Source organism: Motacilla alba, chromosome 12 (genome assembly GCF_015832195.1).
Source record: "Motacilla alba alba isolate MOTALB_02 chromosome 12, Motacilla_alba_V1.0_pri, whole genome shotgun sequence".
Taxonomy (NCBI): Eukaryota; Metazoa; Chordata; class Aves; order Passeriformes; family Motacillidae; genus Motacilla; species Motacilla alba.
In genome coordinates, this window is record NC_052027.1 from 20,269,906 (window position 1) to 20,411,821 (window position 141,916).

Consider the following 141,916-nt stretch of genomic DNA (forward strand, 5'->3'; position numbering starts at 1 on the left):
AATTCATGTGTCAGGATTTGGAGAGCTAGAACAAAATTTGTTTGCTGATCCCATCCACAGATCACTTAAGAGGATTCATAAAGGTTGGCAAAAATATCCACAAACCCACGTTCAATTTGCTATGTAAAGTAATGCATTAGGGAGTGACAGATTCGAGCAGGGAGGGGAAATTCTGATTGTACGAACCAGTTGGTCAAAGTCCACAAGCACCTTGAAGCACATGCAATTAAATGAAAGGGGATTTGCCTCCTTTGGTGATGGAAGAAAATGGACTTTATAGTGAAAATATGCCCTGCTAAATGAGGAAGGGAGGGCATGAGGATGTGCTCTGAGGCTTGGGGCTGTGTCACACCACAGGGTGGGGTGGTCACACAGCTCATGGGGGAAGCAGGTCCCTTGGCCACTGTACTCTGAGGCAAAGCCAGCTCTGTGTCCCTGCTGTCCACGGGGTTTGATAGCACTCCTACTTCCACATTTAATCATGTGGAGAGAAATAAGCACTACATAACTCCTCCAGGGCAGCTGAAGGATTTTCTCCTGCAGCTCCTACACTTCACACACCTATGAAATGGCTACTGGTTTGGGATTCCCTGGTCTCTATCTGGGCTGACATGGAATCACAGAATCAGGACTGTCCTGAGTTGGAAGGGACCTCCACAGATCACTGAGCCCAACTCCTTAATACACATCTCCAAAGCTCCTGTTCAACTCTCCCAGCACAGAACCAAGCAAGAAAGAGTCCAAGTGCCTGTAAGGGCTGAGGCAGCGTTCTCAGGGCACAGGCCTGGCCACAGCCTGCTCTTCTGTCTGCTGGGGTGTTGGGAGAATGGTGTTCTTGCAACAGATGCAAGTAGGACCTTGCTTTCTGAAATTATTCTCAATTAAAATGCAATTAGCTGCGTTAAGTAGAAAGTGGCATTCTCCAATCTCCCATCTGAATAAAAAGGAATGCTGTGGTCATGCTGTGGTTGGTCAGCAGTGCTCAGATGCTCACCTAACAACAGCCTCCTCACTTTCTTGGGTTCATGGAGCACAGCTTTGTGCAGAGCATGAGGCTGGGAAGGCGGAATTCTCCTGATTGTAGCCGAGCCCACACCAAGTGCATTAACCCGCCCACAGCTGATGTGCTGCTCTGCAGCCTCACTTTGTGTAGTTCCTGTGGTAAATAGTGTGGGCCATGATGTCACTCTTGCTTAAAGCAATTTGTTGAGTTGTAAATACCAATCAATTCCTGTGACTGAATCCTGTGACCTTGGGTGTAATCCATGACAATGCTGACTTTAATGTATTTTCTAGCCTTAGCAAAACTACTTTTACCTGCCCTTTTCCATTAACTTCCCATCTCACTAATAAAATACTGAGAGAATTATATTCACCACTTCTGCCAATTTTAACCGGAAACTATTCTGACTAAGGAATTGTCCTAGGGTGACGTTATGATGCTTGCATCCCCATTTGTGTTCTGTTCATGCTGGATATTATGTTCTGAGCCTTCAAGACTGGCTCTGAAGAGCGAATGTTTTGTTTTGGTTTTGTTATCAGCCTGCTCCCCATGGCTGGCGGGACACAGAGACGGGGCAGTGCATAGTGCGGCTTTTGCTTCTTGCTGGGCTTTTTGCTTTGCTCTTGCTCTTGCTTTTTGCTTCTGCTCATAGTTAGTGTAGCTAAGCAGTCTGAATTTTTCCCTGGACTGTTTTTCCTTTTCCTTTTTGGAACTACTCAAACCTGCTCTGGACTGGGACCTGGAAACACCGAGAGCTTGCACCTCGTGGCTGCAGCAGCCATCTCCAGCACCGGAGGGACTGACAACAGAGCAACCACCCCCCAAGAGAGACTTTCTGAATTTGTCATCCTTTTCAGAGTGGTGAAGGAGTGTTATCATCTGGTATTGTTCATTCTGTGTGCTGGGGGTGCTGTGCCTGTTAAATAAACAGGTTCTTTCCACTCCTCTCTGAGGAATCCTTCCTGAACCAGTTGTGGGGAGGGGCTGTGTGGGTTTGCTTTCTGGAGGGGCCCCCTTTTGGAGGTTTTCTCCCAAATTTGCCCTAAACCAGGACAGGAATATTAAATGTTGCACATTGACAAATCTGATCTCTGCTCATCATTGCTGGGGTCAGCAGCCTCCTCCTCAGCCAGACATACTTTGCAGCCCAGGGTCACTTGACCAGTTTCAAACTCAAATTTAAAGGGCTTTTTATTTATGCCCAAAGCAGGAGGGGATATGCGATCCCTGTGGGTGTAAGACTCCTCCAACTTGAAAGTTCCCTTCTTTGAGCCCAGTGTCTCCTTCCTGCCTCTCCTGCCCTCCACCAAACTTGCGTGCAGACACTTCTGAAAATGATTGGTATTTGTTTCCCCTCGCTTGTCTCCTAAAGTGGGAAAATCAACCCCCAGACTGGAGGGGTTTGATAGGATTTGGAAGGGTGGTTTGGGGAGGATGATTGAGGACAGGACACACAAACTTTCTGACAAGAAGGATATTTGCACTCAGAGGATTTTTCCCTGACATCTGAGATGATTCCAGTGACACAGGCCCACATGTTCTGAGCTGAGCTGCTGTCACACAGAGCCTGGGGAAGAGCAGCTGACCAGGGCAGATTTCTGTGGCTCAGGGCTGCTGAGCTCTGACTCCACTGCAATGCCACAGACCAGCACCCTGGGTTTGAGTGAGGGAGAGGGCTCAGAGGCAGAATGTGATCTGCCAAAATCTCTCGTCTTTCTGTGATGACATGAGGAATCTCTGCATATTTGGCTTTTCTTCTAGAACTGTGACGGGAGCACAGGCACAGGCAGCAGCAGATGCAGCCTTGTGGGGCTCTAAATCCCTGTAGTCCCCATGGGGATTTTACACTCGTAATTCTCACTTCTGGTTTTAGCAGCTTTGCTGGCTACAGCAGAAATCCTCATTGTTCCAGCACGTCCATGTGAGAGCTTGGTGTTGCAGAGTTGTCTTTCATCTTTCCCTGTGCTGCTGTACTGCTTCAGCGTCCCCAGCCCAGCCCTGCCTTTCTCCCAGGTGCCCTGGTCCTGCAGGCTCAGCAGAGGCACCAGGCTGCTCCTGCCCTGGGAGCCTGGTGGGCAAAACTGCAGCTGGGTGACGTGGGTGTGTGGGTGGAAGGGCCTGCAGGGCTGACAGCACTGCTGCAAAGTTTGCTCCCTAGAATCTGAACTTCAGATAAATAGTACACGCTGGCTGTAATTTAAATTCAATCAATATTCAGTTAAAAAACAAATAGAAAGCTTTTTAGATCGGTGATGTAAGGGAATGTTGGTTCAAGGAAGTAATTACATATTATGTAGAAAAAGTCAATTTAAATCCTCAATAATTTACTTAAGTGATTTACTTGACTGATGTGTTGTCTTGACCCAGTAGGGCAGAGTGACAGACACTCAGTTGTGGCAGAGTTCCAGCAAAACCAGCCGTTGTTACCGTCCAACATAAATCATTAGCTACTGTCTTGTTCCAGGTGTACACAGGTGCTATTTAAAACAAAAAAAGGTGATAAATTTTATGTTTGTAAACATAACTCTGTCAAAACTAATCCTGTTTCTGGCAGATGAAGATGTTATCCATACCACTTGCTTAGGTAATATCCATTTTCAGGAAATAAAGTTCCTAGTGTATAATTAGCTGAAATTGGCTGACATTAGGGCAGTGGGGGTAGCTGGAACTGGGGGTACCTGGTTTTACTGGATAGCTGGGAAAGGCGCTGCCCTCTGCCAGTGCTGCACAGACCTGTGGGGACAATGACAGGATGGTTGCTGGTGGCCTGGTGGGGCTCCAAGACCTGCTGCCTTCTCATGGCAGTGGGTTTTTAAGGATGCTCTTTGGACTTTGCCCAGATTACATTCCATGCATGTGGAAGATTGCCATTTGTAGTCATGACAACGATGCTGGCGAGTGCTGCTGTTCCCTACTTGCTGTACCTGAGACACAAGGGTCCTTTTAAAAATTACCTCTTGTGCTGTGCTCATCCTTTAAAGCTGAGAGTGAGCTTTGGCCCCTGAGGAGATGAGCCCCGGGGTGTGTTGGGTGGGTGTGCTGAGCTCTGAGCTTGGTCTTGAACTGCACCAAGCCTCAAAGAACAGCACCCAGTCCCAAAAGCTTGCTCCAAATAGACCTGAGAGCAGCTGAAATCCCAGTTTAGGATTACACAGAAATATCTGCAGAGAGATAGTGCTCCTGGGTAAAGCTGTGTGATCCAACATATTCAAAAGCTTCAGGCAACCCATTAGTCCCCTGATATATGCCTGTTTCCCTGTTCCTTGCTGCCTTGAGTGCTTGTAGCAGCAGCTACAACAAAGAAAAAAAAAAAAAAAAAAAACCACAAAAGACCCCAAAACCACTCCTCACCTGCACTTCCTTGAAAATTATTGGACTATAATTCAACTAATACTACTCCATCATTGACACTAGTATGTGTGATGTCCCTTTGATTCCCATTGACTGGAGATCACCAGCTCTAGGAAGGATCTCTGAGAGAAGCAGGCTCAGAACCAAGGGGGAAAACCAGACTGATGGCAGCTGGACAGGGTAGTGGTGGGCAGCAAAACGTAGCTGAATTCATTAAACCACACGGCTTTGCAATTATGACATGAAACTGGGGCAGATAGAACCCAGGAAACCACTGTGGAGAGGAGACTCCAGAATGTGTTCAGAAGGTAGCAAAAAATGGCTCCTGGCAATTTTTCACATATATTCTTCCAGTAATAAGTAGCTTAACAAATCTTGAGTTTGGTTATGTAACAAGATCATTAGATCAGCATTTGGGACCTATTTACTGTGACAGGAAAACAATACACCTATGATCTATTGTGGGTTGGGTTGAGATTTCCAACTTCAACAATAAATATGGTTGATAGATTAAATTAACATGATAGTCTTGACATAGTACTAGTAGTTTGTGTATTACAGCTCCAACCAGGTGTTGAATTTCATTCTCAAAGAACTAACATGAACTTCAGCCCTCTCAGGTCTTCAGTCTCATTGTAAAGCCTATAAATACCACAGACAAGGCTTATGTCATTAGCCTCTTAATGTTATAAACATTTAATGAAGTTAAATTTGAAGTACAACACATTGTAAAATCGATCTGATCTTGTTGAGGAGACAAAGGGAAGAAAATTGTTGGAGTCATTTGGAAAACAAATTAAGAATTACATTCACTTAACTTTGAAGTGGATGAAAAATTATGGCCAAGATGGATAAGGCCATTGTGTTCCAAAGGCAAAGAGGGCTGGGAGCAGGGATCCTCTCTCAGAGGAGGATGCTGCCTGACGCAGATTACCAGCACCCTCAGTGGCAGGCAGCCCCCATCAATCACCTGGGGCATGGCTGGCAGAGCTTTCCTAGAAATTGGAGGAATTTCACTCCAAATATTGCAGCTCAGGCACCTCTCCCTCCGAGCAGCCCCTTCAGCAGCTGGGGATTTCTGTGCCTTTGGGCACAGGTCTGCACTGTCCCCCGCCAGCGCTGCTCCCATTTCCAGGGATGCTCACCTGCTCCCGGCATGGCTCCTGCCCCCCAGCACAGACCTCAAACACAGGGCTGCCTTGTCTGGTTGCAGGACAAAGCCATTCCTGCTGCAAATCCTTCCCTGGAACTGCCTTTGTAAGGAAGGTGGCTGAGGTTCTCCCAGCCTGTCCTGAAGTGGGGGTGAGGGGCTTTGCTGGCAGCCACTCAGTGTCCTGGCATGGTTTACTAGCACCCAGGGTCTCCTCCAAGTGCTAAGCAGGCAGGAAAGAAATTAATAAAAATAAATAAACCCCTACTAGTGAAGGTTTACTGTGTAAAACTCTGAGACAATGAACAGGAAAAAATGAAGTGCAGCAGATGTGTTAAAATGCTGCAGACAACAACCTGCTTGGAGGAAAGTGTATTTGTTCTTTCTTTATAAAACTCATTATTTATTTTCTCTATTCTTCAGACCTAATGTCTCACTAATGAATTCCAGGGGGATTTTTGAATCATGGTGATATCATGGGTTAAACCTCTTCTCTACTTTTTGAATGTAAATTCTTTTTGACATTCTTAGTTATTGCAGAGCATTGACTTCTTTCCTACAACAAAACCAAATGCTCTTTGGTTTTGCATAGTTAACATTTTGCTAATGGGTAGCCAAGATTCTCTCAGCAGCTCAACAACATTTTCTAAAGCACACTGGCGTTGTTGTAGCAACTGGTGGCTGATCTGTGAATAAAGCAGATGTCATTGTGACAGGATAAAGCGAGAATAATCTATCACCCGGCCACTGCCACTCCTGCCCAAACAAGTCATCAAAATGACAACTTTGATGTGGAGCCATTAATTCAGGTCTATGTATCCCCTCATCTCATCTCATTATTATATCAACCAAGGGTATGTTACAAACACCAAGAGTTTCCCAGCCCCTCTCCCTTGTCTTTCTGAGGAAGTGCAGCCTGGATGTGCCGAGGCACTGATGGTTTGCCAGCTTCCTTTTAGGCTCTGATTGATTTTGCACTGTTGTCCAAGCTGCTCTGGCCTAAATAAACACAATATATATTCTGGGATGCTTTTTTCTCTTTACTGTTCAATCTGAATTCAGCTCATGTGGCTCACAACTAAAAATGGGCAAGCGTCAAAATATTCTGACAGGTGCTCGAGCCGAGCACAAAAGGAGAGACAGAAGTAGATAAATTGCCTTTCTAACTTCTCAGAAAGGCTTTAATCCATTTATTTCTTGTTTTAGCTTCTGTTCTAATTGTCATAATTTGTACTTAGTTGGTACAACTCATTGACCCCAGTGAGTCATCTCACATCCCCCTCTTTAAAACACCATGTGCTTTAACATCGTCCTATTAAACGCTTTCCAGTAGAATATTCCCTAACTTTTTTCTATGCCTCCAGTGCTGAGGCATCAGAGCAATGTGCCCCTGCTTTGTGGAGAGTTTGAGCTGAGTTTCAGCTTGCCAGAGGCTGTTTGTTCCCTCTGTGGAGCTGCTGTCCACATCCCCTCCCTTAAAAAGCCTGCTCTGCTATCTCCTTTGCCATCTCCCAGCTTTGCTGATCACTTGACACAAGGAGACAAAACATGAGACCAGTTTCTTCCCATTTCCCTGATGCATGACTCATACTTAATGTGGAGGTTATATTAATTACTGTGTGCTCAGCATTTAATGAGCCTGGGAAGGAGTCTCCTCTCTTCAGCTACCCAGAACACACAGGGAAATCACTGCATGCAGTGAATCCATTTCCCAAACCCTCAAATCTGAATATGTATTTTATACAAGGAGACAAATCAGTCATTGCTCGAGTTCCTTTAGAAAAGGGATGGCAGAAGCTGAGAAACCTGGGCCATCGTCCTATTTCTCTCACAGGCTGCCTTTGTGCCCAGTGGCCAACCCTCTTGGGCTCTGTCTCCTGATTTCCTGTCTGTTTGTAGGGATAATAGTGGCTGGCTGGGACCAGGCTCAGCTCAGAACTTTTGTACAACTTGACATCACAGCATTAGAAAAAGCCAAGAGGAATTATCCTGAGGTTTTTTTAATATGTGGAAAATACTTTTTTTTTTTTTTTTAATAAATGACCTATCGTCCAGTCCTGTGTGATGGCGTTATGGTCTAACACAACTGCCTGTACTGGATCTTCTGTGTCTTTCTCCATTGACTTCTTTCTCAAGGTGAGGGGTACTTAACATCCTCTGTGGGATTTTATGTTAAAAATTACAATGTATGTGATATCCATAGTGTATATTTCCATGTGTACAAGAAAAGTTGCTAGGTAAAAACTGTGTGAGAAACAACTCACAAAACAGGTTTCTTGCTGGTTCCAGGGAACAGATACTTGGATTTGGCTTGATGTGAATGAAATTGCACTATGGGCTGTGCAGCAGCGAGGAGGCTCAGCTTTGCTGCAATCTGCCCGTTCTGCTGAGTCCTTTCTGTTCTGTCCCTGCTGGACTCAGTGGTGTGCCTTCCATGCATTGATTTGTTCAGGGCTTTTCCTTCTGAGGCTTTTTCCTCTGTACTCCAAAGCGTTTCTGGAGTGCATCCTGTCTGTTACAGGCCTTTAGTTTCTTTATCTCTCAAATGTCTTTTTCTGTCTCCTAGTTAGAATCATGGAACGCCCTAAATTGGAAGAGACTTGCAAGGATCATCGAGTCCCGCCCCTGGCCCTGCACAGGACACCCCCACGATCCCACCCCGGGTATCCCAGAGAGTGTTGTCCAAATGCTCCTGGAGCTCTGGCAGCCTTGGGGACATGACCAAACCCTGGGGAGTCTGTTCAGTGCCCCAGCACCCTCTGGGGGAAGAACCTTTCCCTGATATCCACCCTAACCCTCCCCTGGCCCAGCTCCAGCCGTTCCCTGGGTGCTGTCCTTGTCCCAGGGAGCAGAGATTGGAGCTGCCCCTCGGGAGGAGCTGCGGCCCCTGGGGAGGTCTGACCTCAATCGTCCCCTCTCCAGCTGAGCAAACCAAGTCACTCTTTGTAGGGCCCCTCCAGACCCTTCCCCATCCTGTGTCTCTCCTTTGAACACTCTTTTTTATACTGCAGTGACCAAAACATCACACAATATTTGAGGTGAGGCTGTCCCAGTGCAGAGCAGAGAGGGACAATCCCCTCCCTGGCCCAACTGGCCATGCTGGGCCTGGTGCCCCCCAGAACAGGGATGTTCCTCCTGGTTGCCAGGGCACTGCTGACTCACATCCAGTTTTCCATCCACCCTGCAGCTCAGACTTGGAGACCTTCTTGCTCCATCGACTCCTTTGGTTACCGGATGGGGACAAGGGACAGTGTTGGTTAATATGCACATCTGGGACATTCACAGTGCATATTTCCTCATGTCTATTATAATGATAAATGTGAAAATACTGTCAGAAATACTTATACAGCATCCTAATTTGAATTTGTGCATCCGGACTGCAGTCTGTGATGTTTCTCTGTTTACCAAATCGATTTTGAAGTGTGGTCAGTTAAAAAGTTTTGTAATCCACAGGAGAGTTAATTGAGAGCCTTGTGCAATATGGTTAGTAGACATTATTTACCTTTTCTAAGTTACTGTGTCCCCTTACAATAACTTTATCAAATGAACCACTAAAGAGTATATTTTAAGGATGTTTCAGTTTAAATATCACTTTTGGAAGACATATATCCGTTAGCTTTGTGCATATGTGGCAATAGAAAACTTAATAATGGACTGATTCATGTTTTATATAAGTGCTTCTAGTATCAAGCTGAGTGAATTCAGATTAGTTGTCCTTTTAGAAAGGCTGAGAAATAAAATCCTTAAAACTTACTTGGGAATCCTGAGGCAGAACATCTTCCTTTCCACGAACTAGGTTTCCACTACAGGATGGGGAAGGGACATTCCACAATTAACAGGTTCCAAACTTGCAGCCAAACTTTTCCCCTTGTGCTTCCCACTGCTCTCCCTGTCCCTGCTCCTGGGCTGTGTTTCCTCTGCCCCATCCAGGTTGTCCCTGTGCCCAGTGCTGCCCTGGCAGCATACATGAAAAGATGGATTTTCCTTTGAGGGCTGCATTGTCCTGCACCTGTGTGCATTTCAGTACCATTGTAAGCTCCCTCCCCACGTAAAAACAGAGCTCCTCTATCCGGGAGCACAAAGACCAAGCTGTTGTGGGGGGAGGAATATCCACAAACCCGTAAATCTTCCCCCTTCTCCTGTTTTTTCTCCGTGCTATTCAAGCCCATTTAGCAAATGACCAATTAACTCCACATTCATGGCACATCCTGATGGGCCCGATTTCTCCTATCTAAGGTGACACAGCCAAATTTCTAAATACTTTCCAGTTGAATGCAGCATTTGGTTTTCCTTGCTCTTTAATTCATGGTTCCCAAATTGTTATTCCAGTTATTCAACAAATTGACAGCTTTTTTTCCCTTTTTTTTCTCTCCATTTTCTCATCAGCAATATTGTAAAATATAGGGGAAATTTGTACCAAATTGAATACCTTGTGCATCCAGTTTTTTATTATTGTGAGTAAAACTGTTTAAAGATATTTGTCCTTCAATAATTATTCTGCTAGCTGTACATGACACATCACTGCATAGGGAAATTTACAGGAAGCAGGAGTTTTGCACATTACTTTTCTATAGTAAAAACATGCTGCAAAAGTAATAACTTGTAAAAGAACTCTAATTAGTGAGGAAAACACAATTTTAACTATGATATGGTATTCACTAAATCCAAGCGCACTACAAACTGGGGGGGAGAGTCCAATGTTAAATGCTAGATCTGAATTATTCAACCATAATACAGTTATAATGAACATACCTACTGTATGTGGCTGCATTTTAAATCCAGTTGTATGGAATTGAGGAGGACTAAGAGCAGTGACCCAATGAAAATTGACAAGTCATAAGATTGCAAGTAAATGACATTAATAACTTTATTTTGATATCCCATTCTGGTGCCTGAATTGAATAAAAATTCTATTTCGTGTTAAGTGGCAGGTCTGCAAAGAAACTGTGCATTAACCCCTGATATACATTGCTAGGATTAGGTACGGCATGGGCTTGTGTTCTTAAATAATATATATACAAGGAGTGAGTTAAAACCCAAGTCCTAACAGGTAGGTTGTCAAACTTTGCAGCATCTTTTGAGATGCTTCTGTTTCCCTTCTCAGAAATTCTCTGTTTTCACAGTGTTGGGTGGGAGTTTTGCCTGAGAAGGATCTGTGCACACGGGACAGAGGTGTCTCACCTACCCCTGGTGGCACTTGCTGCTTTGCAGGGAGTCAGTGGCACATTCCCATCACTGATGCCTCATTAACAGGGGCGATCCTGCAGTCTGGAAGGAGCAGAGAACCTGATCTGTCCCAGACAATGTGCAATATCATCTGTAACGCTGGGCCACATTTCTCACCCAGTGAAAAACAATGTTAGAATTAGACATGGCTTTTTATGAGCCACACATGAGTTAAGCAGTAGGAACAGAATGATTTTAAATGCAGAGAAATATTTACCACTCGAATGTCTGAAGAAATCAGCAGTGATAAAAAGGAAATACCACAGTGCAAAACAGCTTAGGCTCTGAAAAACAAGTGAGTAGTCTTTAAATTTGCCTCTTTAAACTCATCCAAATGTTTTCCTGTATTTCTGCGCTCTGGCCTTTGGAGTGGGGGAAAGAATAATGTAAATGCCAAAAGGAGCTGGACAAAAAGTAAGCTTTGTATCCTATCTATGAGAATCAGACGATGTGTGTCATGCAAGTTATTACAGTCACAGTCTACAGTCTTGTCCTGATGGGAATCAGATTTGACAGCAGCACAAAGCAGAGGTTTAACTGACAGCACACACAGCACATTTGCGAGTCATAACGCCACAGTTTAATGACTGACGCATGTGGGAAGCTAATTCGGATTTTTTTTTCTTGAATGGGATAAATGAGCATCCAGTTAATACCAATCATGAATTCAAGCCATGTGACAAAATTGGTGCTACATACCCTGTTCTTGTTTTGCATATTCTGCAAACTGAGCTGCAGGAAAAGAGCCAGGAGAGAAAGTTCATCCTACTTTCTGATACATCCACCAATTGCAGCTGAATGCATCCAGCTTGCTGCTGTTGTGTTCACAAACTAATTACCCTTTCTCTGTTAAATAGCCTAAGAATTACAAATTGTATGCCTGTTTTGAGAAAAAGTACAGGTTGAACAAGCAGACGTAGTATAAATAAAATATTTATATAAAAATAGTCTCTTACAAAATATACTCTCTTATCCTATGGTTGATTTTTTCCAAAAGATGGAATTTTGCCTGGATTTTCTTAATTTTAGACATATTCCAAACAGGATTTTATTAATTTTTCTTTCTTTAATCAAAGAAAAAATAAAACTGCAAAACTGGTAAAGATTTGTAACCCCTACCACTCCACTTTTGTTCCAGACAACTAGCAGCAAACAGGAGGAAACAAACGAACAAAAACCCCCAAATACAGTGTGTTTGTGTATGTACATATATATAAAGACGCCAGCTTTTGTCCTTAAACATCCAGTACTGTAGAACATATTCTGCAAGTCCAACTAATAGAAATATCCTAGTCAAGAGTAATATGTACAGCTCCAGTGTTTCCTTGCTGATCCTACAAAATTATTCCACAAAGAAAGCCAGCTATCTACTTTAATTGCAGAATAGTTCCAGAAAGGTTTGTAAAGTTCTTCTTTTAATTAAATAAATTAATATTAGTTTTATCTGAATAAATTGTTAAATATTGTTATTATTATGCCCAAGTGTCCCAAATCCCTGTGCTAAAATCTGCAGCTCACACACACAAGAGAAAGGCAGATAAAGCAGTGTCTACAGAACCCTTCCACAGTTCTTCTTGCTGCAGCAAGTGCTGTGAAGCGGAAAGATGGGCAAGATCAGTAGAAGCTTTTCACGAGTGTGGAAGCCTAAATCTGTGTTATCCACACACTACCACGGGCAATTCACGGGGAGGCTCTGTCCATCCCATCCTGTGCAAAGCCCTTTTGTAGGGATTTCTCCCCTACCCCTCCCTGCTCCTTGTACACAGAGGTGTTTGACCATCCCTTTCCCAAACCAAGAGTTCGTTGCCACACCCAGAGATTCCTCCCTGGCCGGTGTCTTTCCACAAGGCAGCCAGGGCTCCTTCCTCCCGAGGGGCAGGCTCACTGAGATGATCCTTTTCTCTCTCTTTCATGTCTCTGGTGGCCCGGGGAGGAGTTTTCTTGGTTTTGTTTCTTGGCTGACTTTGTAAGAGTCTGAAATGTGTATCCACATAAGCAACGAAACATGAGGGGAGAAGAGAGGGCTCCGTTCGTAAGCATCTCGTCAGGGAGAGCAGCTCTTCCCGCAGTTCCGCTCAGCCACATCGAGCGCACGTGCAAATGTATCCAGGCCGGGGAGCGGCCGGGGCAGGTGCTCACTTACAGGTGTACACCTCTGTCCTCTCGCTGCACGTGTTGCATTTCACGTAGCAGCACCAGTGGAACTTGCAGTTGCACTGCCACACCCTGGAGTACTGGTGGGTGTTGTAGCCGCGGCCGCAGCACATCAGGTCACAGCCGTTGGACTGCTGCGCCGTCTTGTTGCACATCCTGCCCTGTGTGCCCACGCTGCCTGTCACCGGGTCCTCCTCGCAGTAGTTGGGGGATTTCTCGATGTACACCAGGTCTGTGTCCATGGGTTTGCGGTAGGAAAGGGGCTTCTTGATCTTGAGGAAGGTGGGGCGCTTGTTGCGGCTGGCCCTGACGGGCTCCACCTGCACGGCCTCGTTGTACTTGTCCTTGAGGATATAGCCCAGCTCCCGGAACTTGGGCAGCGTTGTCCAGCAGGTTTTAGTGGTGCAGGACCCTGAGACCCCGTGGCACTTGCACTCTAACTTCATGTTTTCCTCCAGGATCTGTGGTTAGAAGAACAAAAAAGGATGCATTAACAGCAGGGCTGTTAGATGGACACCGGGTGACACTCAGGGATGGGCTTGTTCTGCACTGGGAGCTGCCACCGCACACAGGTCACGCTGCTGTCCCGGGCAGCAAATGCTCATCAGTATGACCCAGTTCTGCCTGCAGAGCTGATTCCCCTTCTGCACTGTGAGTTCAGCAGGGAGGATAACTCTGCCTAACTCCACAACTGAGGGACCAAAGCTGGAATGGGACCCTCCTGAGGCACAGCTTTTTTTCAGTAGGATTGCCCCGTGCCCGACACTTTCCTTTTGAAGCTAACAAGCCTCATCTTCCCTTCTGCCTTCACATCCCCTGAAACTCTGTCCCTGTATCTTCTCCTGCTGTTTACCAGCCCAGTCTTGGCCAAATAAAACTGGAGTCCACCTTAGTTCCTGCTCTGAGTCCTGGGCCCTGCAGCTGACCCCAAGCAGCAGTGACGTTGGGATAACGCAAGCAAACACACCTAATTCCAGCAATTAATTTCCCACTGTCTTTTACTTGAAAGAGGCCACAATAATTTTGATGATGAAACTCTGCCTAACCTGGCAGAGCCCAGCACTGGAAAGCCCAGCCAGAGGGATTATCAGGGCTCAGGGAGTGGTCACATCATTTTTCCCCTGAGAAAACCCAGCTGATTCATGCAGCTCCAAACTTGGGCAGCTGGTCAGTGATATGGAAATTGGAATTAACCCTTTGTTACAGCCTCTTCCTTCAGTTTGAGGTGTTTGGAAACAGCAGACACTGTCACTGGCCATTTTCAGCAGAAAACAGCAGCCTGCACTGAAGGAGCCAAGTCTGGCTTCTAGGCTGGACACGTGTGGCGACCTTGAGCCTAAAACCTCAGTGTGAGCTCGGGGTGGCAAGGACAGAGCCCTGACCTAAGGAAGGTGTCCCTGCCCACAGAACGAGGGTTAGAATTAGATGAAGTTTAAGATCTCTTCCTATGCAAATCATTGCGTGGTTCTGTGATTTTTTTGATTCCATGAAATAGCTTTATTTTTATTTTAGTCTATGAGCAGATTGTCAGCACACGTGGTCTGAAGACAGGATCACAACCCCCAAAAGCACAGGTCCAAGCCTTCGACACAAGTGAACTCAGCACGTGCTAGGTCACATTTTGTGCTACTGATTTAAAATCAGCTTCTCATGCAAACGATCTAATGACTGCCCTAAAACTCAGATGTGAGAAAATTCCATATTCTGATCTACATCTTAACTTCTGCTCAAGCTTTGGCTTTATCTTGTTATCTTGAGTTTCTCTCTCAGCCACTGCATACTTCTTTTATTGCTCACTCATTCATAAGGCAGGACACTTGGAAGATAGATGAGGAGATGGAAAAGGAGTTATAGCACAGAAACCGGAAAAATAACATAAATTCCTTTAGCCTCATTTGTACCTTTTTAAAAGCTCTCTTTTTTGAAATTGAAACTAGCCAGGGATGCATTTTTCAGCCCTAATTCAATCACTGCTCTTGTCGAAGGGGCTGGCCTTACATCCCGGTAAGATGTTCAAACTTGCAACAAAGTATTTCCAATCTGCCACGGGGATCCGCCAAAGCTTGGAGCATTAACACAAAACACATCATGTGCCATCTATCCCGGCAGGGTTTTTGCACTGAAGTGTAGTTAAGTAACCTAAATTGCCTTTTGGTTTATTTCATTACCATCCCATTTAGAGCCAGCAGTCTCTGAGGGATGGGGGCTCCTCGAGAAGGGATGGGGGCTCCTCAGGAAGGGATGGGGGCTCCTCGGGGCAGCCTCGTGTCCTGGGCTGGGCTCCTGCCCCGGCCACAGCACCCCAGCCCCAGCCAGCCCTGCTCTGCAGCTCTCAGCCACGCCTGGCCACAGGCACTCGGGGTTAAAAGGGCTGCTTTCGAACAAAAGTTTGAGCAACACCAGCTGAGCCCCAGTGCCAGGGGTCCTTCCTAGAGGTCCAAAAACACCTGGAAGGGGATGGGAAGGAGCAGACAGGTGAGAAAGTTCTGCTTTATTGTTCTCTCTCCCATTTATCATTTCTGTATTTTCCTAAGGTTTACTGGCTCCCTCTCCCTTTCTCTCTGCTCTTGTCAGAGGTGCCAGAGGTTCCAGACTCTCTGCTGGAATCTCTCTGGCACATCTACCTCATTTGTGTCCCCTGCCCTCTGCAGCTGAGCTGTCCCCTCCAGACCCACCTCCTCTAACGCACCCTCTCCACCTGTAGCTCACAGCCCTTTTGTTGCTTCTGTCCTTGTACACAAATCCATCCTCCTCTCTGGGCTTTCAGGGCCATGTCCTGCAAATCCAGCAAGGCTGAATTGGCTCCACAGCCTGTAGAAATGAGGCTACATGGAACCTGAACTGTCTGGCCTCAGCAAAAGCAAACCCTGCAGTGGTGATTTGATGGTTCTGTTGTACTCTGATAGCAGGCGCTCGGACTATTTGTTTTACATTAAAATATGTGGATGGTGGTATTTTAATACTATTATAGTATTCCAGTACCCTCTGATGAATCAGTGCCTGTGATACGGGATTCTTTGGGTAGGGATAGCAGACCACAGTCTTTTCCTTGGTTTCCTTCCCTTAAAAACTTGGTCTTTGTTAAAACCAGAAAGCACTCTTCACCTTTTATTTCAGGATTTGTTTCTTTGAAGGAATTATCCAGCAGCTCATACTTTTTACATCAGATTTAAACTTTAGGTGTCTTATAGACTGACTTTTCCTAGAATGTAAGAGCCTGGAGGGCACAAAATGCCAATCCCAGATCCCATGTTTCTTACCAAATGACCATATCCAGCTCCACCAGCCATGGGAAGTAAATTTGCATGCACCAGTGGTTGCTCTGAACTGGGTCAAATGCAGACAAAGAGCTGGAGTTCTTTCAGCTTTGTCCACTTTTTCTTTGAGCTTCTACAGCAAACTGTCAGTACTTGCTTCTCCCCCCGTCTCCCTTTGCCATTTGCCTCTGGGAAATAGTTTGTGTGGGGAGAGCTGGGCTGGCTCTCCCTGCTGATGTTATCTCCAGATGCAGCACCTTTGGGCACTGCTATTGGGAGCACAACATGTTTGCTCTCCCCCTTTAGCTCTGCAGGGAACGTGTGGGGTTGGCCATGGGAAAGTGGCAGCAGCAGCCCAGAGCTGCAGGGGCTGTTCCAGCTCCATGGCCCAGGAGCTGCAGGGGCTGTTCCATCTCCATGGCTCGGGAGCTGCAGGGGCTGTTCCAGCTCCATGGCCCAGGAGCTGCAGGGGCTGTTCCATCTCCATGGCTCGGGAGCTGCAGGGGCTGTTCCAGCTCCATGGCCCAGGAGCTGCAGGGGCTGTTCCAGCTCCATGGCCCAGGAGCTGCAGGGGCTGTTCCAGCTCCATGGCCCAGGAGCTGCAGGGGCTGTTCCAGCTCCATGGCCCAGGAGCTGCAGGGGCTGTTCCAGCTCCATGGCCCAGGAGCTGCAGGGGCTGTTCCATCTCCATGGCTCGGGAGCTGCAGGGGCTGTTCCAGCTCCATTGCCCAGGAGCTGCAGGGGCTGTTCCAGCTCCATGGCCCAGGAGCTGCAGGGGCTGTTCCAGCTCCATGGCACAGGAGCTGCAGGGGCTGTTCCAGCTCCATGGCCCTGGAGCCTGGCTGGGGCAGGCTCAGCCAGGGCTCCTGGCTGTCCCACCCTGCTGTGGGGCACATGGAGAGCTGGTTCTGTGCCTGGCATGCTCAGACACAGCACTCACATCCATGCAGGGCTTTTCTCAGCCCGCAGTCTCTCCTGTCAGGCTCACTCAGTGCTGTGTCCTGGGCTCCCAGCACCAAAGCGGCTGAGTTCCCCAAGGACCCCACACGTGGGGTCAGGGACTGCCTAGCCCCAGCTCAGAGAGAGCTCTGCAGCCCTTGATGCCAAAGCTGTGCTGAAGGACCTACATCTCAAATCTGGAGATCATCCCCCCTCCAGCTCACCCCCCCTCCAGTAGGATTCCCATGGGATCAATGCAGGGCCAGGCACCCTGCAAGTGCTGCAGCCAGAATAACCCTGGCCCCAGGCTGCATCTGCAGCTCAGGTAATTAGTGAGATACTGACTCCTGCCCACCAAGGCCATGGTCTTGCCCAATTTTGTCTGACATCAGATTGCCTGGGTCAGGAAATTCCTGTCTCCTGCAAATGTCTGCACACACACCTTCACTAAAGGTCAAGGAAAGTGTGAGTACTGGCAAAATCAGTGAGATTTTCACTCCAGAAAAAAAACATGGCAGGACTTGGAGAGATGCCACAACATTTCTGTGGGCTGGGGAGGGCCATGGGGAGATGCCCCTTTCAGCTGGTGGAAGGTGAGAATTGCTGATTTATATTATCACAGAGGCAATTGTAGCTCCTTGAATACGACAAAGCTCCTCAAACTTTGGGAATAATGTTGAGATACAAGTATTTCTTTTGCTATTGGAAAGATTCATTGAATAAAAAGGATGTTTTAAGCTAATAAAATAAAGCCATGTCTTATTTAGTCTTTCACCAAAATAACGTGAGAACCAAATAATGTGTAGAGTGAGACCAGGAATTGGAAAGGGCACTGGGTAGATGTGTAACACTGACTGGACAGACAGCAAAAGGACCATGTCTCTTAAGGTTATTAGAAAATGTCTCTGCCACTTGTTTTATCCAAGTGTGAGATTATTCTCAAAAGGATGCTACTTTTTAAGTAACTTGCAGGACTGTTCTAGCACCAAAACTCTGAAATCTGAGGGCAGTACAAGTAATACCTGGTGGTTTTTGATTGGAAAAAAAGAAAAAGAAAAAGAGAGACCACAAAAAAAGAAACCCTGCTGTCAGAGACAAATCCTATGGAATCTTTGAGAAATGTGAGAAACTGGATAAAAGCCACTCAAATGCAAGTTTAAAATTAGCAAAGGCATACTTAAACAGAAAAGATGGAAAATATTCCTATCAGTGGATGGCTACTAATTATAAACACAGAGCTGCTGTCAGATGTCTTCTGTAGGAGCACATTTTGCACTAACTCCCCTGGCAAACTGACTGGGATGAGCTTGGAAAGGATTGTGTCCCACACTGAGTGACTCATTCCAGACAGGCTTTGATACCTCACTTGAACATCTTATGAAGATCTTATTAAGCACAGCCAAAAGATGTTTTTTCTCATGTTTTTGATAAGTAAATCCGTGCAAAAGAATATCTGAAGCCAGTATCAAATGGCTTTGCTCCGGAACACCACGAGCTGTGACTATCCCAGAAATCCTGCTACCCCAGGCAGGCTGAACCCTTTTCCTCATGACAAGAATTTTTGTGTTTTAAATAAAAAATGAGCAGGGAATCACCACAGCACATGGCCTACATCAATCAAACCACCTTTGCACTTTCCTTGGAATTGGTGTCTCAGGAATATTGGGCAACCTGCTGGTCTGAGGGCTGGTTATGCAGGGAGCCAGGAGCATTTTGATAAATGACACCCTGCTGCAAACACCACAGCTGGGTGGGATTTCCCAACACCACCATCTACCTTCACTAAGGGATATCCTCTTTTAAAGAGCAGAAAAACTTTCTCCAGATTTGAAGCCATGACACCCTGAAAAATGAAAGCTTCAGAAATTTTATACTCTCATAAGTTCAATCTTTTTTTGATCTATTTCTGACCTTTCTCTATGCCACACAAAGCAGGAGATTCCTTTCATTTCTTGTGTGCCCTTTATAGGGTTTCATATTTATTTTTGTACTTTCTGCCTGAAAAATTAGTTGCCCTTTACTTCATCTTTATAAAAAAATTGATCATATGCCAGAATTATCTTTGAAATGCAGCTTCTGTTTCCCCAGCGTGTCAAAGAAGTAAAGAACAAGTATTAGTGAGACTTTCTGCACGGTCACAGTGCTCACGCAATGCTCCCTGCACGTGCAAACAGAATGAGATGTGATCCTCTCTCCCTGGGCAAGTTGTGTTGTTTAAATCATAGAGCTGGTGCCCTTCAGTCACTGCCTAACACTGTGCAGAATAGCAAATGAACAAGAGCAGGGCCAGTAAAAGCTGAGAGGAATGCAGCAAAAAATATTTTCTCCTGCATATTTTTCTTATACTTCTGATAACCTCTGTGACTTGCTGTAGACTAAATCAATTTATCACAACTTCTGGGTCCAGAAAGTAAATTTCACAGAATGCTTTTATAGTTGTTATTTTTGAAGAATAACTGAGCTTGGAACACAAAGGAAATGACTTGTTTCGAAAGGTGAGATTTAATGAGATGGATTCTCACACAACCTAATTAATGCTCTTCTCAAACATAAGGCCTGGCCCTTACCTTTTTTCAAGCTGTAGGAGCTGCTCTGTGAAACAAAACAAGGTGTCATGATACCTCAGGGCCACAGAAACATTTAAGGGGGAAAAGCCCTCCCACACCATCCAGTCCAAGCTGTGTCTGATCCTCATCTTGTCCCCAGCCCAGAGCCCTGAGTGCCACATCCAGGGTGTCCTTGGACACCTCCAGGGATGGGGACTCCAAACCTCCCTGGGCAGTCCCTGCTGGTGTTTAACAATGCCTTCCATGAAGAAATTCATCCTGAGAATTCAGATTTTTCCTCAGCATTCTGGCACTGAGGGGTCCTTCTAGGAGAACACCTTATCTGCTCCTGGGATACACTTCTGCCCAAGCCCTCTTGGTTTCACAAAAGTAACTGTGCAAGGGGATCCCGTGCCTGTGGCTCGGGCTCTGAGCTTGCCCAGCCCTCAAGAGTTTGCTCTGCAAACCTGATCATATTTTGTGGAAATCAAATGAAGCTCTGAAGTTTGAGTTTGCCTCCACCAGGGTCCTACCTGCAGAGGTAGAGGCCATGATGTGGCAGCCCCTGATGCTGACAGCTCAGCATCTATAGGGGTTTGAGAGGAGTGACACCCCCAAAATCCCCTGTGCCCCTGGGATCAGGCTTTCCTGCCTCAGGTGTCCCCAGGTGCTCTCTCCTCTCCTCTCCTCTCCTCTCCTCTCCTCTCCTCTCCTCTCCTCTCCTCTCCTCTCCTCTCCTCTCCTCTCCTCTCCTCTCCTCTCCTCTCCTCTCCTCTCCTCTCCTCTCCTCTCCTCTCCTCTCCTCTCCTCTCCTCTCTTCCCTCACCCTGTCCCTTCCCCACCGCATCTGGTAACAGCTGCAGGACCCTGGGACCCCTCTCCTTCTCAGCTCTCTCCCATTCCAGCTCTCCCCAGACAGAAAGGACCTGCACTCTCATCTTTCTTTGGTCATCAAAATGCAAATAAAAGCCATTAATGCCCAAGCTGGAGCCTCGGGTTGGTTTTCCCACACTTTGAAGGGACATGGCTGGGATAAAGTTCCTGTTTTCTGTGTTTTCTGTGGTGCATTCGGTGCAAAACCTCCTCACCACCCTTTCACAGGAAATGCTGTTAGAAAACTACAAATTTCAACTGCAAATTTCCAAATTAATGCTTAGTTAGGTCTTACATCAGGACAGAGTCTGACAGCAGCATTTTCCCAGTATGTGTTGGAAGTAGCTGGGAAAAGGGGGGATCCTGGTGTGGCACTTTGTGCTTTCTCAGCTGCTGATGACAAAGGCTCACTATTTGAAAGGTGGCCTGGCAGTTTATTGAGGGGTCACTGTTGTTCTGGCTCCTGGGTACAGCTGCCTGAAGCACCACTTGCCTTTTGGTTCTGAGGGGTTTTCTATTTAAAAGAAAAGCAAATCTTTCAACAGAAAAAATGGAAATAATTTGAAAACATAACTCTCAATGGGTTTGATAAACTACTTGTTTTTGAAAAGTAACTCTTGTGAGACATCTTATCACCTAGATTAGACTGGATCAATGCAGTGCCAAGTAAGTGTCATCATGAAGGAAGTTTGAAGATCTGTCATAAAAAGGAACTTGGAAAAAAGAGTTCTGAAAAAAATCTGGTTTCTTTTAATGTGCTTTCACTTGTTATTATTAGAATTTAGCTGAATTGTCTTAAAGACATTCAACATGGGATTTTATATTCTATCATTAAATGAAAATGGGATTCCCTAGCCCCTTACTGAAATGGGATTGTGAGATTAAGGGAAAATTTATCTAGGATCATTACTTGCTGCTGTCCAAGCAAAACTGACACTATAGACATGATGGATTTTAGGTTGTGAAATACTGAACAATCTTGTTGTCTGGCCTACCTGAGCACTTTGTAGGATGAAGCTGAAATACGCTGGGAATGGGGGTGGTGGCACAGAATTACAGATAGAGTTGTTGGTTATGTTATCTAGCTTTCCTTCCTATCACTACATAAGTTTTCCACAGTACATATCTTCCTTTCCAAAAAGATACTGGATAGAAGGTTCATGCCAGAAGTTAATAAAAGATGATGATCGAGGAGTTTTGGAAATGAAGAAACAGCATGGTGCTCACTGACACTGAGACACTAAGTTTAGAAAGAAAATGAGGCAGCAATTTTTCTGCCTTTTGACATGCTACCCACATAACATTTCTTCTTAGGTCACATCTACCTCCCTTACATTCTGGTCACCAGTTAAAAATCACCCTAAAATACTGAAACTTCCAATCAGGATTCTCTAAAATAGTGACCTGTGTGGTATTTTGCTATGTATTAAAAATGGCATGGATGTCCATTGTTAAAAACATCATTTTCCTTAATCCCTGCTTCACCCTACAAGCCCATCCCTGCAGTCAATGCATGAATCAGAACAGTGAAGTCAATGAAATCCAAGCTGAGCCATGTCTGCTGACCCTGACCCCTTCAAAGCCAATGCAATCCTTCCAGCATCCTACATCCAGAGTGTCTGCTCTAAGTTTTGATCTTGGGACAGTGATCTTCATCCATTCTCTGGGCTTCTGAACTAAGATGGCATTAAGAAAGGAATTGTGCTTGTAGTTTATGTTTTAGCATGATATTTCTGAAGAAATGGGAAACACCCCCAGGTAAGAGGAACTGAATTTAATTATGCTCCTCAGTTTGGGTACACAACAAGTTAAATTCTTGGGGTTATTCAGACAAGGACGTCACTGCTGCCTCTTGCTTTGGGCTTTGTCATGGAGCCTGAGTCATTCTGCACATAAAAACGATGCAGGGAAAACAAGAAATGACACAACTGGAATTTGTCCTCGTCACAGCGGATTCACACAGTGAGGAATGACCCAGGCCTGACTCATTCCCTGAAATTCACCTTCTATGGGACCCTCCCCAGTGGAGGGGAAGCTCTCCAGTGAAGTGGTGCTGGCAGTAAAGGATTGTGTATAAAGAACTGGGAGCCACTAGGTAGAGCTTTTTGACAAATGCTGAAGTTGTCGAGAGGAAAGTTTCCAAAGAGTGATGGAAACCAAGAGAGCAGCCTGGCTAGTTCCAGACAAGTAATCAGGAAACACCTCTTGTGCTAAACTAACAAAGCCAGCTACTGGCAGGAGCATGAGCTGCAGAATATTATCACTTCATATTGCTTCCAAACATTTCCAACCAATAGCCACACACAGTTAATTATAGGTTCATTTGGTTGCATACCAAACTGTGAGAGTTAACCCTAGGGTACCCAGCAGATGATACTACAGAGGACATTATTCATCATGCTGGAAAATGTCTATAAATTTTAGCTCTCCAAGACAGTAGTTTTAGTTGAAAGGGATGTTCTTCCTTTCTATCGGCCTTTTTAGGTAATGTCAAAGTAATTCTCCATCAATTTTGCAGTACTGCCTTTATAAAAACACAAAGTTTCTTACCTCAACTTCTTCATTAACCCCTTTGGTCTAGAACAAAACATGAGCTATGCTTGTATTTGATACACAGAGACATATTTAAACATCAGTCCTAACACTGTTCACAGCTCAGTAAATGGCACTGGAGAGGCACCCATGGCCTGCTTTGCCTACCTGCCATTTGTTGACCTGGGAAGAGCACCTGAGCTACCTCACACCCACTCCCATTCCCTTCCTTCTCCCAGCCCCACTGTTCTCCAGGGATAACACCACCTGGGCTGTGGCAGAGGCTCCAAGCCCATTGCCACGGGTGGTTGTACTCTGGGTGGGATCTCACCAGATTGGCACATCAAGCCACAGCTGCTCAGGGAAGTGAGAGCCATTCCTGTCAGTTTAAAAGAAATGTCTCATTATTCCTCCAGATAATCTCCACGCAATTTTGTTAGTTATTGGAAAGCAGAAGCTGGATCACAATGACAGAGAGTATATTATGAACAGACTTCCACACATTTTGTGTTTACAGTTCAAAATACTCCTGCTATCATAAAGTAACATGATTTTGGTGTTAATTGCAATATTACAAAGATGACTTTCTAATTAACTTTAATCCATGAGTGCCTTTCCCCTCCTGCTGCAGTTGGGGCAATACATCCTCACTTCCATGTTTTCAAATAGCTCCCACTTATCAGCAATAAGATCCTACCAGCAGAGCCTCTCTCTGCAGCCCCGCAGCTGCCAAGAGCAGCATGCCCAGACCCAGGCCAAGAATTTTAACAGGGATCTTCTGGCCTGTTCTCAATGAAAATTTGCTCCTATGAAGAAGAAAGTGGAATTTCCTAAATTTATGTATAATGCTGAGTGCAGTCTAAGCACAGGGTGCCCAGGGGAGCTGTGGCTGCCCCTGCATCCCCGGAAGTGTCCAAGGCCAGGCTGGGACTTGATGGGTTTAAGGTCCTTTCCAACCCCAACCATTCTGTGATTCTCTGATTGTACCATTTTGAGCAATAGTTGAAGCTTTTGTCTTACCAAGGAATCACATGCTAACAGAATTCACTCTTGAGGTGTGCTGTGTGGTTGGATGGGGTTCCCCTGAGCCAGCTCACCCTCACACCACCCCGTGCTCCTGCTTTTTCTGAACTGATCTACCTGCTCAGCAGTTATACACAAGTTCAGCAGCAGCAGCAGCCTACAATGCCTTTGATTGTTCCTGTTTATAAGCCATGCACAAGTGAGTCTTCTCCTTGAGATGGATGTTTTTAACAAAAGGTTAACCAGTTACTCCAGGTCTCCAGTTCAGAAGGCCACAGGATGCCTGTAACAGAGCTAAACACCAGTCCCACCAGAACATGAACCATCAGCTGAAGAAACCATGCATGTCCATAGTGCACCTTTAATGTATTAATCTGATCTCAATCATATAAACCTCTCATTAAGGTACCTTAATAGAAAGCAGAAGTCTGTCAGATCAAATTAAAAAAAAAATCTTAATGCTAAGGTATTACTTAGCATAGTTATTCAAATCTACACTTTTCAGAAAATATTTTAGGACTTTGATTACACCTTTCAGCCTAAATTTGCATTAAGTATAGCAAGGCAGACTTCTCAGTCTGATTCCCTGGGAAAGCAAAGCCTAAGCACTCAGTGTCTGGCTTCCTTCTGCCTTCTCATTTCCCACTGGAAATTTCAAAGTAAATTCAACTAAATATGACAAAGTGTAGATATATTGAAGAAACTTCTGTGAAGGCTTAATCCATGTTTTTTTGGACACATTCTCTTGACTCCTTGATGCCCTTCTTGATTTGCAGGCTATTGTGCCCTCTTGATGGTTAATTGTTCCACGCCTGCAGGATTTATCCACTCAAACATTACAGCATGTGCTGTGGCTCAGGAACATCTCCTGGGGGAGCAGCTCTGTCACAGGGTGTGTGGCTGTCCCCTAACTGTGTGTGGGCTCATTTTTGGTACAGGATCTGGAATGCTGTAGGCAAGGCTAGTTCCCTCAGTGCAGGCCACCAGCCTGCTCCCACGAGAGCCTGGCTGGAGCTCCAGGATGGAGCTGGCTCAGATCTGGGTTACAGCCCATGCCATGGCACTCCTGCTGCTTGACCCAGAGACACCCTTTAGGTGCAGCTCCCTTTCAAGTAGCAGAAGTCTTGGGCTGGTTTCAATAACCAGCACTAATTCAAATTAATCCTGGTGCCTTCTGGCACTAACTGGGCATGAGAGCCAAGCATCCTCCCTGCAGTTCCTTGAAACCTTTCTGTCCTTCCATAGCTCAGTTCTGCATCCTTCCAGTACCAACAGGCCTTGTCTGTGTCCTTGGACTAAAAGGTTGTTCTTCATTCATTGATTTATTAATTGTTTACTTCAAAATACCTGGAAACTCTTTCCATTAAAGCAAAAGTCTGTTTCATTTGTACAGCACATGCTGGCAATTATTTCTCTTGGTGAGAATTCAGGGCTTCATGAGGTCAGAGTTTTCTGCCACCACATGTTTATGAAAAGGTTTGAACCAAACGTTGGTTTAACTTTCAGTTTTACCAAAACCTCTGTTGAGTTACAGGCTTAGCTCAGATAACTGAGTTCATGTTCCTGACTCATCATTGGGGTTCTTGGAAACATTCCTGGAGATACTTTCAGCCCAGGCTCAGGAGGTCTGGGCTGTAACCCCAGAGGATTCCAATTTCACACACCATGGAGCAGAAATCTTGCCCCACATCCTAGTCTTGGGTTTAATTGGTCAGAGATTTAGTGAATGAGGCTGCACAGTGGGAGATCGCCACCAGAACTTGGTGAACACTTTATGTACAAACACGGTCTGTTTCTGCATTAAAAGTGGTCTCAGTGAACTGGCCAAACCATTCGTTTTCTGCTGACTTGGCCAATACCAATCTTCTTTGAGTTTTACTAAAGTGTGAATATGGAAGATCCCAATAGCAGGCGAGGAAATCAGTCTTGGGTTTGGAAACATGAATTTCCAGTGTGACAAATGCCAACTGGAAAAACAGAACAGTTCTCAACCGCTATTTCTGAATTTTTTTCAAAAACTTAGGCCAAAATTCAGGTATGAAGCTCAAAAATCTTGGATTCTGATCTCAAAAACACATCAAGGAGCACAGGTTAATAAAAGCATTACAAGACAGGATAGCCAAGCTCATAGGTCACAGTTAAGGTTAACAGGTGCTGGTTTTTTTCTTGCAACTTTTCATAAGAGTTACAGAATGGCTGGAAGAGACCTCGAAGCCCATCTTGTTCCAACCCCTCAGGTCTTTTTTTTCCATGACCAGGATATGTTTTACAACCCCCAAACACAGCAGGAATCTGCTGTGAGATGATTGTGCTGTGTGAAAGCTGCATATGCTTCAAATCATTATTGTTTTGTTCTGCAACAGGAGAGACACCAAAGACTCTATCAAGACTCCAAAGGTGCTGAAAACCCTGGGAGAAGTGAATAATCTACACAGCACCTATTTTTGTCTAGCTGATATCCCCTCTGAGCACTGAATGGCAAGCGTGGTCCCACGGGAAGTGTTGCTAACTGTCCAAAGAGAAAGGCCAGATTGAATCAGAAATTGTCCAGAAACCTGTGACCCAGCCAGTGGCTTTGCTGAGCAAAGGTGCCCGCTATTAAATTTGGAATTTGAGATCTCTGTTATTTATGAAGAGAGGCTGGCCCTCAGTCCCAGCTCTCTGTCAGCAGCATGACAGACTGTCAGCTCCAGTAATCACACACATGAAATGCATGTTTTGCTCATAATGCCAGAATCCTCTAAAACTGCGACTACAGGCGAGTGATAGCATTTATCATTCCCTAATCTCCAGTGTAAATCAGGAATTCAGTTTTCAACCTCATGAGATATAGGAGGGAGCTAAAAGCCAAAATACAAGTAGGGCCATGTATCACCATTTCTGATTAGCTGAAAGTGCAGAACAAGTGGAATGAAAATTCATTTTTGTGGATTACAGTTCTTGTGCAGTCCAATTCCCTCTCATAATTTAGACCAACATTAATGCTTCCTTTATCTTTACTCTGGGCTGTTGAGAAGATGCAGAGTTTGTCTGTCAAGCTCAGACTTGCTTTAAGACTATTATCTAAAAAGTAGGAAAGCCATAAATAGTGCTTTGATCCTTTCAAACACAAACAAAATGCTCTAAGGCTGCAAGGGATGTGTATTTCTTTTCACACCTAGGAGGCTGCCCAGCAGAGCCTTGGGATGGAGTTGGATGGGATTTTGGAAGCACTCAGCTGCACCCTGTGGTCCCACCAGCCTCAATGGGAGCTTTCCCATTCATTGAACTGGATTTACTCCAAACTCAGAGCTTGGCCTTTCTGGGAATCCTGCTGCCCCAGCCAACGAAACTGCCAGGACAGACTTTGTGGCATTTAAGTCTCCTTTTCTACTTGCACTGAAGTACAGCTGGGGTGCCAAGCCCTGGGGCTGGAGCGTTTGGAGGAAAGGCAAGGACTGAGCACTGGGTGTACCTTGGATGGATGGAACTGGGTCCAGGTCATTGGGTGGACACTCCTCTTTGCCTCCACATCCACATCAGAGGTTTGCCAGAAGATACTTTTACAGATTCTGTCTGATCACAGTGAGGCACAAGCCCTGTGTGTAAACCTTCTCCTCAACATTCTCTGTCTGCCTGGTTTTAATCTAGGCCAAATATTGTACCAGGAGAGCTCCTAGGACACCCTACATAGGCACATCTGCTGCACCCAGCACCACGTTTCCTGGGTTTGTGTGACATTTTAGCAGTGGAGCCATTTTTTTCTCTATTAACACTACTGCTCTGTGAGTGGAAATGCTGTGTGTTGTCCTGGCTGAGCATGGTCTGCAGGATGTTCTGGGCATGGCTGTCTCCAGCACAATGGTGCCATGGCCAGGCTGTAGGTCAAGATCTGCCAACCTCCACTGTCACAGCCCTGACAGTGACAGTGGGGTCTGGCAGAATTGACACTGCCACTATCAACAAGGGGCACCATTCAGCTGAGTGTTTGAGAAGCATCCCGAACATCAAGAATAGGAGTTTCTGAAAAGGAAAATGAGCAACATTTCTGTGCCCATGTCAGAAAAACCAAACCAAACCGAATTAAAAACCAAACCAAAACAAAAAATCCCACCATAAACAAAAACACACTGGAAAAAGTGAAGTGCAATTGCAAAGGCACTGCTAAATCCTGAACTCCAGGAAACATGGCTGGGCTGCTGGTACTCCAATATCCTTTGATTACTGGTGCCAGGGGTGTCAGGGCAGCCTCTCCCAGTCCTGCTTGGCTCAAAGCCACTCTCTGAGACTCCCTGAAGTCTTCAGCAATTGTGAGCAGCTCCAGACACTGGGGCTTTATTCTGGTGGGTGCCATGAGAGCTGTTCCTGCTGATGGAGGAGCAGCAGGGCATGGTGTGGCTCTCTCAGCCAGCTGGGCTCTGTGCAGGCACTGCTCAGGGCCAGCTTGTAGCAGACACATCCTTGTGGAAGGATCTCCTGGCTCCTCTGTGCCTCTGTGTCCCCCTGGCACCCAGCTGTGCCTGCCAAGCAGACCAGCATCCAGATGGTCATCTTTTGGGAGCAGAGCTCCTACAAGGAGCTGCTGGAATGCTGGGGTCCCTCTGCAAGACTGGTCTTCCCCAGTCAGGGCCACTCCAGTGGGGCTGCAAGCCCACAAGTGCGCTCCCCTTTCACTGCATATTTTCATGTGCTTTAAGATTTAGCTCAGGCAGAAATATTAAATCTCCAGAATTTCAGGCCTATATTTAGAAAAATAGAAATGTTATGTTGTTTGGCAGCCTCTTTTATCAGCCTTGTCTCTTTCCTGACATGATGCTCACAGCTTTTTAAGTCATTCATCTGCAGGAGGTTGTGTTCTGTGCTGCTGCCGGTAGTGAGGTGAAAGGGTAATTAAAGAGAAAGGTATTTTGAGAGAGGTAGAAATAGCTGTCCCCTCCAGAGTTAATTGCTGTGGTGACCGCACACCCCACAAGAAGAGGAACATGTTCAGGAAGTCTCATGGTAGCAATGTCCTCCTGAGGCCAGAGAAGCAGCAAGTAAAGAGTGTGGCTTTCCAGGACAGCTCGGGGGAAGCCCTGAGCTCCCCGCTTTCCTAATGCCACTGTGTCACTTCAGCCTTGCTGCAGTTTTTTACAGGATGAAACATTAAACACACCAGTCTATTGTGATCCCTGCATGATCCATTTCAGGAACACCTCCTGGGTGCTCCCAGATTTGCTTGCTGTTTGCAGCAGCTCTGTCAGGCACATCCTCCACATTCTCTGGGAGCCTCAGAGCTGAAGGGGAAATCTGAAATGCTCCCGATGCAGTGGATGGAGAGACATTGCAAAGTTAGTGCACCTACACATGCTTCCAAAGAGAAATGCTGAATAAAAATCCACCTTGATGTGCTCTTGAAGGCAAAAGCCTTCTAATGCAGCCTGTGCCCATGATTTATAACAATGACTCATAATATTGCATTATACTTAATATGATGTAACGCTGATGCAAGATGCCATTTGTGGAATTTCAATGTCACAGGGAAAAAAGAGGAGAGAGCAGTCTGGTCATGTACCTTGCCATGCTGTCAGAATGAAATGCTTACAGCCAGAATGTGTAGAGCCTTTCAGTATCTACTTTGTTATTTTTTAGCAGGATAACCTGGAGAGTAACATTTCTGTTTCCTGGAGTATAAATATCTCTCAGGCATACATTATTGTGTTACTTACAGTAATTCAATCAACTTCATAGTTGAGAAGACAAATCTGCTAACAGACAATTCAGTCTTGCAATTATACCCCCTCACATGGAAGTCTGCAGGGCAAATAAGGATTATGCCTTTAAATTAATTGAAACTTTTTCTCCCTTTTCTGACCCAGCTGTTATGAATTCTCCTCCTGTTCTCACTGTACTGCTTGCTCCTTCCTGCAGTGAATCAGCACTTCAGGAAACACTAATTCAAAGAGGAAAGACACCCACAACTCTGCTTCTGAAGGTCAGGAATTGCTGCTCTCCAGTAGGTTTGACAAATGAGGTGAGGCTCTGGGGCTGCTCAGGGCCAGTTTGGTGGCGTGTTGGTGACCCCTGCTCAGATCTCTGCCCCTGCCCTTCCAGAAGCCTGAGGAACTTGTGCTACACAAGTGAGTCCTGCTGGGTCGTCCCCCCAGACAGACAGAGAAAAACAGAGTCAGAGCCTGTCCTTCAGTGTGAGGAAAGCTGGCCCTGGCTGCAGGACCCACGGGCAGCCCTGGCTGCATTTGTGGTGGGGAACAGCTGGGAATGGGTTGTGTCCCCCACTCTGCTCCCAGGGCTGCTCCTCGCTGCATCCTGGGCATGCCCTGGGGGTTTCCAGGCACTGCACAACCCGAGCTTTTCAGCAAAGGAACAGGGATGTTCTCTACCTTTGACCTTTGAAATCCTCCACATCTGACACCCTTAGTTGTCTCATTTCCAGCAAGAGCTGACAGATTGTGGAATTACAGAGTATCCTGAGCTGGAAGGGACCTTTAGGGATCACCCAGTCAACCCCTGGCCCTGCCCCAAACCCCTGGCCCCTGCACCCAACAATCCCACCGCGGGCATCCCTGAGAGCACTGTCCCAAGGCTCCTGCGGCTCTGGCAGCCCTGGGGCTGTGCCCATTCCCTGGATAACTCTACCCCTGCTCTGACAGAGCTGTGTGTTCAGAGGCTGCTGCTGGCACCCCAGGGAGCACAGAGACATTGCCTGAGTAAAACAGGACTGTGAGAGGCTGGAAAGCCTTGACCTGAGGTCTCAACAAATCCTGGATCAGGCTTTTCCTAGTGGTTCTCTGTGGGTTCATACCCTGCAGTCCCATCTGTGCCCAGTGCTCCCAGTAAGCCCAGCAGACCATTCTCACCCGCCAAGATGGAATGGATTCTTTTATCAGTGGTTCTCAAGAAGACAACTCCATATTGATGGATCTGTGCTTTTCTAGAGTGCATCCTGAACCACCTGCAGCAGATGTCACCTTGAAGAAGGACCTTGTCACAGGTGGGCACAGCACAGTTTCACATTGCAAGACCAAAGAAGTAGAGAGGACTGAGTTTTGAACAGCATAGCAATTCCTACAGGTGGTGGTAAGAAACCAATAAGAACTAATTTATTTTTGGAAGCCTGGTAGGTGCCAGTCTGTCTCCCAAGCACATAAATATCATCAAAACCTAGCCATGGGCGAGTGAAACAAGACAAGAATTTTTAGCCCAGAGGAAAGCCACCATGAATAGATTGTTTGGAGGGTGATAAGATCCATACTGCTCCAAAATGGAGTTCCACCTCACAACAAGGCTGTCTTTGTTGTGGAAGAGTCAGGTTGTGAGAGTCCTGGCATGCCAAATACCTGTAATGGCCTTCCCTGCCAATTGTCTTTAAATACTGTGATCTTTCACACAGGAGCAAAGCCTGAAAGAAATCTCTCAAGCAAAAACATCATTTATTCATTCATTCTCTGCAGGACAGTGGAGCAACAAGCCTCTCCTCAGTCCTGTTACTCTTTCTCTCCCCTGCAGATTTCAAGCAGAGATGTGTTGAAACAAAGATGGGTAATTTTGCTGTGTGAGGATGCAGGAAGAAGCGCAGAGCTATCTCTAGATCAGAGCAGTTCCTGAGCCTGCTGGAGAAATGGCAGATGGCCAGAGATAGCACAAACCACTGCTCTCCCAGATTACAATGTGGAGAGCTGAACCTTCCAGGCACAAGCTTCCAGGACAGCAAATTGTGCACAGAAAGGTGAGAAACACGAGGAGCCTGGTGGGGAGGCTGGGGAGGCTCCTGGAGCCAGCCTTCTCACAGCTACCTCCAGCACCAATGGCCCTCCTCTGCCCAAAGTCCATACCTGGGGGATAACCGAGGTTAAAAATGCATCTTTTCTATTTGTCTGTATTTTTAAGCTTTGCTTTGGGGAAAAATTTCTGGCCGGTAGGCAGTTCCAGCCATGTTTGCACTCTGGTGTAGGCTGGTGTGTCATTGCCTGGGAATCTTTTACTGCTAGCACCCATCAAATACAAGCAGACCTTTCAAGGAAGTAGCTTTGCCACAAAGGTGAAACTCCTCTGCTATTTTTTGTTTCACTGGGTCTGTGCTTATACAGCAGAGCAGACTGTGGGCGTTGGTGCTTCACCAAGCTTTTCAGGATGTGCCTTCATGCTATCAGAAGCTAAGTAATAAAGATCTCAGAACCATTATTTTTGCAAATATTAATGCTCAACCCTTGAGTTATTCTCAGAATTCAGGGTTCATTTTGCCGGTATTGAAGCACAAGTTTTCACACCACAGAGCCAGACACAAGCATTTGGGATACTACACATAGTAAAACCCAGAATCTCACCTATAAAACTCCTACAGTAGCATTAAATTAAAGAGGGGTTAGGCTTTTGTTTGGGGTGGAAATGGCTTTTCTTCAATACAATCTGCCCGTCTCCAGCAAAACTGGAGATGTCTCAGAGCCTGCAGGTAATTACCACAACAAAAATATCATCCACAAATTAACTGCTGCTCCCAACTTCCTTCTCCCATTTGCCTCTAAGTCACACTCACATGATGCTGGAATCAGGACTATTGCATAGGAGGAGGTAAAAGGAGAGCTGAGGAAGCAAGGATTGGCATCCCTGGCAGATGGGCTCCTGCAGGGAGCCCTGCTGGGCTGTACCCGGGGTGTGGGGAGCACACACACAGCCCTGGCTATTCCAGCTGCTGGAATTGGAGCCACAGCCCCACTGTGGACTGCCTGGGAATGCCTGGCCCACAGGGACCTGGGGAGCATAGCTCAGACCAGGTTGGGTCCTGTGCCTGGCCTAGCTGCCACTGGAGATCAGAAACACGGCCAAGGCAGCAAATCCCAGATGTTCAGTGCCTGGGATCCCCAGGAAACCTGCATATGGGAGCTGCTGGAGTCCTGCCTTCCCCAGTGCTGCCTCTGCAGCAGCTGCTCCCAGTCCCAAAGGATGGAGTGAGTGGGAATGCTGCTGTGCTGAACCCAAATCCGTGCCACAGTGTGACACGGAGTGACAAGGACTCAGCCTGAGGTCTTGCTGCTGAAGCCTTTCCCTTCTTGCAGGGGCGGCTCTCACACAAAGAGCAACGTTTGAACAGCAGGGTTGAAAATGATCCCTTTTCAGCTGAGTGAGACATTCATGTCTGAACCTGACAAGACTCCTGCTCACCCACACAGCAGCAGGCAGCTTTTTACCAGAAGTACTGTTTGACTTCTCAGTTAAAACACTTGTTTGATTTTTTTTTTTTTCCTTTCTTACAGCTGCTACTCTTAAAGAGTAACATTTAGACAAATGCTTGATGAGCAGACAGTCCAGCAACCTGCCGAGGTGCCTACTTGTCTACTGTGAATGATGGCAGCACGGCAGCGCCGTGGTTCTGCTGTGCAGGGCATCAAACCCCATCCCAACCCTGGGACGGACACAGGGACAGCAGGGCCACTCACCTTGCGCCCGGCCTCATTGTTGTGCAGGTTCATGAGCGTCCTGGCGTTCTGCTTGATCTCCCGGGCGTCCACGAAGACCTTGGCGAAGCCGATGCCGTAGCGGATGTCGGCGGAGCAGCCGCCCCATTTCCAGCCCTCCTCCTTGTGGTACTGGCCCTGCTTCTCCTTGTCGCAGCCGCAGTCGCTGAGGTTGCCCTGCGTGCAGGCCGCCGTGATGGCGTGCGCCACGCCGGCCGCAATGATGGCGTAGGTGAAGGCGGCCTCCCTGCTCCCTGCAAGGCAGAACAACGTCCGTGAGCAGCGGGCAGGGCCACGGCGGGCACGGCAGGGGAACGAACGGCACCGCCTGCGGGCACACAGCACCGCCTGCTCCTGGAAATGCTGGAAAGCTGCTCCATGAACGGGGCTGTGCTCCTCTGGGACTGACCTGCTGGGTGCTCATCTCTAAAGCAATGGCTCTCCATGAGGCACGGGGAGATCAAGTGTTTTTCAGACTGATGCCTCTAGATTTTGGCTTTTATATGTTTCAAATCCTCTACTGATCAATGTAGAACTCTAAACTCCATACAGAGTGTTAGTTATTGTCTCCACGTTTTGGTCAGACAAAAAATCCTTCTAGGCCTGAAACTCAAGGACATCCTACAGCCTCAGGCTCTGAAAAGTATAAACAAAAGTGAATGAGGAGGAGAAAACTGGGGGTAAATGACTTCATTACCTGCAGCTGTAATTGAAGAATTAACCCCTGATATATAAATGTGCCAAACTTATAATTGTCTGAAAAACTCGTGACCACTGTCCATCCTGGGTGCAGCCTCTGGGAGGCTTCTGGCTGCCATGGTGTCCCTATTAAAGGCCTTTAATAAATACCCACTTTATTCTCTTAGCCTTGCCTAGCCTCTGCTCCAGGGGGCCACTCCAAGGCATCAGGGCAGCTTCATCTCTATATTTCCGGATGCTATTAGAAGTAGACAAACTAAACTTAAAACAAAAGGATGGGGTGGTAAATGTTGGAGCTCAAAAATAAAGAAAGGAAAGGAAAACCAAATATGTGGGCTTGGGAGTTAAATTGTTAAAGCACCCACATTCAACCTTTTAAAAATTCAGCTCGGAAATAGGATTTGATTTAACAATTTAATTCTACACTAAATTTTATTTTTACAGGACGACCACTTCTGTTTGACTTGTGGTCCAAAAACATTTTAACTCAACTGGGATGATTTTTTCACACTGTAGGTGTCAAAAAGTTTTCAACACTGACATCTGTGCTGACTCAATTAAATAAGTCTTGGTTTAATTTCAAAATTTCTCATAAAATGAAGAAAAAATCTTGACCTGTTGTAGGCACCGTAACCAGAGCAAGGTGAAGTAACAGCCTCACCAGAGGGCTCTGAGACAGGGTGGGCCAATATTGCTTTATGCAACAAGGCCATAATGACAGGCTTCTGTTTCCTATGGGGGGGTTCTCACTTTAAGTCTAAGATTTAATTTCTCTTTTTGAAGTTTTGTTGCATCCTGGTGTCTGTATTTCCCACATGTGGACCCTACGGGATGTGTGAGGTTTTGAGGCCAGTTCAGCTGGCTGAGCAGGCCCTTCACAGCCCAAGGAGGTTTGCAGAGGTTGCCCATGTATGTCAAACAACCCTTAAACATTTTTGGATCTCTCAAACCAAGAACTTGTCCTACTCTTATTTCTCCAATGGCAAAACGCACCCTTGTTCAATAGGATCAGAATCAGGCTCTTAATTAGGGGAGTGCAGATGGGAAGATCTGCTTCCCTTCTCCAAGTGCTCCTCAGCTGAGTCCTGGCAGACCTCAGCTGCTGGCAAGAGTCTGTTACCCATGAAACAAGCCCATTTCTGCTGCTCATTGCATTTCACAAAAAAAAAAAAATCATCACTTGGGAAAGAAACCTTACAACACTTCAGCCTTGGCTGCATCCCTTTCATGTAATATGATCTGGATGTCTCTGCTTGTCTCTTTAAATGATAAATGTTCACTTCCTTATATCGAGGAAGTAAAATGGAAAACAAGATGACATTATCACAATCTGTTAATAGTCAACTTCGTGCCCTCTATTAGCAAAGGCCGTATTCCCTAATGCTGCAACGTGCTGCATTTAGTAAGGAGCTTAATAAATATTAAGGAACAGTCAATTATCCAACTTCCTCAAAGGATTCCTTGTTTCTCCTTACTTAAACAAAAAACAAAAAACAAACAAACAAAAAAAAAAAGGCATAAAATGATTTGTTTTGACCATGGAAATTGCCGATGAAGCATTCTAGAACTCTTGGCTTTTTATAAAAATCTGAATGTGGAAGAGAAATGCCAGGCTTTAGGTGTATTTGGAGTTGAGCTCCTCCTCCAGTTTACACTCATCAACACCCCCACTATTTTAAGCACAACACTATGAAAAAGGCACTGGTAAACAGTGTGCTATAAGAAGTCCCACTTTATCTCTCAGAGGACAGCACTGCATCACACCAGGTTTCGGCTCCACAAAGCAGCAAGTGGGACATTGTCAAAGAAATATTTCTGAGTTGAGTTTACATGTGGTTCTTTTTTCCCTTTGATTTTGATCATATTACTTTTGTTCAGCACAAGTTATTTTCAAGATCTAGAACAAAAACTACTGGGAAATCACTTGAATCTGACATACTCAGCATTGTAGAGGCTGAGCAACTCTTTTGCTTTTTAGAGGGGAGAGAAAAATACAATGTAGAAAATACAAAATTAGTTAGTACAAGCAGAGTCAGAAGCCAGTGTCAAGCTTGATCATAAATTACATTACATATATTATTTTATAAGTTTGTCTTATTTGGGAGAAAATCTTAGCAGCTTTTAAAAACTCAAATTTTGGAGATTACAAGGTAAACAAAACAAGTGCCTTGAAGAATTGACCCAAGTAGGAAGTGCCTTGGCACTTGTGCAGTGGTGATAAAGTGATGTGGGTTTGTCATGTCTGCATCCAACTGTTCCTGTTTTTTCATAAATGATTGACTTTTTGAGTCTTATTGCCCTGGCCTGGCTCACAGAAATGCCAGCATAGTAGGGAAGCTCAGACCAGCTTGAGTGTCTTCTGTGACAGAGCTTGAGATCCCCGGGGTTGGTGTCCAAACAGGGTAACCTGAGCATGGGGTGCTCCTGCCACTTTTAAGTAGAAATTCTACCCCCCTACTTTGGATTTCAGCAGAGTTGAAACTCCTGGAGGATCTGAGGGGGAAACGAGGCTTTACCAAGGTATGGCCAGGCAGCTGCTCCTGCAGATGTTAGGCAAAGGTGGAGAGTCACCTGTCACAGAATCATGGCATGCCAAATGGTTTGGGTTGGAGGAGACCTTAAAGCTCTTCTCATTCCACCCCTGCTATGGGCAGGGGCATTTCCACCACTCCAGGGTGCTCCAAGCCCCGTCCAACCTGCCCTGGACGTGTACAAGAATTACAAGCCCTCCTTTCAGCTCCCAAATCACACATTCTTCTCCTTATCTCAGACAAACCATGGTAAACACTCCTGAGCTCAACTCCAAGCACTGGAACCTCCAGAGAAGGATCTGGCAGCAGTTAGAGCTTGCTCTGGCCATTCATAGGGCCGATGACCTGACAGGTTCCAGCCATGGCTCTGCTCCCTCACCCTCACCTGGGGCTCTCCCCAGCCCCAGCCAGTGCCTCAGTGCTGTGGGACCACAGGGGCTTCTCTCCAGGTGTTGGACAAAAATATCCTCCTGTTTTTCCTGTGTTTTTCTGGACTGCAGTGAGGTGTGCAGCACACTGCAGCTCTGTTTGCTCTGATGGCAGAGAGCTTGGCACTGATGGCCCCCAAAATTTCTGCAGCTCCATCTGCTGACACAGATCCTCTCCCAAAGTGCTGGAGTCCTGTCTGCAGACCCTGCACTGGGCGGGGACCTTCCCAGGCTCTCTGTACCTATGTCTGAGCTCTGCACAGTCAGGCACCACCCTGAGGTGCCAGCTGTCTCAAGGGGAAGCACTGAGGGGGTCACAGGTGGGTGCAGACACAGGTATTACCAGGGCAGCTTCTCTCCTAACACTGAGCACAATTATACACACGCCATGGACACCTCGGAGCCTTAATTCTGCAAACACTCACTGCATGCCTCTGAGTTTGGAGATGAATGTTTGCTAGACTGGGTTTGGGCTGATGAGCCTGTCCGCCAGCTGCACAGACTGGTCTGCATTCTGCTTTTAATTTAGCTAGCTAGTTTGGGTTTAAGTTTAATCTTTAAATTTGAAAACTTTATAAAAACTCATTCACACACATCAGGAATGGGAACTTACTTTTTAAAGAAGTGCAATACCTTGATGTTGTTTGGGAAACAAAGCCTGAGCCTGCAAAATGCAGAGTGGATTTACTTGCAGGAAGTCAGTAGGTGCTCAGCAGTTTGGGATCTAAGGGTGCTTCTAAACAGCCTGTCCCACCCTATCAGTCCCCCTCATAAATTGACTAAGCTGTGAAATAAAAGAGAGACAAATTTCTGTTTATCTCGCTGGAAAACATGGGTTGTATTTTCTGCTATTTAAAGCCAAAGGGTCAGAGAGGGAGTTATCTGCAGTGACATGAGCTGAAATATGATTGGGAAAATATAAAGATGGAAAACACAGCATACCTTGCCAATTATGTGCCACAGCAAATATTACTCCTCATCTCTCTATAGAGGCCATAACTCACAGCCTGGAAAAACGCAGAGCAGAACCCATCCCCTGCCTGCTTTGGGCTTTGCCTCCTCCTTCTTTGGTAGACTACGAATGGTCTGCCAGGATTTTTTATTTTCATTTTTCTTTAACCTAGCACAAGTGATTAATAAGAATGGTAGCTTAAAAAAAATAATTGAAGTATTCTCTTCCTAATTTTTTCTTTCCCTTCTGTACAAAGTCTGGGGGGTTGGTGCCTTAAAATATTGTATTCAGTTGGAATTAAAAGGATGGTTCCCTACAAAACAGCACGGTGGCTTTACAAAGATTAGTAAAAATAAATAAAATACAGAGGGGCTTTAAGAGGCATCCAAGACTCTGGGGGTTTAGGCCCTGCCTGCTTTCATGAGCTAAAGTTCCTTTCATGAACACATGAAACTCTTGCAGAGGAAACACTCCAGCTAAAGTGATTATTTCTGAAAATACCTCCTTTAAATTTATAAAGTTACTACTCAAGACATGTGCACTGCAAAAACCAGAGCAAATTATTTTAGAGTTCAAATAAGTCTCCCCTTTTCAGAGGGCTCTGAGCCCCCAGACCCCAGCCCTCCTGGGGAGCCCTGCCCCTGCCACAGGACATCTACCACCTTCCCAATCAGATGCAATCTCTCTGTTCCTCTGGAACAAGTACTCACAAGACACATCTGAAGGCAGGTATGAAAACCTTGTGATGGGAATTCCAACTGCAATGACCTTGGGGCAATGTTTTATCTTGTAGTGACAGTCCCTGCTGAGAAAGATTGACTTTTTGGCATAAAGCAGCTTTGGATGATCAGGCCATATTTCAGCCTGGCCTCTGTTTAGGCTGCAAATAACTGTTCTCCTGCAAGACAGTAAAAACTGGTTGTAGGGGCTGGAAACCTAGCACAGAAATTCAGACTCTGACCTCACCTGACTAGATAGCAAGACTCCAGGTAATTACTTTTTTTTTTTTTTCCCTGTGCATCTTGGGGGCTTCCTAACATCAGTGGTTGAGAAAACAGAGTACTTCTCAAACTTTCCTCTAAATATTGACCAAACCACATGGTACAGCAGCACTCAGAACTTTGTTTCCCACAGAGCTGGGAAGGTAATCTTCCATGCAAAACAAAACCAAGGATTTTCCTGCCAGAGCTTCAGGAGCATTTGGACACTGCTCTCAGGGATGTACAGGGTGGGATTGTTGGGGTGTCTGTGCAGGGACAGGGCTGGACTGCATGATCCCTCAGGGTCCCTTCCAGCTCAGGAGATTCTGGGATTCTGGGATTCCACCAGTGGTTGTTCACTTGGTCTGTTATTCTAGAATTCAAACAATCAGACTTTTAAACATGGCACAAGAGACTACAGCAGTGTTTAAAATTGAAATGCTCCCTGAAATGATTGAAGATTAAATCTGTTCTTCAGCACACCTGTACTGGGATGTTTTCACAAGTGTTTGTCTATAACACAGTGACAATATGAAGATTTACTCATAACTTTCCTGTTAATTTTTGTGTTAAATCTGGCCAGCTGGAGAGGAAAATGTCCTAGATCTTCTTCTCTTTTCCATACCAGCAGGAGAGCTGACAGCTCTGAACAGGTTAGTAAAGGCTTTGCCTTGTAGGACAGCTGCCATTTGTTTCAATAGGCAGCAGTGGGAATGTCCCTCTTCCCTGATGACATTCAAAGCCACAGAAGAAAAGTTGATTTTAGTACCTGGAAAATGAATCACTGCTAAATTCAGTCCAGGGTAGAGCCAACAGTGCAGTGGATAGAGGAAAGCCAGTAGGCTCTCCTGGTTTAGTGTGTGCCTCAGGGCAGCCCGGGAAGATCCCTGAGCCAAAGGCATTGGGAACAGCGTGCAGAGCTGCTGGGCTGCCCTGCTGTGCTCATCAGCTTTGGGATCAGCCTGTCTATGGGGATTCTTCTTTTGATTTCAGCTTTCCTTATTCCCAAGAGTAATGTCAGGCGGGTGAAGTATCAATGTGATTGTACTGAAGCATTTTCCAGGGTAGAAGAGAGTGAAGAACTGATGCATTTTAGTAAGGCAAGGATGAAGACCTGGCTGAAATGTTTTGCTGAAATGCTCCTTGCAGACCACCACTCACACCTCAGGACTCCCTCCATCCTCCCCCCCGCTGGGTCCCTGCAGCCTCTGCAGGGCTCTTGTGCCTCTTTTCTCTCGGATCCATCCTGAGGAGTCTCCATTTGGCCATGTCCCTCTGTGGAAGTGCAGTCAAACAGTTTGTACCACTTCACTTTCTTGTTCAGCAGTGCCAGCGCTGCTCACTTGTGCCAAAAGGAGATGGGTTTTTTTCCCCTATGATGCCAATGTGGTGGTATCCTCCAGATCCCATGAAATGTACTTGTGTCCCAAGGCAGTCCTTTGAGACACCAGCTGAGTCACTGTTGGCCACCTGCTCACGAGGTTGCACCCTGCAAAATGGGCCCCTGAGGCACCTGATGGAAAGCCTTTGCCACAGCTCTCGCTCTTCCTGTGATCCAGCAGAGTCCAAATCTGCTTTTCAGACTCTATCGAAGGCATCTCTGGCTGTTCAGATCCTTAGGCTTGAACACATTTCGCCTGAAGACAGAGAGGCAGGAGGATTTTGGCCTATCCTGCTTTAAAAACATTGGTTTTGATTGTGGCCGTCCTCAGGAACAGAACTGCTGACCACCATGGCAAATACATTTGGTTTTAAGTGTGTCCATAATTGCAGTGTTGCATCATCTCCACGGTTATTTTAGAAATTCTCTCTACCACTCTACATTATTAATAAGGTGTCTGTGGAATGGTCTAGAAAAATCGTCCCTGTGTCGATCTGGACTCCATCGCTCCCTCCATGACTGGAGCAGAGCAGCCTGATGGCACTTCGTGACTTCTCTGCGTGCTCCTGGCACTGCTGTCACCAGCTGACACGGGGTAACATCCATAGGGTGTTGGGAGGGGACAATCTCTCTTTGGAAGGGCAAAGCAGATAAAATGACCCAGGAAATGGAGAGTGAGTGCTGGGCACTGGTTGGGAGCTCACTGCGACCAGCAGGAAACTCAAGCCCGTGAGCACAAATATGCTCTAGGATGAATCCAAATGGTTGCTTACTGTACCTCTGTAAATAAACTCTACAAATAAACTCCACAAATAAACTATCACTTCACTGGACAATGGATTGTATGTGAGTTTTAAAAAATACTCACACGCTACAGGTTAGAGCAGGGAAATATTGTTTGATGCTTTCCTTCTGGAGAATTCCAAGCGTTTCAATAAGGTTAATATTCCTGTTGCCATTTTAAAGATAGGAAAAGAGAAACACAGAAGAGAGTGCCATGATCCCTTAGCTACACAACAGTAGGGTCAGGACAGGAATTGCCCTGAATGGCAATAAGAGAATTTAAATAATTGCAGTACGTTTGCATAACATTCATAGAATAGATTACCCAGCAAGGGTAAAAGCAAAGAAGGCTGGAACTGAAGATGTAGCTTGGTGTGCCATCAAAGCTGTGGGCTGGGAAATAGATCACAAGATGCTCTGGTACCTAAGGGAGCTTGTTTGTAAGGACTGACACACACAAACCCCACTTCCACAGGAGTTACTTGGGCACATCCTTCCAGGCTGCTGTGAGCCCCTGCTGGCTGCGCTCGCCCCGCAGGGCCACGGCCAGGACAGACACACCACTGTAACTTTGGAGTCATCTCCTCATCACAGAGCAGCCCAGCAGCACCACTCCAGAGGCACAGGAACCCTTGCAGAGACAGAGGGATGAGCTCACGGGTGGCTCACCGACTTTATTGCAAGTGGCAAGACAAAGGTGCCCTGCACTCCCCAAGGCAATAACTTCAGGGTGCCATTGCCTGAAAGGTACAGTCAGTTCCCAAATGCCAGGGAAGGGACTGGTGTGCTCGGGACTGTTGGAACAGTATTTTGAACACACCTCATCAAAGGCTAATTAAAAAAGCAATGAGGGTACATTATCCTCACCAAATGGTAACCTGGGTTGTTCTGGTGCTCTATCACCTTGAAACACTTCCTATAGGAAGTGTCCTTCATGTCCCACATCTCTCTTTCCTACTCAGGATGAGGCCCTCAGGCCTGATCTCCTGTTTGTGGGCACCAAATTTGACTTATGGCTTTATGGCACATAGGTTGCACCCTTTTTAACCAAGGAAAAGATTATTTCTCTGGATAGTGATCTGCAACCCACCCTGGCAGAGTTCCTTGGGAAAGAACAAGAGATGCCTTTTCCCCATAGCCATAGAAAGATGAGTTGTGTCAGAAGTTCAGAGTACATGTACCTGCTGAGAGGGAAGAAGCAGAAGAACAAGGAGACCACCTGAACAGGAACAGTTACATTAAAATATTTTGTGGTGTTTGAGAGCCTGAGTAGTTTTATCCTTGAGGCCACAGGAATGTCTGTGCAAAAGAAAAACTCACCATTGGATTTCAACCCTCTGTGATTTTTACCAAAGTTTACTTTAAAATTAACATGTATAACCTGTTTAAATTTGAGGGTTTTGCTATTCTTTAAATGATTTTTATGGAGTTTTGTGATTTGGATGCCATTCAACTCTTGACTGTGTTCTGAAACCAAGGAAGAATTTGCCCTATCCATCTTAGCCTCATAATGGATAGATAGAACATATTAAGAGTTATCACCTCAAAGACAGATCAAAGTCTACTTCCTTTGATATTGACTTTCTTTAAAAGGACCTAAATATAACCCACTAGCTAAATAATTCAATTTTCAGAGGGAGGGAAGGAACTGAGAGCATGTTTACACAACAGACCACAACAACTCTGCAATTTTCTAATTTCTGGGAGAAGAAAACGCCTTCTCACATTTTCTGTTGAAGGAAATGTTACTCTTGGACTAAAAGAGCCCAAATCTGCCAGACATCCAAATGGACACTTCACTGACAGAAGTGGCAAACTCTTGCCTGCATCGCTGACAGGAAGGCCTCAGCTCAAGGAACAGAAACAATGAGTTAATCTGAATAAATTCTCCATTTTTCAGATGTTTCCCAGTGTTGTGCATGGGGCTTTTTACCTCAACTACTTGAGCCACTCTGATTATCAAAGGTTTTGAAAGGCAGGGTTTCCAAACCGAGCCGAGTTCTTGTCTTCCTGCTCTTTCCTTCCCCAAGTTCTGGAGAACACCTACCCATGTGCACTGATGTGGTAAAACACACACTCAGTGTTCTCAGGGGCTCCAGAGCACAGTGGCAAGGCTGCATGCCTGTGTTTCATGGGAGTGTCAGGAATGAGGGCCTGGGACAGATCCTGCCATGGGACTGAGCAGTGCCTGGGGCCAGCCCATCCAGGGCTCCCCCACAGCTGCTCAGAGGTTCCCCTGGCCCCTGTTCTCTGTGCTGCCTGCTCTCCTCATGAAATATCCACGTTTTCTACCAGGCTAAGCATTGCTTGATGGGGTTTCTGGGTTTTTGCAACTTCATTTTACATGGGGAGGAGACTGGAAACCACAGATCCTTCTGGATGTGGAATGCAGTGCTGTGAGCTTTCAGTGGTGGCTCTAAAAAAGACTAGCCTGTATTTGGAAAACACATTTCTTGGTCTTTTCATTTTAAGTGGAATCAGAGAAATGTTGGGTAAATTTCACTACAGTGTTTTGCAGAATGGGGGCATGAGAGTTTTAATCTCAGCCCCATTTCTTCAGGTATTTACATTAGTTATTTTTAATGCTGCTTTAGTTCAGAATTTGCATGTATTTTTTACAGCTGCAATAACTGAAAACATGGAAAATGGAAGTGGGATCTTCTGTCAGTTGATGGGACCAGCATTTGTGAATGCCCTGACATCCCAAAGCAGAACACACCCACTCTTCCGTGTGGCACAGAGGCACAGCTGCTGCGGAAGGGTTTTGTGTGCTGAGATTTTCTCACAGAGAGACTGATGGCTGCGCCTGGATCCCACCAGGCACAAACCTCAGGCCAGTATCCCTGGGGGTGCCTGCATCCCAGAAGTGCAGTTCCAGCTCTGCCCAGCATTCTGGCTCTCACCGCTGCCTTCAGCAAGAGCCAGCCCCCTTTTCTCCCATCCCTAAGTACATGAATCAGGTCCCGTGCACACAAACGGGAAGCTTTTTGGAGAGGATTTCTGAGAGCAGGGCTGTGAAATAGCACGGTGGGAGCTGGCACACACGGAAGTGAAGCACAGGCAGGTGCCCTGCCGGGAGGGAGCAGGTCGGCAGTGACAGCACAGCGCCCAGGTGCACACACTCGCAGTGCCCGTCCTGCCCGGCTGGCATGGGCTGGGAGCTGCCCGTGCCCAAGCCCGGCGGCCGTGCCCGTGCCACCCCCGGTGCCCCCCGCGCCCTCGGGCGGGCCGGCAGCAGAGCCGAGAGCACGTACCCACTTTGAGCTCCTTGCCGAAGACCGTCCGCTCGCCCAGGGCCGAGCAGTTCCAGCGCCCGTTGCGGAACTGGAACTGGCACTCGTTGATGCCCATCTGGGACCCTTCCCCGATGACAATGATCGCGTCGGGCCTGCTCTGGCAGATCGCCCGCTGCCGGGGCGCGAGCCCCGGGATCTTGTTACAGATGATGCTGGCTCCCAGGGCCACCACAGAGGAGAAACCCCTGCAACGACAAGACACCGGCGGTGGCTGAGGGCAGGCTGGTCCTGGAGGCAGAGCAGCACCCGCTGCTTTCCCGTGCTGCGGCTCCGGCGCCGGCAGGTGCCCCGGAGAGCGCCCGCCTTTCCCCTGCCGCTGCCCTCTCCCTGTCCCTCTCCCCAAGCCGAGGCAGAGATCGGCAGCGCGCGGGCCCCTGCCAAAACAGGACCAAACTTCCTCCTTCCAGAATTAAAGCGCGTGCAAGCGGCATTGTCTGCCCGGGCCTCGCACTGGCAGAGGGCTGGGAGGGTTTTCCCAAACCTGTCGAGCAGTTAGAGGAGAGAGGGAGAGAAGGAGAGAGAGAGGGAGGGAAGGAAGGGAGGGGGACAACCCACGCTCCCTGCCCCGGGGCCGCGCCGCCTCCTCCCGCACCCAGCGCACCTGGCCGGGGATGCTGCGCGTCCGGAGCGCCGCCGCCCTCCCTGCGTCCCTCCCGGGGCGGGCGGCGTTGTCCCCGCGGGCGGCAGCGGCCGAGGGATGTCCCTGCGGGAGGCGCGGGCAGGTACCGGCCAGGGAGCGGCCGGGGCACCCCGCACCGGGCCGCCGGCCGGGCTGGGGAAGGGCCGGTTGCCCGGGGATCGCCCCGGTGTTCCCTTCCCGGCAGGGACCGCCCAGCCTCTCGCAGCCCCGCACTTCGCCGGGGCCGCCGCCTCGCCCCGCTGGAGGGTCGCTCCGAGGTGCGCTTTACCTGTCTTTTGAGAAGTAATCGAAATAATCGTGATCTCCACCATCATCACTTTTTTTTCTTTTTTCTTTTTTCTTTTTTTGAGACTTCGCGAGTTAAATAGTAACAGGTCTGGGCAGGTTGGGCTGAGCGCGAAAGAGAGCGCGATTGTTATAAAGGGAAGGGAAAAAAAAGTTACTTACCCAATCTTGATATACACAATCCCCAGGCTCAGGAAGATGTGGAAGATCCAGCGCCTTGTTTTCCTGTTCATATTCCTTGCTTGCCGTGGCTCAGACCAACACGCGAAACGATGCCCAGCGCGCTCGGGGCCGGGGCCGCTCCGTCACGGCCGCCCGGCCGAGCGGGACAGCCCCCGCCGCGCCCCGCAGCGCCCACGGCTCCGCGCCGAGCCCCCGCCGCCTCTCGGCATGGCCCCGCCGGGGCTGCGCTCCGCCCGCGCTGCCGGCCCCGCTCCGGCCGCGGGCGCTGTCCGGGAGCGCGGGGCTGGACGGGCTGCGGGGTCCTGCGAGCGCCAGCCGCGTCCCCACCTTCGGTGTGAATTGGCTCTCTCTCTTCTTCACACACCTCCCCACACACACACTTTTCCTTTTTTTTTTTTTTTTTTTTTTCCCTCTCTTTCTCTCTTTTTCAGCTACTTGGGCGTGTTCTCCAAAGCAGGGAGTTGTCCAGCCGGGGGGGCGAAGGCGAGGCGGGGAGGTGGGCAGGAGGGGAACAGGAGCGGCAGACGGATCACCTGCCTGCGGGCAGGCTCAGCGCGATCCTCCTCCTGCGGGCACGGCCCGGGGGAACGCGGCGGGGACTCCGGGGGGTGTCACCGGGGGACGCCCCCGGGGCTGGCCCCGGCCCACCGGGCGGCATTGGGGGCCCGCACCCCGCGCTGCTCCGCGCCGGCAGCGGGGCCGTAGCTTTGACTCCGCGCTCGCCGCCCGCTCGCCGGGGCCGCCGAGCACCTGGGGCCGGTTTTATGCGTTTGTCCCGACGCTCCTCCCCCCGGTCTGCCTCCCGCGTGTCGCGGGCTGTCCCGCAGCCTCCCGGTCCCCGCGCCGAGGTGAGCCCCGGGCGGCCGCAGCATCCCCGGAGCGCCGCCCCGCCCGCACCGGGGGGCGAGGCGGCACCGGCAGGTGCGGGGGGGTACGAGAGGGAGCCCCGTGTGCGCGCAGTGACCTCCCCGCCGGTTTTGTGGCCGATCCTTCAGTGACAGAGCAGGGGTCGGTCCCCGTGGCAATGGGCGCACGTCCGTGTCAACGGTCCGAGCCCACGCTGGGGGCGGCCCGGGGGCTGCGGCCGCCCGGAGCTCCGTGGAGCCGCCCGCCTGCTGCGGGCGGGGGCGCCGGCCCGGCCGGGAAGAGGATCCCGGCTCTTCGTTGCGGGAATTTACACGGATATGGTGACTATTTTATTATCCACTTAAAATATTTCAAACAGGGAGGTTACCTAAATGATAACAGGGGTGTGGTGCGGGAATTGTTCCGCTGATAATGTTTTTCTGATGACAGAAACACGATGACAGGATCCCTCAGCGTCCCTCGGAGGAGCCGGGCCAGAGCCCCCCGAGGGGCCGGGCTGGAGCCCTTCTCGCGGGGCAGCGGCCGCGGCCGCACGGACCCCCTGCTCTCCCGAACCACCGCAGGGGGGTCCAAGCGGGGCACAGCCGGTCCTGGGGGTTGGGCCAGGTCCGTCCCCGCCGACTTCCCGGGGCAGGGAAGGGGTGTCTCAGTCCAGCTCTCCACCGCTCCGCGTTCCCCGGTGCGGCGGATGACTCCCATCACCTTGGAGCCCTGCAACCTCTCCGGGCGGCCGGGCCGTGCTTCCCACTGCGCCCGGAGCCAGCGGGCGGCCCGGCCTCGGCCCGGGACGGAGCACGGAGCGAAATGCGGGGGTGCGGGCGTTGGGAGTGCAGGTCTGCGGGGTGCGGGGTTCGGGGAGTGCAGGGTTCGGGGGTGCAGGGTGTGGGGCGCAGGATTTCGGGGGATCGGGTTCGGGGCTCGGGGGCGGGGGAGCCCCGAGCCCGGCGGGCGCGCCCGCCGCAACCTCTTTGTCAGAGCGGCACCTGGCGGGCACGGCCGGAACTGCAGGCGCGGACAGCGCAGCGGGGAGAGGGGAGCGAGGAAAAGGGGGAGAGGGAAAAGGGGGAGAGGGGAAAAGGGGGAGAGGGAAAAGGGGGAGCGAGGAAAAGGGGGAGAGGGAAAAGGGGGAGAGGGAAAAGGGGGAGAGGGAAAAGGGGGAGAGGGAAAAGGGGGAGGGAGAGGGAAAGGGGGAGAGGGGAAAGGGGGAGAGGGAAAAGGGGGAGAGAGGAAAAGGGGGAGAGGGAAAAGGGGGAGAGAGGAAAAGGGGGAGAGAGGAAAAGGGGGAGAGGGGAAAGGGGGGAGAGGGAAAAGGGGGAGAGGAAAAGGGGGAGCGAGGAAAAGGGGGAGAGGGAAAAGGGGGAGAGGGAAAAGGGGGAGAGGGGAAAGGGGGAGAGGGAAAGGGGGAGAGGGAAAAGGGGGAGAGGGAAAAGGGGAGAGGGAAAAGGGGGGAGAGGGGAAAAGGGGGAGAGGGAAAAGGGGGAGAGGGAAAAGGGGGAGAGGGGAAAAGGGGGAGAGGGAAAAGGGGGAGAGGGGAAAAGGGGGAGAGGGAAAAGGGGGAGAGGGGAAAAGGGGGAGAGGGAAAAGGGGGAGAGGGAAAAGGGGGAGAGGGGAAAAGGGGGAGAGGGGAAAAGGGGGAGAGGGGAAAAGGGGGAGAGGGAAAAGGGGGAGAGGGAAAAGGGGGAGAGGGGAAAAGGGGGAGAGGGGAAAAGGGGGAGAGGGGAAAAGGGGGAGAGGGAAAAGGGGGAGAGGGGAAAAGGGGGAGAGGGAAAAGGGGGGAGAGGGAAAGGGGGAGAGGGAAAAGGGGGAGAGGGAAAGGGGGAGAGGGAAAAGGGGGAGAGGGGAAAAGGGGGAGAGGGAAAAGGGGGAGAGAGGAAAAGGGGGAGAGGGAAAGGGGGAGAGGGAAAAGGGGGAGAGGGAAAAGGGGGAGAGAGGAAAAGGGGGAGAGAGGAAAAGGGGGAGAGGGGAGAGAGGAAGAAGGAGAGAAGGAAAAGCAGGCAGCAGCGGGCAGCCCTCGGTACCGCCAAGGCTTTTGGGGCGGTGGGAGCAGCTGCCCCGAGGCTTTTGCAGCCTCCAATGTAATAAAGACTCCCAGCCCTGGAGCACACCCATCACCAGGGACAAGGGGACGGGCCAGGGCCCACAGGTGTGAGTGGAGGGCAGCAGGTATTGATGAGAACAAATTCAAGGCTGGAAGCAGGTCCTTTGTGGGTGGGGAAACCCCTCAGCAGAGTCAAGTGCCGCTCCGAGGCATCAGAAAGGCCGTGCTCCACTCCCCTCCTTCAGCAGCAGGGAACACGCTGCTGGTGCTGACAGAGCTGTACTCCGCTCCAGTGCCACGAGCAGGGGCAACAGGGACAGTGTGCAACAGCCAGAGGTTTGGGAATCTGGGAGAGCTGCCCTGCCAGCACACCACAGGCTCCTCCAGCAAACACATCCACAGCTTGTTATGCTTCATTTTTCTGATTATTTTTTTTCTTTATTTCTGATGTGGAAGCTAGCATTCTGATGTTCAGTTTAACTCAACCTCAGCTGTTTAACACAGCACACTGGTATGGGACAGGTCAAGGATGAGCAAACTGTTTTCTTGAGGTTCAGAAAAAGTGGAGAATGGCAGACTTTCCTGAGAAAATAATTTACTGGACTAGTCAATGACTTTCTCTTACTCTGTTCATTCCTAAAAAAGTTGTGACCTAGATGCATTTGAAGCATACATAAAATAACATTCCTGTGCAGATTACAGGAGGTAGTTTGGCTTGTTTGGCAAAGTTTCTAGGGCTTTTTAATAGTTTTCAAAATGCTGTAGACCTTAAATCATCCTTTCAACCACAATGTCTTTTGAGTGGTCTGTAGTAACAGACCTTAAACCTTACCTACTATTACAGGGTCTGCATATCCAGCTTCCTTTTTTACACAGTGTCTTCATATTTATTACTTCTAATAAATAGATTCTAATATCTGCATAATAAAATCAATATGAAGCATTGTGATAACTGATTCTACTTCTCTTTAGAGTAATAAGCTACAGACAAGTTGGTAAATTAACACAAAACTTAGAATAACAATTAGAGATTAATGACAGAACAGTCGGAATCGGGAAATTGCCTGTGGCAAGAGAAATTAACTCAAAACCATGTTCTTAAAAGGATTTAAGAGAAATCCCAGATCTCGTGGCATGAGGAGGTTTGGCTCTGCTGCTCCTCCCAGTGCCTAAAGGGGAAGGCTGGAGGGGGCCTTTCCACAAGGGTTGGGGGTGACAGGGCAGGGGGGAATGGCCTTAAGCTGAAGAAGACCAAATTTTGATGGGATTTTGGGAGGAAATTCTTCCTTGTGAGCGTGGTGAGGCCGTGGCACAGGGTGCCCAGAGCAGCTGTGGCTGCCCCTGGATCCCTGGCAGTGTCCAAGGCTGGCTGGACACTGGGGCGTGGAGCAGCCTGGGACAGTGGGAGGTGTCCCTGCCCATGGCCAGGGCTGGAACATTATCATTAAGGTCCCTTCCCACCCAAACCATTCCATGATTCCCTGATGCCTGGCAGTTTCTGATCATGCCCAGAGCCATGGGGCTCTCCTGCCTCTCCTGAGATGCTCCACGCTGTGAGAAACACACCCCAAGCAGGGCAAATAGTTTTATTCCAGATACAATCTCTCTGCTCTCACCTTTTACTACCCATGTCTTTATTTAGCAGCAGCAACGTTCTTCTGAACAAAGCCTGGGCCCAAGCTGCACCCTGGAGCCATCCATCACTTGTTGCCACAATGGTGTTTCTATTGTTAATTGTTTGTCAGGACAGCTTTTTGGGGTTAGACAGTGCAGTGATTTAGTACAGCAGCTAATCAGCTCTGAAAATGTATTCTCAAAATAAATTAGATCCAAAAAAAAAAGGAAAAAAAAAAAAAAAAAAGAAGCTTGAAAAGTCAATTGGTCTGGATACAGTCCTTTGGGACTGCTGAGCTCCCTCACAAAGCCACAGCTGGGCCCAGGAGCTGCAGAGGTTCAGTGCTGCTCTGCTCCCATGGAGCTGGGTGAGGAGATCTGCACAGCACACGCTGCTCCATGTGTGCTACTGGGCAGGGTTATTAATGGCTCGCTTTTCATAAGCATAAAGAAATACAAGAAACATCCCCATCTAAAATGAAAAAGAAAGGTTGCCTTTTTTCTTTTTCTCTTTTTTTTTCTTTTAAGATGGCCTCTGATAACAGGAATTCACAAGGGAAAATGTGGTTAAAAGCCCATTTTGTAACTAGATCCTAGATGCACATACCATCAATGCTCCAACTCTGGCTCCCTTTTATCACGCTAATCATAGCTGCACTTTTTGTTGTCAAAACATCTCCTGTAGAAGCCAGACCAGAGAGTCCTTTCAGTAGCAAAAATGTGAGGTTAATATACCAACTCTCCCTGTATTAAGAATCTCCTGCCTCCTAAAAGCACATAGAAAAAAAAGATACAATAAATAAATAAATAACATTCACAAAGCCAGGTAATTTCTTGGGCTCTCCTTGGCCCACTCCTGATAGGAGCTGCCATCAGCAGCCACGGTGACTCCTCAGCTCCCAGCTGCAGCCGTGGGGCTGCAGGAGGAGCGATCCAAGGCTGCAGAGCTGCTCCCTCGGTGAATTCCGAGGGAATGAGGGGCAGAGCCAGGCAGGCTGAGAGCTGCCTGCCCTGCCTGGCAGGACTGAGCACAGCACCTGCCCTGCCAGCCTGGGCAGCCCTGTGGCAGCACCAAGTGCCAGGTGCCCCACTGTGATCGATCACCTCCCATCGATTCATATGGTGACACAACCGCTGCCAAGCTCAGGCCAGTGGTCACAGAGCCCAAAACAGGGTGGCACCCCCTGAGAGGGCAGCTCTGGCCCCCATCCCACCCAGGGGAGCTCCAGGTGGACCCCCGAGCCAGGCACAGGGACACCCCCACAGTTACTGCACCCAGAAAGCAGAAGGTGTTTGGGCAAGCACAGGTGCCTGGCACCTGATTGTGTACAGCTTCATCTAATTAGCAACTGATGGGCTCAGAGGGCTGTGGGGGCGGGGTGGGGAGGGGTATGGATGATCAGAAGCCAGTAGAAGATTTGGGATGAGGAAAGAGCCGTTCTGATTCGAGCATTTAGGGTTTTACTGGCTCTTCAGTGGCGTGGAGATGTAGCTGGTTTGTGGTGTAGGTCTGTCCAGCACCAAGCTGGCTCTCTTCTGCCACAGTCTCCAACATCTTGTGGCTCTTGGAGCTGGACATGGCCTCAGAAGCTCCTGAAAACATGGGTCTGTGAGTCCAGGGTTTCCCTGGGTTTGAGTTTGCTCAGACTTTTTAATCCAAGTAAGTACCAATAAAGGAATATTTTACATCCAAACCGAAGTAATGGCTTGTGAAAGTGCTCCAAGACTGAGCTGCTGAGCTCCATCCAGCCTGGTTTCTCAGAAAGGATCATATGGTTCTGTCTGAGAGCTGAGGATATCTGTATGAAGCCATGATGATCAATTCTAAAAACCAGTGTCAAAACCCACAGGAGAACCTGGAGGTTGCTCCCGTGCTGTTCTGCCAATCCCTCTGTCTGTCCCTGTGCTGCCTCTGCAGCAGCCATGGCTGCACCCAGTGGTTTCCCTGGCTCCTGTAGCACATCCAGGCTCACCCTGGGCTGGTGCTGGGGCTGGATCCCAAACTGGGATTAGGATTGGGATCAGCCCTGCTGCCCTGCAGGCTGTGTCCCCCTCCCCTGGTACCACTCGGAGTGCCTGGAGTTTGGACCCTGCCTTGCTGCACACACTAGGGAAGGAGCTAATCATTAATACATGTGAAGAAAATTCTCTCTCTAACAGTAATGTTTAACATCAGTAGCAGAACTGGAGAAATAAACTTCTTTTTGCCAGTCATTTGGTCTGCACTGTCTTCTCCCTCAAGCAACGTGCAAGTGTCACCGGGTGCCCACAGCACATCACTCAGTGACTTCCAGATCTACAGGGGCTCATTTCTTTCTTTTTGTTTACCCTTTATTCCCTGACAGGCATAAACACAGCTATTTGTTCACAGGGATGATGCTCATCCAGACTTCTTAAAATGATTCATTTTCTGCATAGCTGCTTTGGGAGACTTTCCTGATTCCATCCCATAATGGAATGCACTTGTTGCAAACACACTGGGGAATATCTGGTATTTGCAAAAAAATAATATTCCTTCATTATCACAACAAGCCCTTAGACAAACACTATTTTTGCCTTTTTTTTTTTTTTTTTAAGACATGACATTTCCTTTACATGTTTATTAATGGACATAAGGGTGAAAAGATGAACAGTCAAAGCAGACTATTCATTGCCAAAGAAAGGTCTTAAACACCGTGGATCTGATCCAGAAAACGTGACAGTCTTCCAGGCTGTGTAAGAACCAGAGAGCTGTGGATGCTGTTAAAAGAAGGTTCCAAAGCCATCAGAGTCTCCCTAAGGCTACAGGGAGGTGGAGCAGCAAGAGCACATGTGGAGGGAAGAGAGCTGGGCTGCAAAACTGGATGTGGATGGGCATCCTTGCTGCCTGTGGCCAACTGGGCTCAGCCCTGAACTCCTGAAGGAGTGACAAAACCTGCTGAGAACCAGGGACTGGCCACGGGAAAAGCTGAGCTCTGCCAGCTGCTCCAGCATGGGGGTAGGGGGAGGTGGGGAGGAGGAGGAGGCAGAGCTGTGCTGGGCACTGGGCACTGCAGGAACACTGGGCACTGCAGGAACACTGGGCACTGCAGAGCTGGCACTAGGCACTGCAGGAACACTGGGCACTGCAGAGCTGGGCACTGGGCACTGCAGGAACACTGGGCACTGCAGGAACACTGGGCACTGCAGAGAACACTGGGCACTGCAGAGCTGGCACTGGGCACTGCAGGAACACTGGGCACTGCAGAGCTGGCACTGGGCACTGCAGAGCTGGCACTGGGCACTGCAGGAACACTGGGCACTGCAGAGCTGGCACTGGGCACTGCAGAGAACACTGGGCACTGCAGAGCTGGCACTGGGCACTGCAGAGCTGGCACTGGGCACTGCAGGAACACTGGGCATTGCAGGAACACTGGGCACTGGGCACTGCAGAGCTGGGCACTGGGCACTGCAGAGCTGGCACTGGGCACTGCAGGAACACTGGGCACTGCAGAACTGGGCACTGGGCACACTGGGCACTGCAGAGCTGGCACTGGGCACTGCAGGAACACTGGGCACTGCAGAGCTGGGCACTGGGCACTGCAGCACTGCTGCTGGCTGGCCAGGCTGGCCGGGTGATGTGCCCAGCACGTGTGGCTGGGTGGGGACCAGCCTGGACAACAAGGGTGGTGTCCATTCCCTGGCCATGGCAGGGAGGAGTCCCACAGCCCTGTGTGGAAGGGGTAACAAATAGCATGAGGAAATCATGTGGAGAGGAGGGGAAGCAAACTCATGTTCATGGCAGGAAGGAGAGAAAGGGTGGAGAAAGTGGAATGATGGGGAGGAGGGCACAGAAAGACACTTTGTGTGGTGACAAAGTCTGACCTTGGGCTAAAGCATATTTACAAATCTGACAATCAGAAGACGACATTTTGAGACTGTGACTAGATTAAAATCTCTATATAACTATAATTAAAATGACAGAACTCAAACCCTGTCTTTTTCCAAAACAAAACTTCCCTTTTACATCTATTCAAAGATTTGGGATGCACTTTTACAAGGCTGATGTCAAATGTCAATAGAAATGCACATGGCCATGGTGATATCATGGTGTGAGAGAAAGTCACGAGCAAAGCATGTAAACTTTATGAAATATTGTCATTTTTTTCCCTTCCGTTTTGGCCATTGCCTAAACTGGAACCATAAAATTCATCTTAAAATAGCAGTGCTGGTTTAAAAAAAAAAAAAAAAAAAAACAAAAAAATGGAAAAGTACTGAACTGGATTTTGTTTTCCAGCCAAGTTTGTCCAAACTGTTTCCTAATGGGAGAGCTTTGGGGCAATTCTGTGAATCCTATGAAAGTGGTTTGTATTGCAGATATCAGGGCTTTTTACAATAATCTATCTCCTTGCAAAAGTGGGAACATGGGAACATTTCCCTATCTACCTGTGCAGAGATAAAATTCATGTCCATATGAAGGGCAAAACAGTCTTGCATTCAACATTTCATTTTAAAGGATGTGAACAGCATTAACCAATTTGTCAAAAATGCCTTCATGGGAAGCACTTGACTGGGCTGATTCCTGGTTTTGGAGAGGTTGCCCGTGCAGACATTCCCACATGTCTGGTGCCACGGGCCTGGTGTGTTCAGCCATGCAGTCACACATTTCCAAACAGTGGCTGTGGGGTGAACACTTCAGAGGTTTGGAGCAGCACTGGGCTCTGGGATGGAGCAGGGTGTGGTAGGACATTTGATTCATCTTAAAGAAAGGAGACGCTAAAGTATGTTAGTGAAGGGGAAACTGCAGAATTCAAGGTTAAATGAGAACAGCTAAACATAATTAGAATTAAAAGGGATGAAGAAAGGATGAAAGACAGCGAGATGTCAGGGAGATGCTATTGGAAGGAAGAACAGAGCAGTGTCCTCCTGGAGACATGAGGAAAAAACAGTCAGTTCATATTTCCTGGGAGAACAGGGGAGCCAGTAGAGAGCCACAACTGAGAAATTTCATCAGATGGAGTTGCAGATGCATTTCTTCAGATTCAGCTGATCTTACAGCTGCATAGTTGGAAAGGTAATGGTACAGAGGTAGAGAGAATGAATTTTCTGCCGTGTTAAAAGCTCCAGGGGGATAAAAAGCTGTGAAATTCAGTCAGCAGGCCAGAGTCTGAGAAAACAGGATAGACTGGACTGAAATGAATCTTGAAAGCAAATGAGCAATTTTCAAATTGAGAAAAGGACAGGGAGGAGAGGTCTGCAAACAGAGGAGGAGAGGAAAACTAATTGAATTATCTGGATGAGCAGTGAGCAGAACACACTGCACATCACAATTTGCACAGCAGAGGTGAGGAAGAGCAGTGCTAAGAGCAGAATTAACCATTTCAGGGTGCCTGAGAGAGTCAAACAAGGAGCTTAGCTCAGCTGAAGGAGCGAGGAGATGCCGGTGTGAGGAACTGGTCAGGCTGTCACTCCCGAACCTGAGAGCATCAAGAGCATGTGTGGGAATCTGGGAGGAGAAGAAAGAGCCTTGGATCAAATGTGGAGGGGAATGGGGAGAGGCTGGGCAAGAGCAGGGGTTCAGAATCAGCAGGAACAGGAGGAATCCCCAACCATTTGGCCCATGTCTGCTCCTGACCCAGAGAACTCAGAGAAAGGAAGGTGCTGGAAGAGGAGGAGAGCACAGGTGAGGTCCCGAGAGCTGGAGGAGCTGCGGGGGCCTGGGCAAGCACACAGAGTCCATGCACGGCCGGGAGGAGAGAGAAAAGGAGGGGTGGTGGCACTGGAGGGCTGCGGAGGAGAGGGGCAGAGGGGTGGGACAACAGGACAGGGACACGACCCAGAGCCGACAGAGGAAGGGATGAGGAGCACGGTGGGGAGAGGATAGGCTTGGCACGGAAAATGGGAGGGCCCAAGGAAGATAAGAGTGCCAGAGCTGTAGTGACAGAGGGTGAGGTCAGAGGCGTGGGTACCAAATCACAAAACAAGAGCAGCTCCTGCCTGTGGCTTCCAGGTACAGCTCTCGGCTGCCTGTGAGCAGCAGTGATTGATTACAGAATTAGGCTGCTGCTATTTTGGCCCTGTGACTTCAGATGCTGTAATCTGAGGCTGCCGTGAGCTTAACCTTGCAGCAAGGATAACTCTTGAGGCACAGGGATGCTTTTGGGGGAGACACGTCAGAAAGCTTTTCCCCAAACTGCATTTGTAATCCTGCTACTCCTCTCATCAATCACCAGGCGAGCACAAAACCAGCGGTGTGCTTCCTGCTGGAGTGTTGTGAATTTTCAAAGGCAAAGTGCACTATTGTTTGATAGCCAGTTATTCACTGGCATTGATAAACAGTCTCTGCCTGCAATTACTGCTGCAATTACTCACTCTCCTAATTTAGACACAAGGAAAAATTAATTAAAGCTTCCAGTTGATCATTTATATCTTTGCCTTTTGTAATACACATCAGAGCAGGCTGAAAACAACTCCACCATAAAGGAAACTGATCTGTCCAGATTGATAAGGTGTTTTACTCTCTCTCACTGAGGGAGGCATGACTGAGTCCAAGCTGAAGGGCTGTGGCTGAAAGTGGGGTTTTTTATGTTTTGGGGGCATTAAAAAATGAAAATTATTTTGTTAAACCTTAAATTAAAAATAGAAGGGAGGGATGTTACTCCAATCAGACGGGAACTCCATGTACAGCTAAGCAAGCAAATAAAGCAGTAGGATGTTTAAGTGATTTGACCTCATCCTGCTCCCAGGCCACCCTTCAAGGGCTGACGGACCCGACTCCAGTCAGCAGACATCCAAAGGGAGAGACATCCAGGGGAGGCTTGTGGGGAGAAACCACAGTGTTGGCAGCGCAGCTCAGGATGAAGTGGAACTGGCAGAGGCACATAAAGCTATTAACAGGCTCAGTAATGGTGAACTGCAACCATCTACTTACTCCTTCTAATAACTCAGGAGCTGTGAGATGGAAAGGAATCCACGTCCCACCAGAACAAGGAAATTATTTTATTCATTTTCTTGTTATTAAAGTTCCTGCACAGGTCGCAAAGGGCACAAGGACGCTGTGGTCACTGTGAGCACCTGGGAAGGAGCAGCACCTGGGAAGTGCCTTCTCCAGCTCCTCCGCGGCCGTGCTGTGGTTTCACTTTCCTGGCTGCTGGCAGGGGTTCAGCCGTCTGGGAGAGGAGCAGGAGGAGCCTTTCTTTGGAACGCGGCTGAGGGGAAGCCTCTGCCCGAGGTGAGAAGGTGCGGGGCAGGCGGTGCCTGCTGCTCTAAGGGCAGCAGCCTCTGCCTCTGCAGCGAGCACGCCTCGCTGCCCTTCCCCCTGCCTTGCTTGCCCAAGTGCTGTCACTGCAGAGAACTTTCCTGCCCGGGTGCAGGGCACAGCCTGAGTGGCCCCAGGTGGGTTTTTTCCCTCGGCTGTCCCCCTGGGAAGCACCCATGCGAGGAAGCATTCCCAGAGGAATGCCAGCACTTTCTCCAGCCTTGTGGGCAGATGGGGAGAAGCACAGACAAGGCTGTGGCATCTCTGCTGCTCAAAGCACCTTGAGGCAGATAACTGGGTGTAAAACTGAAAGGCAGCAAAATATTGTCACCTCCCAACATCTGTCCCGACTGACAGCGTGGGAGTTTGGAGCGTTCAGCCCAGGCAACCCAGGCTGGGCACAAGGTTGGCTCAGTCACAGGAACCAGAAGATTGTTTCACTCGGGGGCCAGAGCTGGGCCTTCACTCACTGTGCTCCAGGGCAGAGATGTGTGATGGGCAGCACTCGTTCCCCTCAGTGGGCAGCCTGGCAGGTGCATTGCCCACCGTGGGCTCTGCGGGGGCTGGAGGTGCTGCTGCCCCTGCCCAGCTCTGCTGGGGGCCCAGGCCCTGTCCCCTCACTGCCAGCATGGCTCTGCCCATCTTTGGGATGCCTGAAGTTCCTAGGAGCAGTGTAAGAGCCAGGCAAGCAGAGCTCTCCTGCTCCTGTGCCCAAGCCATACAGGGTGGGCTGGGCAGGAAAGGACTCTGCTCTGGGAATGTGCTGTGGCCAAGTCCCTGCAGGGACTGGGAGCTGACACGGTGCTGCCCACAGGAGCTGCTGGCTGTGAGCTCTGTGCCTGCACATGACACAGCCATGGGAAATACACGCCAGAGGTGCGGGCTAAGACTGCAGCACCCCGAGCTTCCCGACCATGGTGTTGGCTCCAGGTGCATCCAGTCACAAAGCACTGACCATGATCTTGTAACTGGGCTGAGGAGAAAGAAAAGAGAAAACTATCAGAGCTCATTTTATCTGAGACAATCATGCATGCTCAGGAACTGTGTAATTCAGTTGTCCTGCTTAGCCAAAAGTTAAAGAGTTTCTAAAGTTTATTTCCTGTCTTTATAGCAACTGTCTGGGCCTTTATTTATTTTCACTGAAAGCTGCTGGTGTGCTAAAAATAATTTTTGGAGCAATTCTTATGGAAGATTGTATAACAATCCCAGGCTGAAGTCAGAGCAGTTGGGAACAGAAGGATGCCTCCTTGGGCAATCTCTTCTCATGAACTTCCATAATTTTTATTTTTAAGCTTTGTGCTATAGCATTCCGTATCCCTCACCACCGAGAAGAGCTGACGGCTCGCATTGTTGTTACCTTGAAAGGGCAGTTATCACGGCTAATCCACCCTCCAAGGTTTTTCCTCAGGATAATTATTGTTTTGGTGATTCATCTTGCAGACCCTGCCCTTCCTTATTCGCACAAAATATCCTACTCCCTGCAATAGTTCTGGGTCAGGCTCGTGCCACACATGTGATTTCCTCTTGGGCATGCAAACAAGACAAGATGGATTTAAAGGTCAGCCAGCACCGGGCTGGCCACCCTCAGCACTGCCCCAGTGTCACCTGCGGGGACATCACCACACACGGAGGGCTTGGGGTTGGACAGGCACGGGGTGGTCAGGTAAAGGTCACTCGTGTGGGGTGGCGGACAGTGCCTCTGTTGTTGTGCTGGAAAATTTCACCGCTCCTGTCTTCAGTGGAAAACATTATCACCAGCACATCCTGGCATGTAATTTGGCCTCATTTATTATCGTCAAGTGTTGGCTTAATGCTTATGGAGCATTTCTAAGGTACTTAGAGAGGGCTGTGGTTTTTCAAGGAAGCATAACTCATGGAGGACAGGGGAGGGAGAATCCTGAAAGTTTTTGGCACCCAAATTTTACTGAACATGAAAAACATAACCTGGGCAGGCTTTAGCATGATCTCTTCATGGCCCAGAGGCCACAGGGAAGGGAATCTGCCTGGCAGGCAGGAATTAACTCTTGGGAAAGCTGGCCTCTGCTGTTCCTGCCAGCGTGCTTGTCCAGGTCTGTCTGTACATCCTGCGCTCCCCACCTCGGCTCGGAGCAGGCACATGGCTTGGGTTCCACCTCAGCACACAGAGACAGGATGAAACCCAGAGAGGGCACCAAAAGAAGCTTGGTTTGGATTTGTCTGGGAGCTTTCTCCCCTGCTTTGGTGTTTGCACTATAGGGGTGGGCTCACAGCTCACAGCTTGTTTGGCTCTCCCTGATGGTGTGACACAGCAGGAAAGAGGGAGCACTGACACAGGGAGCCGGGAAAACCTCAGGCTGGATTAGATTGGATGGACCACCTTCACCTGGTGAACTGGCCGTGTTTGAAGGTTGCCAGGGCAGTACAGGCACAGCTCCTGCTGTGACCCTGTCACACACAGGTGGAGCACGACGCCCATCCCAAACGGGGAGGTCACTTTCAGTATTGAGCACACCCAGAGCTGACACACAGCAAGGGAAACCTGCACAGGTACCAGCCAGAGCAGCTCTCCTACAGCCACTGCCTGCCAGCAAACAGTGGGAGGCAGGGACAGCCCCAGCCTGCCCTGCTGCCCAGAGGCAGCTCAGAGGCAGCTCATGGGCCAGGAGCACTACCTGGGATGTTCCTGCCTGATGTAACTTTTTTAACACCAAACTGATTTTATATATGATGGTAGTCTCACAACCCCTCCCTGCATGGTACATAGTTATGACCTGTTTCATGAGAAAAAACACAAAATGGAATATTCTAGTGGCTTTACTCCGAAGAAGTTAACATGAACTGTGACCACAGTGATTTGTTTTGAAAACTCTCTCAGCAGCCTACATTTACATTTACAGTTTCTTTGGATGTGCAACATCAACAGCTCAGAGAACAGGGGCTATAGTGGCACAACATATTCAATCTGCTGCTGCTCCCTTGAGTGTTATGTGATTTGAATTCACCATGTCTAAAATGCTATTTTTTAAAATTTTCTTTTCCTGGCACAAGAGTTCTGAAGCAACACTTCTGAGAGCAGCTACCTGGGCAGGGAAAGCTGCCTCCAGTGCCTAAAGTATAAAAATCTCTTTTATTTGGGTAAACAGTGCCAAAACACCAATGTTGTACAAGTACACCTTATAAAGATTTGCTTGGGATTTTATTATTGTACAAGTAAAATATCCAAACTACCCAAGCAATAACACATCCACTAAATGTGGCCGGTAAATAATCTAAAAATATGCGAGAGGGTTACAATCACCATGCTTTAGACAATAGAGAATATAGAGCTTGGTGTGGTTACTTGCCTCATTTGTAGGTAACAGTTTCCAAAATGCTACGTTGGAATTGATTGAGTTTTGATGAAGCTCCCAAAGATGCATATTAGAAGAAGCCACCTGTGTACTTTCTGTTAGGTATCAAAACAACAATTCCAAAGCTTTGTGTGGAATTGTCACATGAATTTAATGTGCAAATCCGTGTTAAAAGCTTTGCTCACCATAAGCAGAAATGTGGAAACTCAACGAATCACCTCTGGAAAAATGGCATTTGTGAGTTATATTCTCAGAAGACTAAAAATAGAGCTCCATCTGTTTGTTTTCCTCTATGAAGTGGCCAACTGTAACACTCCCTTACCAGCCCTGAAAAAGAATTTACATAAAAGATGATGACGCAAACCCTTATCTCACGACTGTGTCTCATTAGGTCATCGATGGTGGGCAAGAAATTACTTCACTTTCAAAGTGTCTTTGCCATCCACCCTGACCGTGAACCAACTTGAGAAAATATTTTGGGGCATTAGCTGCACAGCAACCTGCTACCTTCATAGTGCAAATGTGTCAGTGGAAGCTGCAGTAAAACTGGAGTTGTTGATCACCTGCAAGTCTGCAGTGACACAGAAACCCTCCCATGGGCAGTCATCAACAGAGATCAGAGCTGCCCTGGCCAAAGGGCACCGGGCTGTTCTCCTGGGAGAGCTCCACAGCTTCAAACCCTCCTAAGCAGAGCTTGTGGGCACCCAGACCTTTCAGCTCTATTTCATGTTGTGGTATTTTATTGTAGGAAAAACACTTATCATGGCTTATCTGTCTGACAATGAACGTGTTCGGTGCTTGAAAATGAACATCCAAACACGTGCCAGGGCCTCACCACCCTCACAGAGAGGAATTCATGCCCAATATCCCATCCATCCCTGCCCTCTGGCAGTGGGAGCCATTCCCTGTGTCCTGTCCCTCCATCCCTTGTCCCCAGTCCCTCTCCAGCTCCCCTGGAGCCCCTTTAGGCCCTGGCAGGGGCTGAGCTCTCCCTGGAGCCTCCTCTTCTTCAGGTGAGCACCCCCAACTGTCCCAGCCTGGCTCCAGGGCAGAGATGCACAGGAGATGTTTTGTTGTCATCCAGTCATAGAATTTGTTCTAAATCTAAAAGCAGCATTGGACTATTTTCTGTTGCCAATTTTGATGGAGAGAGCTGTGTTTGGATTGGAGAGGTATGGCACAGTGATCAGCTCAGTGCTGCTCTCCACTGAGTGAAACACCCTGTTCAGTATTGAATTCACTGATCAGCACTTCTGACTTTGATTTCTGGAGAATAATTCCTGAGCACTTGCATTCCCCACCAGTCACCGTAAAATCAATAAACAGATTTCCAGAGCAGGTTAGATTTGGCTGCTGTCAGAGCTGCAGCTCAGTGGAGTCTGAAAATCCCTCGGATATCCCTCTGGGAGCCAACAGTGACATGAATGGGCAGAGAAGGCTTTGTCTACAGCTGGGCTGCATCTGGATCCAGACAAAGGCTTTGAGTTTCACAGGAGCACAGTGCTGCTCCTAAAACCAAAGGAAAGGGGATAGAGGGGAGCTGGGGAGGGTGAGTTGTTGGGGTATCCTGTGCAGGGCCAGGAGCTGAGCTCAATGATCCTTGTGGGTCCCTTCCAACTCAGGGTATTCTGTGTTTTTTAGTTCCTACATTTTAAGAGCAGTTCAAAGGAAAACTTCTGTGTTGGCCCTGCTTGAAATACAACACTGTGGTCACTGAGTGGGATTTGAAGGACAAGCAGTTTAGTGGGTATTTTTTCTTTAAGAAGGTAATTTTAGAATTTCTTGGCCCCATTTCAGAATTTCTGCAACACAACGGAGTGTCACTGAGTCGTGGCAATCCAGTGGGAACTCAGGTTTTGCAAGGGTTGAAATGTGAAACAGAAAACAGGTATTTTATTAAGAGTAGAAACTTTATCATGCACCTCAGAAATATACTTTAAATGCTTTGGAAAATTTAATATGGTCTAATTCACTTCATAATGAATAAACAAACAGCCTGGTTTATGGCAGGTGTCCCTGCCCATGGCAGGGGTGGAACAAGATGAGCTTTAAGGTCCCTTCCAACCCAAGTATTTCTGGGATTCTGTGATACGGTATTAATTAACTCCTGTATCCCTCAGTGTGCTAACAGCATCTTTCTCTTCACGGCTGGGCTAAGCAGACATGGCCAAGATCCTCAAAGCAAACATTCTGAAAGCCACCAGTACCCCAGCAAGGGCCAGCAACCTTTGTCCTGAGTGGGCCAGGCTAGCACAGGGCCCCTGGCAAAGTTCCCAGTGCACTTCCCACATCACACCTTCCTGCTGCCCACTCAGTCAACAACAAGCCTTTCCTAGCTCTGAGAAGATTTAAAAAAAAAACCAAAAAAACAAAAAAACCAAACCCTACTAATAATTTATTAAAAGCTAGTAAGTATTCTAATAAATTTATTTTAAGATATTTTAATTTATAGTATGTTAATATAATTAAGAATACTTAATAATTAGTATCTTAGCTAAGTCTTCTCTTAATGTGTTAATTATTGTAATGAATTAATTGTATGCTTTATTTCAATCAAGTGTTTAGACAACACCCTCAGGCACAGGGTGGGATTCTGGGATTCTTGGGGTCTCCTGTGCAGGCCCAAAAGCAGGACTCAATAATCCAAGGGAGTCCTTTCCAGCCTGGGGTATTCAAGATTCTGTGAATTATTCCGAGTTCAAAATGAAATCCTGCCCTGAAATTAAGGGAAGGATTTCCCTCGAGTCAGATGAACCCAGGTTTAAACACATCTGTTCCTGTCAAAGGACAGCTCACCAGAGCTGCTCCTTGGCACTGCACCCACTTCAGCTCTCTGCACAGGAGTTGCACATATTTCATTGCACCTCTGTGTGACAGTCAGCTGGAACTTGTACCAGCCTTTAACAAGAATCCTATTTCCTGCCTTTGCATCCCTCAGATACTCACGTACGCTGCTTATTTCACACTCCTTAGTCACTCTCGGGCTTCATGTTCCGTCTATGTCACTTACCTGTAGGTTTTTCCACTGGTCTGATGAGGTTTGCTCCAAACTGAGGAAGAGCTGCAGTGTTGTCTGTGCATCCCTTTCCTTGCAGCATGGAGGCAACTGGGGCAGTGCTGGGCAGCTGATGAAGAGCCCATCAGGAATTACATCAGGCTCTGAGAACAGCCCCAGCCTTGCTCTCTGCAAACAGACAGCGAGGGAAGGCTCTGGCTGCTCTTTCGGCACAAGCCCTTCAGTGCTCTGTACCACAACCAACAGCTTCAGCAGGCACAGTGTGCGTCAGGAAATTCAAATTACAGCTCTCCTTCTCTTCCTTATCCCTCCTCATTTTAGAGAGCTACTGCAGAAGTCACTTCCAGCTGAGAGTCAGGGTTAATGTGTGGCAGCATTTTGGGACACGGGGATTGATGGACCACTGGTTGCTCCTTTCCCTTCATTTACACAGTTGTTGGGAGTGTACTAAAGGCTGTGTGATACATAAGGTGAGGTACACAGGGAGTAGCAAACTCCTTCACAGAACTGGGATTTTCATTACTTGATCCTTTCCCTGCTTTTATGTTGTGCTGGGTTTAACTAACCAGCTCGACATCATCTGTATATAGAGTTTTAATGTCAAAGGAGTATTTTTTCAGAAACATTCTCCTATTTCAGAAAGGACCTTTTCAGTTGCCAAAAATACAGTCCTTAGTAGCATTATGTGGCTTGTAATAGCTCTATTTTGAAAATTGCTTTAATACAACAGGCTGGAAGAGAACAGTGTCTGATTTTCCAATGCCTCTTCACTGGAGTGGTTTCAAGTTCTGAAACAAACCAGCCTAAAAATCCAATTCCACTACAACCAATAGAACAAATAAGAACAAATCTGATTTCTCGTGTGGCAACAACACACACTGACATCTGATGCCTCCAGTAGCTCCTGCCAGGACTCATCTTTACAGAACAATGACATTAAATTCACAGCTTCAGCTTGGGGGCTGAAGGCCACATCATGCTCTGATGGCTCTAGAATTGAGGGATGTCTCTTCTTTTGGGAGGCTCAGGTGAAAGAAATATTCTTAGCTGAACTTGTCTCTTGACCAGTGTATCTGAGACTTGTCTTCCTCTCTTTCAATGGTTTTTGTTTTCCCCTTGCGTATATATCAGGTATTTTATCATTTGTCTTGCAAAGCAAAAACCTGTCTGCACCTGTGAGAGTCCAGCTTGCTGCTTACCCAGGGACAGAGCAAGAAGGACTTTTTGGCATAAATACATCACAGAACCTTTCAGGTTGGAAAAGGCCCTTTGATAGAATCCAACCATTAACCCAGCACTGCCAGTATCTACTATCCCATCTCTCCCTGCCCTCTGGCAGTGGAAAGCCGTTCCCCGTGTCCTGCCCCTCCATCCCTTTTCCCCAGTCCCTCTCCAGCTCTCCTGGAGCCCCTTCAGGCCTTGCAAGGGGCTCTGAGCTCTCCCTGGACCCTTCATTTCTCCAGGTGAACATTCCCTGCTCTTCCAGCCTGGCTCCAGAAGGGCTCCAGCCCTGGGAGCTGGTACAGGGACCCCTCTGGACTCTCTCCAGCAGTTCCACATCCCTCGTATATGGGAAACTCTCAGTGGCCACATCCCAAGTTCTGAACAAAAGGATTGGATTTTTAATGCATTAAGTTCCCCTACCATTACCACGACACGAGCACCCAGAGCCCCTTTGCAGGCACAGGGATGTTCATTAGCAGTGGTTTGTCTCCCAGAAAAAGCCCAACAGGTCTCAAGTTTCACGCTACAGGAGGAATTCAGAGCACACCTTTCTGCACGGAAGAGCACAGCACACAAATCACTCTCCTGGGACATGGATCTAGTACACGTGAAGCTGTGTACTCTATTTTTGGAGCAATACTGGAATGTTTCCAAGACCACCATGACACAATCACTGCACTATGGGTGGTAAACAAGTCCCCACTGCTGCTGCAGCCCTTCCTGCACTGCTTGCTGAGCATTCTTTCACCACTGCCTGTATTACAAGGGCTCTTGGCATGCTGTCACCTCATCCTTGCACCCCTCGGAATGCGCACATGGAAAAGGCAAACCAACCCCGAGCCCACTGCACAGTTCCCACCCACTGGGTGGAATTCAGACACATCAAGGTGAGAAATTACCTAGTGAGACAAGACTGCTGAACCAGCAGCTGCAGTGGGTAGCAGATTACTTAAACCTTTTGTAAGCATACCACTTATATCTATAAAATGTTAGGTGTATTAAAAGCTTTTAAGGCATTTGGTACTGCCAAAATCAAACTGACTGGTGTTTCTCTGCCTGAGCCTTACCTGCAGATACCTTACCAGCTGCAATTATGTTAGGACTAGTCAAGATTTTTATGCAGCAATTTAAACTCATGGTCAGAAACCAGGTCTGGAATAAGCAGAGCTCCTGCACATTCAGCAGTAAATAGACGTTCCCCACCCAAGCAGTTCAGTCTTGTACCAAAGATCTTAAACAAAAGTTAATACTAGAATAATTAACACTATATTAGTGTTGGAATTACAGCGAAGACCAAGCATGGTCTTGAGTTTATTTCAATGTGGGCACTGTTTTTTACTCTAAAATTCACATCTTCATTAAGGAGAAAGTAAAGGCAATTCACCATCAGTTGCACAAAATGCTGTATTTTATTAACTAAATCAAAAAAGTACAGTTAAATCCACACAAAATGTTCAACATAAGCAATACTCAATATGTTTATAAGCTAGGACTGTGTCTGATTTGCAGTTTAAATAGTGGCTGGTGTGAACACAGCACATTAATGCTGCAAGGTGCTCAGAACTGACATCACAGTATCCCACAGAGCAGTGCCCAGCCGGAGCCCTACCAGAACTACTGCTGTGGTGCACTGCAATTACATCAAAAAACATGGACTGATTTTTAACAATTCCGTGAGAAACTATGCCACCATTTTAAACTGGAAACTTCCCTCCTGCAGCACTGTAAATAATGCACCACTGAGAGCTTGTTTCACTCGGAGTGTCCGTGCCTGGTAAAAAAGCACGAGCTTTCAGGGGAACTGGAATATACTTTTGGGGAAGGAAAAACTGGAGTTTTTCCACTTGAAATGCACCAAGCCAAAGGAAAGTGTATTTCAGCTCCCTGTGAGCACACAGTACCAGTACCTTGATGTTCAGAAGCTCACACCACCTCTACCCTAACCTGAGTGATTTTCAGCTTACTCTGGAAGGAACTGCCTTCCCAGCACATCCGCTCACTTACCACAGCCTAGTGTCCCCAAAGTGGCACGTGCAGCCCCAATGTCACCATGCTGCATTCCAGCCAGCATTCCTACACTTCCATTGGGGACCAAATCTGCCAAGACACAGACATTAAACCTCAGCACACTTAGAAATACGTTGTCCTTTCTCTCCATGTCCCAAAGCTGCAGAGGTTTGCAGGCTGGAGCCCAAAAGGTCCTGGTGTTATAATAAAGCCCTAAGAAAGGCAGCAGGTTGTATAGTTACCTCCTTGTGAGCAAAATCCCTGCCCTAAAACTATGCAACCTACTACCTCTTCCTAGGAGCCCCACGCTTCCTCTGTGCAGTTCTTCACTCTCTGCAGGACTTTACCTCCCCAGCTGCTCTGCTCTTCTGCCCTGGCTGGGCCCACACTCCGAGATGACACTGTCAGCACTGTCAAACAGTGGCTCACTGCCGGTAACACTCACCAATGGCTCCATTTTCACTCTGCCTAGCTGAACTTCCCATCCCAAAATGCATTTATTTCTGCGGGGTTTTTTGTTACTACAGTAAGCTGCTTGCAGGGCATGCTAGCACAGAACCAATTACAGACTGGGTACACCAAGCACAGCAGGAGGAAAGAGAATGCAGTAAAACTTTAGAAGTCTTTTTACAGAAACAATACCACCTCAGAAAAGTTCTGGTTCTTGGATGCTCCAACTCCATAGCTTCACACCACCCCAGAAAGGTGAGAGGTCAGTTTTGGCCAAAATTGGCCAACACTTAAATTTTGCATTAGATCTGAAAAAGCTGCAGAAAAACATGCAGACTCATTAATAAAGGGTAATTTTAAGTTTTCCCTCCAACTTCTACCAAGCAGTTGGGAGTCACAGAATTTTAAATGCATTATGGAAACTGGGGTGCCAGAAGAGTTTAAGTCACAATGCACAAGCTTGAGCCCCCGTATTTTCCGTTCTCCTAACTGGCTTGCAGTAACTTCCCTCTGTGGAGTGTTCTACCCTCTACCTAAAGCATGGGCATTTTCCATTCCCAGCCAGCACTGTGCCACTCACCATGGCAGCAAAGTTAAGTCAAGGATATCCTGTGGGGGTTGCACCATTCACACTGACTGTCAGTCCTGCAGATTCTGGCACTGCTGCTTTTCAACCCTGAATTCATCTGGTTTCACTCCATGAGTGTTTTTAGCTCAGGACTGGCTGCAAGGGAGCGCAGTTTGTTTTACTCCTCAGGGAAGGCAATAGATTGTATAGTTATCTCCTGAACAGGGTAAAATAACTACCCTACAACTATACAATCTACTACCTCACTCTGACAGAGAAGCACAGACTTCGGCAAGAGCTCAGCAGCCAACCTCAGTTTCACTCTGAAGGATGTTTGATACAACACCCCAACAACTGGAACACGAGAAATTTGTATTTGATTACCCCACCATACAGGAATAGTCTATTCTTAACTTTTTACTCATTAGGGCAACAAAATTAATGCAGAATGAAACCTAGCTTTTCCAAGAACTAGAAAAATTTAAACACAATTCCCACAGCTATTACACAAGTAGTTTGTCCTGTCATAGGCACTACAAGTACAGAAGTTCAGCAAAATCTGATATTGAGCTTAAAACTGAGAAGCTTCCATTGTTGATTATCTGCTGCTTTAGGAAAGACAGTAGATTGTATAGTTATCTCCCAGTGGTGGGTATGACCCTAAAACTATACAACCTACTACCTCATCCCACAGTGCAGGCATCTTCAGAGCTGGGGCAGGACTGCTGCTTCAGTCAAGACAAGTCAGGCTAGCTGCAGACAGCATTTATAATACTCACCAAAGAAAAACCCTTCCCCTTGCTCCCCCTAGTAACAGAAGGAAGTTATTTTAAAAATAAGGTTTCCTAATTTCAAAATTTTACCAATTGCCTGGGTCTTAAGTAAGCAAGCTGTAGCAGTCATAGCAACTACAGTCATTACACTTCTGTTGAATTACCAGTCGTGTTCCACAGGTGTCACTTCTCACCTGAAATCAGAAGAAAAGGCTCTCAGCAACACTGTAGGCAGACATACATTTCTTCCTCTTTAGAACTCAAAAATAATGCATTCTAGGACCACAGCTATGTGACTGATTTATATGGATAAGGATGAGGCCCTAATATTTGTAATCCTGATTAAAACAATATTATTATATAGAGTGACCTTTTCACCTATTGCACCAATAGCTAAAAAAAAACAATGCACTGTCCAAAGTACTGCTTGGAGCTTTTTCTGCTACTCTTAAATTATGTGAAGCCTTGTGCACAGGAATTCTTTTATTAGAAACAAAACTCAGTAAGATTATGGCCTCTATCCTGACATTTAGTTGTTAAACTGCCGTACCAAAAGGCCACTGAAAAGACACGTTTTCCCATCAGAAAGAAGTCTGAGTTTCTCTAACTGCCTCTGATGTAACTTTAAAGCCAATTTCCACATTAACACAGCTCAACATCATCTTTGAATACTGAAACGAAAACACTTGCCAGACTAACGTGTGACTCAGAACTCCCTTCTTAGCAAGGACAGCTTGCTACGAAGAACAGGGCTGGAAAGGAAAATGCTTGTTTGTCTGGGTAGTTTTTACAATAGCGGAAAATGTTTAGAGAAAAGCAGTTTTTAAAACATTAAATACATTTTACTAGTAATTGATCCCAGTTGCAGCCAGCAGTTTTCAGCCCACTCTCCAAACAAAGCCCGCACAGAACAAGAGCACCCTCATGCCCGCTGGTGTCCTTGCCAAGCGCGTGATCCCGTGCACTCACACAAAGGGATGACGTTATTCCTTGGACAGACACAAAATCAAATTACTTTCCAGCCCCCTCAGTGCCTTACTACAGAATCCTTTATACAAATAGTGATGACAAATTTGGGTGAATCAACCTTAAAATCTCACTTGCAACTGGTATAAATCCCATTATGGGCTTTTGCTAACTTACATATCTACCAGAAAATAAACTTCAGCGTGGACACAAGTACTTGGTCCTGATGCCCAAAGCTGGAATAAATCAGAACAGCAGCTCTGGGCCAGAGTAAAACCTCTACTTAGCACTGGCCCCCATCACATTCTTTTAAATCAGTTCTGGCAGAGCTGACATTCAGCAGGGAAGCTGACATTGCTTTCGGCTCCCTGGCTCCTGCATCCCAGCCTTCAGCAGCTGAGCAGAATGCCTGTGAATTCTCACTCTCCATGAGGAAAGGCATCCTGGCCTGGAGCTGAACTGCCCAGCACCAACTCTGCACCTTCAGTTGGACAGTGACCCCAGAAGTTAATGATGTTCAGTGTCTGAAGCTGATGGTTCTGTGATGTACTGAAAATGTTTGAAGCACGTTGAAAACCCGGATGGGTGTTATACAATTTTACAAAACATAAGGCAATGCTTCTGCATTTCTTTTTAAAATTAAGCCTGAAAGACACAAGGATTACAATAAACCTAGAAATCAATCTGTTTCATTTCTCCACCTTTAGACAAAGCTTAGCCACAAACCTAATCAACCTGACATCAGGTATCAAACAACTTTTATTTTTAGGATTCTGCTTTACATTAATCCTGCATTTTGGGGCATTTTTAACTTGTGGATTATTTCTAACAGTCGTTCCAAGATGCACCACCTAAGCTGCCATGTTCTTGGACAGGTGAGATCTGCCAGGTCCCCTTGAGGGCCTGCTGTGGGCTGCTTCTCGCACACCACGCATAGGGGGTTCTGACACTCACAGCAGCAGAGAAACCTTCAAATTATCTTGCTGGCACAGCCTCTACTGAGCTGGTGTGTTCTCATCCCCAGAAAATCCAGAGCTGCAGAAGCTCCCTGCTGCTGATGTCACCGTGCTGGTGATGTTACAGCAAGTGCAGCACATGAGCTCAGAGTCATGCACCTGCACATTCACTTTTTCAGCAATATACACTGTGAGAGACAAGCTTTAAACAACCCCTGAGCCATCTGCTTTCCCTGTTAAAAAAGCCAGGTTCCCAATGCATGCTTTTCTTTCTGGCACATGTTTAAAATCCCCAGAGCAGTGTAAGGGGACAAACTGACTCCAACTGTGGAGCTGGACAAACTCAGCAGCTGCACTCCCAAGGCTGCAGCTCTGGCTGCGCAGCTCCCACCACACGATGGAGCTCCAGGATTTACACAACAACTCCAACACCAATTCCTCAGTTTTACCCCTGGATTCCAGCAGCACTCCCTGCATTGAAACCACACTTCCTGAATCCCAGAAGCTTGCTGAGTGAACATGTACCGCCTTCTCCAGCTGTGCTGAGCATCCCAAGTGACTGATGCAGCCTCCTGCCTCAAATGGGCTTGTTTCATGGGGCTTTTGTGTGAGCGGAGTGCACAACAGGAAGAAAGGGAACAGCACAATTAATATAAACTTAATTATTCCTGATACCGCTTCCCCTCACTCTACTCACCCACCCATGCACTGCCTGTCGTCTCATGCAACAGGCACATCTCAGCCCCTCTTCCCAAAACAAGCTCAGGAAAATCAGATAGTGACTGACACAAAAGTTTCAGCACAAATAAAAATGTTTCCTCTTCCATATTCAGTTTTGGATTGTACCTTCCTTTGCCTTAATCATGTGCTAATCTGAAGGTAACATCTCCCAGCTCAAGCCCAGGAACCTCTTCTTCCCCTACGCAGACCCAAAATTGAAACATTCATTAGCTCCTTTTGAACCTGCCAGTCCACTGAGCAGCAATACGCTGGAGCAAGAGTAAATCACACCAGAAAGCTGTTCTGAACTGGAAATTGTACTGAGGAGAAAAGGAGAACAAGCAGATCCACCACACACAAATGCACAGATGTGTTCTTGGGCAGCACCACAGTCCACATAACCAGACAGGAATATGTGTCAATAGTATTTTTTGGTAACTTTTACACAACATTAAGATTAATGGCATTGACTGCTACCAATAATGCCTTTCTCTGCTGCCTCAATTGGAAATACAGGGTTTTTTCCAAAATCTCTACCCCACTTGCATTTAATTAACACAGAGCATTCTGGTTTTAAGTAATTATCACAAGACATTACTGTTGTGCTACATTTTCAATTAGTGTGTTTGGTTTCAATTTATTTTTCTAACCATGTAGTTATAGATGGAATACAAATATCCAGAAACCGTGGCCTGAGAGAAATGGCAAGTCACCACTGCCCACTCAAACACAGAGTGAAGCCCATTTCCTGTGGAGAAGTAAAGTCTGTGAGCACAATTTATTGATTTCTACTATGAACACAGAACACAAATCCTGGCCTCTCTCCCTACACACGCTTGATTTTACAGCAGTAGTACTAAACTCTCTGCACCCAAGTGGTGCATGTGCCACAGCACTGCACAGTGCTGCTGGAAACCCATGGAAGGTCTGAAAATGACTACACCAAAATGGTCACATTTTCTACTCCTCTTTGCGTACTCCTCTCCGAACACAGAGAGGGAGATCTTTATAAATAAATAAATAAATAAATTCAGCCTCAAACATTATGAAGGCCTCAGTGCCCCTCTCAAAGGAAAGCATCAGTTTGGTTATCTGGCCCTGCTTCAAACACAAATGTGTGTGTGTATGTACACACACACACATATATTTTTATGAAATATACAACTGTGTATTTATTCACTAGATTTATGTCTCCTAGAACATGCTAGGAGCAAGTAGGCTTTTTCTGCAAAAAGTTTACATAGGATAACAACTACACAAATTCAGCAAGAAAGTTAGGGCACAAAAATATTTCAAGATTGCTGTGTTATGCTATTATTTGGCAATATAAACAAACATATATTACCCTCTCTAAGTCTTGGGAGCCTTTCATTATTTGCAAATGAACTGATGTTCTCCACCACTAAAAACACAGGAAAATATAGAAGACATTTATCAAAAGGAAAGTGAAGTAAGGATACAGCTCATTGCAATAGGAAAACAAAGCAAGTGAACTCATGTCTTATCTAAACTTCCTTTAGACTAAGAAAGTACTAAATCTCCAGTATTAGTATGCAAAATCATTTCCTAGGATGACCTATGTGATTTGAAGTTGCACATAAGATACACAGCGTACAACTTGGGAAAAACTCAGTGAAAAAAAATCACAGCCAGCAAATTTCCATTAGAAATATCACAATACAGCTATTTACTAGGTCCCTCTTCATTAAGCTAACTATCATAGGGCAAAAAAACCCCATGATTAGCCCATTAGTGCATGTTGACTGCGGCAAGGTTCAACCACCACTGCAAAAAGTTCTTGGAAGTTCAGATTATTAAACATCTGAGTGTTGCTGTGAACAGAACTGGTCAAATTGGACAGAAGAAGCCTCTGCAAACTGTTTGTGAGGCCCCTGGCAGCTGGGGATGTTTGAAGATGCCCTGTTTCTTAAATATTATTTAAGTTATTGCTTTCAAAGGGACAGACTGATTTTCTCAAAAATTCTGTGATGGATTCAATTTGCCCCCACTGCTGCTATTAAGCATTGCTTGTGTGTATGATTTGAATGGGAGCCAGTTTTCCCTGCCAATTAAGCACCTCAGTCAAAAAAATGCCTGTGCAGAGCAGTACAGACAGAGAGCATCACCAACAAGGTGGGACAGGCACACTACTAAACAAGGACTATCCCGACCTTGACCATCAGGTTGAGTTTTCACTCCTGAAATAAATCACAGAATTGTTAAAGCTGGAAGGGACCTCTGGAAATCATCCAGTCCAACCCCCTGCCAAGGCAGGGTCACTCAGAGCAGGTGACACAGGAATTCATCCAAGTGGGTTTGGAATGTCTCCAGAGAGGAGTCTGGAGATGTCTCCACGCCCTCCCTGGGCAGCCTCTTTCAGTGTTCTGCCACTCTCATGGAAAGCTGTAACGTAAAATCATAAAACCTCAATTTGATGAGGTAACACCTCCATATGAAACTGACTGCGCCGTGCCAGAAAGTCACCAGCAGCAGCTGCAGCTTGCCAGGGCCAGACCCTGCTCTGTGCCACCACAAACCCTGCAAGGGAACCCACACGTGCTGAGCCCTGAGCTGGCCCAGGGGCTGAGCTGCCCATACCAAAGGCAAGAGCCACTCCTGCAAGGTCCAGAGGCCAGACAGAAACTGCAGGTGCGTGTTACACCACGGCACCCCTGTTCCACCGCGGTGCTGCTGCCCAGGTGCGCAGCCAGCCCCGAGCCCGCCGTGACCGGCCCCGGCTACGATGTGCCCGTGTCACCCCACACGCTGCCGGGCAGGGCCGCACTGGCCCCAGTGCCGCCGCTCCCGACCCGCTATCAGGACAGGCCGCTCGTGAGGATCCGGCGGGAGCCGCCGGGGGCGATGGCCCCGGAAGGCGCAGCCCCACGCCAGGTAACGGGGGGGCAAACGGCAGCCCCGCGCAGCCCCTGGGTCCCCCGACAGGGGCTGGGCCGCCAAGACACTTCCACCTACTTCCTAAGGGATTTTCTTCACCTTTCGCCCCCCGGTCCGAGCTCAGCCCCCACTGCCGCCCTCTCGGTGCCCGGGAAGGGCTGAGGCCCCCCCAGCCCCGGTACCAGGGGGGCTCCCTCGGCCAAGGTCCCCCCGGCCCCGGCAGTGACGTACCTGGTGCCGGCGGCTCCCGGGGGCGGCACTTCCGGACCTTCCAGTGAGCCTGGAGGAGAGCGGGGAAGAACGAGGGGAAAAGGGATCGATGAGGGGAATAAGGACAATGAACCGGGCCCGCGGCAGAGGCGGCGAAGAGGCCGGGCCGAGGCCCCGCGCCCGCCCGTACGGGCCCTTCGGCTCAGTCCCTCCGCCCCTACCCTCCCCCCGGCGCACCCCGACGCCGCGGCCGCTCCCGTGCCCCCCCGGCCCCGCGGCCACCGCCCGGCCCTGCCGTCCCGGTACTTGCGGGACCCGGATGAAGTCGCGGCCGCTGCGGCCGCCGCTCCCGCGGCACCACGGGAAGGGCGCCGCGCCCCGCCCGCCGCAGCCGCCGCCCGCCCGTCCATCACCGCCACCTCCCGCGCTCATTGGCTGAGGGGGTCGCAATGTCCCGCCCCCTCCCGGGAATGTAGCTCTTCATTGGCCAGCTATGAACAGGGCTCCGCCCCCTCCGCCATTTATTTCGGGCGCGTTCCACGGTGGTTCCGTAATGGCGCCCCCGGCGGCCGCGGGCCGCGCCCGCCTTTCTCCGCCTCTACCTTGGCCCGGCCCAGCCCTGCCCGTGTCTGCCCTGCGGCCCGGCCCTGCCCTGCCCTGCCCTGCCCGTGTTTGCTCCGCGGTCAGGCCCACGCCCCTCGGGCGTTCGGTGCGGCATTAGCACCATTACCGAGCTCAGGGGCTTCGGCCTCCCCGTGGCCCATCGCACAGAACCGTGGAATCATCAAGGGTGAAAGAGCCCTTTAATGTCGCCCAGCACTGACTCTGTGACCCCTAAAGCACCCAGCGCCACACCCAGACACCTTTGGCACACCTCTTGGGATGGTGACTCCACCACTGCCCCTAGCAGCCAGCCTCTCCAATGCCTGACCACCTGAACAGTGAAAACATTTTTCTAACATCTAATCTGAATCTCCTCTGTCTCAGCTCAAGGCCATTTCCTGTGATCCTCTCACTGCAGGCACACCACCACCTCACTAGGGTCCAAATAACCTTTTGTGGCTGTACTCCTGATTGATTTTTGTAACGTTTGGGGGATGCACTGAGTCTGCAGGGAGCATTGGAGCCTTTCAGAGGAGAAGTGGTTCTCCAGCTCCTTAGTGTGTCTGCAGTATCACACTCATCAGGACTCACACAAGCTCAGGGAGAGAAATGCTATGTTTAAAATCGAACTTCAAACATAGCATTCGTTTTCCACGTCTCTTAATTTTCACAAGATTTTTGGGATCGGTCTTGATTCTAATAAATAAAAGTATTGGCTATAATACTCAATATAATATTTATAATTATATATAAGTGAATATATAATGATATTCCGTGTCAAATATTGAAGTAAACAAAACTGTGTGAATGCACAATGCATTCTTATCAGAATTTTTTGAGAATTTTTTAAAATAATGAAACTTGTCGGTTCTTAACAATTTTTTTTAAAGTTTATAGAGTTGGAATTATGAAGTTTTTGTGTGTCTGGTGCCCTGCTTCACTTCAAATGTAGTAATTTTTATCCCAGATTCAGGAAGGGAACGTGTGCCTTGGTGGTGGAGAGCAATGAAGAGATTAAACAATGACCCAGCTACTACTGACTGGGTAGGGCAGATGCTTTGCACGTTGAACAAACTAAATCATGATGCCTTAACAGCTAAAATGCAGGTTTTAATCTTGTACAGGTAAAACTTCATGAAGTTAATCCGCCTGGCTGCTGCACTGCGTGTTCGAGTGTACTGTGCCTGTTTTTCCGAGCGCAGGGCGAGGAGCGACGCAGACGGCGGGCAGCGCTGGCCCCGCTGCACTGCCCCCGGCGCTCACCAGATGGGGCGGGAGCGCCCGAACGGGCCCGGCCGGGAGCGCCCCGAGCTCCGCGCTACCGCCCACGGCCGTGCTCGCTCCGACACCGCGCGGAACCTCGCTGCCCCACCGGCGCAACTGAGTAGGAGTCATTATCGCAGGGTATTTGCCAGGAGTGCTGCTCGGAAAAGGGCAGATGTGTCTCCTTTCAGGCATAATTTTGGAATAAACTTCCGAATCTTAATGCTATTTCTTTTTTTTATTATAATAACGTTGATATGTAAGGACTTTGTGAGGTATTGATCAACAGCTATGATTTCTAATAAACACATTTTTTACTTAGTAGGGAGTTAGCACTTATAGAATAGAAAGTGTGCAGATTTCTAAAATGAAAAGAGATACAGAAAAAGTCATAGCAAGTTTATGTTTTCTGCATGTTCTTTAAAGATTTGGGATGACTGTCTTTCCTTCTGGGTACAGATTTTTTTAAGCTCTAATTTAAATCTCTCCAGTGAGCCTTCAATTAGATTATTTGATAACAAGCTAACAGGTTCCCCCATCCCTCAAATAAATGATCTACAAAGGAAATAATAAGTAAAATAGTTTGAGTGATGCAGGAACACCTTATTTCTCTGATAATTCTGTGTAATGTAAAAAAACACTTTGCTGTAAGGCTTGAGTAGTTATCAAGACAGTACTATTTGGGTGCTGCTTTTAGCCAGGGGTACAGAAACCACGTAAGTCATTCTTCATCTATTTTTAAATACATCATGTGTTGTACAGCAGCTAGGAATTTGAGTAAATGGATTAATGACTGAAAAAAAACCAGTAACTGGACAGGTTTCATCATGAACACCTGGATGAGGCTGCCTGTGTCCACACACACTGATTGTCGGGTTTCCAGCCCCAGACTGGGGTGACCCCGAAAGATGGAAAAGTCTCTCCTCCAACCCGTGCCTTCAAAGAAAGACTCAGTAGTCCTCTGTTGTCCGTTCTTAAGGTAGTTTATTGTTGGTTATCTAAAAGATTCTTTTCCCTGAACTGCTGTGGCCTGTTCAGCAGGTCAGACAAAGGCACACTGCCCTCCCAGGGGGCTGGTGCCATCTTTTATATCATATATTACGTACTACATGTTTATGCTTTCCCCCAATACCTACTATCTATATTGAATGGTGACTTTCTACTCTAAACCAATCTGTGAGTGCCACCATCACCACAGACATGGAGGCTGGGAAGGAGAAAGAAAGAGGACAGGGCACACCCAAATCCCTCCATCTTAGAACCCCTGACCCCCATGTACAAAACTTGGACCCCTGCGTACAAGGCTTAAACCCCCCCTGTACAGCACTCAAAAACCCTTCCTTTCACTTCGTGACTACTTCTACTGCAATACCTAAACTTTTGTGTGTGGCTTGTAATTCTTCATACAGAGTTAGTAATTTGCTCCATGGGCTAAGATCAAAACCCCACGTGTGTCTTTGGCTGCATGCCAGGGTCTCAGAGCCCCCTGCCAGCAGCTCTGGCCATCCAGGGCACCCAGAGAGGTGTCTTGGGTTCCCACAACTGATCAGACATTACTTTTAGGCCTTTTTAGACAAGGCCTAATTGTCGTGTCAGCCGTGCCCCAAAACCCAGCACTGAGCACACAGCACACCCTCAGTGTCGTGTGACCAGGCTGGTGCTGCATGCAATGGTGGGACTCACCAATGTGAGTTGAATTTTGGACTTGACAAGGCTATTGCATGTAGAACCATGAAAGGTCTCACATATCCAATGCCGTGTAACTCAGTTCTAGTAATAAAAAACCAAAACAAAATAAAACAAAAAAAAACAAAAGACTGAAAGATTGGATGCAGCTGCCTGGCAGGACGAGGGCACCTCTAGAGATCCATCCCACACAATCCTGCCCCAGCCTGAAGGTCACAGTAGGCTCTGGGGTCACAGCAGGGCTCTGAGGTCACAGAAGGCTCGGGGGTCACAGCAGGGCTCTGGAGTCACAGAAGGGCTCTGAGGTCACAGCAGGCTCAGGGGTCACAGCAGGGCTCTTGGGTCACAGCAGGCTCAGGGGTCACAGCAGGCTGAGGTCACAGCAGGCTCAGGGGTCACAGCAGGCTGAGGTCACAGCAGGCTCTGAGGTCACAGAGGTCCCAGAGCCCCGTGGCTGCACAGCACCACAACGACCGAGCAGTCAGTCCTTGAGCACAACTGTTGCGGCAGCAGCGGCGGTGGCAGCAGCGGTGCTGACATTGGGACAGCGGCGTCAGGACAGCGGTGGCAGCAAGAGCTGCGGGACTGGCCCAGGGCAAGGCACCATGGCCCTTGCTCTGCGCCTCTTCCTCCTGCTCCTCCTGGCCGTGGCCCTGCCTGCCAGGGCGGCCCAGGCTGCTCCGCTGCAAGCGCGGGGAGCAGGTGAGCCGGCAGCCTGGCTGCCCTTGCCCGGGACAGCGCTCCCTGCTCCCTGGCAAGCACTGGGCATGGCTTACCCCAGGGCTTTAGGGAGGCTTTCCTCTGGGGCAGGGAGAGAGCCCCCACGGGCCCTGGGCTGCTCCAGCCACCTCTCCAGGGATGTTACACAGGGCCTGCACAGAGGCTGGAGAGTGACCCAGAGCCAGCCCTGAGCTCCCCAGGCCCTGTGAACTTTGGCCTTGTCCATTCACATCTAGCTCCCACGGCCTTACCTGACCCCCTTGCAGTGCCCATTTCTCAGAGGCAGAAGGGGATCCCAGCACACCATGAATCACAGAATCACTGGGTTGGAAAAGACCAAGATCATCAAGCCTGACCCAGCCCTAACACCTCAACTACACCATGGCACTGAGTGACACTTCCAGTCTTTTGTAAAACACATCCAGGGATGATGACTCCACCACCTCCCTGGGCAAACCATTCCAGTACTTTATGACCCTTTCTGTAAAAAACTTTATCCTAATATCCAACGTATATTTCCCTCGGCACAGCATAAGACTGTGTCCTCTCAATCTGTCAGTTGCTACCATGGAAATGGTTCTAATCTGTGCTCCCTTCTAGATTGGGATGCTGGAAATGTTTTTCTGGCACCTTGGCTGGAAGATAGTTTGGATCCAGTGGGACCTCCCACAGGTAAGATATCTATGTTTTTCCATAGAATAGTGATTGACAGCCTGGCAAGAACCAGGTGACAGAAGCTTCTGTGACTCTTGAGTTACAGGTGTGTCTGCAGAGGAGAATTTTCCAACTCCTGGGCTGAATGCTGCACACAAGCCCAGCTCCCATCAGAGGGGTGAGTAGTGTGTCCCTGCTGACCCCACAGGCTGAGCCCTGCTTTTGTGGCATCCAGTCCTGGGAAATGGAACTACTTTCTCTTAAGGTCCTCCAAAAGGAAAGACCCAAGCTAAAGGAGAAAATAAATCCCTGAAGCCTTCCGAACTTCTGGACCAGATGCTTAGTGATCTGGAGAGACACCGTGGTGAGAGCATTTCTCTCGGCCTTCCCCTGGGACTCAGCAGCCGGGGGCTTTGGCTGCACATCTGGACACGCCGTGCCCGGCACAGCAGGAAGGGATCCATGGCAGCCTGGCTGCCCCGCTGCTGCTCTCACGGCCTGCAGGGCTGTTTCCCAGCCTGGCCTGGCTGCAGCTTCTGGCCAGCCTCTGCAGGAAGGCATTTGGCATCAGCTGATAGCGAGCCCAAACTGCACCATGGGCCATGCGCACCCTGAGATGCCCTGCAATTTCCCAGTTTCTGAGCAGATCACAAGGGGCAGCTTTTTGGAGGAAGGAAGGTTTTAGGGAGAGACCCCAAAGCCCATCTGATTGCCTGAAGCCTATCCGTGACTTTGACAAGCATTGCATCCTGAAGATGCCACCTCCCCTATGAGAACACCTCCATGTGATCCAGCTGTCTCTTTTCCTTTCTCCAGAAATGAAAGGAGAGCCTGTGCAGAAGGCAGCATTTCCCGGAGGAAGCAGTGGCTCATTGGCAGCCTCTGCTGCAGGAAGGGAGGCCATGCCAGGCACAGTCACAGGAGGTAATTGCTGTGCCTCTGGGCCTGAGCCCTGCTGAGCCTTGAGCTGCCCTCTCTGCTGCTTGGCAGTGCGGGCACAGCCCGGACAAGACCAGCACAGTCCAGAGGAATTATCCCGAGCAGGCTCAGGGCACTCAGGTTCTGAGCAGTCCTGCTGGGCTCCCTCCGTGGGAGACACGTCCCGAAACCTGGGAGCGACTGCACGGGGTGCCCGTGGAGGGGAAAGGGCAGAGGGGGAGAGCAAGACTCCAGTGTGTCCTGAGAGGGCTTGGCTATGTGCCCTTGGGCACAGCAGAAGGAGGGCAGGAGGGACAGAGGGAGGCAGGGATGGCTGTGGGATAGCTGATACTGCATGCTGCAGTTTTACTCTGGGCTTTAGGGAGGATTTCCTCTGTGTATGAGGGAGAGAGCCCCCAGGGGACTGGGCTGCCCCTGTTTCCTCTCCAATGTTGTTGCACAGGGCATGGAAAGAGTGTGGAGAGTGACCAGGAGCCAGCCCACAGCTCCCCAGGCCCCTGTGCAGCTTTGGCCATGGCCATTGACATCTGGCTCCCACGGCCTTCCCCGCCTCCCTTGCAGTGCCCATTTCCCAGAGGCAGAAGGGGATCCCAGCACACCATGGAAATGGTTCTGATCTGTGCTATCTTCTAGACTGGGATCCTGACATGGATTATCTGGAAGTCCTGGCACACAACCATTTTAAGTCCTTGGAGGATGCTGAAGGCAAGTTCTCCATATACCGTTTCTGAGAGAATAATCAGTGCCCATGTGGCAAGAGCTCACTCATCTGTGATTTCCCTTAACATAATCTTAAGGTTGAAAGAATCTGGAAAACTTCCCCTGCTCCCTTCTGGAGCCCTGAATGATCCCAGAGGATCGCTGTCAGTGGGAGGAAGGAGCATTTAGCTGTCCGTCTCCCTCCCGTGTGCAATGCCAGTGTGTCCTTCCTGTGCTCTGTGCAGCCAGGCAGAAGAGCAGAGAGGGAAGGGGCCGGGCCCAGGGCTGTGCCCCGGGGCTGTGCCATTCACAGCTCCTTTGCTGGCCCCAGGGAGCCTGAGCTGCTGCCACTGCCACTGCCAAGGCCTGGCCCTGCCTGGGGCTGGCTTTAGAGCTGCTGGCAGCTCCAGGGAGTCCTTCCTCCCGGGACTGCCCCGCAAGGGGCTCCTTCCATCCCAGTGTGGGGCCACTGCAGGCACGAGGTCCCCCTGCCCCTGCTCCGGAGTGGAAGGCAGAGCTGAGCGAGTGCCTTGGAGGGCACCAATCCCCCAGGTGCACTCACTGCCACTGGGGCCTGAAGGAGAATCTTCAGCAGCATCGTGGCCTTTCTTTGCAGCTGAACCCGTTGGTGAAGGTGGTGCAGCTTCCCAACTCATGTACAGTACTGAAGCTCTGGGAGATGCTGAGGGTAGGTCAAGGCCTTTCCCCTGGGAGAGCTGCCAGCTCAGAGCCCAAAGCTTGGCCAGAGGGGCATCGCTGCAGGTGCCAGGACAGAGCCATGCCCATGTGCGCCCTCACCCTGTGTGATCCCATCACAACTTCTGCTCAGCACTGGCAGCTGTTTGGAGGAGGGTGGGCCCCGGCCCCAAAAGCCCAGATGTTTTGTGGATCTTGTCCCCATTTCTGATAGCATGATGCCCTGAATATGCCACCAAAGAAATGGGGAATTGTTCCATCTCCTCCAGCTGTTCTTTTTTGTTTCTCCAGTGATGGACCAAAAGGCAGGACAGAAGGAGGTGTTTCCCCAAGGAAGCAGAGGCCATCTGGCAGCCCCTGATGCAGAAAGGAAAGTGATGCCAGGCACAAACACAGGCACAGGAGGTAATTGCTGCGCCAGGCTCGGCCGGGTTCAGCCCTCGGTGGGGCTGTGTGGCAGCAGCTCTTCCTCCAGGGCCTGCCCTTGCACGGCCCAGCAGCAGCCAAAGCTGGAGGCACCTCTGGAGGCTTGGAGGCCTCTGGAGCTCGTTCCCAGCCCCGGGGAAACGGGACTCGTGCACCAACATCCCTTGTGCTGCAGCTGCTGCGGAGCTGGCCCTGAGTGCCCAGAGGCCCAAGGCACAGGAGCGGCCCCGAGCGGGAGCCCTGCTGCCAGCCCAGGGCCAGAGCCAGCCCCGGCTCCCGGCTGGGCAGGGGCTGCACTGGGTCCTGACAGGGCCTGACTCTGTCCCCTGGGGCTGGGCGAGCTGTCACGGGCCAGGGAGGGCCAGGGCTGGCAGTGGCTGCTCAGGGATGGCTTTGGCCCGGGTCCCTTGAAGCAGCGACTGCCCAAGCAGCTGCGCTGCCCCCGGGCTCTCCTGCCGGCCTGCTGGGCTTTGCTGGGTGGCACAGCCTGTGCCAAGGGGCGGCAAGGTGCCTGCAGGCCCCAGCTCTGGGGGAAACAGAGAACGTCCTGCCTGTATGCACCGTGCTGCCAGCTCAGCAGGGCAGCACAGCACGGGCTCACGCTCCCCATGGCTCCCACAGATGCAGATGGAACCACAACACGTGTTCCTGATTCCCAGAAGAATCTCAGAAGTGGTTTCTGTAAGGGAACTCGCTGTTTGCTACAGTTAATGGCCATTGTGGCTGGTGGGGAGCTTGTCTTCATGTTGTGCTGCTTTGGAATCTGGTATTGCTGGAAGAGAAAACGGTGAGTCTTTTGTTGCTCTCCCCCTCAAACAACTTCTTTTGAAAGTCTAAGGTAGACAGGAAACATTCCCAGGAAGCTGCAGTGGAGTTGTGGCCAGCCTGAGATTGTCCAAATGACTCTGCTGAGGGTTCTGCTGCTGCCCTGTGCTTTCATTGGCCTCCTAATTGCTGGGCCTTGTCCTGGGGGGCCCCGCTGGGGCTGCAGCCAGTGCTGGCTCCCACTGAGGCTGCCTGGCCAAGAGCAGCCCCAGGGGCACAGGGCAGAGGCAAAGCAAGGCGGGGAGGAGAAAGAGCAGGGAGGAGATTGCCCCTGAGAGGCAGAGGCGCTCCGGGGCCCGCTCCTGGCCAGGGAGCCTGCCCAGAGCCGTCCCCTGCTCGCCGGGGCCTTGAGGGGCAGCTGTCCAGCTGGGCCAAGCTGGGCCAGCAGCTCCAGCCCTGCTGGGGAGCCTTGCCAGCTCTGGGCCCTGCAGAGAGGCTGCAGGAGGCTCCCTGTGTGCCACTGGCTGCTGGGGCCTCAGCCACCTCCTCTCTTCTCAGGCACCACCTTGAAGAAAAGTTGAAAGCTGGTGGCTGGTCACGAGACCTCTACAGCCGGAAGAGCAATAGCAGCAGCTCTGAGTCTGACCAGTTTTCATTTGCACTTCCAAGCTCTGTGGTGCTTTGAGGCCACAGGCCCAGCCGTCCATCCAGGGCCGAAGGTGAAAGCCCCAGGAAAGGATTTGGAAGTGCTCAACTGAACACTGACTGAGAGCTTCCCGAATCAGCTCTTCTGTTGCAATAAAGAGATGGAGCTGTCACCCCACTGTCTGGGGGGTAGCACCAGCAGAGCCCACCCAGCAGCAGCACTGGCTGAGCTCCATGGCCAGGAGCAGCCGTGGATGCCCACGGTGTGGGCGGGCAGGAGCCCAGCTGGGGCTGCCGTGACCAGCGGCGGGGCCCCGAGGGCCTGGGGGAGCCCATGCTGAGCGTCCCTGGGCTGAGAGCACATTTCCTTCCATGGCATCATCTGGGCCTGGACCTCCTCCAGTGGCATGCCCAGGAAAAGAGGGAAAGCCATCAAGAGTATCTCAGGGACACAGCTTGACCAGCAATTCCAGCAGGCAAAACAAAGCTTCTCCCTAATTAGCACACACTTGATAGGACCTAATTGATGGGCCATCACCAATCCAGGTTGCTGCACAGGGTCTGCTCCTCTGGGCAAGGGCCAGAAGGGAAGGGAAGGGCTATGTGGCCTTGGGGCCTGACGGGGCTGGTGAACAGCCCCAGAGGCACAATAACCCAGCTGCAACCACACTTGATTTCCAGGTCAAAACACTCGGCGTAGCTGGCCTGGGCTTCCTTGTATGGCACGTGGGGGCTTTGGAGGGCCCCATAAAGTTCACGTCGGGCTGGGGTCCCTTGTGAGACACACAGGGATATTTTAGGTTCCCTCTGAGGCATGGAGTGCACCAGGGTCCACTTCAAGTCATGCAAGGGATTTGGAATCCTGTGTGAGGCATGCAGGGGGTTTGGGATCTCTCCCAAGGTGTGCAGGGTGCTGGAGTCTCTGCTGAGGCACATGACGGGGTTTTGGGGTCTCATTCAGATGTGGAGAGGGCTGTGTGCTCTCATAAGCGTCCCGGTGCTTTGAGCCCCTCCTGCTGCACGCAGCGGGGCTGGAGTCTCTGCTGAGGCATGCAGGGGATGGGCATCTCCCGCAGTCCCTTCCGGGCCCGTCCGGCTCGGGGCTGCCGCGGCCCAGGGGCAGCCCCCGTGCGGGGCCGGCGGTGGTGAGGGGCCGAGCTGAGGCAGAGCTGCCCCGCCGGGTCGCGCTGCACGGGCATGGCACGGGCGGTGCTGAGCGCCGGGCAGGCGGCGCCCCGAGCCCAGGGGGGCCACAGCCCCGGGCCCCCCCTCCTTCGGGGCCGGGCACACGCAGCCCCGCAGGCAGAGCGGTTGGGCCCGGAACCGATGCCAGAGGAGCCTGGAGAGCCCCGGGCAGGGCCCTGGCGCTGCCCGCCCGGCTCTCCTGTGGTCACCCCGGGCGCCAGGGGCTCGCTTTTAGGCCGCGCTCTCGCTGCCCAACGGGGCTCCAGGCGAGCACCCGGCTCCTGCCACTTGCCCTGAGAACGCTGAGGGGCATTCGGGGACGGGACTGGGCTTGCCAGGGAGAGAATTCATAGGAGACTTGTTTAGGCCTTTTACAAGATTAACTGAGAAACAGCTTAAAATCCCAGGCTAAATCGTGTGGTTTAACGCGTGGGGATTCCTTGAAGACGCTTTGTAACTCCCCGTGGTGCCGGGCCAGGCCGTGTCCCAGCGAGCACCAACACCCAGCAGCTCTGATGTATGCAGCACGGCTGGGACCAGGGAAACGAGTCAACATCCCTACAACTGCCCGCTCTGCCTGCAGGGGTGTCACGCAATAGCGATGCTCCAGCAGGAACAGGCATTTTTACATCCTCAGGACCACGTGCTCTTGTGGTCCTGGTGGTGGATCAGAGAGAAAAGCCAAATGTGACAGACTAAACTTGACTGTAGGAGAGGGATGGCTCAGCAGAGGGTCTGAGGACCTGTGGTGCCAGTGACCGGGCACTTGGACACAGCAGGACTATCACACTTCAGCTGGGAGGGTATAAAAGCCCAAGGGTTCTTTGTTCAGGGTCCCCCAGAGGCACCAGCTCAAGCTGCCACTGTTCCACCACGATAAAATTGTTTTAATGATCCAGAGGTCTGACACTCTGCTATGGAGAACATTCCACATTTCCAAACTTTTGGGCATTTAGGAGCTTTTGATTTTGCTTTACACCCAAGAAAAATAAACCCCCAAATATGCACAAATAACTCCTTTAGCATTTCCTCCTTTTATTTTTGGCTGGTTTTTACATTGTTCTGGAGCTTGTCCTCATCTTTCCAAAATCCCTGTGCCTATTCAGCCTGGGTTGGTGCACACGTTTTGTTTAGTTCGGTAGTGATTTATCCCCAGCACTCCTGCTGACCACACCCATTTCAATGTTGCAAAAACCTAACTCTGGGCTGCAGTTTGTGAATCACTCTCTGGTGTGTGAGATGGCAGAGTACCAGAGCAGGCACTGAAGAAGGGGCATTCGGTAGATTAGAAGACGGTATTTGTTTGAGCCTGACTGCCAATGCTAACGCAGAACTGCCTCGGGTCATGTTGCCTTGCCTTTTTACAAAGCTGGATTTATGTTTGTGATTCACATATGATATTTTCCTTTCAAGTGTGCCTATTTTAAGATGCTTCTGCCAAAGTAGCTGTTTTCATTTGAATTTGATATAAAATCATCCAACAGTTGAGGCATATATAAATTATCTGTATTTCAAACTGGTCTATTTTTAACTCTAAATGTTAGTCATTTACAGAAATGAATAAAAATATTTTTGGAAAAGGGTAGATTCTTGTTTAACTACTTAAATCTATCAAACTTGATGAACCTCTCATTCTGCAAACTGGCATTCCAGTCCAGATCCTAAGGCTGGAATCCAAAACTGTTTTAGGATGATTGCCCAGCTGTTTCTATTTTATTAGATAAAAATGCCTCGACAAAGTGTATTGCAGCTAGTAAGGTTTTGATTAATTTTTTTTAGTATGACTTTATCTCACTACTTTATGTAAGTATTTGCTGGATGTAAGTATGGACAGAATCATATCCTTATGAAAATGTCATGATGAAGTGTTTTTTCACTTAAAGCAATAAAAACTTAGCTAATAAAGTAAAATTTTGCTCCTATTCAAAGCACTTTTAATGCCTCAATCAATTTTCTGTTAAAAAAAGTTTGAAGCTTTCTCAGCCAAAAAATTCTAAATTAGGGCTTGATAACTACTGCTCAACACAGTGCATTTCTCTCCTGCAACACCTTCTAGAAATACTTTGGTTACAATTATTTAAGAGATCTGAAGGAAAATACTGTCCGCTGTCAATACCAGATCTCAAGATCTGTCAATCTCTCCATTATTACTGTTGCTCTTACTTAAAAAATTCTGAAAGGAAAAGCAGTTTTTTCAGTCAATATTTATTTTCTGCAAAATGAAATCAAATATCATTAATGTAAACATATGTAATACATAAATATTAATCCATTAAACCTTTGGGGATCATGGCACTGAACTCATGGCAGTCATGTAACTTGACAATAATATTTCTTGCCAATAACAGAGGTTTCCACATCAATAAACACATCTGAGAATAGGAGAACTCTTCACAACATAAAAGACCAGTACCTGAAACAAAATGCTACAGAGAATGGTCACATGGAGCCGTTCTTTAAAACTATGTAGACTGAACAACTGCCACTAAAACTCCCTCTAAAAAATAAAATTATTTATTAATAACTTCTATTACCTAAAGTTAGGTAAATAATGCTGGGTAGCACAAAATACAGTAGCTGGAAAATGCAAAATAATTTGGTAGGCCCATCTAATGCTTCGGCAGAGCTGTGTAGAAATCAAGAAGGATTCTCTGTTCCTTCTTTAATCCTTTTCCTTTTTTCTTCCAGTGCTTGTTTAAATACAGTTTTCAAGGTATTGTAAACATATGGCCCATTCTCAGAGTCGAAGCTTGTCTAATAAAAGAGAAGTTTCAGTTCAGTTGTTAAAGAGATGCCATACAGCAAAATGCAAAGTAGATGCACAACATTAAAAAAAAAAAACTTTGAGATTTGTCAAAGAGAAGATGTGTTTTTGATGGAGTGCTTAATGCTAAGTGTTTTTAGTTTTATGCTAACTAGACATTAAAATAAAACAGAAGAAGGAGAAATGTGGTAATTGTTTTAACAGGCGGATTTACAAGAGATGAGGAAGCAGCACGGTAAACATTCTGTTCAAGCTCAGATTTCATTGACTGAATCTGAGAAGAAATCTGAGCTGAGCAATAGCTTCACCTGTCACTGTTACTCAATGAGCCCAAAGCAGAAATTAGTTACTCACATCCTGTGGTACAGGCCTGAAACAGAACTGACTTGCAGTGTAATTTCAGGAAGTGATTTAATCTGATGGAAAGAATTCACATGGTACAGAATCTACCAAAGCCTTTGGTAAGCTACTCTAGGTGATTAGTCAATGTCACCCTGTAAAATTCTCTTTTCCCTAATTTGAAGATGTCCATGAACTGGCAGTGGTCCAGAAAGAGAAAAATGAGACTCCAGGATTAAGGTTATAGTGACAGAATTTAATTTTGTTGAGAATATTTCCAACCCTTTATGTATGTGATTATTATAAAATCTAAACTCTGAAATAAATAAGCTTCACACTGAAGCATGAAGGAATTACTGCAGCCTTTCTCATAGAGGCCTCCCTCTGTTGATTGATTCACCCTTCATGATTTAAACCAAGTAAATACAGTATCTTGGATAGTTATTTGGAATTACTTGCCTTGGTGAAAGCTTTAATAGCACGAGCAAGTAAGGCCTCCTCCACATCAGCGGGCAGCTCTTGCAGGTTCACCACACAGTGTAAAATACAAAGGATGGTCTGACACTGCTCCTGGTGGGGAAAAGGAACAGCAGCTCATCAGAAGAAATATTTCCATAAAAAGCAGTTTAGCACTCAGATTTTGGTGATTGCTGTTTAAACACCAGGTAGTGCCTCCTGTGCTGAACCTTCATGTGCAGGAGCTGGTGGGGAATTCCCACCAGCCCAAAAAGCCTCTGTGTAATTATTTCACGATGGGAAAATCTCCTGAGTGCCACAAGCTACTCTGGGAATTCCTCACTATTTCTGGGAATTTCAAGATTCCCTCCATGAACAGTAGCCTTCCTGTGAACTGGCATTGGAAAGGTGAGATTTGATCTTTTCAGCCCAAAATGCTGTGCATGTTCAGGGCTTTTTTCCCCATCTTGTACCTCTCTCTGTTCTTCCAAGTCTCCGTCACCACTGGAAGGTGGCAGAGAGACACCTGAGCAGTGCCAGCAAGGAGGAAGAAAGGGAAGAACAATCTTTGTGGCTGTTCCTTCCCAACCCTCTTCCAGCTTAATTAAGGGGCTGGAGCATTTGTCACACAAGCAGCCTGCTCTAGGTAACTCTGTTTTGAGCAAGACACTTGGCCTAGAAGATATCTAGAGATACCCAGACAAGTCACACAATTTGATGCAGAATGAATTCTCATTCTGATTTTGAAAGAGAATTAAGTGGCTTTTTTAAAGTGCAACCCTTGTCTAAAGTGAAAGAATGAATTGTCAGATCCAATATGTGCTGTACCTTTCCCAGCAAGTAGAGCGCATCCTGGGATTCTGTGCAATTTTTTGCCAGCATGTCAACATCTTCTTTGGATATAATAGGTTCTTTCAGCTGCTCTATCCATGACCACATCAAGCTGCAGAGGACAAAAGGATCTCTCTCGGTGCAGATTTTATCCCAAGCTCCATCTTGAGAATTGAGTTCTTTCTTAAAACAAAAACCAACCAACCAACCAAACAAACAAACAAAAAAACAAAACTGAAAATGCATCATCTATATATCTTTGCCAACATTTTCTTTGATTGTAGCAGTATTCGGCTCTTATGTTCCAACAAGAAAAGAGTAATCCAAAAAATATGTTTTTTTCCTAGAGTATCAACATTAATCAGCAGTAATACAAGTGATTCTTTAAATCAGAAGGATGACAGCAGCAGTGCAGCTGAGAACCTCCCAATACTCCACTGGAATACATAAACCAGCTTTGCATTACAACTTCAAAGCAAATGTTGCTAAGAGGATTTGGGTTTGACAATAAGCAATTAAGTTTCTACTGAATTCTTTTTCTTTTACTCACAAATCCTCTGATTAGTTCTGAGAAAACACTGATGAAAACCAATTCACACCTTTAAAACCTGTACTATTTCTGTGCCACCCGCAGCCACGTTACAACCAGAAATAATGGCATCAATTTCGCCCAGTTAGGAAAGTGAACATAACCAGAACCTCCACCCTCCTGCTATAGACCAGAAAGTGTAGGTGCATCTTGCCAGCCTGTGAAAGACCTGAACCCAGACCTCATATAAACTGCTATCCTAATGTGCCACTTCAAAGCTCCACATGGCATTTTTGCCATTCCAGGAATTCACTGAGGTGAAATATGCAAAGCCCATAGCATGGATTTGAGTTAAAAATTACCTGCCACATTTCTACCTTCTGCTTCACTTCATCCTCTCCCAGAAATTCATTTATATCTGCAAGTGCTTTGGCTGCCAAAACTCTTCGGGCTTCCAAACTTAATTCTGACTGCAGAACAATGTGTGGAATTGTCTCTGACAGCTCTCTGCTACTCTCACTTTCATATCCAATGGAAAAGTTCACTTTGGAAGAGGAAGAAGAAGAGTCAGAGTCCTCGGAGAGATAGACTCTCCTGCCATAAATATTGGTCTTGTGGTCCTTCCTGCGAGCAGTCTCATTGGCAAAGCTGTGCCTTGGCATCTCAGGTTCCTTGGGACTGTGCATGGATGCGAGGCCTGAGGAAAAGGTCCTGCTGCGTTGTACTTCTTTGGTAGAGCTCCTTCTGTGATAGGAGCCATCCCTTCGTCCATCCAAATGAAATCTCCCTTGACTCCAGAACATGCATGTGTTACGCACTAATGCTTCTTTGTTTAACTCCAGCTGTGGCTTTGCCTCACCTGTGGCAGAACATTCCTCCCCACTGTTCTGCTTGGGCTTGTTGTTCGCTAAGATCTGAGCAGGCACTGTCCAGGCAGTGTCATCCTGTTCCAAAAGAAACTCAGTTCTCCTTAGGTCTGACTCACTGTAGCTCAGACGCCTTCTCAGATGAGTAAGAGGCTGAAGGCATTCGACATTCCTTCTTTTATAGAAAGCATCACATTCGTGTCCCAGGGAGACATGTGAGTCCTGGCTGTCGAGAGCAGAGGAGTGGGTGCAGGACGAGTCCGACGTGTCGCTGTCCTGCCTGGCCAGCTCCTGCTCGAGCTCTGTGGATGCCAGCTGGGACACAGTCTTCTCAATCTCAGCCGAGAGGTCTGGGATGTCCAGCAGCTCTGCCTCTACCACCTGTCTGTTCTCAGCCAGGTCCAGCAGCAGCTTGCACACCAGGTGGATGAGTTTTGGCACGTGCTTGAGGTGCCTGCTCTCGTAGCCATGGAGTAGGTGCCTCTGGCGGGTCAGGTACTGGGACAGGGTGACTGCGTGTGCCTTGGGATCACAGCATGCGAAGACGTTGCGGAGAGGGACCAGGAACTGGGAGAACTCCCTGACACACAGCAGCTGCCCCCGGGTCTGAATGGAATTGGGCCTTTTGGCTCTGACAAACAGAATCGCTTGGTCAGCACTCATTCTGGTGGCAAAAACTAAGTAGCAAGCTATTAGAACACCTGGAAAATACAAAGATAGGATTAGTGAAGGAACTGTCAGACTCAAATACTCAGTGGAAATATGGGAGAGAAATTAATATAGGTGAAAACAGAGTGTCCTCTATTATGTGATGCTGTTACTTAAACATAATTGACTGTGAAGAAGAGCAAGACAGTGAAGCCCTGCTCACTGCACTGCAGTGAGCACTCCCCACATCCTCTCCAGGAGTTCCACCACTCACAAACATGGGAGCAATGGGGGCTTTTTTGGGAAGGGCACAACCAAAAAGGACTTGAAAGAAGCAAATTAAATTTTAGGTGCTCCACCAAATCTACCCGATCCAACAGTGAGTGGCAGGTTTGTGAAGGTGTTATAAATACCGGACAATGAAAGTGTACCAGGGGAAATTTTCCCCTCCAGAAGCAGCTGTCACATTTGAATGTAGTGGAACAATTATACAGATCAAAAACATCTCTATCTTACAGGTTTTTGATTTTATATACTAAAACTGATCTTCTCTAGCCATTGAGGACATTTGGACACAGTAGTATAGCACTTTTAACCATTTTATAGAGGTCCATCTTGCAATGACACAGAATCTAGCCCAGTTATTACTGGTTTATAACCATAGATGGTTGGAGTTTCTAGAGGAACCCTGGTGCTGCTCCTGCACGGTGTACGTACCTGTCCTCCCAAGTCCTGCATGGCAGTGAACAGCCACCCTCCCCTCCTGCAGGGCGAAAGACATCACCTTTACCATGTCAAGGATAGTTGTAAGAGATGCCACTCCATAATCCTTCCATCCAAAATTATAAAAATAAACTGAAATAAAAAGAGAGACAGTGATTTTTCTGCCACACCGAATGTGAAAGGTGTAGTACTATTTGCAGAGGAGAGATTACTAATAAGAAATTATAGTATTAAAATTGCATAATGGAGCTTAAAATCTGACTATATCTTGTTTGCAAGAGATTATTTTCCCATTTCAGTGTATGCTTGCTGTTGAAACTTGATAGATATATGAAGCTAGCAAAGATTTGTCAAACTCAAGTTCAGCTAGAAATGTAAAAGAGGTAACAAAACAGTGATTCATGCAAAATTGCTCAGCTATATATAGAAGGAGGGCAATTTTTTCTTTTCAGAAATAAAAGCACTTCTTCAATCAGCAGCTACTTTTTACAGAGAGGCACTTTCTCTTTTCTCACCATAACATGAAAATACAAAAAATACTGTCAGGAGCAGTGTCCTCACATGAAACAACCTTTTATAGTCTAGGTAAGAAGACATGAGTGTACCAGAATTTGTGAATACAGAAGAAAAAGAGAACTGTTGTCCTTCCTTTAAAAACACCTGAACACAAACCCTCCATCTCCTTCTGTATAATACACAGTCTTCAATAATGTGTTATTTGCTCTTCATTGTATTTCCCAGGTTTCACATTTTGTGCAATGTTTCCTACATAGCTGCGTTTAACTCACAGGAATTAAAGTAAAACTATCCTTAAATGCTAAAGTCAATAATTAATGAGGAACAACAGCAGGAAGGAACTTACTGCCAGCCTCCATAAAGGCTTCAGGAAGGTAGGTGAAGCCGCTCTCCCGCTCCAGGGGGTTCCCACAGCTCGCGTGCTCCCCAGGACGCTGAAGGTTAATTATGGTTTTTATACCACATCTTAAGGAAGGAATAGATGAGTCAACGTATTACAGGCAGCCAAAATCTCATTGTCCGTTATTTTCTGAAACACATATTTATTCTTAGTGGAGGATAAATCTTTACCTGTAGAGCGTTAAAATGAAAGGATCTTTATCAACAATCCAAATCTATGTTGAAAGAGAAAATGGATCAGGAATTACACCAGTAATATTTAAAATAAATAATGATTAAATTTGTTACCTTTCAAACTGCTCAATAATGTTGTACTTTTCAATTAATTCTGTTGAGGGTCGAGCCATAGCCAGGATGTTATCTGTTATCCTGAGAAATTAGAAAAGTAAATAATAATGCTATCATTAATAATTTCCTGGGTATGAGTCTTCCAAAAAAAGAATATTGTTATATTCAAGAAAGAGAGAAATAGCTTGGTGATTAATTGGAAATTACTTTGAAAAATTCTACTATGCCACAGTGTTAATGATAAATCCTATTCCTATTAAACTGATACAGACGGAACATTATCAAAGGACAATTACTGGAACTTAAATGGAACTTAAATCGAGGACATAAGTAAAAATTCCTTTGAATAGAAATCTGGACCCAGATCCCTGTTTGTCCCTTTAAGGTTTGTAAATCCTCCTTAAGCATTTGCTGTTAGAAAAAAAACAGTAAGAATGTCAAGATACATTTCATGTGACTTTTGCTGCACATGAACATCCTTCTGAACACATGCCCACATTATTTCATCTGCATGAAATGCTTTTACTTTTCAATTTTATTATTAACATATTTAATTCATTTGCATCCTAATCCTTAGTAGCCCAGAACAACTTTTTAATAATTCATGACACACAGGTATTTATTCTTTTGGATCTGAACCACTGTAAGTCAACAGGAACCTTTCACTGTCTTTCCCGGGCTGTGTACAACGGCATCAGGTTCTGAACCTGATCTGGCATCAGGTTCTAATGCCAGATCAAATTCTCATTACGTTTTACACTTGGCAGCTGATTTTTGAAAAGCCCAGCTATTTTGTCGTGTTGAACTGCTCACCAGGAGGAGTAGAGCCCCTTGATGGCCTGCTCGTGCTCGGCCCAGCGCGCGGGGTTCTCGTACTTGCAGGCACGGCCACCGCAGGCCATGGAGCACTGCATGTGCCCGGGGATGACGTGGCGCAGCCGCTCCCCCACCTTCGTGTACTTGGCCGTGGGGCGCCTCGAGCTCCCTGCGACACAGGCAGAGCCATGTTAGCCAGGAGCTCGCTGAAAAATACCACTTCAGCCTTATGACAGAGTCACAAACATCAGAAAAACATGCGATATGTATTTCAGGCTCGTTGTTCAAGGAAGGATTCTGAGGGGAAAAAATCGCTTGGATTACTGCCAGGTATTTTTTCTGATGAAGGTAGAGGTTAGTGACATCCTTTGCAGCTGAAAAAAGTCGCAGTCCTCTTCAACCTGAAATCAATATAGTTAACCATGTCCTCGGAGTATGCATGAATGTGTGCTTCTGTTTTACCTGTTGTTTATAACTGAGCTGTAAGAGTAAAAAGCATGTATTAACACCTGAATAAGGAATCAGTGAACAAAACAGAATATAGAAAATACAAGAAGAAAATTAAACCCCACTATTTTATCCACACATAAAAAGTACAGTTAACAGAACAAAAAATATAGTAATACCGAGAAAATACCCAGAACTGCCAACAGTCTCAATGAAAAGTACTTTACTTTTTTTTTCAGGAAAAGTTGCATCTAGCTCCTCGGGGCTGAGCGACGACAGAGCCACCATGACCCGGTGTGTGGACGAGGAGAGCAGCTCCACCACGGAGCTGCGGCGCCGCTGGCTGAGGCGGAGAAGGGGATCGGAGGAGGAATGCCTCCGCCCCTGGAAGAAATGGCTAAAGATGCTGACGGCCGAGCGCCTACGGGGGGAAGGCTGCATGGCTGCGCGGCACCAGCTCCGCCCGGCGCCACTGCCCGGGGCGCTCTGAGCGCAGGGGAAGTTGCTCAGCGCTGAAGTTGCGGGAGCGGAGCGGAGCATCCCCGAGCGCGCTCGGCAGCTGGTCCCCGGGGCTGAGCTGTCGCCATGGTAACGGAGGATGCAGGCGCTGCTGCCAGCCAGCCCCGGGCTGCTCCTTTCCACAGGGATTGCGTCTGTTCGGGACAAACTGTTCCACCGCTTGATGAAAATAGTTGCTTGTCAAGTAGGTAATTTTCAAAACGCGCTGGGAACAACCAAAATGTTTGTCATAAACAATGGGAGTATTTAGTTCCTGCTCAATAACAGGCATTCAGAACTGTTAAGACACAAAATACTCCATTCAACAGAACAATCAAAATGTAGCTGGAGGCTCTGCCTCCTGAGAGATCTGTAAGGAAGCACATTATACTCCCCCACCTCATGGTTCTTCATTCCACAGCCACCTCTCCTCCTCCACTTCACTGCTCCAAAATGCATCATTAGCTGTGTAATGACTGGGATTAGTGTGTTCCTGCTGAAATGCTTCAGTACATGATGAATTGTAGACTGTTTGCCTGGACCATTCACATCTTTTAACAAAACACAATTTGTTATCCAAAGCAAAAGGCTGTTTTTTTTTTTCCAGGGCACAGCTTTTTTTTATGAAGCAAAGCTGTTAACCCTGTAGCCTGACAGAAGGCAGAGCGAGAGAAGGAGGTGTGTCAGCTGAGTGCTTCAGGCTTCTGAAGGTAGGTATGAGGTGGCAAATTGCCTCCCACTTTGCTTCCAGTGTGCTGAGCAGGAGAATGAGGTGTCCAGAAAGATTGCAGCACTTGAAAAAGCTACTGTGCACAGAATGGATTATAGTGACGTAAAAAACCTCTGTCATCCCAATGTCTGCGCATCAGACTGCACCGAAAGGGGAAGGCTGGGGAAATCAAGAAAATTCACTTTAACTTTGTCAATAAACAAATTAATCCCATTGCATTTTCCTAAAACACATTTGTGTTTCTTCTTGTACCACATAACCAGTAACTTATACAGAGGAATTTGCATAAGAGGAAGTTCCCTATTGGTACAAATTCACCAGCCAAAAATCTGCTTCTTCCAGGCACTGACCAGGAACTTAGGGCCTGAACTTTGACTGCTGCTCCCCAGCTCTTCCAGAGCCATAGCAATGTTTGCTGTGGGTACCAGGCCTGAAATATCAGCAGTGATGTCATGTGAGGAAAGGAAAATGTTCAAAACCTTGACTCGTCATTCATCAGGGGAACTGATATCAACAGGTGAGGAAACATGTAAATATGCTTTTATTTTGGGGGTTGCACGGAAGAGAAAGGAGATGAAAAAGGCTATTTCAAGTGCTACCTGTATCCAAGGAATGTGAAATTTTTTTTCTAATTAACTACATTCCTTTCTTGTATTTAATTACTTTTCTCTTTCTCTTCCCAGAAACTCTTCAGTATATATCAAATGATAGTGGAGACAGCAGTGAGGAAAATAAAATGCTACAAATCATTATTTTCCTACTGAATCTAGCAGATTTACAAACAAACACTCGCCCAAAGTGTTTGGAAAGAATTGCATCCTGTACAAGTTTAAATAATTGCATCCTGTACAAGTTTAAATAATTAGAAAGGGGAGTTTTGTTGAAGGCAGGTTTGTATTTTCAGAGAGCTAGGCAGTTTCTCTACACAAAAAAATGGCACAGTTTCTTCCATTAAGAGATCTGACAAAATGAAAATTACAGAAAATATCAACATATTATCACCATGATATGTTGATGAAATAATGCGGTTTGGTTTTGTTAGAGACATTTTACATTTATAAACATGGATAATATTTCTGGGGTTTTTTCCAGAATTGTTCTAAGCATTTATTACGAATGGCACATCAGAGCCAAATTCTTACCTGAACTCATATTTGCCAGATACACACTGCTCTCTATCAGCGAGGAGTACGGTTGCTCATTTTGCAGCAGAACTCCTGCAGCCATCGCAGTACCTGTTGAAACAATAAAATAATCCCTGAACACCTACAAGAGAAGTGCAAAAAAGGCAGAATAAAGCCATGTACTCCTGGTTATGGAGTCGCTGAAAATTTGAGCAGTCAGGCAAGGGCTGGTACTTGATAGACAGATTGTCTACAACCCATGGCCCCTCGCTGCTCTCTTCCCTGTACTCTTGGGCTTTGGAATCACATCTGTCATTATTCTCCTCTAACAAGAAAACTGAACCCATGACACTCTCCAGGCAGAAACAGATTTTTTCTCTACTGTTATTTCTAATACAAGGTAGGTCCTGCTCTGAAGACCTTCTATCCGACAAAAAGATAAAGCAAGCTGTAAATATGAACACAGTAACCAGTCATCAGTCTGTGATGTTTAAATAAACCCTTTGCATGGCTCTTGAGTGGAAATTCTTACTCGGTCTAAGATCACCCTTCTGTTTCTCTTATCTCTATAGGAAAATAGCTGCAAGCATAACAAAAAAGAGCAAATTTTATACCAAACTAAGCACATCTCTGCTGCAACATAACTACAGAAACTTTGCTAAATAGACAAACCTTGGGCTCCCAAGTCTGCAAAAACAGCATTAGGATTCTGCATAAATAGGGTTTTAAAAGACTGGTTTGCTAAAAAAATACATATAAAAATAGAAGAGTCCTGTGGGGATTAGGTGATACAACAGGCCTGTGTGGTGCTAACTGCTCGCTGTTCATTGTCCAGCTTTTATCTCTAATTCTGCATAATTGTTTTTGTAGCAAATATTTAAATAAAATTTATTCATTCAGATATTACATTATCTACCACGTACTTGAATAAATTATTCTTCCAACAATGCCAATGGACTTTATTCCACAAAGTCAGCCACTGCAGCTCTGTTCTTTTCAAGATGCTTAATGGTGGAAAAAGATCACAAATCCACATTAAGAACCCTTACATAGAGTTGCACCAGTCCTCCCGAAGGGATGAGAATTACATTTGTCAGTGAAAGACAAAAAGCCTTCTGAAACTTCAGAGACGCTCAGAAAGGCATCTCTAATGTAAATATTTTAAGAAGAATATGAATCAAGAATACTATTTTTAAAATATAAAAATAGTATCTGGAGCATTTTCTACTCAGCTACTTGACCATCTGACTCTGTATTCTGAGAAGTCAATCCTTTAATAAAGTACCTTCATACAACTGCATTCTATTTGGAGAAGCTCCAGAACCTCTTTTTTTTTTTTCAATGTATTTTGAAATCAGTAAGTGATGGCTTCCATTATCAGAGGAAACTTTGAACCTAAAGAAAGAATTTCATTTTATCTCCAGAATTTCTTTTTCAGAGTTAATAATGCTGAATTAACAAAAATTATTGGTTTTGACAATAATTTAAAAAATATATCTCATCATACTGGCAGCAGAATCGCCACCATGATGACTATTTAGTTTTCCTATTTCCTTGTACTCAAGTGATTAAAAAAAAAGAGAGAGATAAATATCAGGAATATTTCTATCTAAAATTATTTTCTTTTTTTTTACCCAGGAATCAGGCTGATAAGAACTCTTAACTGGAAGGGGATGAGATGGAGGTTAATGCAGAAGAGAATATACCTAGAGTATGACAAAATACTAGCAAGTGTCTTCTAAGTGGCAGAGATGAGCTCTGTGATTCTTTGTTGTCTAACCGATTTTATTTCATTTATACACCAAATCCATAATTCCTCTGCTGCCCAACTGACCTGAATATTTTGTCTGTGCCTTTCAGTTTGCAAAACTTGACTGAAAGCTCAGTGTGATCAATGGGAGCAATTCTCTTATATTTACTTCTGAAAAAAAAAGTTAGTAATATTGTGACAAATTACTTTGCTGAGTTACTCTGCAGTCCCTCAGACAGGTGTAAGGTGGTAATTTGGGACAGGTCAGTGCTGATGTTCCTACAGAGGGACATTACGTTCCTGCACCAATAAAAAGGATGCTAGAAGTAAAAATAGTGCTTAGGTTAAAGCAGCAGCTCTCTCTTGCTTTGCCTCTGTACCAGATATTCTTGGTTTTTAAAGACGTTCTTCAGCATTTTGCTCATCTCGTGAACCCTCGGTAGCTGCGGAAGGCACAGCCTGGAGCGCTATTCCAGGTCGCAGTGCCATGAGGCTGCCTGAGGATCTGAGTCACGTACCTTGGGGCAATCACGATATCGCCTTAATCAGCTCTGCTCTTTGATCTCTGCCGTGCATCCCCATTGCCATGACAGCAGAGGCCGTCCCTTAATCCCGGCTCCCCGAACGAGCGAGAGAGGAACGGTGTCTCCTGCAGTGCAGTTCCGCCTCTGTTCCAGCACAGGTAGCGGTGCCATCCAGCGAGCGGGAACACCCCAGCTCCTGACACGCCGGGAAATGTGTCTGTGCTGTCGGCTGGCAGAAGGCAAGAGCAGGACCACACTGCCCAAGGAATATCCTGGAATCCTCATGTCAAGCACTCTGGGTATTTCAAGAGGTCCCCTCCAGGTGTGGGTTTGATGTTTGTATGCAGTTTTGAGTTCCTTTTCTTTCCCCCCACTTTTGAGCTGAACAATTTCTACTAGAAGGGATTTTTGTCTCCTGTTGCACTGGATTCACGTATTGCATTTGGAAGCACGACAGCTGTCGTGCCCCACTTGCTGCTGCACACGTGCAGGGTTGCATTTCCAGCAGGGGATGCAGCGTGGGCACCTTGTGCCACCGCGGATGAGGTCGCTCCTGGCATCCACCTTCTCTTCAACAGTGAAGCCCCTTGCCCACGCCACTTCCTCTGGAATGAAGGCCCTGCTCTTTGTAAGGTCACAGGGGAGCAGCAGGGTGCCACGCAGGCAGCAGGACAGCTGGGACATCAGGGGTCCATGCTCCTTCCAAAGGCCACCTTCCACAGGCAGCATCCCTCACTGGCTCTCAGGAGCTGGCTGCAGGATGGACCCAGCAAACTAGCAGTGGGGTTTGCAAATGAACAACTCTGCCTTGTCACCAAAAAAAACCCATTCCTTTCTGGTATTTCAGGATCTGGAAACCAGTGGCTTCCAGTGGCTGGGCTGAATTTTTGCTCCAGACTGAAACGAGAGGAGCAACGTCCATTACTGCAGCAGCCAGAAAACAATTATACAGTCAAAAAGTGAGAAGACAAGAAGATGCTGGTCACACTCTATCTTGGCAATGAGGATGGTTATTTAATAAATGCAATTGCTACCTTTTGCTTCAGAACACATTTTCAAACAGAGAGAAGAGCTTGCATTCCCAGCTGGAAGGATTCCAATTAGGGCAGTATAGCTGCCAGCATGGACAGTAATCCCATTGTAAGGCTCCCCACTGTGCCCCTGTGCACCTATCCACGAATAGTGAGGGCCCAAATATTGAATTCCTGTGGCTTTGACAAACAAAGATGCCACAGCAGACCACACACTTAAAAAGATTACCTGTATGTATTAACATGAAAAAATATAGAAAGTTTTCCATTTAAAATATCAATACATGGGAAAAATTATTTTAAACATCAAATATATTCATACAATAGAGGCAATGCTGATGCTTAGGCCTATCACATGAAATTCTGAGATTATTTTTACTGTTTTATTGTTTTCTAAAGTGAATGTGTTCTCTCCCTGTTGCAGTCATCTGTAAGTAACTACCTAGCAGCCAAATTTTTCAAGAAACATAGTGAGCTCGCTGCAGGTAGGGGCAAGGATAGCTTAGTACCTAAGCACTTGGCTGACAACTTTAAAATTTCCTGTGGCCTAATTCTGCAAGCACTTGAGAGGCTTTGCTTTTGTGAGCAGTCCCACAGAAGTCAACAGCATGTCTAAATATAAGATCATACGGGATAAAGTTTTACTGCCAAAATGCAAAATCCTGTAAACAGCACTAATAGAGATGTTTCAGTCAGATGACTAAAGATAACTTCCATGATTAAGACTAAGTAAAAATAGCATAGTGTAGTGAGGACTGGGTATATTTAATGAAGTGGTTAAGAGCTACTAAATTATAACCTTGTCTCTCAATTCAGGCTTTAAATCTGATGCTTTAAGATTGGCAGATCACGAGAGTTTCTAGCAAAAAATCTTCTAAATTGGCTGACACGTGGTTAGTCACTGGTACAGGAAGCACTGGTAAATGAAAATGCATTTTAAATTACTGCAGACTATCTAATTTTAACATTGCCAGGAATAACAACGCATTTCTAAAGGTTTGTAAAAAAATGATGATAACTGAGGGTTTTGCTAAACTTGATTATTATGATTAATGAAACAAGATGCAAAGGTTGTTGTTCTAACACCTGTACCAGTAAAAAAACTCACTGGAAACAGATATTTCATGAATGCTTAAGCTACAATTTAGCCCTGGTCTGGAAGGCAGTTTTAGCACTGAGCACACATCTTTCATTAGGCACACACCTCAATTCCCAAGGTGCTCTAAAAAGCTCAATTATTTGAAATTTGAAATGTTTGCTACCTGTAAGCAAACACCAAAATACTGGAAAAGCAAATAAACACATGGATAAATGACACAGAGAAGACCAGGTAAAAATGAAAACAAATTTTCATATAGTTTAGTTATACACTACTTACACAGCAGGATGATACTATAGCTGCTGTGAAACTCCAGGGGTTTCACACTGGAACCACAACCAGAACAGACTTTTTATTTCTACATGTCTTTTACCCTCTTTGGGAAAAAATATTCCCCACCTGTCTTAGTAAAAGATGAATGTCATTTAATCATCAAGTTTGATATTTAAAAGATTATGTAGGTGCTGGTTTGGTGATCCGTTCTTTGCTGTTCATAGATTTTTGACATAAATAGCAAGAAACTGCAAGCTAAACTGATGGACAAGTCTCTCAATTGACTTGAGCCATGTAATTAAAATCACCTCTTTCTGTGGCAGTGCTAACCTAAGAGTTAACAGAAGGTATTTTAAACTACCTTGAACAGGCTGGCAGGCAGTAATTACTAGAGAGACTCATCAAGAAGATGGTGCAAAGTGAATATATTAGCTGTTCTACAAACAAAAATGCTGGCTCTGAGACCCTTGATCATGAACATTGTGTTTACCAAGAGACTCTCAGACTCATCACACTGACTACATGCAGAAGAATGAAATAGTCAGTAATTGTCAGCATTCTGACAGCACTCAAGTTCAAAAATTATCTCTACGAGTTGGAGGATTTTTATATCTAATACAGTCAAAACCAGAGTAAATTTACATGAGTTTTAATAGTTTTAGTAATTTCAGTGTAACACCTTACCTGTTACCCTGCAAAAAGAATGAGTGAGTGCTGATCCCTTCATTGCTGCAGTATCAACCACAAGAAACACGGTGCAGGGCAGTCACGTTTTACAGGGAAGCTGAATGAATTCCCCTGGTGTTTCCTGTGGCTAATTGGATCGGGGACGGTAATCTGGGAGGAGCCAGCAACGATCTTTTATTAACCTAAACGGTGCGGGGAGTGCCTCGGGGACTATGCCGATAATCATCCCTAAACTGCTTTCTGCGTCTGCCCGGGCTTTAAAGGGATTGAGGCAAACAGGCCGCACCAGCCTGATGTTCTAATAACTGACTCTCCCAGCTTTGCTCTTCCTGTTCACCTCATTTCCTGTTAGCAACAAGTAAACAGGTATTTATTTGTGTGTGTCTGCATGCACAACACAAACACAGAGCCACAGAGAGAATTTTGTGAAGTGAGATTAATTACAATTAAACTGATACATTGATTTTGAAATGCCACGAAAAGAGAATTAGATAGAAATGTTCCACTGTTATCTGGGCCTATCATTGTTATCTGCATAAAACAGTTCTTCTTACCCAGTAAAAATACAGAATGTCACTGAAGTATTTTTAGCAAGTATAAATTAACTGCATTAAAAGTAATGTCTCAAAACCGTAACAAAAATAAGTTCATATAAATATAATCAGCTGTAATCAACTAAAAATGTAATCAACTAAAACCCAAAGATTCTGTTTATTTATCTTACACGAGGTAAACAAAAAAATGTATATAAAATAGAATACGATATCTTATTCTAGCTTTAAAATAGATCTTATCTCAAAATCAATTTCAAGCACTAAGTAGTAGCTGATGAAAAAAAGGGCTTTCATCTATTCCCATCACTTTCCTGCATATCTTGTTAAAAAAATCCCTTCCATTAATGAGGCTAGGGATTAATTTAAAAAAACCTCCCAATTATTTAGAAACAAAGTATCCTTAAAATTAAAATCCAACCGGATCTGTTCTGTGATTCTAAGTTTTTGGAGGAAAAAGAAAAAAGAAAAAAAGAAATGGGATTTCAAAAGATTTGTACACAGTTTGGGAAAATCCACCAAGGTACATTGTGGAGCCTAAAACTCTCTTTTGCACACCTTTCTTTAGTGTGTTGGTAGAAGTTTCAGTCACAAAGGGGCCAAGCAGCCACAGCTTCTGCAGCCTGCAGCTGCAACTGGAGGGTTCAGAACCTCCAAAAATGAACCCATGTGGGTTCCCAGAATGCCAAGAGCTGGTGTGCAGTGCCACTGCTGCAGCAGCCCTGCCCAGGGCCAGGGGCCAGGCACACTCGGGTGCTGGTGAGAGCAGAGCCCCAGCAGAACAGTGAAGAGTTCCTGGGAATGACAGACTTTCAACAGGAATCTGTATTGGAAATGTGGGGCAGAAAGAATCAGAGGTCAGAATGAAATATATAATGTACAGTGAAATAAATCTGCTTTTTGCATTTCAGCTGTGGTTTGAGGGTTGCCCTTGGTTACCTGTCTGGGTCAATTCACTCAACAGGAACAGTCCCATGGCAGCACTCCTTGGTTTCACATTGTTCACTCACTACAGAAGTGGCTCTAGAAATCTGAATCTGTGAATTATGAGTAAAGGGATACATGTATTTTTCAAGTGGCAGCACACTAAAATGTGTTAACAAATGGAGCATCTGGCAAAACATTTTGTAGGAGGAGCTGGAGGAAGCTGGCGTCATTTTAATTGACTAAACAACAAAGAGCAGCTTCAGATAACTAATAAATATTAATTAAATTCTTAATATAAGCCTACTCTTTGGGGGAAGTTCTGAATGTTCACATTTGAGAAGCTGACATACCTAAGTTTTATTTCCATGTGGGTAATATAACACTATTTACCTATTTGTTTCCAGAGGGGGGTTAATCCTTGGCGGGTTTGGATTCCTGGTGCAACAGCCTCTGCTTTGCTGTATCCACTTGTAGGTGTCAGAGTTTTGCTGGCCACCCCTTTATCTGTACCTGCATTTGTACTTCTCCCTATTGACACTTTGTTCAGCTGAGGAACTAATTTTTTTCTAGTGCTCTGCAGAGTTTGGCTAATTCCAGGCACCAGTGCCAAATGTGTTTGCTCAAACAGGACATGCCACTGTATTAGATTCAAAACAAGGCTTTGTGCTAACTGAGGGTGACTTTTTGGGAGAATTAACCTACTGGATGAAATAATTTGCCATTTCCAAGGAAAGAATACACAGAATAGGTGGGATGCTAATGACTAAACTAGCAATCTTCATGTCTCTAGGCTTGGCATTTTCCTGTTTCAACAAAATGAAGAATCCCAAATCCTATGGAAAATTCTGCTGAACTATGATTGTCATTTAAAGCATTTTAAGTAAGTAGAACAGGATCACTGGGCTTCTGGCAGCTTCTCTTGCACTGCAGGAGCTGCCTCATGGCTACTTCACAGCAGACGTAGCAAATCCACCTGTCCTGTGACCTTAGGTACACGTTTATCAGATTAGGCAAGTAGAAAAGTGTCTAAACTGCCTCATCAGAATGTCTGACCACTGCCTACAGTGCACTGTTTTCAGTGGTACATAGAAAGAATCAAAACATCACATTATCCTAAAACTTAAAGCTGACTAAAACCTAAGATTCATCTTCATTTAATACAAACTGTGTGTTTGGATTCCTAGATGGCTTTGGGCATTTCCAGCTTCTCCTTTTGCTTTGTGTTCTTCTCATAGTTTGGATCATAAGAATCAATTAATGTTGCTTTATTTTCAGCCTGTATTGAAACTCTGCAGGGAAGGCTTTAACTTTGTGTAACTTTACAACTGTATGCATGATATTGAAGACTTTCTATAAGTTCTGCTTTTAGATATTTTACATATATATATATATCTAGATATAGACACATATAATCTTTTTTCTGTCCATTAAGCATAATGTTATACCCCCACAAATCAATCACAGCAGCAGACCAAAGCCTTTGGCAGACCTCAACTTTACCAGCAGTGTTACAGCTGTGGGAGCAATGTACACATTTAGTTGCTTAATGAGATCCCATGGCAGCAGCCCACCTGTGATCCCTGTCCTCTTTCATCATCTCTACTTCTGACAGTCTCTCTTTTCCTGTTGGTTCCACTGTTACCTAAAATTGCTAGTAAAGGACAAAATGTAATGAAATGTTAGGTAAAGGCAGCAGTGTAATATGAAAATTTCAATTCAAAAGACAGTTCTAAAACTGAAGAGTTGTATCAGGTGTTATTTATAGGTCATTCAATGGACTTGCAATGCAGAAGGTGACTACACACCTAGGAAAATAGTGTAGAACCACTTAAACTAGATCTAGCTAGAAAAAGGAAAGCTCTGATTTATGAGACAGCTGTCTTCTCCATGTCAGATTTCCCAGTTCCTAGACAACTCATTACACAAAATAAAATAGTCATAATGGTGTCCAAATGGTACAACTGGATTTCCAATGAAGTGAAATATTTACTGAAACATGTGGAAGAAACTCTTTTCGGGTTGGTTTATGTGTCCAGCCAAGCAAGCACCACGAGAGAGGACTACACTGCTAATTGTATCTGAGGTGATACCCTCACAGCAGCTGGCCCTGCAGACTGTCTCCCTCTCTCACTTCATCTTGCCTTAGACATGCAGGTACTCCCCGTGTCTCACATAAACTACTGATGGAAACAAGAGATGGAAAAATCACAGAATCCCAGAATAGTATGAGCTGGAGGGACCTTGAAGCCACCAGTGCCACCTCTGCCATGGCCAGGAACACCTTCCACTGTCCCAGGGTGCTCCAAGCCCTGTCCAGCCTGGCCTTGGGCACTGCCAGGGAACCAGGGGCAGCCACCACCTGAATCACAACCTGAAAATGTTTTCAAGCAATACAGAAGTGCAAACACATTTATTTTGTACACATTATTTTGGGATTAATTCCTCCACAGATAAGAAGCTTGGTGTTGCTCAGTGGTGTGAAGGATTCCCAAAAACACATCTCTGAGAAAAGCAAAAGCAAGGGATCTGTGCAAAAAGAAAACTCCAAAGTCTAGATTATTAACATATCAGGTAACCGTTAATCTTCTTGTTATTCCACTGAAGAGTGTAGTGACAGTCTGTAGCCAAAAGCAGTAATAGCTACATCTAAAAGTTACTGTTGAGTGTGTGGAGTGACCTTTGCATTGAGGTCCCTCAAGCGAGGCTGACTGAGCTGCGTTTCTCAGGGTGACTGAGTGATCATTAGAGGTGAGGTTCAACCACTACAAAACATGCAGACTGCTGAGAAGGGGAAAATCAGTTTCCACTGCACTACCCCGCTGTCATTCATGGACCTCTCTCTCTCCCAGACAGCTGTGGGCCTTTTGCGAAAGTAAAACTACACAGATCATTTAATTATACTGAAAGTATTTTGAGGTTGTGATTCAGGGGGTGGCAGCCCCATCCCTGGAAGTATTCAAGGCCAGGTTGAACGGGGTTCGGAGCATCCTGGGACAGTGGAAGTTGTCCCTGGCCACGGCAGGGCGTGGCACGGGATAAACTTTAAGATCCCTTTAACTCCAGACCAGCCTGGGCTGCTGTGCTTCGGTTCTGTGACTATTCAACGGCGGGGGGCAGAGGGGCTGTGCCACCGCACATTCCCCGGGGGACCACAGGCCGTTCTCGGCCACAGCTGGTGCCGAGCACGGCCCAGGGACAGCAGGAGGAGCTCGGAGAGCCGTGCGGGGCCGCGGCGGGGTCTCAGTCCTTAACGGAGGGGCCAGGCCGAGCAAGCGCGGAGCTGCCCCACAGCCCGAGGTGCTCGGCAGGGCTGGGCGCTGTGAGGGGCCCCGGGCGCTGTGAGGAAGGTGCGGGGCGCTGTGAGGAGCCCCGGGCGCTGTGAGGAGCCCCGGGCGCTGTGAGGAAGGTGCGGGGCGCTGTGAGGAGCCCCGGGCGCTGTGAGGAAGGTGCGGGGCGCTGTGAGGGGGGCGCGGGGCGCTGTGAGGAGCCCCGGGCGCTGTGAGGGGGGCGCGGGGCGCTGTGAGGAGCCCCGGGCGCTGTGAGGGGGGCGCGGGGCGCTGTGAGGAGCCCCGGGCGCTGTGAGGGGGGCGCGGGGCGCTGTGAGGAAGGTGCGGGGCGCTGTGAGGGGGGCGCGGGGCGCTGTGAGGGGGGCGCGGGGCGCTGTGTGGAGTCCCGGGCGCTGTGAGGAAGGTGCGGGGCGCTGTGAGGGTTCCCGGGCGCTGTGAGGGGGGCGCGGGGCGCTGTGAGGAGCCCCGGGCGCTGTGAGGGGGGCGCGGGGCGCTGTGAGGGGGGCGCGGGGCGCTGTGAGGAAGGTGCGGGGCGCTGTGAGGGTTCCCGGGCGCGGTGAGGAAGGTGCGGGGCGCTGTGAGGGGGGCGCGGGGCGCTGTGAGGAAGGTGGGGGCGGGAGCACGGACCCACCTCACCTGCAGGGCCGCTCGCGCCGCTCCGCCGACACCGCCCCGCGCCGCTGCGCATGCGCGGGGAGGGACCGGGGCTAGGGGAGGCGGTGTCGGGAATAGCGGGAACGGCGGCGTCGGGAACAGCGGGACCGGGAAATAGCGGGACCGGGAAAGGCGGGAGCAGGGGAAGCAAGAGGGATGCAGGGGAGGAGTGGGAGCGGATTCGGGGAAGGCGGGAGCAAGATCGAGAAAAGAGAGTGGCTGGTGAGGGTCTGGGGCAGGAGGGTGGAGGTGGGGCTGTGGCTGTATGAATATTTTCACGCTGTTTTACTGACACGGTTTAATGTTTAATCCTGGGCCATTGGGTTTTAGTGGTAAAAGGTCGGGAATTTAATTGAAAATGTCCAAATGACCGTGTGTTCCAGGTGAATGGTGCCCACAGGTAGAGGTCGCACTGACACCCCCAAGGTTTCAGCTTCATCTCCCTGCCCCATCCACATCTCAGCAAGGATTTTATCGAGGAGATGCCACACAGACATAGGTCAGGGCTTTGAGAGGCTTAGCTGAAGATTTTTGATAGGCACGAAAGGCATTTGTGTCTTGGACACAGAGCAGAATAGGTTCGTAATGGTTTATTTTAATACTGGATTTGAATATACAGTCACTGATTAAAGGAGGAGCAAGAGCCATAAACCTCTGCACACATCAGTGAGCTGGGCTGGAACATCTGTCCGAGGGCCAGCAGAGTGTTCTTGGAGTGAGTGCCTGCTACTACGCTTGGGAAGTCTAAGTTGTGGTTTTCAAGATACTCACAGTCCTTAGTCAGTGTTCTTTGTCTGTCTTGTTAGCCACACTAGTACATTTGAATAAGTGTCCCTAGTATATCAATTACTTAAACACTAGCAGGGTTTACATACTTTTAATTGACTTTTTTTAAAGGTAAAAACAGGTTTGAGAACTTTGTGGAAATGCTGAAAAGAATTCTGTCACTCCTTTCTGCTAAGCTGCAGGAGTTGTCAGCATAGGAGACACAGGGCTTTTTTCATAAAATGTGTCAGTCCCATCAGTGCTGAAGTGTCTTAAATATGTCTTGATTTTTGGCAGCATAACATATTCCTACAATAATATTGATTTATAAACGAAAAAAAAATAAAAAAGGTTGTGTGACTCTTCCTTCTGTCTTCCTCTCAAAGATTTGAATAGGGTTTCCCTGTGTCTGCCTATGAGAAAATGTTATTAAAATTCACAGGTTTAATTTTTTAAATGAACTGCAGGGCGGACATTAAGTGTTTGGTCCCACAGAGTGGGATTTGTGCCTTTGCCATCAATTATCATTCTCACGTGTATAGGGTTTGGCTGGCTTGGGCTTGGCAGGCTGAGCGCGGCTGTGATCACACCATGTGATCTGTTCCCAAAATTTGTGTTTATCATTACATAATTACGTGAATAAACAATCTTTTGCATGCTTCACAAAGAATTTGTAAAATTCATAGAAGAAAGCACAAAGTTGTCTTTGTTTTGTTGTAAAGATGCAACCACAAAGGCATGAAAATAAATGCTGGCTTTGCTCTTTCTTGTCTGAAATAAGGAAAAAGTTGATGTTTTCATCACAGCGTGTCCTTGGTTGGGTTTGTGGTGCAGCTGCACAAACACTTGTGCTTGTGCAGTGCTGCAGAGGGGGCAAGGCTGCTCCTGTCACAAGCTGAGCAGAGACAACCCATCAGGACCATGGCACAGAGAAATCCATGCTCCTGGAATGCTCAGAAATGTTGTCTTTTGAATTATATGGGGTTTTTACTCCAGAGAATGAACCCGAACCAGCAGAAAACTCAGTGAGGCTGACCATGAGGGGCAGGCTCCCAGGTACAACCAGGAAAAGGAGCTTTCCTTAGGAAGAAAAACTCCAGGGGTGAAAAGGGGAAAGGGAGACTTCTTGCTTTACCAGATGTGTGACTTGGGGTCGGGTGATCATCCTGGGAGCATGATGAGACTTTCTAGTGCTACAGGGCCAAGCTGGCGCCTGACACTGAAAGAACAGCTCCAGGGAAACTGAGCTTGCCACCCCAGGTCTGCCCAGACCTTTTCTGTCTGGAGCTGATTTCACATCAGCCCGTGCCACCGTGTGGCAAAGGACCGTGGTGCACAGCTCCTCTTCAGCTCCGAAGCACTTCTTGCAAGGTTCTGCCCTCTTTCTGTGTTCCTGGCATTGCTGGGGGCTGAGGGGCAGGGTGGGTTTCATCTGCGAGGTTTCTGCGCTTCCTCTCAGCAGCTCCTGGGTCACTTGGAAATCCCACGGGTTCAGCATGGTGGCATTCTGCACTGTGATGTTATTCCAGCACACTGTGCTTTAGAGCCAGCGTTTCTGAGCATTCCCCAATTCCAGCCAAGCAGGTAACTGAAGAATAACTGTATGGGGATAATCCATAAAGTGGGCTACAAAACCTTTAACCTTTTGCCTTCATTTTTTCATCCAAATTGCTCGGGGTCCTTTCTTCCCTTGCACAAGCACCAGGTTTTGCAGCCTTCCAGTGCTTTAAGGGAGAGAGGGACTTTTTATCTGGGCAGATAGTGACAGGATAGGGGATAATGACTTTAAACTGTCAGAGGCAGATTTAGGCCAGATATAAAGAAGAAATTCTTCCCTGTGAGGATGGGGAGGCCCTGGCACTGGGTGCCCAGAGCAGCTGTGGCTGCCCCTGCATCCTTGGAAGTGCCCAAGGCCAGGTTGGACAGGGCTTGGACCCACTTAGGATAAGGGAAGGTGTCCCTGCCCATGGCAGGGTTGGAAGTGGATGGGCTTTAAATGTCCCTTCCAACCCAATTCATTCTGTGATTCCGTAATTCTCTGATTTGAACACTTTATTCCACTTTTTGTTTCTTGCTACCCCACTCACTCCCAGGAGATAGCAGTGTTCTTTTCTAGTATAAACACAGCCTTTATAGAGATGATTCAGGTTTTCTCTGGGAGCCTTTCATTTGCTCTGTTTATGCAGGCACATCGTGCATTGTACAATGTCTCTCTTGTTTGCCATGAGCATCAGCGTGGTGGCAAGGCAACAAAAGACTCCAAGGGATAATCAGCAGATGTAAGGAAACTGCCAGCAGCAGGAGAAAATAGCTGGAGAGGCTGCTCCTGGGGCTAGACATGTCCTCAGTGAGATGTGACAATGCTGTTGTGAGTGTGGAGGGAATCCCAAGTGAAAGCAGGTTTGTGTGCAGAGTCACTGGAACCGGTGGATCTTCTGGATACTGAGTAATGTGCTGGAACTCCCACCTTTGCAGGGAACAATGAATTATTCCTACTGCCACAGGCTTTCTGAGCGATTTAGCCTGGGCAGGATGCTGGTGACAGCTCCTGTCCTTTGGCACAGCAGCGTGAGGATGGAAACCCTACCTGCCCACTGGCTGTGATGTCAGAGCAGGACAGGTTCAGCAGGTGCAGTCCTGCTTTCTGTAGTGACCATTTCATATCCTTTCATTTGGCTTTGTGTGGATTTGGTTCCTGTTTCTCCTAAAAATATGCAAACGTGTCTCTGCCAAGTTACCAGTCTTCTCCTGATTCTGTAGAATTTTCTTGTTCTGACTACTTTTTTTTTTTTTTTTTTCCCTTGGCCTTTTTTATGGGCCTTTGTATTGAGTTTCCTTTTACTCGCCTTTTTGGTCTTTCTATGATTCACAGTTGTTAACTTCAAGATCTTAAAGCTGTGCTTTGGCCTTTACAGCTCTGACAGTTTACTAAGTCAAGTGAGAAGTTGTTGAGGGAGAGTTAGTTATCACAAAAGGGTAGATGTTTACGTAGTTTACCTTCCCCACACTTGTCATTAAAGCAATTTTTATAATGATGAACTAATAATCACCCCATATTTACATCATCACAGGTAAAGTAATGGGAGAAGATGTGAGTGTTTTCAGCTTCAAGTGGCTGTACTTCAAAATAACAGTGAAGAAATTTGGAACTCTGCAGCTTTGACTAGAGTGAATTCTTTCTCAAATGAGGGAATTGAGGAATTTTGAGACCCTCTTCTCCCCCGTGCATGGTGTGTGTCCTTCTTGCAGAAGGATGTTAACACACCAACATGGCAGGAGAGGAAAGTGTAACCCACTGTGTTTATTTCAGAAACCTGCTTTTATCATTCACCTGGGTGTAACTGTGTGGCTTTCTAAAATGAATACTTTAATATTTTGCACTTACAAAGCCTACAATGGTTGAAGGTATATATTGCAGAAGTGGAGTTTCCAATTTTAAAACAGATTTGTTTTGGCTGTGGGCTCGTCTACCATCCATGGAAATCTGTGCCAGTAAAAACAGATGTGGAAGCTGTCTGTCCAGAGGGTGAACTGAGGAGCCTGTGCAGTCATGCTGGAGCAACGTGGACACTGGTTCCTTGGGGACATGAGCAGCACAGTGTGAAGGACCTGCTTAGTCACAACCAACTGTTCTGGAAGTGACTTCAGAGAGTGATTTTGTTTTTAATAAAAAAATATAGTGCTTTAAAATTGTAATTGCACTTGAGGAAACTGCATTTGATTCAGAGACATTATGGAAGCAATAAAGAGATTTAAAAGAAATCAGCAGTTTTCTGGCAATTATTTGCTCAGCTCAACTATTAATATTGGTTTGTTTGCCAGAACATGATCAAAAACATTTGGCAGGCAAGACTTGGTCAGGAAAGTGAGCCAATAAAATTGAGCTGTCATCTAAGTACATACAGAAAAACTGTTCACTTGGCATGAAAAACAGACTGTTTACAGAAATAATAAACATGCCCTCGAAAATTATGTTCCTTCTCTCTAAAATCATGGAAGGTCACAAGACTTTGACATTACAGAAGGAGCATAACACTTTATGAGACTCCTGTCAAAGCACATGATAAAAAATAAATACACTGCAATAAAGAAGTGTCAGGCTGATGGCTCAAATGTGCCTTCCTGCCGTATCCTGTCTCCTTCCCGCAGGATGTGGGGTGGCTGCAGCCAGGCCACGACAGCCCAGCTGGAGGGGAGGGCAAATCCACCCATTCTCCTGACATATCACTCAATGTAATTAACTTATGTTTCATCTCCCAAGTAAACCTTGCAAACAGTGAAACGTGTCAGAGTGAAATAGAAGTTATTGAAAAGCGTAATTTGCAAAAGCCCTTCTGGTGATTCAGCTGCTGGATAGAGCCCCAGATGCTGGGTGTCCGTGAGGAATACGCTGATTTGGCCGCGGCTTGCTGGTTTCTCGGAGCCCTGAGGATGGAGGAGTGAGCTCTAGGGAAGGATGGTGGCTGGCTACAGCTGGAGGAGGTGTTCACTCCCTGGCCAGCTCCCCCGAGGGCAGTGGTCTCACCTGTTTGCTCCTCAGGATTTCCAGGTTCACTCTTTATGTGGATTCCTCCTTCTGCCCCCATAAAACTGTTTGCTTTAAGGCTTCAGTGTGAACTCTGGCCCTGGGAGGGAGAAACACCACTCACTCTTGCACCCCAGGGAACTGGGATTATTTAGTGGAAGAAAAAGAGGCTCAGGGGGCCCTCATCACTTTCTGTTACTGCCTGAAAGGAGGTTGTGCTCAGGTGGGTGTCAGCCTCTCCTCCCAGGTAACAAGTGACAGAAGAAGGCAAAGCGCCTTCAGGTTGCACTAGGTGAGGTTTAGGTTGGGTATTATAAACAGTTTCTTCACTGAAAGGGAGGTCAGGCTTTGGAACAGGCTGCCCAGGGCCATGGTGGTGGAAGTGTAGATGTGGCACTTGGGGATGTGGTTTAGTGGCAGCGCTGGATGAACCGTTGGTCTCAATGATCTTTCTCCATCTTTAATGGTTCTGTGATTTTTCCCTCCGCTTATTCCTTGCACAGCCATTACCTTTCTACTCCTCCTGCTGCCTCTGCTGGGGTTGGCTCTCACTCTGCAGTGCCACAGGGGCACAGCCAAGGGGCTTTGCAGCTCAGGTACAGCAGGGGGTGTGCTCACCTGTGGAAGCAGCGTGGGCTGCAGAGCCAGGGAAGCACCAGCCCAGGACTGCCTGGAGCTCCACACTGCCCACAAAGACATTGGTGTCACTGAGCAAGATAGAAAAAGAAAGTCAAGAAGTGTCAGCTCTGTTTTTTGAGGGCAGCTCAGACTCATAGTCAGCACTGCTGTGCTTCCTGGAGACTTTACAGACTGACATGATGTCATACAGCCATTCTCCCTTCTTCCAGCATCCCTGGAGTTCAGAGGGAGCAGAAGAGTTTCCCCACTGCCTTCCTCAGTTGCCTCCTCCCAGCACAGCACAAATCTAGCCAGATAAGCTGTATTTTGGAAGTCCCCCAGTAAAGCTTATACATGTGCAGAACATAAAAGATACTTAAATTTATAAAGCCTGAGCTCTCTGCGTGCTGAGGTTGAGTGTGCAAGTATTTGGCTTTGGATCTGTCTGCTCCAGCCCCAAAAAACAACTTAATCCAGAAAAAACAATCTAAAAAAAACCTTAATTTGATGGCAGTTTAGATTCTGTTTAGTTATAACTCACAATCTCAAAACATAAGAATTAAGTTTAATTGTTCATAAATTATACAGCACACAGCACATACTGTTGTAATCTGCGCTGCACATATCTATATGAAGTATTAACACCAATGTTTAAACAATATTTAAACAAAATACAAAGTCACCACAGGCAGCCTTAAAACTCAGCTGTACCATTTTGCCAAACTATTTTGGCTATGGATGTGATTTTTCACCCCTCTACCCTCATATGGTATTAATTCAATTGTTTTAGATGTTATACATGCGTAAGAACTAGAAGGGATTTCCTCAAACAACAAACACTGAAGATAAAAAGGTCGATGTTTATAAAAATGTCAAACTCCAAGGCTCTTCCATGAGTTATTAGAGGATTGCTCTCAGTGAAGACTCTGAGCCAGTCACTCAGGAGTCCTCCAGCGAGAGAAGCTAATCCTGAGTTTCCACTGCTGTGTCTGTGGTCAGGTCCCTCAACAGAGTATGGGCAGCAGGAGTGCTGAAGGGAGAACAGGGAAATTTGGATGTGGTTTAAAAGACCCCAAAAAGTTCTTGATCACTCTGGTTTTGGGTTTGTGCTTAGAAGCTCTCTGGAAGCAGCTCCTACATGGTGCTGTTGGTGTTCCTGCAGTGGTCTGTGGCTGCCAGGTGCTGGAAGGGACCTCCCTGTCACAGCTGAGCTGCTGCTCTTCCACAACAGGGGGGGCAGACAAGAAATCTTTGAAAGACATTGTCTTAACCTTGTTAAAAGAAGGTTTTCTATGTCTGTGCTCTACTTGCAGCTCTAAGCATGTTCTGGAAGGCCATGCTCTGTCACAGGATGAGGTGGGAGAGCTTTTGGGATCACTGGGCCGTGCCCCTTCCCTGGGGAGCCTGTTCAGTGCCCCAGCACCTTTTCCTGACACCCAAGCCAGCCCTACCTGATACAGTTCCGGCCGTTCCCACAGGTCCTGTCCCTGGTTGCAGAGAGGGGAGCTAGCTGTTGGCAGTGCAGATGTCCTGGTGCTGCTGGTTAAACCTCCAGTCCCCTCCACAGCCTCCATGGAACTCACTCCAGGATTTCCAGACCCTCCTGTCCCAAGGAGCTCAGCACTGGGCTCAGCACTGCAGCTGCAGCACCCCCAGGACTAGTAAGAGAGGCAAGGCCTGCTGGCAGTGCCTCCCCTCAGTATTCCCTCTTCCTCTTGCCCTCTGCACTCACGTTCTTCCTATTCTGCAGATCCCTACTGTGCACGTCTCCAGGGCAAGCCCTCTCAGCTTCCATCTAACATGGAAACACTTCAGGTGCCCACCCATTTCCCTCTGCCTGTGGTCCCACCAACCCCGGGCTGCTGGGACAAGGCTCTGGGAGCTGGGACCCCCCTAACACACCCTGAGCCGGGGCACTGGGAACAGGGACCCCCCAAGCACCCTGACCCCATAGCACCGGTAGCGGGGACCCCTCAGAGCTCGGTCCTGCGACACTCGGGGGACGCCGGGGACCCCTTGGGGACAGCCGGGGCCACCTGCGCTCTGTTCCGCAGCCGCCAGGGGGAGCCAGAGCCGCAGGACACGGGACAGGGAATGGGGCATGGGGGAGCGGGAATGGGGACACGGGACAGGGAATGGGGCATGGGGGAGCGGGAATGGGGACACGGGACAGGGAATGGGGCATGGGGGAGCGGGAATGGGGACACGGGACAGGGAATGGGGCATGGGGGAGCGGGAATGGGGACACGGGACAGGGAATGGGGCATGGGGGAGCGGGAATGGGGACACGGGACAGGGAATGGGGCATGGGGGAGCGGGAATGGGGACACGGGACGGGGAATGAGGCATGGGGGAGCGGGAATGGGGACACAGGACAGGGAATGGGGCATGGGGGAGCGGGAATGGGGACACAGGACAGGGAATGGGGCATGGGGGAGCGGGAATGGGGACACGGGACAGGGAATGGGGCATGGGGGAGCGGGAATGGGGACACGGGACAGGGAATGGGGCATGGGGGAGCGGGAATGGGGACACGGGACAGGGAATGGGGCATGGGGGAGCGGGAAGGGGACACGGGACAGGGAATGGGGCATGGGGGAGCGGGAATGGGGACACGGGACAGGGAATGGGGCATGGGGGAGCGGGAATGGGGACACGGGACAGGGAATGGGGCATGGGGGAGCGGGAATGGGGACACGGGACAGGGAATGGGGCATGGGGGAGCGGGAATGGGGACACGGGACAGGGAATGGGGCATGGGGGAGCGGGAATGGGGACACGGGACAGGGAATGGGGCATGGGGGAGCGGGAATGGGGACACGGGACAGGGAATGGGGCATGGGGGAGCGGGAATGGGGACACGGGACAGGGAATGAGGCATGGGGGAGCGGGAATGGGGACACGGGACAGGGAATGGGGCATGGGGGAGCGGGAATGGGGACACGGGACAGGGAATGGGGCATGGGGGAGCGGGAATGGGGACACGGGACAGGGAATGGGGCATGGGGAAGCGGGAATGGGGACACGGGACAGGGAATGGGGCATGGGGGAGCGGGAATGGGGACACGGGACAGGGAATGGGGCATGGGGGAGCGGGAATGGGGAGACGGGACAGGGAATGGGGCATGGGGGAGCGGGAATGGGGACACGGGACAGGGAATGGGGCATGGGGGAGCGGGAATGGGGACACGGGACAGGGAAGAGACTCGGGAATAGGGACACGGAACAGGGAATGGAGGACCCGGGAATGGGGACACGGGACAAGGAATGGGGCATGAGGGACCCGGGAATGGGGACACAGAACAGGGAATGGAGACCCAGGAATGGGGACATGGGACAGGGAATGGGGACCCGGGAATGGGGATGCGGGACAGGGAATGGGGACCCGGGAATGGGGACGCGGGACAGGGAATGGGGACCCGGGAATGGGGACATGGAACAGGGAATAGCGGACCCGGGAATGGGGACACGGGACAGGGAATGGAGGATCCAGAAACGGGGACACGGGACAGGGAATGGGGCATGGGGGACCTGGTAATGGGGACACGGGACAGGGAATGGGGCATGGAGACCCGGGAATGGGGGCCCTGGGATTGGGTACACGAGGCAGGGAATGGGGACCCAGGAATGGGGCATGGGGGACACCCGATATGGGATATGGGGAGGGGGGATTCGGGATAGGAGACACAGGGTGAGGGAGGAGTGGACACAGCATATGGGACAAGAAAATGAGGGCTATGGGGTACAGCCTCCAGGACACGGGGGAGACAATGGGAAATACAGGGAATGAGAATGGGGGTATGGGATAGGAGTGTGGGAATTGGGGTATGGGAATGGAGGTGTGGCAATGTGGGATAAAGAGTGAAGGATAGGGGGATGGGGGGTGGGCTACAGGGCACAGGATAGGGTGCAGGGTGGGGCTATGGCATGCAGAGTGTGCGATCAAGGTGTGGGATGAGGCTTCAGGGTGGGGATGTGGGATGCAGGGTGTGGGATGGGGGGTGGGCTGGGGTTGTGGGATAGGGGTGCAGCACAGGGCTGTGGGATTGGGGAGGTGGGATGGGGTGCAGGACGAGGATGCAGAGTGGGGTGTAGGATGTGGGATGCAGGGTGCAGGATCACCCCAGCCCAGGAGAGAAGCTGGGGAAGAGTCTCCAAGCCCAGCAGGATGAGTATGGCCGTGTTAAATTGCTCCATCTGGAGCTCGGCAGATCGCTATCAGTGGGTCTCGGAATGTCGTGTTAGTGTCCAAAAATTTGCAAGTGTCATAATATATGTACGGAAAGGGAAATTGTTTAAACTTCTTAAGCAGCTATGGCCATATATGGGTTTGAAATGTAGTTCTGAGCACAGTAAATAGAAATATGCCATACCAGATGTAGGAATTGCAGTGTAAGCAACATGAAACTCAGGTCTCATCTTGCCTCACTCAAGTGGATGGCAGATCTTCTGGTGGCTTCAGTGTCAGCAAGGGTTTCTCCCTTAGAATTTAAAATCCCCGCTGCAGGGTCAGGGGCCTTAAATCCTTGTAAGGGTCCCTGTCTGTGAGTGAAAGGAAATAAAAGACCTACTGGACACGGCAGAATCACTGAAAGGAATGATTTGGAAGAACTCTTCATCACTGAGTTGTTTATATGGTTTGGCCTTTGGAGCTAGTTGATGTTACTAGCTCTCTAACTTAGGGAGTTTACCTACTGGTAGTGGTGCTCATGAGGGACAGGGAAGCTAGCTTTGATATGATTTTAATATGTATAAAACATCTTGTTATTTATTAAATAAAGTGTTTCAATTAGCCATTATTGTGTTTAATGATTTAAACATCTCCCTGTTGATCTATAAACCCAAATCATCCAGATCTGATGTAGCACTCGAGAACTGGGAACCAGAAGTGACTGGAGGCAAACCATAAAACTGAAGAGTGTAAGGATTTCATTCTGTTTCTTCCCTTTTAAAAACCGAAGGCCCCAGTTCTGCACAGATGTAGTCATTAACTTAATTTTATGAACCATAAACAGTCCCGTTGCAGTCAGCCACGTGCACAGGGAACAGCCTCAGCACACAGAGGGTGTTTACAGCACGAGGCTAACAGGATGTCAGCAAAGCATCCCTGATTTCTACACAGATGCAGGGCTGGGTTGGATTTCAGCTCACACAGGAGTGATAAGGACAAATCATTGTTTTCTGCCTGAAACTCCTTTATCACGTAGAAATTAATGGTGCAGACAGATGTGCTGTTTCAGGTGAAGTATGATTATTTACTGAACCACTGCACTGGTGTTTAACTTGCTCTTTTATGCGTGTCCCATCATTTTCAGAATGTGTCACCAGCAGTGTCACCTGCAGAGCTCTTGGCCATCGCTCTGTGGTAGCCAGGTCAGGTTTAGTGTGGGCTGGGGCTTGGTGCTGGGCACTGACCACAGCCCCAGGCCACGGCACCACTTGTCCACAGCAGGCCTGGGCAGAGAAGGATGGAGGTACAGCTGTCACTAAGGGGAGGTGTCTCTGCACTCATCTCTTACAGGGACCCTGGGTTTAGGGGCAGCCACCTCCTCCTGGCCAGGCTGGGGAAGGAGCTCTGAACCTACAGATCTGTTCATGGCCAGGAATCAGTTCACAGAGAAGAGGCTGTCCCAAAAGTACTGCCTGGCCTGAAATCTAATCTCATGTGTGGCAGCTTACTCGTTTGTATTTCCAAGCATTGCATCCCTTGTCCATGAACTAACTAAAAGTAAAAATAAGTAAATAAAAATTTTAAATCCTGGATGTAAAAAAAGCAAGAGAGAGAAGGAGGCTTTCACAGAGAGTGCCTTACTGTTTGTGCTGGTTTGGGGCCCTGCACAATAAAAGGATTCGGGCCAGTGTCGCAGTTGGGTGCATGTGTGGCACCTGGTGTGTGGTACCTGAGGGCAGTGGTGGGGACAGAGGTGGCACATTTGGGGAGCTTCTCATTCTGCTGGCTATAAATGGATATAAATGAAATGGATTCAGACAATAGTAGTTTCAGGGATGGTTTCCTTATGCTTGGACAGAAATGAAGAACACCCATTTTGTGAAGAGCTGCTGGGGTGTGTGTAGGAGGGAGGAGGATGGACAATGGACCTCAAGGGGCAGGGAAATAAAGGGGCTGCAGCCCTCACTCAAACCAAACTGCATCTCTGAACATGACTCTCAAAGATAATTCCATAGTCTGACTTTCTGATAAGGCTAGGTGTTGGCAGAAAATCTTTTTTAGGGGGATACGTGTTTAACGGCCGCTGATGAAGCTTTACCCAGCCATTAAACATAACTTACTACTCAGGGCTGAGCTAGTCCCTCAGCCCGAACGCTCCTTCCCAATTAGCCCGTGATGTCACGTTTTCCACTCTCTTCGTAGCACTTTGTGGATTTCCTGAATATTAAGTGCCGCGAGGAGGGAGCGGGAGGGAGGTGGCTGTGCCTGACTCCCCTCCTCGGGCCCCCGTGGGAAGGGCAGGAGCTGCGAGGGCGATGCTCCCGCAGGGCACCAGGGGCAGTGCCCGCAGCCCGGGCAGCGCTGTCCCGGCGGGCTCGGGGCACCGCTGCCCCCAGAGATGGGGCGCGGTGGGAGACACGGGGACGTTTCATTCGAGTTTAAGAAAAGGTGATGTTGAGAAAACAAAGAATTGGTTGTGTTTAAAAGTCATTGAGAGCTTTGATACAAGTTAAAAAAAAACCCTAACAAAACCACCCCAGTTCTCAATTGATCTAAGCAGCTCTGCGGAGCAGCCCCGCGGCTCCTCGGTCCCCGTCAGCAGATCGGGGCGTGACCGAGAGCCGGGGCCCCGCTCCGGGTGAGCCGGGACTTCGCTGCGAGAGCCCTGCTCAGCCGCTGGGGTCCGTGCGCTCCGGAGCGGGACCCCTGGGCTGCCCCTGGTATCCACAATGTTTTCCCAATTGGTATATTTCCCGAGGGGTCCGGGAGGCGAGGAGTTTGAGTTTCATTGTTTTCCCCGTTACGGTTATAGGAGCCGGGAGAACTGCGGGAATTCAGCAAAACTCTTCTCGTCAAATCGGGGATGAATCAGCGGAGCAAAAGTATTCCCACCCCAGGGAAAATTTTTAGATCACTAGGTGAACTTGTTTCCTTTTCCGTAGCAAAATTTTCACGGGTGGAACTGTCATCCTTCTCTGAGTTACTCAGCCGAAATAGAGACATCAAAATATCTGAAGCGTGAAAGTAAGCGAGAGGAGCCTTTAAAAAACGCGTTCTGCTTTTATGCAAAACGAAGATCAGAAGAGCCTCGTAATGTGATAAATGCATCGATAATTTCTGAAACCAGTTAGGAACATTTGTATAAAAAAATATTTTTTTTTTTAAAGCTAACTAGAAATAGTCTGTTACTAGCAGTCATATGAAGTCTGTACCTGGTGCAAGAAAAAAAATCAACAAAACAGCCCAACCCTAAACAAAACAAATAAACAAAGAAACCCCAAAATAACAACAAAACAAGAATTTTTGAAAGCCCCTCGGTAAATGAGGAGCAATTTTGTAAAGAAGGGTGATTCCATTCTGATTGCTGGGAGGAAAAAAATTTGGAGTCTGCAGCTTGTTCATATGGTTGGTCCCTAAAACCCCACGTATTTTGCTGAGCTCCTACTCTAAGACGCTGCTTTTTATAAAAGTGGTTGCATGAATCTACCACCCAAATCAACGTGAAATGAAAGTACGGGATTACGTGCTCTGTAAGAGTACAGGAGATTAGACACTACTGCACTAAAAGTAGTAGTAGTAGTAGTAGTAATAATAATAATAATAATAATAATAACTTCTGTCCATTTCACTACAGGATTTGTTTTTCACAAATTTTAGATTCCTGACTGTGAGTGCGGCCAGATGGTGAAGTTCACTCTCTCCTTCTTCAGTGCAGCATCGAAATGTTTCAATACGAGCTTTTTCAGAAATGCTATTTTTTTTATTTTATTTTTTCGGTGACCTCGGGGGATGTAGGCCTGCTCGTGGGGAGGATGTGGGATCTGCTGACCGTCCGGATTATAAAAATTTAAATTATCAAAGTTGATGCTGTATGATAGGAAACGATACCGGGTCTGTACCGCTCTGATCCTAACCGTTTCTGGGGTGGGAATCGAAGTATTATTATTTACAGTTATTCTTGAGCTTTGATTTATTAAAACAAAACAAAACAAAACAAAACAAAAAAACCAAAAAGCTCAAGGGAGGCGTGGGTAATTTTTTACGTGCAATATTTGTTTATGAGAGCGCTGGTCGCGGGGGGGTGAGGTTGTTTAAACAATCCGATGTGGATTTGCCTGCTCACTTGAATGTGTCCAAAATTCTTCTCACTTTACTCATAATTATTCTCCTCGTTTCATCATAATAACTCCAATGGCCTTTTTGGCCTCGGCCATAGGAAATCAGCACCTTGGCAAGGATCACCTTGTGATCTCAACAGAGCAGATGACAAAGCACGGACGGACGGATGGGCCCGTCAGGAAACGGGGAGGGTTTGGGGTTGGCATTTTTGATTTTTTTGGGGGGCCCTTTGGTCTCGGCCGGGGCTCCCCGGAGCGCAGGTGTGCACAGGGACACGGCTGCCCCGAGATTCCCGGGAGAAATTCGGGGAGGTGGGCGAGGAATGGAGGCGCTCAGTCCCGCGGCCGCGCCGCATCTCGGTGGGCTCCGGTCCCCGCTGCTCGCCCCCGGGAGGGGAGCGCCGGTCCCGGGCACAGCCCCCACTCTGTCTTGTGTCATGAACTCGTTGGCGGCGCACACACCAAGATGATGTCTGAATAGATGACAACCCGCTAACAGCAGGGAGCACCCGGGCAGCTAACGGGGATTCAGCCCGTTTGTGTTTCACAGAGCGAGTGGCGTAATTTTAAATTGAAGAAACGTGGAAAAACCAGAACAAATCCTCGCGGAACTGCTCCATACAAGTCGCAGTAACCATATGGAACAGGTTATGTGGGCAGGCAGTGAAGTACAGAGCCTAAATTAATGCGTTGTTGTCGCATGCAGGGGTGAGTAGTACAGAGAAACAGCAGCAGGACTCAAATAGCGCTGACAGGAGCAGCAGGGCGGCCTCGTGTTCTCCGCAGTTCCCTGAACGCCTCCGCCTGCCCCTACCTCAATATTTAATTCAAGTTAGAGTGCCGGGGGTTCCTGCAGCCGCATCTGCCGCCGGATGCGGAGCCCCGGGGGCTGTTCGCTGGCCCTGTGGGGGCCGTGGCTGCGGCCCGGACTGGGACCCACGCGGGGGCCGGACGGGGACCCACGAGAAGCTCTGGAGCTCGCACTGCTCGGGGGAGCCCGGGGCCGAGGGAAGGTGGTCGGACATTCGGGCCCCGACGGCAGCCGAGAGCGGGAACTTGTGCCCCGCGTGCTGTGCTCGCGGGTGGCACTCGCGGGTGACTTCCGTGGCCATCGCATCTTGCTTAGGGCTTTCGAAACGGAGCCGAGCGAGATCCCGCGGCTGCTCCGCTCTCCCCTGAGCATCCCCCACAGCAGTCGGGAAAACTGACAGAATCCTCTCTTTTTTTCTTTTTTTTTTTTTTTTTTTTTTTTTTTTTTTTTCTTTTTTTTTTTCCCCTAAAATATTTAAAAAGGAGGCTGAGCTTCCCTGGCCGGAGGGATGAGCCCCGCTCCGGTCCTTCTGCGTGGGCCGACCTGGCTGGGCCCGTGGGTGCCTCCGCGACCACCGCCCGGGCACGGTCACGTGTGGGCAGCTCCGGCCGTGGGCAGAGGCCGAGCGCAGCCAAACCCGCCCCACGCCGTGGGACCCCCGGCCGGGCTGGCGGGGCTTCGCCAAAACGATCCCTCCGTAATCCATTAGCGCCGACATTTTCGGGAGGGATTTGGGCGTTCGGGCTCCTGCAGGCGAATCTGGCTCGAAGCAAGTCAGTAACGAGCAGGGGCGGCTCGTGGGTCTCTGCTGTCGTGCGTGACACAGGCTAAAGGCAATAGAATGAATCACGTTGTACCGAGCAAAATGTCGTTGTAAATGATCTAAAAGTCCAGGGAAACGCTCCGCTTCGTGCTGCGTTTTGTTCCCTGACCAGCTCCTTTTAGATGTTTACACCGCTTTGACCGAGGCCGGGGGGAAACCCTGAGCTGAGGGCATGGGGCCGGGCCCCTCCAGGGGCAGCCCCGGCCGTCAGCGCGGCCCCTGCCCGCCCTCGGCTGCCTGGGCTCCGCCGGGCCCCGGCCACCGCACCGGAGCTGCCCCGAGGGCTCCGGCCGCCCGTGCTGCGGGGCAGGGACGCGCGGGCCGGGCAGAGGGGATAGGCCCCCGAGGGTCCGTGTGGCTCCGTGTCTGCCTCCATCGGCCGAGGCGCCCCAAAACCGCACTTACCCCGTCGGGGGAAGGGATGGGGTGGGGGACGAAGACTGGGACGGGAATGGGAAAGGGACGGACGATTGGTGTGGGAACGGGAACGGGGATGGCGATGGATATGGCGACGGGGACGGGGATGGGGCTAGAGCCGGGGACAAGTACAGGGATGGTCATAAGGATTAGGCCGGGACTGGGGCCGGGGCTTCGAAGGGGCCAGCGGTTGTTTGGGTGTCTGCTCTCCCGCAGCGAGCAGAACGGGTAATTTGCTTTATATGGCGGGGGATCAAATGCTGGGCTATAATCCCCGCTGCAGGTACTCGCCCGCCCCGGCCCCTTCCTTCCTCCGCAGCCCCTCCCGCTCCCTCCCCCTCCGCGCTGACGGCCCCGCCGGGCCCGGCCGTATAATAGGCCGCCGCTGCGGTCCCGGGGCGGAGAGACAGACGCTGCCCGGTGCCGCGCCCCGTGTGCAGGCGGCGGGGACGGCTCCGGGCCGCCGCGCAGGGCCAGGGGAGGGGGCGGCGGGGCGATGGGCAGAGCCCACGCTGCCCGGCTGCCGGCCGGGGGGCTACGCTAGGGCGGCCCCGGTGGCCGGGGATCCCCCCCGCGCCCCTGGGGCGGCGAGGATGCAGCACCCGCTGGAATTGGGCGCCGCGCGCTACTTCCCGGCCGAAGCCTTCCCCGACCACCGCTCCCACCGCTACCGCAGCTTCATGATCGAGGAGATCCTCACCGACCCCCCGGACGCCAAGGGGGCCGCGCCGCCCGGGGAGCTGCTCAAGTTCGGGGTGCAGGCGCTGCTCTCCGCCCGGCCCTACCACAACCACCTCGGTACGTCCCGGGGGGCTCCCCGCGGCTGGGGGGCGGCTGGGGGCGGCAGGCGGGGAGGCATCGCCCGCCGGTGGTCTCCAGCGCCTTTGGGAGCCGGGCTCCTTGGAGAAAAACTTAGGAATTCTGCCTACAAAAGTTGCTGCGGGGCTCTGCCGGCCTTGCGCATCCCCGCCGGCTTCCGCCGTGCCGCGGGCGCTCCAGCCGGGAGCAGCCGGGAGTTTGGGGCCTAAAACCGAAGAAAGCGGCTTTGCGGCTCCAGCCGCCTCTGCACAGAACGGCGTTTGGATTTCAAGGAGGAAGGTTGTTGTCGATAGTTTTATTGTGGGGTTTTTGCTCGTGTTTTTGGATGAGGTGAGAACTGCTGGAGCCAAGCAGCGGGGTCTGTGCGTGGCTGCGAGGGGCGGCAAGAGGCCCTGCGGTCACAGATTTAGCTGGAAACCCGACTTACGTGTAAACAAATATATATATAATATGCAGAGATATTATATATAATATATAAATAGATGCTATGTTTATATAATAATAATAATAATAATAATAATAATAATAATAATAATAATAATAATAATAATAATAATAATAATAATATAGAAGATGTAAGACATAACATTATTGCCCATATTATAATACATGTTTGGGTTTTTCTTTTAAAACGGATGCCAGTATTCTCTGTCCAGTCGGATATAGCATCCAGGACAAATGCAGTTAATTAACATAGTCAAATAGGTTTGGTGTTTTTGTAATTGGATTGGTTTTATTTTTGGGGGGAGTTTTTTGCGGGTGTTTCTTGGTATTTTGGGTGGGGAATTTTGGTTTTGGTTTTGTTTTGTTTTTCTTTTTGTTTGCTTGAGGGTTTTTGTTTGGGTTTTTTGTTTGTTTGTTTTTGTTTTTACGGTAGTGTTTAATGCATTTTTAAGGCTATTATTTAATATATTTTGAAGGCCGATATTTAAATGGATGGTGGCGAAAGCTTTCACTTCCCAAACCATCTTCCTCTTCAGAGCCGTAGCTCTTCATCCATTGACCTGAACAGAAAAGGAGTATCCCAATCTCATTTTCTGCGTTTAAGAGAAAAAGAGGAAAGCGTCAAGCCCCTGAGCAAGAGAGCAGCATGCGTTAGAATATCTAGAAATTAGTATTATTTTCAGGATGAACTATTCAGAACTGCTAGGAATAGCAGTTAAAAGCAGTTAAAAGCCGGATCAGATAAGAGGCTCTTTACACCCCTCAGGGTTCAGTTCCGCAGGGATAGGTGGAAGCGGGATCGGGACTTGTAGGAAGGGAGGCGATTTCAGGCAGGCCGAGGAGAAGACCCCGCAGAGATTCCCCTAAAGCCCTTCCCCCGCCGCCGAGGTCGCTCGTTGTCGCTGGCGGGGAGGCCGGGCCGGGCAGGACCGCAGCCCGCAGCCCACCCGCAGGCCGAGGCCCGGGAGCGGAGCGGGGCCGTCGGGAGGGACCCAGCCGGGCGGGGCCGAGCCGGGCGAGGGATTCGAGCCGAGCAGCGCCGGGCCGGATCGGGGAGAAGTGAATCGAGCCGGCCGAGCGGCGGGCCCAGGTAGGGGACGGCTCGCTGTCCTCTCCCCGGACGTCCCTCCATAGGCTGCTCTTCACGGAGCGGGATAGAAATTATTATCAGGTCGAAAATATCCTGAAAACTCCAAGGAAGGGAATCCTGGGACCGTGCCCGCCCCCGCTGGTCGCCGAGTTCAGCCGGGTTCGGCAGCTGTTGGGTGACACAGAGGGGAACGCTTTTGGGTTGGTTTGAGTTATTTTTGCTTGTAACCCCCAAGTAACTCCGTGATTAGCATGTGCTGGTTGAAGGGTAAAACGTGTCTCTGTACGGCGGAGATGGCGGAACCGCGGGGCTCAGGACCTTCGGTGGTGCCGAGAATGGAGGAGAAGCGGCCAGGGCTCCCTGCAGGGGCTGCTCCCCGGGAAGCCGAGGCACCCTGCACCCCGGGGGTCCCTGCGCCCTGCCCGGCGCTGACCGCCGCTCTCTCCCGCAGCGGTGCTGAAGGCGGAGCCGGCCGCCGTGTTTAAGTTCCCGCTGGCTCCCCTGGGCTGCTCGGGGCTGGGCTCGGCGCTGCTGGCCGCCGGCTCGGGGCTGCAGGGCGGCTCCGCCTCGCCGCATCTCCCGCTGGAGCTGCACCTCCGCGGGAAGCTGGAGCCGGGCCCCCCGGAGCCGGGCAAAGCCAAGAAGGGCCGCCGCAGCCGCACCGTCTTCACCGAGCTGCAGCTCATGGGGCTGGAGAAGCGCTTCGAGAAGCAAAAATACCTCTCCACGCCCGACAGGTAGGCGACGGCCGACCTCGGACCCGAGCGCGACGCCACGGGACAGGGCTCATTTTGCTTGAAAAAGTCGGGAAGCTGCCATCCGAGACGAAAGCTGCCGGTCTGACCTCCTCTCTCTCTCGCCCGCAGAATAGACCTGGCCGAATCGCTGGGGCTCAGCCAGCTCCAGGTGAAAACCTGGTACCAGAACAGGCGCATGAAATGGAAGAAAATAGTAAGTGCCCCTTATTAACAGTCCTCCCCCTGGCCGCGCCGTGTCCGCGTTCGAGCCCTGCCTTGCGGGCTTCGTCCTTCTGCTTATCGGCGCTGACGTACTTAACGATAACGTTAAGGATAATTATAATAGTAATAATGACGATGACGATAACAATAATATGCCCCTGATCTTTAACACCGTGCCCCTGGTCCAGCATCTGCTGGGCCTCTGCCGGCCCTCCCTCCCGGTCCTGTCCGAGCCCTCCCGTTGTACCTCTCGGCCCCCGGGGCAGCGGGCGGTGGGTGCAGCCCGAGAGGACCCGCACCGGCAGCTTCGCTTCGGCGGACGGGAGAGACGAGGATTGCCGAACCGCGGGCTGATAGCAGCTCGGTTTTGCCGGGGTGTCTCCTTCCTCTGCCCCCTCCTCGCCTCACAGGTGTTGCAGGGGGGCGGTCTGGAGTCCCCCACCAAGCCCAAGGGCCGCCCGAAGAAGAACTCGATCCCCAGCAGCGAGCAGCTCTCGGAGCAGGAGCGCGCCCGGGATGCCGAGAAGCCGCCCGAGAGCCTGGGCTCGCCGGCCGAAGTCAGCCAGGAGGAGTGAGGGGGGCCCGCCCCGCCGGCCGGAGAGGATGGAGGGCAGCTCGGACAGTGGCTGCGGCCGCCTCGGCCTCGGGACGTTTGGACGCTTTGGCCGCATCTCGGTCTCTCCCCGCCCCTCCTCCCCTCTCCGCGCCCGCGGAGCACTGCGCTGTGCCACGGCCGCCGTGCTGTGCGGCGGCCCGAGGGGCCAGCAGGACACTGGATCCCACCATCCACATCTACTCGCTGTCTAAAACCCTGTGGTGCCCCTAGTTATTCGAAAACTGCATTTTATGATCAGTTTTATTAATGCGAAGATATTTACTTTATTTCAATAAAGTATTTTATGAACTATTACTCTGAGTAATGTAATGCTTTGGGGTTGATTTTTTTTTAAAAATTGCTGAGGGTTTTTTTTTTTTTGGTTGGTTGGTTGGTTGGTTTTTTGTTGTTTTGTTTTGTTGGGTTTTTTTGTTTGTTTGTTTGTTTTCCCCACGGAGGCAAATTAGAGATTCAAAACCAAGTTCCAGGCAGATATACAGAGAAAGTGCAAAGCACAGTGGTACCGGGAGGATACTGCCATCGTTTTCTGCGACGGTTCGGCTGCCCGTGTCCGGGTGAGGCCAGACCCTCAGTCTTCCCTTGGTCAAATTCGGATGCTTTCGGATTTTAAAGATACCTTAGTTGGTGACAAAAGGTTAATTAAGTTCTGCACTGCGCATCCTGAATGGTACTTTTTTAAAAAAACCTCCTCATTTGCTGCTGCGATGTAGCAGCAAAAATCCTAGTACGAAATCCTGGCGCTTTGTTGTTCGGGTGGGGGGTTTTAAATCTTGTTTTGTTTTTTCTTTTGTTTTCCCCGAGTCTCTTCTCCACGTTTTCCGTTGGGATGTTAAATTACATAGCATCCTCCGAGACATGCAATTACTGCAGAAAAGAAAAGAAAAGAAAAGAAAAGAAAAGAAAAGAAAAGAAAAGAAAAGAAAAGAAAAGAAAAGAAAAAAAGAAAAGAAAAGAAAAGAAAAGAAAAGAAAAGAAAAGAAAAGAAAAGAAAAGAAAAGAAAAGAAAAGAAAAGAAAAGAAAAGAAAAGAAAAGAAAAGAAAAGAAAAGAAAAGAGAAAAAAGAAAAAGCAGCAGCGCAGGGAAGAACGAGAGGAGGAGAGCGAGGGCCAAGGAGCGGCGGAACAGCCCCGGGCTGAGCCGCTGCCGCGGGGCAGCCTCCCAATTAACGGCGGTAATTAGCGCTCGCGGCTCGGAGCTCGTCTGTGCCTCCCTGCCCCGGCGGGGTGCCCTCAGGGCCGGCCGGCGGCCGTGCGGGACCCCCTGTCCTGGGGCAGTGGGTCCGGGAGGCTCCAGCCCCCGCTTAGGGTACGGAGAGCGCGGCCCGGTGGGAGCGGAGCACAGGGACAGCATCCCTAGGCTTTAACCCCAAATCGCCCCGATTCGCCGTCGGAGGAGCCCTCGAAGTGAACCTGCACTGAACTCATGCCGGTCGTTCCCAGTTTTCTCTCGCCACGGCTCCGGCCCCGCTGCCTACCGCGGCCCGGCTCGGGAGGTGTCCTGGATCCAGCCCGGGTTAAATCAGCCCCCGGGATGGGCGGTGGAGGACACGGCCAGTGCTGGGTAAACAGGAAACAGCCTCGGCCTCGTATTCTTACACTGAAATGACTTAGATATTTAACCAAGCAATTAGCAATTGGTTGGAAATGTTGTTGTTGTTGTTGTTGTTGTTTTTTGTTGTTGTTTGTTTTTGTTTTTTGGTTTTTTTGTTTTTTTCTTTTTTTTTTTTTTACGTGAGGATGAAGACGGATGCTGGGAAGAGGGAAAGCGGCGGCGGGGCTGGCAGAACCGGAGTTTGCGGAACCCTTCGACGCGGTCAGGACACGCTGGGCGTGTGGCTTTGTCACTTCCTTGTCACTCTCTGGCTGCTGTTTCTGATGCTTTCAGTGCGCGTGAGAACAGCACCCGGTTTTAATTAAAAGAGACGTTGGCCGGCGCATTAAGCTAAATTAACAGGACGACAGGCTGTGTTCGCCACCGGTGTCACACACAGGGCTGGAACAGCCGGGCTTCACTCGGTGCTAGCGCCTTCGCGAGATAATGTTAATATTTTCTTTTCACAGCTGAGCAAGTGACGAAGAAGCGATTGTATTTCCTCAGATCATAAGGTGATGATTTTTTTTTCAGCACACGAATCATTAAATAGAGTAAGGGGGGGGTTGTGTGTGTTTTTCTCGGTAGACAGCCGAGAGAGGGTTGGGGATGCTCTGGTGAAGCTGCGTTTCTGCCGAGCCGGGGCCGAGCGGGGTCCGCTCCTGCCGTGCTCGGGCGCCGTGCCGCTCTGTCCGCGCACGGCGTCCCGCGGTCCCGGGGCAGCGCCGGCTGCGCACCCGCGCAGGGCCCTCTCTCCGCGGCTCCGCGCAGGACACAGAGGTAAACTTTCTTATTGTTGTACCGCGGCAGGAAAATCTCCGAGGGGGCTCGGGCGACCCTTCTCTCGCCCTGGCAGATGCCCGAGAGCCCCGTACCGCGTGGGGCTGAGCCCGTGCCGGGCACTCCCTGCGGGGGCGCAGCAGCGGCCGCCGGCGGGGCGCGCCCGGGCACCGCGGGCAGCGGCTCCGCTGCCGGGGAGCGAGAGCGCGGAGCGCTGCGGGTGTGGTGCCAATGAACACGCGGCACCTCCGGCTGACAGGCTCCCCGCCGAGCCGCCTGCCCAGCGGCGCTTTGGTCACGACTTTAATGACCCATTTCTGCTTCGGGAGGAGCCGGTTACAGCCCCGAGAGGGTGCGAGCTGGGCTGAGGAGCCCTCTCGCCTCCTCGGCGACGCTAATGAAACCCAGGGTCCTCTCAGGCGCGGTAAAGCCTGTTAGAATTATCAGACAATATACCTGACTAATGAGATTTTTTTTTTGGTTGGTTTGGTTTGTGTTTTCTTGTGATATGTATGTATAAGTACACTCACACAAATATATTTCGATTATTTTTAAACAATTTTATGTATTGCTTTCTGTCAAAATTTAATTTCCCTCAGCTTCTCCAGGTCGGCTACTCACTGGGCTGGCCGGAGTGACAGCCGCTGGGAGCCAGCGGAGAGGTGCGCTCAAAGGGATGGGGGTCCCTGCCCACGGCAGGGGCAGAATGACATGGTCTCTAATGTCCCTTCCAGCCCAAACCATTCCAAGATTCTCTGATTCTGTTCGAAGAGCGAGGGTAAATGCCACCGGCCGTCAGTGACAGCCCTTCTAAATGTGCTCGATAATATCCCAGTGCATTTAAAAGCAGGGCTGGGGCTCCCCTGGACCAGCACCGATAAACCTTGCTGGCCCGTGAGTGACCACAAGGAAATCACAGCAGGCCTCACCTGCACACAGGTTTCATGCTGATGGATTATTTTGGACAATGCAGCATAATCATTTCACTTTCTAATTACCTTTCACAGCTGTGACGAGCTCATGTGGTGCTGCTAAGCTGTGACGGGCGATATGTGCACCCACCGCGCCTCAGCAGCAGAGCTGGTCTGCCCGGGCACTCGGAGATGCCCAGCAGGAGCCCCGGGAAGATCCGGATGACTTCGTTCCGTGCCGCAACTTCTCCTCAGAGCCCTGTTCTGCCTGTGGGAATGATCTCACTTGACAGCACCCCAAAGCTGCTGGAAAAGCTGCAAGAGTGATTTGCCGGTGCTGTGTAATTCTGGGGCCAGTAAATGATATTTGTAGCTAATACCTGATGGTTGTTCTCTGTCTGTGTGTAAATAAGCTGTATTACCACGCACATTCATTCTGGGAGAAATGCATCCACACTGGGAAACTCCTCCACATTTTAATTACACCTGTATAGGTAGAACAGCATGTGTTTTCTCTGCAAACAAAGTAGAAGGGTGTGGATTGAAGGCTGGAAAAGTGGGTCCTTCCATGTTTGACTGCTACTCAGGTCACAGGTAATCAGCAAACGTTTTGATGGTTTTCTTAACAAAAATCCATTTAAGGTGAGTTTCCAACTCAAATATCCTAAATTCCCTTTTTATGAAGCATCTCAAAGAAACCTGAGAAAAGTTCTGCTTTTTCATCAATGTCAATTTAAATATAGCTCCACGGAGCCAGGGGGTTTGAAGATGAATGCCATGGGTGTTTATTCAGAGGCAGCTCTTGCTCTGCCAGGAGCACAGTGGACGCCGAGATGGGGCTGAGGGGCTGCAGGGGCTGCCCCACTGCGGGGGGCAGCAGCCTTGCTATGACTCCCTGCCCTGCACCTGCAGGCAAGAGGAGGTCTGGTCTGCCCTTCTGGAAGAAAAAATTCATCCTAGAGCAATGCTTTGTGGGCACTTCTCACAAAAAGCCGCTGAAGACTTGATGCTGCCTTTTCCCCTCCAGGGGGTGGGAAGTGCAGAGGCGGTGGCGCGGGGATGTGGATGGGGGAGTTCAGTGGGATGGGGAGGGTTTGACGGGGAATGGAGGGGGATGTGGGGGGATTCAAGAGGAAATATGGGGGGCTGTGAGGTGTGTGGGGGATGTGCGATGATGGAGGAGTAGGGATGCAGGGTGCTGCGGAAGGGTGCAGGGGTATGTGGAGGGGGTGATATTGAGGGATGTGGAGGGGATGCAGGATGCAGGGGTTTGTGGGGATGTGGGGCTGGGGGATGAGGAAGCTGGAGGGGGATGCAGGGAGGATGGAAGGATGGATGGGGGCTGGAGGGGTTGCAGGGAACATGGAGCAGGATGTGGGAGGATGCAAGAACAAGTGTGTGAGACTGTGGGGGAGTGGGGGAATATCAAGGGATATTGTGGGGTTATAAGGGAAGGGTTGCAGAGAGATTTTGTGGGGCATGGAGAGGAGAGAGGGGATGCTGGAACCTGCACTCCCCGTGTACTGATAAAAGACATCACCCAGCACCATATGTATGTGAGTACTGAGCCAAGGCTGGGGTGGGTCAGGTCTTTTTGGATTTAGGGTGAAAAAGTTAAAATCTATCTGGGACTTTTCCTCACCATTTTGGTCCAAAAGGAACCAAATGCAGAGGTTGAGATGACCTACTGAGTTCAGTCAAATTTTCTAAAGTTCAATAACTAACATGTGATGTCCTGTTATTGGATGTTTGTCTTAAGCCTAATGTTGGGTTGAGGTCGTTGCACACACATTAGATTTGGTTGTTTCAGCTGAGTTGTAGAGTAGATAAAATCTAAATGCTAAACTCCCGATTCCCTGAAAATTGGCGCAGCAATGTGTAAATAAAGCTCAGGGCAAATTTGCATTATCTGTGCTAACACAGCTCTCCATGCTGTTATGTCTGCTTGGCTGAGCTTGGCCATGAAATCTGTAGGAAAAGTGCCAGAAGGAAAGTTGGGGACAGGGATGGTTACCTTTAATGAGGCTGGTGGTGACCACTGGGTCAGCAGGCAGCAGTTTTCATGGCAGAATTTAAAAATACATCCCTTACCTGCACGGATCTGCATGGATGGAAAAGTCCTGGTCTTGTATGGACTCATCCATTTACAAACAGAGTCCATTAAAATATAGTTATGTACAACATGGGCTCTTCCTCTGCAGGGTCCCCAGATCCATTGTTTATACTGCACCTATATTAACAAACCGCAAAATGAGCTCGTGGTGTTTTCAGAACGTGTTTCTTTTTAGGATGGGAACGTGGGAACTTTCCGAAATTGAAATGGGACACAAGGTCAATGACTAAGGGACGGACTTGTGCCTGAAGTTTGAGTATTAGTGGAATGAGAAGATTCCACTTTCTTGAAATGGTTTTCCCCTCAGAGGTGCAGTTCAGAGAGCACTGGGCAGAGCACACTCACTCTCTGAAAAGACACTGAAGTCAGTGGGTTTTATTTAAAGGAAGAATACCCCTGGAGGATGAAACCTTCAGGTTGAAGAGCTCGAGGCAGAGCTCAAGTTCAGATGTGCTTGCAGCACGGCCCTGCTCTTTCCCACTCCACAGTTCCTCAGGCGTGAGCTGCAGTGAAAATGACACAAACCCTATGAATTTATGGCAGTTGTTCCCAGGCTGATGTCCCATGAGTGCCTGGCTGGGAGCTGCCTGTGCACCTTCCCCAGCCTCAGCACATCCTGCCAGGAGGCAGCAAACAAAGGGTAAACAGAGCCCAGGGCAGGACAGGCAGATGTGCAAGAGGAAACTGCATGTCCTGGAAGCTCTGACATCTGTCTGGAGACACAGGACTGCAATAACTGGGAGAGGAGAGCCTCAAAAACTACACTGGGCTATTTTACATAAATTACAGCATTTTTATGTGGATTAGATTAATTTATTATGAACCATCTTCTCCAGCTCTGAAGCTTTTACTTTGTGAAGAATGACTGTTTTGTCAGGGAAGAGTTCTGGGTAAAAATCTACATATGGCAGGAGACGTCAGCAAAGCACAAGTCTGACTTTGGCTGGCAAGGAAGGTGCTCCCAAAACACACCTTTTTCACCACAGTGAGCACTCTGAGGGAGAAGCTGGCTATTCATTTTGAGATAACAGGCTTTTTCCTTCTCTGCTGTTTGACAAGGTCCTAGAGAGATCCCACACTGTTATTGCTACTAGGAACACTTTCTAAGGTGTTTACTAAAGATTAAACACAAGGAATATAAATCCCAAATATTTTCAAATTATGTTATCTCTTAATTGTATAATTTGCTGAAATACAGAAGTGAATAACATCTTGTCTGAGTCAAAATAGCTTTTAATAGATGTTTAAAGAAACGAATAATCTCTGTGTCTTGTCCTCTTCTCCTTTTTGGGAAAGTGAGAGCTGGGTTGCTGAATATTCCCATTTATTAAACAGGAATTCTCACAGAGCCTGTTCAGACTGTGCAAAATGCTGGATATCTGTGCCAGTCCTTGCAGATATTCAGAGCCTCCTCTCATTCCAGCTCTTTGTGGCTTAGTGCTGCCATAGGTAAGGTTTAAAGGGTCCCACGGGTTTGTTTTTTTTTTTTTTTTAATTCTGTGGTGTGCTGTGAACTTTCCACATTAATGAGTGTGTAAATATTTCGTATTCAGATCTCTTACTGTTAAATTTAGAAGTCACAGAGTGCTGCTTGTTTCCTGGCATGTGTCCCTAGGCAAGTGTTGGTGTATTGACCATAGTGTAAAACAGAACAGAGCACGTTGAGCTCAGCAGTTACTTGAAATTAAAATTCCTTATTCACCAGGATTTGTACCAGTAAAGTACAAGTGTTCAAATATTTGCAGAAGGTGCCTGTGAAACAGCTGCAAATGTAGCTTAATTTGCCTCTGAATTTCAATGAATATTTGCAGATTTTGGGCTAAGCTGTGGTGCATGCAATGCTACAAGGGGACAGGTTTGTAGGTGCCAGAGCTTTACAGTTACCTGTGTGCAAATTGCAGCTAGGCCAACAGGATTTAACTCCTCTTAATTTAAAGGGGAAAATACAGCCTGGCTTGAAAAAAATCCTAAACCAAACCCTTTCAAGAAAATGCAGAGAACATCAGAAGCTTTAGATGAACGCACACACAGTAGTGCTCTGCAGCTCTCACTGCAGCTTTCACTGTCTCATGGGCGGAAAGGAAGCAGCATGTTTTTAACCCTTTCATTCCCAGGCGGCAGGAGCAGCATGCACAGGCAGAAGGAGGAGCCTGCTGTGCGGGGTTCACTTCTCAGGATGAGTCCTGCAAGTCCAGATCTCCTCCTGAGGCCCCAAAGAGCTCCTTCTCTGGGTGGAAGGTAAGGGATTTGCAATGGTTTTCAGAAAACATAATTTTAGCCGAATTTTGTGTTTTCAGCATGCAAATGGGTTCAGTGTGATCAGGACTCAGGAAGGAGTACTTGGCTCCAAAGGGATGTCGTTTGCTGAGGTTTTTGAAAGCTTAGCAAGGATGATGGGCATGGCATCTGGCAGCTGCCCTGATGCACAGAATTTCCAGTTAGTTTTGCTCCTCTTGCTGCACCAGGAAATATCTGGACAGCAAAACTTCCACAGATTTCTGTGATCATCTTTTGCCTGTCTCCCTAATGCTGTTGCCACGCTTGTTTCTTTTAGGAAGGGATTTATAAAAGCAACTGACATCCTGACAGACCTTTCTATGACCACATTGAGACATGATCTGGTGGATATTGGAAAAAAATAGCAGGAAAAGGTATTCCTTTGTATCTAAATTTTTTGATTCTCTACAGTCTCTCACACTGTCTTCTCCTAGACGAGACAAACCTCAGAGAAGGTGTTATCCCTTCACGAGTTTGGAAGAGTTATGTTTGGCTTGGATAAGAAAATACCCCCTTTATAAGCAGGGAGCCCAGAACTGGCAGCACCCAAAACTGGGTCAAAGACTGTAGTATACATTTGGGGTTTCTGCCCTGTTAACATTAAAAAACCCACCATGTTTTCTTAGGCTTGGATAGATGTACTCTACAAAAATCCTCTTCTTGACCTTGCGTTTACAGATCTAACAATTTCCAGGTGCATTTTTCCTGATGATATTTTTACTGTTGGTATTCATGGTCAGTGGGTCCTTAGTGTCCACAAATTCTCCCCAGTACACATTCTGTTCCTGCATTCGGCACTGGTGAAAGCTCCAAGGCCAAGCACAATTTTCAGGGTCAGAGATTTTTATAAATAGAGCTGGTGTACCTGGGAGATGCAACTTCTCCTCCCAGGAATGAATGGTACTTTAATCCTGAACACCTTCATGACCTGGTTTTATAAAGAGACAAGAGGGTTGGAGATAATGGTTGCTCTAGAGAATACAGGTGTCATCCTGTTCTTTTCTAATAATAAGGGCTTTCCCTGCACTGCCCAAGTTCTTGAGCTGGGCCTGGCACAAATTTGTTAATTATATTTGGATCCCTCTTGTTTCTGTCTCAGTGTCAAATCTCCCTAAGATTTGACCTGTAGCAAATGAACCATTTCAACAGTTAGAGGATGAGTAATGAGATAACTCCTGAGATTTTACAGTGGGGTTACACTCCCCTTTCTTCACTTCAATCCTCTGTTTTCCATCACTTGTGGCTTGAGGATTTCCCAAGGCACAGGTGGACACGTGTATTAGGCTCTAGCAGGCGATTCTTGTTTTTGTTTGGCATTTTCAGCCACATTGTCCTCGGTGAGGTGACAGATTGTCTGGGAACAAGTTCTGTTGTCTGTGCAAGAAGAGCTACTTCCCATCGTTTGCTTTGCTAATTGCCACCTGCTAATTTCACTTGTTGAACTTAGCCCAAACTTGCCACAAGGATAACAGCCTCTTCTCTTTTCCCCATGCAAATCTTGGCTTTATGGAGCTCTGTCATCATTCCCTCAGTGTTTTCCTGCCTGGAGGTGATACCTACTGGGCTGTGCTGAGGTTCTCTCCACTCTTTGGTCCAAAATGTGATGGGTTTAGTTTCTGACTGAAGAGCATCAGTGACTTGCCTGTCCACGGCAGGCGGTTGGAACGAAATGATTTTTATGTCCCTCCCAGCCCAAGGCATCCAGTGATTCTGTGATTCTTTGCAGGCACGTGCAGTACTTTTAGAACCAGACCCTGGCACGTTCCTTTCTGCCTGGTGTTCTTCCATATCTTTCATCAAGAGCTTTCTCAGAGTCCTGGATGCACACCCATGGCACCTAAATTACCTGTATCAGTGTTTTTGGAGAGAATCCGAGTCCTTGAGCCAGCTCATGTTGTCAGGTCGTCCTCCAATGGTTTGGTTGAGCACTCTCAGGCTTTCTGATCACCCAAAGAATTTCACTTTGATTCCCATAGAGGAGGCCTGAATGTTTTATTCCATAAGGTTCTGGAATAAAACATTCTGGACAGCCTTTCCCTTTCAGAGGGAAAGGTGGAAGCCTTCATGGAGACTGTGGTTGCAACCCCGCTCATTTATAGGGCTGGTTTTGATTTCTTTTAATTGTACATGTTAAGAGTTGGCATTCATAGATGTCAGGGCTCATTACTGAAAAGTGTTGGTGGACTGTTTAAAAATTTGGACTGAAGACAGAAGAATGAGAATTTCTTCTTACATGGCTAAGGTTTCATCCTATCCCTGAAGATTTCCAGTGAATTCAGAGATGCTCTCTAAAGTCAAATGGCATAAAACCCCATGAAAACCAACCAAAAAGGAGAAAATATGGAAAAAGTTTCTTGCATAGGTAAATGCAAAAAAATGTTCCCTCCAACAATGAAAAATGTTGGAAGGTTGCTGTGATTTGATTTGAATTTCAAATACTTAAAAAAAAAAATATTTTGTTGTTTAAAACCTAGGTAATATGATGCACTAAAAAACCGCTGAAGAAGATGGCAAATTTTAGCCCATTGGAGTTTTTTTTTTATGCTGAGTGCTTAGTTCAGCACTGTTCTGAGAAAAATAAACTTGGGGGGTCTGGCAGTACCCTGTGCTCTCCATGAATCCATTCCGACTGCACTCAGGTGATACTTTCTGGTTGATTTTTTTCAGAAGATGTAACTGAGGATCTGAATTTAAGGAAAAAGACTTCTCCTTTTTCATTAGAAGAGTGCTGGCCAGCAAGACTGAGACTGCTGGACAGCAGAGCAGTGGCAGGAGCTCTGTTTAAGAGCTGAACTGCTGCATCGAGGGTGTGTTTGAAAAACTGAAATTTTTCACAGCAATACAGTTCCCCTCCGGATACCTCACGTGTCGGGGAAAAGGCTCCAGAACCACAGTGTTCCATGGAAGTTTTGGTGGACTGGAGCACTGACAGCCGTCATTCATTTGCAAGTGTCTGGCCTTGTCTAGAGAAACAATGCTCTGGTGTCTAAACTGGTATGCTTGACTCAAATCGTGGATGTGAGTGCTGCTGGGAGGTTAAAGGAAGCAGAAGGAATCAGTAAAGGTGGCAGTGCTCTATCTATTTTTATTTAATAACCTGCATAAGTTTCAAATCTGCTGCAAACTTAAATCAGGGTGAAATTGTGCAGTGCAGGGACATCCCTAAGTGGACCTGGATATTAGTGTATATTAAAGAAGGAAAGGGGGGTGGGGAAAGAAGAAAAAGGCTCCCCAAGAGTTTAGAATGGGATTCTGGTTTATGTTGGATCCTTGTCCTGTAAGCTTAGAGCACTCTGGTAACCTGAAGGATCAAAAGTGTCCTCAAGCCCTTAAATAGATGACTTGGAAATACTTGAAATGTGTTTCATTTTATGGTAAGTTTAATGTTTCTAATCTTGGTGCAATTTACAATTACAATAAATATCACAAAAAATTAATGTGGCCACTTCAAATACAAAGGAACGACAAAGTGTAATCTGAGAAAATTTTATCAACATGCAATTTCCTTAACAAAAACATCAATGTATCATTTCAGAATGCCAAGAAATATTTATCTTTCGGGACAACAAAATCATTTGCAGAACGTTTTAACTGCTAAATAAATATTTTACTGGCAACTTCTGAGGCATCATAAATGCAGTCAATATAAACAAAGCAATGTGGAAACCAGCTCCAGCCTCAGTTCAGATTGCGCTGGGCTGGTTCATGGCAGCTCAGGACTCTGGGATGCATTTGCCTGAGCCTCTGTGCTTGGAAAGATCTGATTTCTTCCTGCTCTTATAAGCAAGTTTGCTTAGTTTATTTGGAAGTTCTGGCAGCGGGAGCCACAGTGAGCTCTTCAGAGTGGTGATGCAAGCAGTTAGCACTGAACTGAAACTGGCTTTCAATAGTTAAATTTGATTTTTTTAATTGAATCCAGCGCCTATAAAAGCCAAAGGATTTGCAGCCTTGGAGGGACTACGTGGCTGCAGAACAAGAACATTAAGTCTGTAGGGGCTCCAGCCCTCAAGGGTCTGGGCCATGTGCTTCACCACTTGGTTTTGCCCTCCCTGTCACCTGCTCTGTCCCCCCTGACTGCCCAGCTGCACTGGCACTCCGAAGGGTGGCTCCAGGAGACTGCATTTGGAAAGGTCACTGGAGGCAGAGCAGAGACCTGTTTTGTAGCACAGTCAAAGAAAAAGTTACTTCTTACACAATTATTCCCAAGGACAGCACCAAATCTTAGACTGAGCTTTCCTTTTTATGTGGTCATTATTCAGCATTTGCCCTCTTTCAAGTGGTGTTTCTACCTAGGTCAGGTGATAATTGTCTGTTTTCCAGCAGAGCTGCTCATTTCTATTTCTGTGCCATTGGTGGTGTCTAATACGGAGCAGTGCCCAACTTTATGGAATATTTGTTGAGAAGTGTTATCTGTCTGTAACTCTTTGCATTCCAGCCATGGTTTGATGATCCCTGGTGACCTGAGTGTGCTGATTCACACATCTGGTGTGGCTGGGAGTGACCATTCCCAGTCATGCTATGGCTGAGGAAAAACTGGGGACTCCGGAGGCCGAGATGGTGATTCCCTGAATTTTGGGATGGCCTGGAACTGATAATGCGGCAGCATTAGATGGTAGAATGGGCTGTGTGGGAATTCTCCTGGAAAGCAGCACAGAATCTGCTCACAGGCCAGCAGGGAGAACTCCTGGCAGATGGTGGAGCAGCGGGAGCAGGGCTTGGTGGGGTCCCTGACATTGCTGCTGCTGCTGCTCCTCAGCAGGAGCGGGATTTGTGCCCCTCCGTTCTTCTCCTGGTGGCTACAGGAGCAGAAGTGACTGCATTACACGGCGACATTGCTTTCACCACAGGAGACACCGCCCCATTTGTCATCCAGGTGTTAATTGTCCCAATTAAGGAATTTACCTTGGGCCCTGATGTGCCAGGCAAGGTCAGTACTAAATGGCTGGTTTTGTTTCAGGGCTCCACAAGTGGGATTTTCCACTCCATTTGTAATTGTTGGGTGAGAGTTCCCGCAGTGGGATCCTGTTGTGCTGACAGTAACTGCCAAGGGGCTGAGTGTAAAGAGAAATCACATTCCAGCGCATTCACTTTGTGGAGTGTGCAGTTTCCCCCAGCATGACTGAACCATCATCTGTGTGAACCATGAATGCTGTATCATCCAGGGGACGATGAACACACACCTATTTCACAATGCGTCTTTCAGAAGGGACTGGGAAATGCATTCTTGTGTGCTCATGCTTGTGTAAAAAACCAAGGCAAGAGAGTTTATTTAGTCCCAAATCCATTTAAATGGTGTATATTGCTAGGGTTTCTTGGTAGTAACTGCAATTTAATCCTTGCTTAAAAGGATTTTTTTTTGATTAATTGAACACACAGGAAGAAGCCAACCATACTGTTCCTCACAAAAGAAACAGCTATTTTTAGGCATTTGCTTAAATTTTAGGTTGCTTTGTTCCTGTTAAATCTCAGCCTTTACTTTGGCAGAAATCCCATTTTAAAGTACACTCTCAGGTTTGGGGAAGTCAGCAGGGCTCAGGGGTTTGCACGTGCTCGAGGGCTTGGCGGATAAAGTTTTAGGAATGGTTTTTACAGAATTGGAGCCATCAGTGGAGCTGATTGAGCCTTTTGCCTTTACAAGATTTAGGATGACATTTAGAGCTAGATTGGCTTTATTAAATAACAGCTGGGTAAAACGTGTGACTTAGGCTGAACGAAAAGTGCCACAATAGGAGACTCTGATAATTGTACTGAACTGGGTGCTTTTCTTATTGTTCCAGACGATTTAAGAGTTAGTGCTCATTGTAAGTACTGGGAAAGAGATTTTCATTTTCTTTAAGAAATGGTCTTTGCACGTCTTAGGAGCTTGAGTTTCAGCTGTTCTTTTAATTTTGCACTATTTTCATTCAGTAGGACCCAAATGAGGTACAGAAAATGGGATTTACATGGTACACAGGTTGGTGGACGTGCTGTTATCCCCACCTGGACATCTGACTGCAGCTTGGGGCAACCACACCCAGACCTCCACACATTTTTCTCTTGAAACAAACTATCTGCAAAGTTGGAGAGAATAATTAATATTTGCACCATTTAAAAATGACCATCTGTTTCCTACCCAAATCTGGGAATTTCAATAGGATTTTGGGTGTATAAATACTTGGATCTTCTGATACTGGCAGGTAAATTATTTTGGCCGTTGTCTTCCAAGCCTTCTGTCATGCAAAGGTTGTTCCTGTTCACCGAGGTCACTATAGAAATTATAACATGAAAGTGTGATTAATCAAATATACAAATCTTTCTGTAGTTGTATAGGGTGATAGGGAAAAATAATCCCTTACATTTGTTTTTAAAATATGTCCATTGTTATTCTGGTATTTATTTCATTTTTGACTTTCAACTCCCTGACACTTTCAAATAAAGCCACAGTTTATCTGCGCCAAGAGAGAGAATTCTTTTGTGTTCAAGTTCATAAATTCTTCTCTTCTGAAACCTGCCTAATAAAGCAAGGAATACATAATTGTGGAAATGTTGAGAGGTTTTCT

At 48.2% G+C, this 141,916-nt stretch overlaps 4 protein-coding genes across 14 annotated transcripts; 1 reads left to right on the top strand and 3 right to left on the bottom strand.

Moving 5' to 3' along the window:
• Window positions 1–9,784: 9,784 nt before the first annotated feature.
• On the bottom strand, window positions 9,785–46,377 carry WNT7A (Wnt family member 7A). The gene is made up of 4 exons (XM_038149521.1): window positions 45,623–46,377; window positions 44,494–44,720; window positions 33,468–33,739; window positions 9,785–13,345 (listed from the first exon to the last, which is right to left on the bottom strand). Exons 1-4 carry the CDS (start codon window positions 45,691–45,693, stop codon window positions 12,866–12,868), a joined length of 1,050 nt encoding a protein of 349 aa, XP_038005449.1. The 5' UTR covers window positions 45,694–46,377; the 3' UTR covers window positions 9,785–12,865.
• A 6,403-nt stretch (window positions 46,378–52,780) lies between these two features.
• Window positions 52,781–74,924, bottom strand: LOC119706176 (rRNA 2'-O-methyltransferase fibrillarin-like). Its single transcript, XM_038149439.1, has 2 exons — window positions 74,514–74,924; window positions 52,781–52,901 (listed from the first exon to the last, which is right to left on the bottom strand). The coding sequence occupies exons 1-2, from the start codon at window positions 74,922–74,924 to the stop codon at window positions 52,806–52,808; spliced, it is 507 nt and encodes a 168-aa protein (XP_038005367.1). The 3' UTR covers window positions 52,781–52,805.
• A 12,038-nt stretch (window positions 74,925–86,962) lies between these two features.
• On the bottom strand, window positions 86,963–107,568 carry PTPDC1 (protein tyrosine phosphatase domain containing 1). Of its 11 annotated transcripts, XM_038149393.1 has the most exons (12): window positions 105,161–106,958; window positions 103,602–103,699; window positions 102,109–103,485; window positions 96,766–96,858; window positions 93,946–94,117; window positions 93,133–93,213; window positions 92,792–92,910; window positions 91,924–92,061; window positions 90,055–91,259; window positions 89,161–89,346; window positions 88,336–88,446; window positions 86,963–87,527 (listed from the first exon to the last, which is right to left on the bottom strand). In XM_038149393.1, the coding sequence occupies exons 3-12, from the start codon at window positions 102,149–102,151 to the stop codon at window positions 87,411–87,413; spliced, it is 2,265 nt and encodes a 754-aa protein (XP_038005321.1). In that variant the 5' UTR covers window positions 102,152–103,485; window positions 103,602–103,699; window positions 105,161–106,958; the 3' UTR covers window positions 86,963–87,410. The 11 variants fall into 11 exon arrangements, 10 of the variants coding, with proteins under 10 accessions (XP_038005321.1, XP_038005327.1, XP_038005328.1 ...); XM_038149399.1 differs by lacking the exons at window positions 102,109–103,485; window positions 103,602–103,699 and adding an exon at window positions 107,513–107,543 and having other exon boundaries at window positions 105,161–105,240; XM_038149400.1 differs by lacking the exons at window positions 102,109–103,485; window positions 103,602–103,699 and adding an exon at window positions 107,508–107,528 and having other exon boundaries at window positions 105,161–105,240.
• A 16,624-nt stretch (window positions 107,569–124,192) lies between these two features.
• Window positions 124,193–128,069, top strand: BARX1 (BARX homeobox 1). The gene is made up of 4 exons (XM_038149237.1): window positions 124,193–124,576; window positions 126,583–126,868; window positions 126,998–127,082; window positions 127,501–128,069. The coding sequence occupies exons 1-4, from the start codon at window positions 124,372–124,374 to the stop codon at window positions 127,663–127,665; spliced, it is 741 nt and encodes a 246-aa protein (XP_038005165.1). The 5' UTR covers window positions 124,193–124,371; the 3' UTR covers window positions 127,666–128,069.
• Window positions 128,070–141,916: the final 13,847 nt, after the last annotated feature.

Coding starts and splice junctions, on each gene's coding strand:
- WNT7A (XM_038149521.1), bottom strand. CDS start 45,693: ATGAACAGGAAAACAAGGCGCTGGATCTTCCACATCTTCCTGAGCCTG. Junction 33,740..44,493: donor CGGCAAGGAGCTCAAAGTGG/GTACGTGCTCTC, acceptor TCTGCCTTGCAG/GGAGCAGGGAGGCCGCCTTC. Junction 13,346..33,467: donor ACAATGAGGCCGGGCGCAAG/GTGAGTGGCCCT, acceptor TTCTAACCACAG/ATCCTGGAGGAAAACATGAA.
- LOC119706176 (XM_038149439.1), bottom strand. CDS start 74,924: ATGAGCGCGGGAGGTGGCGGTGATGGACGGGCGGGCGGCGGCTGCGGC. Junction 52,902..74,513: donor CCGGGAGCCGCCGGCACCAG/GTACGTCACTGC, acceptor TTCTTTTAACAG/CATCCACAGCTCTCTGGTTC.
- PTPDC1 (XM_038149391.1), bottom strand. CDS start 94,935: ATGCTCCGCTCCGCTCCCGCAACTTCAGCGCTGAGCAACTTCCCCTGC. Junction 93,214..93,945: donor AAGGGGCTCTACTCCTCCTG/GTGAGCAGTTCA, acceptor CTAATTTCTCAG/GATAACAGATAACATCCTGG. Junction 92,062..92,791: donor AGCCTTTATGGAGGCTGGCA/GTAAGTTCCTTC, acceptor TTTTTATTTCAG/TTTATTTTTATAATTTTGGA.
- BARX1 (XM_038149237.1), top strand. CDS start 124,372: ATGCAGCACCCGCTGGAATTGGGCGCCGCGCGCTACTTCCCGGCCGAA. Junction 124,577..126,582: donor GCCCTACCACAACCACCTCG/GTACGTCCCGGG, acceptor TCTCTCCCGCAG/CGGTGCTGAAGGCGGAGCCG. Junction 126,869..126,997: donor TACCTCTCCACGCCCGACAG/GTAGGCGACGGC, acceptor TCTCGCCCGCAG/AATAGACCTGGCCGAATCGC.